Raw genomic sequence first — 119,670 nt, 5'->3', positions numbered from 1 at the left:
GAGCAAACGCTGTTTAACGAGGCAAGTTTCAGACAACACAAGATATCTCATTACCAGTGAATTAAACCTTAACAGAAGAACAAAAACCACGCATTACAGCACGTTAAATATATAAACTATAAAGTAAAAACAAAACAATAAAAATATACACTCACACAAACACAGAAACATACACTATTAACAAAAAACAAAACGAGTTCGAACAATACGAGTGTCAGTATATGAGTAAAACCAAAATCGGGCAGCTGCTAGCTGACACCGATGGCCGACAAGTGAGGGCGGTAAGGTAGGGACAGTTTCCAAGCATGGCAGCAAAACATTAATAATAATAATAATAATAATATAATGGATGGCGAATGAAGCGCCGATCGCATGTATAATTTGTAAGTTTTTACATAGTACAGCAAAACAAATACCAGCAAACAAAAACGACGCAAACTTAGAGCTAACTTGTCGTAAAGAAAAGTGCAGCGATGCCTCCTGAGGTGTACTATAAGGAGAGAAAAACTTAGCTGCATAAATTATATAATAAAATTGACTAAAAAAGCATGCCATGCACTGAAAATCATGGGAAAAGTGAAAAAGTGAACAGGAAAACATTCTCTAGTAGGAAACGGCAACATGTCACCTTCGATAAGAGGGCTGTTGATAATTCTAAATGTAAATAGTAAAGATATTTGAAAATTTGAAGATAAAAAAAAACGAAAACCGAAGAGAAAGATTGCATAGTAATGTTCTGTTAACGTTTTCTGTACCCAGAAAAAAATGGCAAGCGTGAGCGTTAGCGAAGCTGCAATATAAGCTACATTAAAAAGAAAAAAGGAAATTCTTAGACACACTTGAGGTTAACGAAGGGAAAAGATGCGGCGCATACGAGCACGCAACGGACAAATACGAGCAAAAACCTTACCAACTACTTACAACACCGCCAAAGACAGTCGCACTTGGAAACGTTAATGACAAACAGAAGAAAAAAAAGAATAAAAAGAAAAACAATATCTAGCCAGTAAGAATAACATTAACTGCTTACACGATTCACAAACTGCACAATTATTTGCAGTCTCGTAGGACGCAGCTGCCAGTATAAGTATAAGTCACACAAATGACAGATAACGTAGCGACACATTGAGGATCAATCCAATCACCCAAGGGTTCCATCTGCAGTCGGGGCAGCAGTTTTTATTGTCATCATAACGAAAAATAAAAACGTATAGTCTCGAATTAAACAAAGAAGCGGGCGGAAGGAAACTAGCGAGCATAAATGGAAAATACATACGGCAGGTGGGAAGACGAAGTAAACGCATATTAAAACGAAATAAGTGCTACGAACACATTCAAATAAACAAAAGAAAAAAAAACAAGAAACGCTAATCAAGAAAACAAAACAAAAGAAAAAAACCACTAAAAAGAAAGTTGGTTGGTGGCAGTTGATAGAGGTGACATAAACAAAAGATAACAAATCCTCAGCATTATTACAGCGTAAGAAATATGATTATCGTCATTATTGAACTGTTCGTAACACCCAAACAAACTCACACACACACACACATACTTAGATTGAATAATTGAGTTAGAATCAGAAAGATGCATTACGATTGCAGTTGGTAAACGCAAAGCACGAAATAAATGAGTCCGGAAAAAGCGTAGAGAAAGCGTTTGCAAGGAACGGAGGCAACTCCTTGCGAAGGCTAGCAAACCGTTAAAAAAAAGATAGTGCTAAAATTGAGAAACTAATTAACGAATCGTAAACAATAGACGGACCTGGGGGATGAGAATGGGATGGGTGGAATGTAAAGTGAAGCCAATTTAACGAAACGGATGCCGAAGTGGTGTGTGTAATCGACATAAATCGTGCTAGATTAGAAAGCGGAAAAAATCGCGGGACGTTGGAGTCAAGGGGCAGCAGCATGTGAGAAAACATTGGGGTTCGGAAACGAGGCGGTATAAATATTTATTACTTAATTTAAAGATTAACAAAACAAAAACAAAACAGAAAAATAAATAAACCAAAGTGGAAGAATTAAATTAACAGTATGCGTTGTTTATCGTCGCTATTAGGAAAGAAAACAGCGACCGTGTAAACGATCCTTCATACTCGGCGAGAGAAGAACGATTAGAGTGAAAGAGTAAGTACGATCACCGCACGTGTAGTGCCATGGCAACAGGAGGACCTGCTGAATTCCTGCTCGCCTAATACTGGCGGGCTGATTTGCAGGTGAAGGCCGGCTCACGTCCGACAACCGTCACGACGCAGTCCGGTGCCGCTATCCGGATCGAGCATGCGCTCCTGTTACTTGCAGCTCCGCCATTCGGGCTACGACGCGTACCGCACACAACAAACGAGACACGCTCGGTACGAGCTGAGTCTACCTTCAGCGCCTCCTGCGCTCCTGTTATCTTTTTGCACTTTGTAGCGCGAGGTTCTGCGCAACCTGTTGGCATTGATTTCCTTTTTTTCCCCCATTGGCTCGAAATGGGATCCACGTTCAAACCAGTTTCAAAATTTAAACAAGTTGCAGTTTGGAGTATTAACAAATGTTATGTATTTATGTATGTTGTCTCAGCATTTGGATTGCTTGGCGATGGGCTTAGTAGTATCATTTTTTTCTTCATTCGATAAAAACATATAAAATGAAATAAACGCACAACTTCCCGCTCATTATTTAATTTCTTTCTTTTTTCAAACACGTGATCAACACTGATTGCATTGTTGTAATATTTCTCTTTACAGTTTATTACACTCTTTCGTCTAACAAAGTTATTTGTTCGTTTGTTTGTTTGTTTGTTTGTTTGTTTGTTTGTTTGTTTGTTTGTTTAGATTTTAGTTTCTTTTCTTTGTTTGTCTTTGTATCGCCTCCAGCACTACTGCATGCGGTGTTAGGGATGTTTTATCTGTTTATAAATTGTCCATGTTTTGAACCATATTTTTGTTCGGTTTCCCAACGTGGCCCCACGGAACATGGTGCCGTATCCAAAGTCCTGTGGCTACACACACACACACACAAACGCTACATTCCATGCTCAGCTATCTCAAAAGTGTTGGTTTTTTGGTTTGGGTTTAATCTTTTGTTTTTACATTCAAAAAATATATATAATATATTCACGCATATATTCTTTATAGTTGCAACTACATTTGTCTGTTATTACACACACACACACGCACACACATTCACTGCATCCTTTTGGGTTTTTTTGTTTATTTGTTTGTTTCTTTGTAAGTTACAGTTTAGTAATAACCACTGTGTTCCATTTATAAGTAGGTTTATGTTGGAAAATCTCCACGTCTCTTGCTTTGCTGACATCTCCTGGCGGGTTCATGTTTCCTCTCCGTGTGTACCTTTATTTAAGTAGCGAAATATTTGTCTTCTAATTAACGTTCTGCCTTAGCTTTCCTCCCTCTTCACACGCACAGATTCACACGGACACACTAATCTAGGCAGGTATTTTCGGTGCTTATCAAAATGTTCCATCTAACTAACATCGTCCAACGAAATCCCTCCTGCTTTGTGTTGGCCACCTCTCAAGACATGTTGTTCGAGTGTCGTTTTCTAGTTTGCATTTTGATTTTACACGAAATGTCAAGTATTACCACCACCACATGATCACAAATTGTTTCCAGAAATACCTTATGTCTACCAAATAACAGCACGAGCCGAGATCGCATCAGAACGGTACAGGAGTAAAGTGTCATTTCGGCCCCGAAGCCATGCTAGGAGTTGTTCCTATTTTTCCAGCCTACTTCAAATCTTTTCTTTGTCCATGAATCATGTTGAACTCAACGTTTGGAAAGATTTCACAAATGGCGCACAAAAATGGAAAGAAAATCGCCTCAAGATTGTTTTGGTAAGTCTCTTAGATAGTCAGTGTCAACATGCAGGAGGATCATGTACATAGATGTATGGTGTATGCTTGTCCGTATGTGCTTGTAGTTTGTGAAATATTCCATGGGATCCAAGCAAGCCAAAAGAATTGTGTTATATGCTTACCGTTTAGCCTTAGCGTACCTCCGACACTTCGAGACGTATAACGTATGGTTTTATATGTTTTTGTGCGATGATTTGTATTTCTACCATTTCTGTTAAAGCCGACCCTAAAACGTTTGCATTTTGCAATTTTACTTTACTGCCTATTTAATTTATCTGGTGCAAAATTGGTATCCCGACGCGGTGCACATAATGGTTTCGAGAGTGTCTGAGCATTTCCAATGCGTAATGCAATCACACTTCCTCCTCGTGCTTGTTGTTTCACTTTTTCGCGTGTCACTATTTATTATTTCGTTTGTTCATTTTAAAATTAATCAGACTTTCCCGTTTTATTTCATTATTCTTAGCTGTGTGTTTGTCGTTTGGTTTTAGTTATGCATTAATGTTTGTTTTTCTGTATCGGTTGACTAAATGTTTGCTCAATGTTTCCCGTATGTGTGTTTGAATATTATATTCCTGTTCCAACTAGCTTTATTATTATTATTAACTATTGAAAGTACTGCTGTTGCTTGATAAAATGTTGCCACTTTCTACCTACGCTATTTGCTTACGCTTTCGTATTTATGAACTTTTCAAAACAAACAGAGCATACACATGCGGTTCATTGTCGTTTGTTAGCAATATGTTTACTCGCGAATTCGGCTGGTTTGATTATTGAACAGTAACTAGCCATACAAAGGGACAACCACGAACGGTACATTATTCGGTTAAACTCAAATCTCTCTACGGTCCCGTAATGTTAGGGTTAGGCTTACATATTTGTATATACCGCTGATCGTTTTTTATTTTCCCCACTCGCTATAAGAAAGTTACATGCGACAACATATGATTGGATTGTTTCTTCACGTTGCTCCGCCACGACGGGGTTTTACCTTTCCGTTCTGACTAATCGATGGGATGAGAGGTGTTCACTGCACGAGTGTGGTTCGAGAGCCGTCCGGAAAACACCGGTTTTCCGGTACCGCTTTTGTTCTGAAAGTCGGATAGCGCTGTGTATATTAGTCGCACGTTGGCAAAGGGGGGCGAATAGTGGTACAAATATTGTTGCCATCTAGTAAAGCTCCACTAAGACAAGGTTGTAAATTGGCCATTTGGGTTATTTACTTATACGGGTCGGTTTGTGCTTTGCCACCGGCGAACTCTACTTAAAATCTGTTGGACCAGGATTTGGGTTTTCCGTAACGACGCCCTCGTCGGTTGAAAGTGGTTGGTATTATAATGCTTTATTATGTTTGCCCTACGATCGATTGCAATTACTCCCGGATGTGTACGGTGCGTGTGTGTATTTTGTAGTGCGCCATTGCCGCCTCCTTACTGAATAAGTATGTGTTACTCTATTACTTCGAACGTGAGGAAGTTTTATTTTGTATAGTTTTGGGGTTTATTTTACTTTATTTTTTCATACTTTTTTGTTTAATACAAACGATTATCTACCATTTTCTCTACCATTTTCTTTGTTATATAAAAGCTTTTGGTTTTGTTGGTTTGTTCTTCTCTGTTATATAAATGGTTTATATGTTATATGTGCCCTTTTCCTGCACGTGCTATTAATTAAGTTTTCGTTCCGTTCTAGACAAAATTCATCCGGCAGCCCGACCACGCAAGGAAGGGGATACAACAGAGGACGCCAAATTCACTCTCTTTCTTTGCGCCTCATCACATTTCCAATAAACATCCGCCAACTAATTTGCCGGTACCGTGGTGACGACGCTGGTCGAAACATGCGGCCTACAACCTCTTACCGCCGACTGTCCGGTGTCTAAATTTATTTGTTAAACATTAAATGTATTCTGTATAGATAATATGTATGTGTGTATATATATATATATACTATATGCAATCTATTTTTAATGTTATTATCACAAATATGTATTTCGGTTTGATGCATTCGTTTTTGTCTTTTCTCATCCTCTCAGATTATTATCTGCCGCTAATTATGTATTGAAAATCAAAGCCCATTTTGAAAAGTCTGTAATATCTATTGCAGTGCCCTACATACCGAGAGGATGTTTTATGATTGTTTGGTTTGTTTCTGTTCTTTTTTTCTTAGCTGAACTCCATCTACTTATCTCAGGTTTTCTGAACATTCTGAAGGAATCTACCTTATTCTCTTGGACAATGGAACGTTGATTGTAAAGTTATGCATGAAGGTTACGAACCAAAATAGAATATGTAGTTGTTTTTGTTTTTCTTATGCATCGTACCCACCCCGCCCATTGCGAGGGGACGCGGAGGGAAAGCCTTTAAACGGTAAATAGACGAGTAGAAAGTACAGATGTAAACATTTCTAAACGGGCATTATTTGGAGTACTACCGCAACACAGCTGGTATGTTTTCGTCATGTTGGTTCTTCACTTTAAACACGATTATCGTAACGAACATGCACGTGCAGGATGATGATAATGATGATAGCGATGATGTTGCAGAATGGAGGGATCCATTGAGGCAAGAAGAAAAGATCGGAACGGTTAAAACTCGCCCAAGTTCCATCGTGTTGCGCCAGCTAGACAACCTTTTTCGCTGCGTTTGCTCAACTCATGTGCGTGATTATTTATTTTGCTATTGTGTGTGTGTCGTTATCATGCCCTCGCGTTTCATAGCTCAATGGTGAGTTGAAAAGTGTTATTACGCTGTTTTACAAAACGTCGACTGGCGACCGGTGAAACATCTAATTGTTGCTACCCCTTCGTGGCACGCCACCCGGTAGTACATCGAGTTTCGAGAGTAATTCAAACGAATGCTGGATGAGATCCAAGGCTAACCCTTGTCGCGTTAGACACCGATTTAGTTTTGCGAAATAATCTTAACCGCTGTTCTACACGACATTCTGTAAGTTATCGCTTAGGCCTGGCTTTATGTGGCGCGAACAACAATGCGAACTTTATGCGGAATTTGTATTACATCATGGTTGGTTCCAACATCAAAGGTGTGTGTTTTGTTTTAAATATATCGTGTTTTTCGTGTGGCTTTTTTTTCGGTCCAAATCCAAACCTGAACATTCCCAATTGAAGTTATGTACATCGAATGAGAAGAACGTGGTTCAATCAATCATTATGACGCTACTGGAACGATGAAAAAAGCGGCCTGATAATTTCACAACGATACAACCAGACCGTTAAACGCAACAACACGTGACAAATCCTTTCGATGCTTTGCTCTACTGGTTCCTTCAGTCTCAAAAAACGGTTCTTACAGTACAAACAAGCCACTATTCTACACTGTAGTTTCGTAGTTCTTTTGAATAAATCGACGATTGTTGTGATGTTTCGTTACCAACGAAAACACTCCGTTCTAATTGCTAAAATTCTATCAACTTGAATTTGTTTCCTTTTTTTTAACGGTTATCTATACAAAAAAAAAACAGTCATCGTTAAGTAGCAACAGCTTTCCCTTTAAGGGTACGATCGATTCTTACTGCTAAGGTTCGTTTGTTTTTCCTACTACAAAGAGATAGAGAGACGAAGATATAAGTGGTGACCATTTTGGCTTAAAAGAAGTTCAAAATTGTTATCCAACTACGAGCCACCTGAAGAACGCGTTGGCTCCGCTAAGATAAAGCTACATAAATCCAGTGTGTGTTTGATGAAAATACCGGCAAATCATAAGGCTGAAAAAAAACAAATAGAATGAAAATTAAAATGATTTCATTTTAACAAGAAATAACAGAATAACGCAGAAGTAACTTCGGATTGATGCATTCAAACTGAAAACTAAAACGAATCAAAATAAAAACAACAAAAATTATAAGAACGGCGCATGAATACATTTAGCAGATAATTTTTCACTTTTTCTGTTGCTTTATTTCACTGTGAAAACAGTGTAGTATTTTCTTATTTTCCGGCTAATACCGTAAATTTTCATATGCATATGTATATTTTATATAAACGTGTAGTGTTATACAATTACCATTATTATATTCTTGTATCATTGTTTTGCTGTTGTTTTTTTTTTTTACTTGTTTGTGTGTTTTTCTTCAAAAACCATGATAGTTTGATCTTTAGTGACGATAGGTGTCTCGATAAGATTACCGACAGTTAGTTAAAATTAAACCTTTCACAACATGCTGTATCCACAGCTCAATATGATGAATATTGATTGGTTAATTTAAAATGAAAGGCACAAAAACTAAGAAAGACAAAACGGATTGCTATCAAATCGTATCGAATAGTTTGGGGCTGTATCATATCAGAACTGCATTAACGCGTTAGTGATAAACCGTAAGAAAACAAACACATAGCAGCAACATATTTCGTAACACAATCCAAACGCTGATCCATACGGCGGGCTCATATAGAGCAGTTTAGTTTTAAAAATAGTGGTACAAAGAGGGGGAACTATACAAAATCATTAGATACTCATCGTCCCACATGCTCGCGGGGGAGCGGGACCAGTGCGAAAGTGGGGCTGGGGCTAACTTTGCGTATAGGTTACGGGTACTATATGATTTTCCACGAGTTATGGCTAATGTGCAATTATTCTTCACCCTTAATTTTTCCTTTTTTAACAAACAATATCATATAATATGATTAGTACTACAGCGTTCTGATTTAGATAGGATGATTAGGAAAAATAAAACATATGAATGCTTAAATTATCCTTCAACTTGTATGTGCAGCACTCCCCCGCCCTCTCCCTATTTTCCTTAAGTTCGAGGACGTCTAGAGCCTTGCTGGTGATGGTTGGTGTTTTGTTCTACAGTGTTCTTTTTCAAGTATTGTTAAATTAGTTACATTTGCTGGATTATCATCTCTTTGTTTCCTTGCTATTTTTTGTGGGACATTATTTTTTTGTAGAAAAAGGGTAAAGCACACCGTAGTAGCTAATATAGGTAGAGTAAAAACACGCTGCTTACGAAATAAAATGAACAATATTTTAGAATAGATACAATATCAAAGTTGTTTGTTTATGTTTTATCCCTCGCCTTGCAACGGTGACCTATCTCGGGGGTAATCTCGTGGATATTATATGGATAAGAATAATAATTACCAATACTGCTAGGTACTTGGACACTAGCTAGGGGGCAAACACATAGGACCTTAGTGAAATAGAGCAAAAGATAAAAACAAAAGGCAACCCAATAACTGTACAGTAACTCACAGAAAAAAAAGAACTCACACAAAGGGGCTGGAATCTGCCAAATTCCCTGATCCACTATATCCATGGGGCTGGAACCAAGTATTTCAAACAAATCCCTACCAACAGGCGAATAATAAGGTTGGAAATTAAAATTAAAAAAAAAAGATTAACCGTAAAAATTTAACATAATAATCTAATGAAATACATATATGAAATAGCCAGTCTCACTATAAATTGATTGATTAGTTTGTTTGTTTGTTGGTGTCTCTTAATCGAATAATAAAAAATAAAAAAAGATGTAAAATCTCTCTGACGACGCCAAACGCCAGCATGTTTCCCGATTGCCCGCCCTACTCCTCGGTGCATTTAGTTGACTTTACAATACAATAGCATTAGACCCACCGTCCCACTTACAATTTAGGAACCGTAAACTACGACAGTCTGACTCTGGGTGATAATAATAGTTTTTTTTTGTTTGTTTGTTTGTATGTTTAATGTTACGGTATATTATTCTATCATCCATGTACTCCACTACCGAGTGCGAGCAGCCTTTCCCTGCTGGTCAAGTAAATAAGAGTGAGTTGACAATGCAAGAAACTGAAGCGATGAACAAAATCTATACCAAGCCACAAGATGTCAGGCCATAAACAGCATACCACAAAAAAAAAACTTATCAACGCATAGATAACTTTCGGGCGAATAGTAGAGGCCCCCAATATATAGCGTATATGAATTCCTTTGTCAGTACAACATAAGGAAAAGTAGACATCTTTAAACAAACGATAATGTTCCAGTGCATCGAACGTTACTATTATCATATCTTATGTGAGTGAGTGAGTGAGTGAGAGTGTGTTTAGTTTTGCTACATTCAGTACAGTTTACAACAGATTATGGACGTTTCATAGTGCCTGCTTGTGCTCGCACGCTCCTAAAAATAGCTAAAATGTGTGTTTTGTTTTACTTTTCCAGCCACACCCTACACTCACGCGCACGTATCGCACTATCTGTGGCCTTTTCCTAAGATTAGTGACACTTAATTGTTTGTTTCATACGTAAGGCAATTTTCTGTATTGATTCGTTATCGATTAATCATCTAACGGGTGCGCACATAGACGCACAAGTTGAACTAGAACTGACATTAAATGTATAGTGTATGGGGCATATTATATATCGAAAGGGGCATATGTGTTAGTATGCTTTTTCCCCGCCTTCTTTGCTTTTCTTCAGCATGGACTACTTTAATCTGTGATGCCCTGTTTTTTTCTCGTTGCACTCCAAACATTGTGATTCGAGTCAACTCTAAGCATTTTGTTTTTAGACAGCAGTACTTGGAGTTACGTTTCCTCCGATATAGACGTTCAGTAGTATATTTTAAAGAACGATAGTAGCATGTAGGCTGGTTGGTACAAAAACGAACAATATATCGAATGTGAGTGAGTGTTTCTGCTACACGAGGACAAATATGTAATTTCACGGCAAGCCTAAGACATTATAGGATAAAGCTAATTTCTCACCCGCTCTTAAACTCAGCGCCACAACACATTTTAAACACTAACTTTAACCACACACCGTTTACTCGTTTAATCTATCTTGAACGCTCACACCACTAAATAAAATCATTCTCTTTTGTTCCCGCGCAACCCAATATGCTACACAATAATGGAACACAATGAAAAACCAATTTCCTCCTTAATTCCGTCCACTAATTCGACCCATAAAACAAACACCTAAATGCGTAATGTTTTCGTTATCTGATGGTCTACCGAGTGGGAAATGAGATACTATGCGACTTCTTGCGTCCAAAGTTCGCACACAAACGTTTGACAAATTTCGGCTATACACAGTTTTGTTATTTTTGTTTATCTTGTTTAACTTCGACAGGTACTGATCGGTCATAAAAAGTGCGCCTATACAAAACACAGAAAACCTCTAATGCAAAAAGGGTTTCGCGCAACATTTGACGTGCTCCTGCCATCGTGGGACGAAAACTAAACCAGAAAGCATTACATTAATTACAATCCTATAATTACACACTTGCAGCAGTCTATCTCCGCTCGAAACCAGCGCCAAATCTAGCGATTGAAGAAGAAAAACATATTCTTGTTGTGCGAGACATACTTTTGCTCTATGCCTTTTCTTCCTAGTGCCGCTATGTACACGGGGCTAACCAAATCAAACAGGTTCTCATCATTCAGTCCATTTTGTTCATAACCCAGCAGATGCATTTGATTTGAATTCCCTTTTCAAGCTTGCGATGAAGTTTATTGGTCATCAATTAAAGCATCATGGCAAGGAAAAACGCAATTGTACTTCCTCAAAATTTCATATTTCTATGAGAATGGCGCACTACCGGTTTCAGCTATTCTAGAGAGAGAGAGACGAAAAAAAAATCAAACTATACCATAATAAACAGTGACGTACTCTAGCAATCTACCTCCCCTTCGTGGTTTATTTCATACGCACATCATATTGAATATTGAACATATACTCAACACGCCTCTAAACCTAGCTAAGCAGCTTTCCAATATTCTGGTGCGGCTTTGTTGGGACACAATTTCATTTGATGGAAAACAACACCCACAGCTCACAATACACATACAAAACAGTGCGCTAGGACAGCTTTGCCAAGCGCATGCCTTACAACGGGTACTGTTAGCGTGCTGCTACTGATAGACACAAACATATAGCCATGTTTATGTCACCTTAGTCCTCTGCTTATGGTTGTATGAATGCTAGTAGTAGCATTTAAACGGCAACGAGCAGTGCAGGAGGGTATCCTTTGAAAGGAGATAAAAGCAAACTATCGTAACGTAGGAGAAAATATATAAACAAACCTTAGAAGATGTATCCCATCACTATCATATCCTACAATGACGATGGAGATCATACAAACGCCATATGTTTTTTTACTCACGATAAATTACCAATGTAAAATTTCAAACAAACTCGCGTTTCACCCTAAATTCTTCGTATGTCACCAGTACGAATACCACCACCTGCTTGGTGGCGAATCATAAGCAAACCAAAACAAACACTAGTGAAACGAAAAGCCCTAATCTCTATGATGCCGGATCGCTTCTTCTCGCAAATCGTAGGATAAAAATGAAAGCACCCTCTTTGGGTCCGTTTTGCCGAACCATTTTCTGCGGTGTGTTGCCTAGTGGACACGAGTAGACCGGGCCGGGGGTGAAGAAAATGGTGAACGCTGAAGAAGCAGTGGATGAGCTCAAGCGTAGAGAAGCGCAAGAGAAGAGTGGAGCGGAGAGAGAGGTTGGTTGGATTTGGCGTGATCAATTTACTCGCCGAACCAGGTGTAGTGGTGCTTGTTGGCAATCTGGGCCGGGCTCAGGGGCCCGAACTGGCCGTACTGCGCGGTCGGGAATTGGATGTGAGCCGGCAGCGGTTGCGTGGGCAAAACCTGCAACGGGAAAGACGGGAATCGCTCAGTGCTGGTCGTGTCGTGCTTGATAGTGGCGTACGGCGAGCTAGTGCTAAGCGGCGTCTTCCGCACCTGTCGGCTGGAGGCGTTGTGGGCCGGCGGCGGCACTACCCGGTTGTACGCCGTCTGGTAGGGGGCCGCTTGGGACACGAACACCGCCGACCGGCGGTACATGTCGCCCTGGGCGTAGATGTCCGGCTGGGGTTGCTGCAGGGGCTGCTGCTGGTGCGGATGCTGCTGCAGAATGACGCCGGGCGAGCTTCCGAGTGGCGTGTTCGCGCTTGGCTGATGCTGCCGGTAGACGGCGGCTGCGCTCGGGGTACCCCAAGAGGTCGCACCGGTCGGAGTGCTCTTGGCGTGTGCGTGCGGTGGCGGAACATGGCCAAGGGATCCACCGCCACTGCATCCACCACTGCTACCGGGATGCTGTTGCTGCTGAATGGCTGCTGCGGCTGCTGCAGCCGCTGCTGCCGTTGCGGCCGCCATAGTCGAAGACGAGGACGACGAAGACGCGGATGACGGCATGTACGACGAGGACGACTCGCGCTTATGCCCTCCTCCACCGCCGTAGTGCGAGGACGACGAGCCCATCGTAGGCGGAGCCCAAGACGAGCGCTTGTCCACCTGCTGCTGCGAGGGATACTCGTACGCCACAAATTCACTCGGTTCCTGCTTCGGAATATGCAGTGGTTGTCCACCGCTTCCACCTCCGGACGAGGGCAACAACAAACACTCATTCTGGGCCATTGCTAGCAGACGTTTCTTTTGCGACTGGCCAGCATGCTGTTCGTACTTGATGGCTGCAGAGAAAGAAAGAATATTGGATATTCATTGGACATGACAAAATTAATATTTAAATCTAAAATTACTCGATAACTTTTACACTTTGCCTGTCAATGACCCATACAGAGGGTGACAGGCAATTCAGGTAAATAAAGTAGTAGGCTATATTAGTTGTAGGAAATTATCCTTAAGGAAGTATGATCTATTTCTTATTTGATTAAAAGCAAGGCATCAAATTTTACCAAAAATCGCTTGTCAGGCAAAGTGTTTAACATGGACTCGGATGAAAAGGGAAATAAGTGAAAACTCACGCTGATGCTTCGGACTGCGGCGCTCTCCTTCGCCATCGCTATCACCGACGGTGACGCAAGCCGTCGCCGTTGACGACACATTGGTCGATTTCCGTTGACGACCACTGCCAGAGCTTCCACCGCAGGGTGCACCGTTACTGCCGCTGCCACCACTGATGACGCTCATGTGCTGCTGAGGTTGCGACGGCATGTGATACTGCTGCTGCGGTTGCTGCTGCTGCTGTGATTGATGCCCTCCGCCATTGAGCTGGTTAACCGACGATGAAGACGAGCTGTGGGCAATATTGGACGACGAAGAGGACGTCTTGATGCCACAACCCGAACCATTGCCGCCGCCACCACGGCAAGAGGACGACGATTGGTGTCCTCCACCGTTGCGATTACAAGTCTGCGACGTCGACGACGAGGACGGCTGATGGGAGGACTTCGCGGTGACACTGTGCTTCACTTCCGGTGTTTCGTCCTCACTGTCCGAAATCGTAATGACAGCCGTAGGTGACGGTGTGTCGTGGATCGTGATCGTCTGCTGCTTGCTACCGCCTCCTCCGCTCGCTCCACCGTAGCTGCCGCCATGCCCACCATGATGACCATGGTGGTGTCCGTGACTGTGGCCACCGTGATGGATGTGTCCACTGCTGCCACCAGTACCGTTGTGATGATGATGGCTTCCACCACTTCCACTGTGTTGAATGTTGCCACCCATAACCATCGACGAGCCACTTCCACCGTACGACGACGTGGACGAGGAAGAGTGATGCGTCGGAACATTCCCCGAGCCACTGATCGAACCCGACGAGTCCACCGGTTGATAGTGTTGCTGCTGTTGCTGCTGATGGTGATGGCTGTGGTGACCGCTGCCACTTCCACTCGTCAGTTGCGGTTGCTGCTGGGAGTGGTGATGATGATGGTGATGCTGCGGAACCGGGATCTGCGCCTGCTGAAGCGGTGGAGCTTGCATCTGTTGGCTGCTTCCACTGCCACCGCCACTGTGAGGTTGCGGTACCTGAGACTGCGCCTGTTGCTGCTGTTGCTGCTGCTGATAGAAGGACGACGACGAAGATGATGACGAAGCCACCGCTCCACCGCTTGCGCCGCTGGTGCTAGCCCCATTGTCGTGATACTGCGGGCACATATGACTCCGGTTGTACCGCTGGTGGGGCGGTGTGTTCTCCTTGACTCGCTTTTTAACCGGCGACAATTGGTTGTTCTCCTTCTTGTCGTGCCGGGAAACGCTGGAATATTTGCGAACACTAAACAATATTACAAAACAAGCTCAACAAGCGAAAGAAAAGAAACCCTATCTCCTTGTAATGACGAGAGGACAGGGTGGGAATGGATACTTACACCAGATGATGCACCGGTGATTCCTTCTTCGGCTCGTGATGGCTCGTCTGGATGTTGAGATGCGGGTTCGGGTAGATACCCTCGAGCTTCAGGAAGGGCGCCGAATCGACGATCAGTGAATGGGCCGGACCGGGCTGTTGCGACCACGATGGTACGATCGCCACCTGCCGGCCAGACTGCGGCCAAGCCACGTTGGGCTGCACGGCGTTCGTGAGTAGCATCCGCTGCCCGGAGGAGGGCTCTACCATCGAAACCGGTACGGGTACGTTCACGTACTGCTGCGGGGGGACCTGCAGTGGGGGCTGCATCGACGTGCCACCAACGACCACGTGCTTCGTCGGACTCGGCATCGTCTGATAGCCCGGTGGACACAGGATACTCGACACGAGCTGATGCTGGAAAGCATCCGGACGCGCGTTACTGTACTGTCGGCCCACATTTCGTCCACCGTAGATCTGGTACAGATGGTTGTCGTACGTGGGCGCCCGTTCGCGCACGATCCGCTGCACCTGATTGTTGAACGTGATCGTCATGTTTTCGGTCGTGTTCGGCACAAAGTTTGTTACGAGCGTCGCTGTCGTCGGTTGTACACTCAGGTTGTACCTAAAAATACAAAAACCGTTACCATTTCCGCTTCTACGTGAGATAACTTCGACCAAGCTTTCTTACGTATGAATCATCGAATCCGTACGACGACAAACTTCCATCATCTGCACCGACGCCTTCACGTTGTTGCAATGCGCATAGTCCACCAGGTGGGCCAACGTCGCGAACGAATGGTTCAGCGCTTCGCCCGGCGTTATGCGGCGCTCCTGGTCGATCGTCAGCATGCGCTTCAGCAGATCGATAAACTCCCGGCGGTCCGTCTTCTCCGCCAGCAGCTGACCGCCCTCGATGTCGGTCGGTACGTTCACCTGCCCGATGTCGTCCAAACAGTTGAAGATGTACTTGCGCGCCTCCTTGCTCTTGTTGTTCGTTTCCGCCTCGTGCTCTTCCGGTGTCTTCAGCCGCCAGAACGGGTACGTCGAGTCATTGTCCCGGTAGAAGAACTTGGCCGTCTTGCTGGCGTTGTTCAGCATGTGCTCGGTCGGTAGACCCTGTGTCTGCGATATGTACCTACGGAGCGGAATGAAAAAAAAACGGACACTTAGAAACCAGAGTTCGCTGCCTCTTCGACAATTCGCTTTAATCTTACCTGATTTGATCGTACTCAGAAGACCCGGGATACAAGGGCCAACCCAGGAACAGTTCCGCCACCACACAGCCGAGCGACCACATGTCGATCGCCTCGCAGAACGGCAGGCCGAGGATGATTTCCGGGGCGCGATAGTAGCGCGACTGCAGGTACGTATTGCACACCGTCTTGCTGACGTGCGATGCCGAGCCGAAATCGATTACCTTCACGCTACATTTTTCGGGCGTGACCAGCGTCACAAGAAAAAAGGAAATAATCATAAATTAGCATCGATTTTAGAGGCTCCGAGAGATTTTTCCCATCACTTACCGATACGGTTGTCGGTTGGGATCAACCAGCATGATGTTTTCCGGCTTCAGATCGGCATGTATCAGCCCCAGCTGCTTCAGCTTCAACAATGCAGTCAAAACCTAGTGTGGACACGATGGGAAGAGAACAAAAAGGCAACATTTAAACACTGTTATTCCTGGGAGAATTATGTAATATTTCATATTCGAGACGGTTATGAAAACTGGGTCATTAAATTTTAAAACCATCCTTCTACTGGACATGAATCCACGTCGTTAAACTTAACTGGAGTGTGTTCTTCCGTTTCATAAAGTTGGTTTCAGTTTATCAGGCAATCAGTTTAAAAAAATGATGAAAATGTCCTAAAGTCAACATCGCAAACGAACCCGCGCGTGCCAAATGATGACCCCGAGAGATGTTTCATTGGGTCGCCGCACTGACGCCGCACGGTCTACGGATGGTATAACGCGGCTATATGGTGCTCTCTCCCCATCAACCACTATCGACGAACGGACGGACGCGCGCGTTCAGCCAGCTGGAGCCATCATGCCGGTTTCCATCTCTTTATAGATTCTAATCCCCCGGACATCGCCGTCACATCCGCTCGCTCACATACTTTTACTGAGCGCGGCCGGCGAGTGGACTTGATTTGAAAAGTTTTTCGTCAACGCTGCTGACGCCATTAGGCAGCCGTCCACCATCAGAGCCGCCGTGCACCACAACAACACGCTAAGTGCATATTACACTGCCTGCTGGTGGAAGTCGACGGCGTGAGGAAGACGGCCGGGAGTCGCGTCCAAAAGCTCCCAAATTAAGCATTTTATAACCATGCCAACCGGGAACGGGAAACGGGACCAGTAATGTTGGGAAAACGTCCGCGCTCCGTTCGCATGGTGAACTCCCGGCCCGTTTGTTCTTCCGTGCAGCGTCGTCTAGCGTCATGCCACACAGCATATCATCCGTTGAAAGCATTGTTGGCACACTATCAGCGCTTTGGGGAGAGCGTTGGAAAAGTTTCATTCTTTACCGGCTGCACTTTGGCTACAAAACTATGCAATGGATTAGACTAGGTAGACAGGGCTCCCTTCTCCCAAACGAAGGGCCAGTGACTATGTCTCTATCTTCCAATCAACCTTTATCTCTCCCTCCCTCTCTATCTCGCTATCAGTTTAATTTCCATTGCGCAATTGTACTTGAGAAGAATCGACAGCCCTTCTTCTCCCACGTCCGAGAGGCAGCTTCCTCCCCTCGCCGATACGCATCGATGTTCCCCCATCGGAATGGAGGCGAATAGAACTGGCAACATCAACCGACGCCATTCACCGGGCGTAATGAGAGCGCGGTGTGCAGAAAACAAAAGTTCCGTCGACTAATTTATGCAATTTACGGTATTCAAATGATGTACCCGCCTAGCCTAGTCCAAGCCCATTGCTGGCGGCGCGCACTGACCCTCTTTTCGTTTCCTTAGTTTCCTATTTTTATTCTCCCTTCCCCCCCCCCCACTGGGATCGATTAGCAGCCACCCAAGCCAGCGGGTGTTGTGTTTGTTGGCCTAAACCCATCGCCATCGTCAGCATCAGCATCATCATCATCATCATCATCATCATCATCTTCTGCAGAATGGTTCGCTTTATGACGATTAATGCCGAGCTGGTGGGCTTTCTAAGATGACGTTGATTGTTTATTGAGCATCATAGGGGTTGCTTAATGACTGAAGTCTAGCTTCGATTGATGTTGGTGTGGTCTAGATTTTTGAAGAAAGAATCAAAATTTTACCACGATGCTGATTGCGTTTATTACATTGCGGTCAAAGTACGTGCTACCGAATAATACATAGTTCGTAGTTGATGTACAAAACCGTAACGGAAGTAATAAAAACAAATTTAGTTTTAAAACTATGACGATTTAATCTTATGGCCAAAAACTTCAAGTGAAGTTTTTTGCAGCGAGTTGATTGTTTAGTTTACATTGATTGAAGAGTTGAAAATCATTGATTTGCAAAATTATTAGCGGGGTTTTATGCAAAAAAAACAACAAATCAATGTAGTACTACGTTGTAAGTTTCAACCAAAATTGTTCTAGGTTTCCGTTAAATGAACACAACGCCGTTAGTTATATACATGAATCTAGTGAAAGGGCTACAATGTAAAGTTTAATGTTAATTTCTATTACTAGATTGTTATGTACCAATAAAACATGCAGAACAAAGTCAAAATGTAATCACGGGCCCGAGGTATATCCAATTGCTGCTTTAACACAATAACCCCGAGTAGTCGTGTCTAACAGCAAACGCTTTTTACGTCGCTTTTCCAAACACACAATTGGACCGTAAATTCAATTAATCGTATGCAGTCGGAAGCTATGATTTGAATAAAAATAAAACGAACACAGTTGTCTGAAGGCGAGTAAAACACACTGCTCGTACAGAGAAAAAAAAATCACAATCAAACCGCAGCGAACCACAACCAGATATCGTAACATTCATACCACCCCCAGTGATAGAGCGGGACGGGAAGAGAAAGCATAAAATATGCACTCGCAATCAGTGGAGCTTAGTGTAGCATTTTATTGTAATCCAACACGGTGCGCAACAGCAATGTGCTACTTTCTACTGAAAGTATTCATTAAAAGGTAACATAGATGTAAAAACCCAGCCCTTCAGCTGCAGGATGATGTCGGTCAGGTGATGCGAAAACCTAGGATCAAAGTGCAACATACATTCCACGTGCTTTTTTTTTTAAATGATTGCCCGAACACAAAGCATATCACCCACTATCGATGGGATGTGGTGTGATGTTTGCGGCTGCAATCCAATAATATATTCCCGAACTGGCGCATTGCCTTTCGGAGCAAAATGAGGTGGCACAAAGTATCGGCGTGAAATTATGTCATAACAGAGAGGCACGTATGCCCTCAAGCCTTCGCAACGCCTTCGTCACGGCGACCTCGTCCGCTGGTAGTGGTACACCGATAATACTCAACTGACTAGGCCCAAAAATAGTAGCAGCCCGCCGCCATCAGCGGCCGCGAGTTCGCTTTGGTGTAGCACGCCATTTTTGTGACATGATGATAGATCGACCAGCGGAGCAACTTGTTCCACCATTTAGGGACGTATCGGTCCGCTTAACGATGACACAACGCACAATGGCACCGGCAGGGTTTGTATGAGTGTGAGGTGAAGTAGAGTCCAGTGGTAAAATGTCCTACATGTCTCATGGTGGAAGTGAGCACCATGTTTTGACGATCGCCAAATCAACCCCTCAGACAAAACCCTGACAAACGCCGAAAGTTTGAGCCCGATGAGAGCGATAGTATAAAGAAAAATATACATGCATTTATTCTGGTTTAATGTTAACCTTATCCGAACTCTTCGACGAAGACGATGCGTGAAGGTAGAATGTAATAATAATTGCATTTATCATGCATGCTCTGCATCTTTTGTTAGCATCTTCCAGAAAATGATAGTACGAAGTAAATGATGGTCGGAAAGGTAGGACGTAAATTGATGATGATTGCACATATCACTCGAGCGAACGATTAATCAGCATCTTTTCCAGTTTACCAACACCACATTGGATCCGAAACAGGGACTAACTTTTTTCAGATGAAACTAGGGAAATATTTTCTTCAAATAAGATTTGTTCAAGCCACTTGTTTTGAAAGATAAAGCCGAGTGTAGTGCCAGGTTTCATTGGAAAACTTTTACATATTTTGACTACAATGAACCTTTAGCTTTTCCAAACTAAGGATGGCTTTGCTCAACATCAATATCGAATTAAGATAAAACATTCTCAATCAACAAAACAAAATGAAGCAGAAACACTAAAATTATTGCTCTCCATTTAATTTGGATGTCACTTGTTATTTACTACCTTGCTAATTTATGAAGCTAAATTAACTTTAACTAAAGAAAACAAAACTGTTAATCAAGAACTATTGCTTGGTGAAGGCACTCTTATAAGGACGAAAAATGAAACCTGTTGAGATCGATTGATTTGTATCATTCAACCAGGCCCCCCCGAGGGACGACGACGCCGATCCGATTTCAGCATAAAGATATACCTAGTACCGCTCCTACTCTTCCTCCTACCGTGCCTCTCTCTCTTTCTAAAACGTGCCTCCAAAACTACCGTTAGCCCGCGCCGACGGAAACGACTACACGGCATGGCCGGGGTGTTACCATCAGAGCTCACGCCGGTCTGGTCTGGAGGCTGGGCACGGGTTTTTCTTTTTCACTACCTTTATTGGGTCAGGCCTACGCTCCGGGCGCACCACCGCTGGCAGCATCAAAATGAAAGCTGAAACATAACCTTCTTCCACGGGCGCACTATCGAAACCCTTGCTGCTTTCCCGACGGATCGGGAGACGGGATGTGAAATATCTGGGCGATCGCACGGTTCGCAGTGCTGGCGGAGTTCGTCGTGACCGACTGGCGGGCGCACCCGGGAGAGCGAAAAGATATATCCACAGTCAAAAATGGACGAAAATAAAAACGAAAACGAACTGGTGCTGGGCTCACGTCGTCCGCACACCAAGGTGCCGACGAGGAGCAGCAGGCAAGATTATTCCGTGCACAAAATCATATGCAAATTTCACTCCATTGAGTCCAGGGGGGGAAAAAAGTACACCGAGCTACGGTTTCTACAGTAGAATTCGCAACCATAAGAAGCAACAACGCCAAAGTAGAAGAGATCAAATTGAAGAAGGTTGAATGGAGATTGGGTGGCAAAAAATAACACAGACATGTCCTACATCCTACATGGTGTGCCCAAGGAACGAATACGATGATGATGACGACGATGACGATGAAACCGATTGACCAATGAACCGAATCGTGGGTACAACGACGATCGCTTGTGTTCTGCACCGAGAAGACCGATCGGTCCGGCTTCTTGAAGACAGCAGCCGGGTTGCGAAGAAGGCCAACAAAACCAGCAGTGAACGGATAAATGAACACCGATCGACTGACTGATCAACAACAAACGATGACTTTCATTCGCTCGAGACGAGCGGAGCGAACGTGCACACAAAGATCAACCCATGGAACGCGGCGGTGTATCGTTGCTTCAGCGTTGTATTAATTACTAAATGTGAAACACACGAGGAGAGATAACTCCACTCCACAGGGATGGTACCTTTTTGCACCACCCGAAAAAGTCATTGTCCGGTGCGCGTCGATTGCTGCTTGCCATGCTCCAAACGTCCGCAGCAGCATGCGTTTGGTGCATATTAACATGCGGGTCAATGATGTTAAGCTGAAGTAAAAAAAAAAACATCGTCAAAAACAACATCGCTACCCAGGAGAAAGGGCCGGCATTCACAGGCCTTTCGTTTCGTTCGTTTACGGGGCTCCCGAATAAATCGCTGATTGTAATCGCGCAGAATATTCGGGCGCAAGCAGGACGCGACGAACGAGACCTAAGCGAACCATCCGGGATGTGACCAAGAAATTAATGTGCATCCCAGCCTCGGCGAAACAGGTTTCGAACATGCTCACACACGCACACACAATAGGCCAATTGATTTTCGGCCCCGGAGGGTTCGTTTTCGAACGGAAGGAAGAACGAAATAAACCAAAAATATATATGATAGCGTCTTCTTGAGTCCGATGAACAACGGTAGCAGTTCACGAGTCATCCGAAAATACACGCATCTGCAGGCGAGAGCTGGTGACCATCAAACACGCATGACCCGGTTAATGATGGGTTGCCACTTTAACGCAACGCTATGGCTTGATTGGTGAAACGGGTTTTATAATATGCAGGCACTAAAAATAGAAGCATAAAATCTCATTATTATCGTTGTGACAGTCTTATCAACAAACAAAAAGTCATACAAACAACTCCAGCATAAGATACTTTGCGTAGACCACCACAATCTTTAGCGATAGTTCAAAGGTTTGATAAGCAACTTCAACCACCTTATTGTGGTTGTAACAGCAAAACCCACAAAAACCACGATAGCACAACGTCGGGGGCAGTAACCCGGGGGAAGCTCCCAAGAAGAACAAAGGTTTCTCTGGCCAGGGTAGACAAAGCGATCTCTTCCCACGACGACTTGAGATGGTGGCTAGGAACCAGCACTGTCATATGCTTAACGCCGCTCACTAATAACAGGCAACATTATGTTGTACCGACTGATGACCGACCGATGTCACCGCTTAAATGTTCCCTCGCTATTTCCAAGATGGAGCTGCTCACCTGCTGCAGGATCGGCCGGATATACTTCAGCGGCAGCGGCGAGAATTTGTTCTGCTTCAGGAAGTCGTACAGGTTCTGCTCGAGCATCTCGAACACCAGGCAGGTGTGGTTCTTGTGCTGGAAGCACTCGAACGCCCGCACGAAGTTGAACTCGTCCGCATTCTCCTGGCTGAGCCGGCTGAGGATCGACACCTCGATCTGGCCCTGGCGTGCGTAGGACGGGTGGTTCTTCAGGATTTTGATGGCGACGATGTCGCTCGTGCCCTTCTTCCAGCATTTCACCACCTGCCCGAACGTGCCACGGCCGAGAAATTCTAGGACCTGCGGAGGAGAAATATGAGAAGAAAAAACGTGATGAGTTATTGTGATTTCAGAAATCTGAAAGTTGGTTACGGCGAACCAATGCATCTAAGCCTAGTCTAAAATAAAAGCTTTTGGTTTATACTTCATACGTTCACCTGTTGTTCTACAGGTTGATATGGAGTTCACATTCACAAGCTGAGGTAACATAACAACTTTAAAGTACTCAAAGAAAATGATAGTATCCCTGGCAGTGGAACATAACCATAAACGGTGCCATATGTACAAGCGGTCCGGTTCTGTTTCGAACCTTCAGATGCAAGGCTTTTTTTTCAGAGCCCGCCCTACCGATCGCTGGCACTGCTTTTCTTTCCTCCCCTAAAACCGTTCCCCCCCACCATTAATGTGCTTCCGTCATCATGACCCAAAAGCTAACGGAATCGCATCGCATTCTGGGCCCGTTTGTTGGGCCCGAGCACCGAAACCGGAGGAAACGGATGGGATGAATTACCCAAAAAGCCACTCGGCGGCAGAGAAAAAAAACAGCAACTGATGAAATTGTGAAAGTAGGCAAAAATCGAAACAAGTCGCCCGGCGGAAAGGCACACACTTGCACACATCCCGAACACGTAAAACATGTTTTAAACGAGCCGGTCACGAATAAAGGTAAATGTTCTTGTTTGGCAAAATACTCTCGACCGAAAACTACAGCCCAAAAAACAAACAAACAGGTAAACCAAAAACACCGGACGGCGGCGGATCTGGCAAGCGAAAGGGCAGGCCAGCAGTGTTTTTGAGGTCGCGCTTAACGACCGGGGTGCGATTGTTGTTTTTATTTTAATACTTTTTTTTTTGTTTCGTTCAGCGATTCCTTAATTTTACTGACAGCTTTCAAAAAGGAAACAAGAACAATTTATACCACTCTGCGGGCGGAGCAGCAGCAGAACGGGTTCCAGGTTCCAGCTCCCAGCGGTTTCCCAGTGATGTTTTATTTCCCCTTGGATCAAAACAAAAACCAGTTCACCAAGTCGTCGGCGGCGGCGGCGGCGACTACTCCACCTTCGCCAGGCTGATAAATAGAGTTAAGAACACAACTGGTTCGGTCGGTTGATTAATTTATTTCATTCTATTTGTTTTTAAATTTCGAACCCACCACCAGCGAGACCTCTAATGATGCAAATCGCGGTGAAGGCGCCTTCGGCGATACTTCTCCTTGGTTTTCGAACGTGCATAACAAAGTAGGACTCTGCTATCAGGGAAGGTTGGACTTGCACAGTGTAATAGTACGCCGTCCTAAAGTACCTTTGGAGGATCGATGTTTAACAAAACAGTGTCATATGAAAGCATTTATTATTCACCGGCATATGTTCCGAAAAATATTTACCAAGCTCACAAAGTCAAATTGATGGTGTATCGTCACTTTTGAGGGCAACTGTAGGATGATACAATTGTTCGAAGAGAACTAACACGATCCTACAAACCTTGGGCATCTTCGCAATTTTCAGCTAAAAATCAATGTCTCAAGAGTTCATGCGTTGTGATCCGTTCAAGCGAAAACATTTCAAAGTGTCTTTGAAAAAATCGTCAGTGGCCCCACCACCCCTAGCAGCACCCCTTCCCCCCCCAGGTTTTCCTTTTCAAGATTTTCGAAACATCGAAACCTCAAGCTCAAGCTTGAGAGGTAGATTTGATATCCGCACGGATAGTCAGGCCCGAAACGGCCGTTTCCAGATGGCCTTTTTCCTCTCCGGGCCATTGCAAACCACAAATCAGATAAGGCCGTACACCCAGCACCACCACCCCACGCCCCCCGTCCCACTTTCCGTGTACATTGTTGTGTTGCTAGAGTAAGTGAGTGAGGTTCTTTGCGAAACCTTCGACCAACACAAAACGCTACTCTCTCTCTCTGTCTCTCTCGTTGTGACCGAATGGTGTTGTGGCCACACACCATCCCATCTTGCGCGGGTTCAGAAAGTTTTTATCTTCTTTTTTTTTACGGGGGGCAACAAACAACTTGCGCCACCCAAACAGAGCAAGTCGCGCCAGCAGACATGAAGAAAACGGTGCGAAATCATTTGCACCCAATTGTCCCATAACTCATCAACACCACCCCTCGGACTCGGGGAGGGCTAGAGAGCGTTGTGGGAGGGGGTGGTTGAAGTGGTTGTTTCTTGTTCAAAAAGCACAACCAAATTGAGCAGCCATGGCCGCTAGGCGAAGGAGTTGAGGTTGCATTGCATACAATGGCATTTCGGATGGTGGCGGAGGAGTTTGCTACCGACTCTGCACACGGCAAGGAACAGGCTGGCTGTGCTTGTTGATCGCGATTTGCGAACGGCCGCTACCGGCGAACCGTATTCTTCTGATGTTAATGTGCCCGGGAGACAACCGTTTCCCAGTGCGGCCAGCGCAATCTCCGCTCGTTTCGTTGTACAATTATCTGATGCAGATCCGGGCGGAATCTACCGGGCACGCTATCGGTGCTGCGCAATCGAATGCTGATTTTAGCATATTTGTTTCTAAAGAATGGTTTGTGCGCAACAATGTCGTGGCGTAAAACGGTTGCTTGGTGAGCACACACTTTCAACAATGTCATCCACCATCGAGCACAATACAACTGTCGGCCGGTAGGAGCAAACGTCGATGGCGACTATTTCCTTAAGGTCGAGAAGAAGAGAATGGACCATCTATCCAACCACGGCACAAAACTGTATCGAACCGTCGTCAGCGAAATTTACCTTTTTCTGGTCATTTTTCTTTCAACCCCCAAACAGTCAAAAACGCACCGCCCGCGCAAAATTATACTCGAAAAAGGCATCTCGCAACCGTTTCACAACCACGCACTGGCGTGTTTCCCAATTTTGGCTTGCCCATTCCGAACCAGATTGGGCCGAAAAAAATAAAACCGGACTCGGAGTAGCAAATTATCCGGTGCGTGGCATTTCTGGTCCAGAAGGGGGGCAAATCTGTCGGAGATTTTGATTGGTAACAGAAGCAGCTCTTCGAACAAAGCTCTTCATCTGCTACTCATGGACTAGAAGCCAGTGGTTCTCAATGATTTTCCGAATTTGCGAAGGAAAGCTATTTGCTGTGATATGTATCTGTGATACATATCAATTCTGTGATATGTAAAAATACCAGATTGTGGATGATCTGCAGGCAAATCATTGAAAGAGTTACTTTTTAACTTTTTTAATTAAATTTAATTATTTTAATTTTTTAAATTTTTTAATATTAACAATTTGACGTCCGCAAAATTCATGGTGTCACAACGCTTTACGACCGGTGCGTTTGCACCAGTTTCTTTCAATCTGGCCGCCATGTTTATGCACTTTCTTTTTTTCTATATCAAAATGCTCTGCGAATTTTATTACATTCCATTGAATGTTTATTTACATCCAGTATGTGGCGGGTGTCATTTGACAGCGTTGACAGCACACCAAAATGATGTGATCGAATGAAAACAATGTATGGGGTCTGCGGACCGCAAAGTGTTAAGTATTCGCTTTCTTTACGTAAAAACTTGTGGTGATGATCAAAACATAAAACATTCAAAAACAATAAAACGAGTAAGAACCACTGCCCCAAGGGTTGGCAGCATACAGACTCTAGAGTAAAGGGTTGCGAAATAAACGCGTGGTGTCAGTTGATAGGTTTGGAAATGCCCTCACACAATACACTTTATGAACTACTGTACGAATGTTGACGCAACCACCGCTAAACCCGAAGAATGTCGGGGTTTTATGAGGCTTTTGAACCTTTCCACCACACACAATATTAAAAAGCCGGTTGATTCCAATCACATCAGTATATCGACCTTGTATGAGATACGAGTAAAAACTCTAGTGAAATGTATCAAACTGACGAACGATGGCAGCTCTTTCCAGAACAGCCAGTTAAGTGTTGCATATGACATGATCAACTACTTCGAGGGTTGAGATTTTGGCTTTCTTTCACGCTTCACAGCCAGCTCCAAAAAGACGAAATACTTTGATCACGAACCAACAACGAGGGCAGAGTTGCTAAAAAAAAGGGCAAGCTTCCACCATTCATCAGTGCTACACAACAATGGGAAAACGTTCAGCTGAAGTAGATTGGCCGTTGGGTGGGTGGGTGTTTAACCGACCCAAACGGCGATAAGATAGCGCCGCATGGTTTCGGCCCTTTCGGCCATTGTTATAGCCTGTCGGAGTAAACGTACGTCATAAGCGGACTAGTGACCCCGTACGTGAACTTACCCACCACCATACTCTTGGTCCACCAGTGTTGAGGGGTTACTGCTAGCTGCCGTACGTTCGCTAGGTGCTCCCTTGCTTAGGTGAACTCCGGACTTTCGGCAAAACTCCACCGAGATCCCACCGCCATCACATTCATTGTGTGCGGGTGTCAATACGTCAAACGGAGCCGTCAAAAGTTGAGCTAGCTGTCCGCCGGCTCGGAGGGGAACCCGGAGGTTGGTTTGCGGGTGAAGTTGAGCTTACGTATAGATTATAGGAGAAAGTTTGCCAGTTGGCAAAGAGCGAGCATACAACACTCGCCTGTTACCGAGGTCGTGCCGAGTGAGTCCGCGGTGGAGATAATGACCGCCAGAGTTGTTGTTGTTGTTGTTGCTGATGGTGGTAGAAATTATTCGCGGCACATCATCCACCCATCCATCCATCCATCGATCCATCGCCTGGCCAGCTGGCAGATGGAAGGGAATGTGTGTGTGTGTGTGAGTAACTATTTATTTACGTTTCCATACCCCGCCGTTGGGCCTACGATTTTTCCAACAGCGAGCAACAGAAGGCGAAAACACATTACAGCTTGGCGCAGAAAGTGAGGGGGTGCGCGGGTTGGGCACGTCAACGAAAAAAAAAAAACCGCAACAGATGCCCGCATAAGACCCCTCCTCTTCCTCCTTCAATGAGCGCCACCGCGGTGAGAAAGCCGGATAAGTATCATGTGAGGCTGTTTCGCTGTTTCTTTTTTTGTCCAAAACAAAAACAATAAAAAGCAAACCAATTCATTCGAATTGTAAAATGTGTGAGCATCACAGTTTTTGGCCTTAACCGTACAACCAACATGTCACACACACACACACGGCTCACACAAACGCACGCGTCCTTTTAGCTTTCCGAGCGATACACGATCGAAGGTCCACGACATCTGCATTATGTATGCGACACCATTGCTCCCGCTCTGTATTTTTATTTCGAGTGTGTGTGTATGTGCACTGCAGTGAACAAATAGGTAAATTATTATGCCACCGAACAGTGTTTTATGTAAAAAAAAAAGTTAAAGCACGTGGTTGGCAAGTACGTCCATTGATTAACTTTTGTAAATCAATATACGTGCAATGTTATTGCAAACCTTTCAATGGTAAAGTAATGTACCTGGCCACTAATGGATCTCCTTTTTTTATGAACCCTTTTTCATTTGTTACTGATGAATTAGTATCATGGTTTAGAAATCGAGCAGTTTCGAACTTGTATGGTTTTCACCAATTCTCAGTTCGAAACCGGAGGCTATTTGTTCAAGTCAGTTCTTATAGGGTGAACCGGTGTTTAATTTAATGCGGTGACATTATTACCTTTTGAAAAGTTAAAGGAATCAGTCCAGGTATTGGTTTGCAATTCAACCAATCGGCAAATAGACCCAATGGAATATTGGACAACGCTAGTACCATAATACTTATCACGGAAGTCGGAAAGAAAATGAACAGAAAGTAAGGAATTGAATTTGTAAATAAGAGTTGAAACTCTTGCAAGAGTTAGGATCTGTACAGCATTAAATCTCTGCTTCTATTGCACGTAACTCTTGGTTCACGGTGATTTTCATGGATCCGTGCCCCATTACATCTGATGGATCGAGATTAGGCACCGTCGTGTTCTATCAATTCCGTGCGATCGACCGCGTGCTATGCAGAAGTGGTTTGATGGGAATCGCATCGGACGGATATGGCACAGACGGTCGGGGGAGGATCGGGTAGCTACGAACCGCAAGTATACAAGGCCTACGCGGTGAGGTTGTGATACCAAGCTGCAATGAAACCGACACCGAAGCTCACCGGGACGAGAGTTAATGTGTCCTGGCATGCAGTTAATATCGCCCCCACTCAGTTCGTCAGTCTTATCGAGGTCAGCGTAAGAATTGACATTCCCGCGCTGCGCTATCGCCGGTAGCATATCTTAAGACTCTCCTGACATCGACCGCCAAGCACATCACGTTCGATAAAGCCACGAGGAGCCTCTGACTTCTAAGCCTCGCGCCGCTGTGCGGAAAGGTTGACTAGACGCTGAAGCAGGAGGCAGGAAACCTGAGTGCAATGGTGCTGCCAAGACCGGCTAAACGTCAGACCGGTCTGGTGAATATAAACTACATCGACGAGCCAGCATCGACTGATAGACAAACGGTGACGGGGACGACGATCCACGACGTCTTTGGTGGGTTTGTTTTTTTTTCTGTCTGAAGGGAAAAGGTACCACACACCGGTTTCTTATTTTTAAGTCCACCCCAGACGGCCAGTAGTGTGTGTTGTCTCCGCAGTGCGTTGATTCCTATTATGCCGACAAAATGGAAATAAACGCCCGAGAACCCGCCACCGCCACATTGGCCTCGATCCGGACCAGAGCCTGCCCCGGCGGTTGTCGTCCCATGATGGGCAGGAAGAAAAAAGGATCCAGTTTCCAGCCGGGACGCACAACCGTTAGCGTCGGATGGCTTTGAAACAAACAGATTATGCGGACCCAAATGTCTGGCACTCGCCGTGGTGCTGACGCTGTTCGCTGAACTTGGATATACTTTGGAGAGTCCGAGACTCCCGGGACCGATTGGTTGGTTGGTTGGCCACCCTCTTAAATGCAAAAACTACCCCCGAACACTGATGGCACTGCGACAAATCATATTCTTAACGCAGACGACCGTTGCCCCTAATCGTAAAAGTGTTATCGTAAAATTACAGATTTCTTGCCCAACGAACCAAGTGGCTCTGATTAAATAAACTTTCCAAAAGGGTTTTTGTTGTTTGTCTGGGGAGGAAACACGCAACTGAATCTATTCTTTACACTACAACGGTGGTGGTTTTCAGTTTGTTTTACTTGATTTTTCAAATTTCTTAAAACTCCAGAAGCTTGAAAGCGTTAGTAATATATTTTTTAACAACACAATATATGTTCCTCAAATAAAAATTTAATTTTCCATACATAGTTCGAGCTGTTTCACTCGGATATTAGCCTCTACATATACTAAAAATGCTTGCTCAAACCGATGGGACGCCCGGGAGCAGACACCAACAAACACAAACCCTCAAATCGCGCGATCGGCAACATAAAAGAAACCCGGGTGACATAAAATGGAGGCGCCGCTAGGGAACCCCCGGCAAAAATTCATGCTGCTGCTGCAAAGGAAATCCATGGTGCGTCTTGCAAGAAAGCGGATACACACAAGTGCAAACAACAACGCCGCCACCGTCGTCCGGGTGGTGCACAAAGGGGCAACGAACGCCAGCAATTTGCGTCAGCCAGCGGTTTTTATTATGTTTGTTTGTTTCTTGCTATTGATATTGCAGATTTCTTTTCCTTTTTTTCCCCCCCTGCCCTCTATGCTGTACCAAGCGGCTGTACTGTACTGTTTTCTTCTTTATTTGCCCTACACTTCACACACTCCAGAGGTTCCCGTATGCATTTACCGTATATGCCTAGTGTTGTGTCAAGTAGCTCTTTTCATTGAGCAGAGCAGAGCCTGCTCGCTCAATTAGATGAGCAGAGCGAGCCACCTAGCTCAGCTGCTCAGCTTGCTACTGAGCTGAGCTGTTGTTACTGAGGTGGCTCACCAACTGAGGTGGCTCACCTATTGAGGTGGCTCACCTACTGAGGTGGCTCACCTACTGAGGTGGCTCACCTACTGAGGTGGCTCACCTACTGGTGGCTCATCAAACTCAGTTGTGCGGTGGCTCAGTAAACTCAGTTGTGCTGGTGGCTCAGCAAACTCAATTGTGCGGTGGCTCATCAAACTCAATTGTACTGGTGGCTCTTCAAACTCATTTGTACCGGTGGCTCAGTAAACACAGTATGTTTTATGTCCATGAACCGACAATTGAGTAACATTGTAAAACTGATAAGTTAGATGGTCAAACATGTTCGTTTAATGCGGTTGGTAACACGTTAACCGCCATGTCAGTCCCTGGGTACTGACCGTTTCCGTTGGGTGAACTTTTCGTTCACGCCACGTAGGTTCCTTGGGACTGACAAATCTATGAGTCGTGGCGGTCGATTAGTGTCGGCCCGCCAGTGTCGGTCCGCCAGTGTCGGTCCACCAGTGTCGGTCCGCCAGTGTCGGTCCGCCAGTGTCTGTCCGCCAGTGTCGGTCCGCCAGTGTCGGTCCGCCAGTGTCGGTCCGCCAGTGTCGGTCCGCCAGTGTCGGTCCGCCAGTGTCGGTCCGCCAGTGTCGGTCCGCCAGTGTCGGTCCGCCAGTGTCGGTCCGCCAGTGTCGGTCCGCCATTGTCGGTCCGCCAGTGTCGGTCTTAGGCAAAGTTGAAGGGTAAGACTTTCCCCTTCGTGTCCTCCTTCTTGTCTCTCCTTAGTTTTTGCAGGCCGTTTGCTCTGAGCGAGGCGCGGATATCACGGCGCGTTTGGGTTATGTTTCTTTTATTTTTATTCTCTTTGTCGCACTTGTACGGATTGCATGCGCGTATGTGTGATTGTGCATGGGTCTATTGGACCCGTTAGTTTTTTTGGGTTATGTTTTTTTTTGTTTTTATTCTCTTCTTCGCACTGGTACGCATTGCGTGAGCGTATGTGTGATTGTTTACGGGTTTATTGGAACGTTTGTACCAGCTTTGTTTCTATAAACTGCGGTTACTTTTTCGTCTCGTTTGCGTTTGAAGCTTATTCGTGTTATTGCTATTTTTTAATATATTTGTGCAGCAGAAGCATGTAGCGGAAAGCATGACAGTAAAAATAAGGATGTTTTATATTAATGATTTGGCTCTAATTAACGTCGCTACACATCTGTACGGATTTTTACGAAAAATAATCAATAAGGTCCGAGGCATGTAAAATTACACTGGGCCCAAAGTTAATCCGGACGCTCAAAAATGAACATCCGTCCGATTTCGTTTCCGTTTGTAGGTGTTGGGAAATTCTTTACTTAATCGAATTTCAATTCGTCAGGAAAAACACCTTTATCTGTTATCTTATGCCCTAAATTAGTTACGACTGATTTGAAAAATTTACATTTACTGGGGTTAAGTTTAAGATTATATTTTCTTAATCTACAAAATACTAGGCTACTGAAATGATGCTGTGCACTGCATCCAATAACAATTATATCGTCTATATATACAAATACGAGTTCAGGTGTCAACCCGGCCATGGGTATTGCCATCATTCTTTGGAAGCTGTTGGGGCTAATGTTTCGTCCAAATGGCATTCTTGTGAATTGGTAATAGCCTGAAGGAGTTGAGAACGCTGTATATCTTCGCGAGTCTTTGTCGAGAGAGATCTGATGGAAGCCTGACATAAAGTCTAAAATACTGAAGTACTTGGCTCTTCCTAATTGATCTAAAATTCTGTTAAGCCTTCATAATGGAAATTTGTCAGTCACGATTTTCTTGTTTAACTGTCGAAAATCTACAACTTATTTCAATTTTTTGTTTCCTTCATCTGATTTCTTCGGTACCTTAAGAATTGGTGAGTTGTATACTGAGACAGAATGTTCTACAATGTTGTCTTTCAGCATTTTGTCGACTTGCTTGTCGATTTGATCTGCTTGTGAATGGAATTGTTTGTAATTCGGAATGTAGGTTTTTTCTCCTTCAATTGAATTTGTTGTGTAAAAGTTGTTGTTTTTGATTGGATCAGATTAGCAGCACAAAAAAAGAGCAGTTCTTCGGAGATTTTGCGATACTTTTTGAAGTTTTATACTATTTAATGATGTCTAAAACTGATAGTTTGCTAATGTAAGGCTAATTCCATATGTTTGAAAACTTTTTCCATGATAGTTATGATAGATTCGTTATGATAGATAAATGATGATTTTTCGTTCCAGCAAAGTTGTGTGACGCATATTTCAACGAAAACTTCAATAATCGAAATCGAATCATCCGGAAGCTTCTAACGATGCGCAAGAGTTGTCTGAATCGATGATAACAAATATCATGAATCGAACCTTACTTACATACCACTTTAGCTAACAAAAATACGATGAAATCAAACTATCCGACTTTACGTTTGGCCGTCAACATTCTGACCTTTTCCACTCTATTGTTTATAGTGCCGCTTTTGGAGGATTTTTTAAACCTTTTTTTGCACGTACTTCGTAGCAAGGTGCACCAAGAAGATGCAATGAACAAACATCATTATTATCAGTTCTAAGTACTCTAAAATCGAGCACAAAGTCGGACGCATGCTCATTTTTGAGCGTCCGGATTAACTTTGGGCCCAGTGTAATTTTACATGCCTCGGACCTTATTGATTATTTTTCGTAAAAATCCGTACAGATGTGTAGCGACGTTAATTAGAGCCAAATCATTAATATAAAACATCCTTATTTTTACTTTCATGCTTTCCGCTACATGCTTCTGCTGCACAAATATATTAAAAAAAAGCAATAACACGAATAAGCTTCAAACGCAAACGAGACGAAAAAGTAACCGCAGTTTATAGAAACAAAGCTGGTACAAACGTTCCAATAAACCCGTAAACAATCACACATACGCGCACGCAATGCGTACCAGTGCGACGAAGAGAATAAAAACAAAAAAAAAACATAACCCAAAAAAACTAACTGGTCCAATAGACCCATGCACAATCACACATACGCGCATGCAATCCGTACAAGTGCGACAAAGAGAATAAAAATAAAAGAAACATAACCCAAACGCGCCGCGATATCCGCGCCTCGCTCAGAGCAAACGGCCTGCAAAAACTAAGGAGAGACAAGAAGGAGGACACGAAGGGGAAAGTCTTACCCTTCAACTTTGCCTAAGACTGGCGGACCGACACTGGCGGACCGACACTGACGGACCGACACTGATCGACCGCCACGACTTATAGATTTGTCAGTCCCAAGGGACTTACGTGGCGTGAACGAAAACTTCACCCAACGGAAACGGTCAGTCCCCAGGGACTGACATGGCGGTTAACGTGTTACCAACCGCATTAAACGAACATGTTTGACCATCTAACTTATCAGTTTTACAATGTTACTCAATTGTCGGTTCATTGACATAAAACATACTGTGTTTACTGAGCCACCGGTACAAATGAGTTTAAAGAGCCACCAGTACAATTGAGTTTGATGAGCCACCGCACAATTGAGTTTGCTGAGCCACCAGCACAACTGAGTTTACTGAGCCACCGCACAACTGAGTTTGATGAGCCACCAGTAGGTGAGCCACCTCAGTAGGTGAGCCACCTCAGTAGGTGAGCCACCTCAGTAGGTGAGCCACCTCAGTAGGTGAGCCACCTCAGTAGGTGAGCCACCTCAGTAGGTGAGCCACCTCAGTTGGTGAGCAAGCTCAGTTGGTGAGCCACCTCAGTTTTTGTTTCAGAGAGGTAGCTCTCTGCTCAGTGAGGTGAGCAGAGCGGCTCAGGTAGCTCATCTGCTCACTACACAACACTATATATGCCCCCGGTAGTCCGGCGAAGACAGTTATTATATATGCTCGTGGTTGATGTGTGGAGCGGTTTTTTTTTCCTTCTCATGTGTGTTCGTGAATGCTGCTGCTGGGCTGCTCAATGTTCTTAATTGCAATCATCTTTTCCGTTATCTCAGTGGCCGCCAGCAGATACGCCACTCCCCGAAGGCAGAGCGGCGCGATTCAGCCGTCATTCAGCTCTGACTTTGCCTGCGAGAATTGGCAGACAATTAAGGGAAGGAAAAACTAGAACCGCAAAAACAAGCGATTCCCCTAACCCGTGAGGCGGTATTCACAATCGCAAGCTATCATAAACCTTCTCCTGGCCGTTTCGCCGTCTGGCAAAAGGTTGATATTGGACGTGGAAAAATAAATCTTCGGGAAAAATTCATTAACCTGACACTCGATCGTAGGGAGAGAACCATCGATTTTCGGCGAATGCCAGGATGTATATGCCCCGTGTGACAAATCGCCCCAAAGAGACACTGGCGCAACGAGTGTCTAATTTTAGAAATCCGTCAAAAGACCACAACATGCCGGCGATGAGCTGGTAGATAGAACCACACGCCACATGTCTACACGGACCGGTTGTTATAAACGAAGAAATGGATGTGTGCCTTCTTCTTCTACGCAGAGAGAAAGTCTGAGTGGTAATGGTTTTGAGGGGCCAAATCCAAACAGAAACCCTTTCTACACCTGAGCGGCAAGCAAGCAAAAGCAAACGTCGTCCTCTGAAGGCGTTGTGGTGCTGAAGGTTAGGAAGGCGTGCCCCGGTCCAAGAAGTGCCGACAATTAAAGCACAAAACCTTCCACACAACGATGGTCTCGCACTCTCGTGGCAAGCCGCGATTATGTGTGTGTGTTTATCGCAAGGTCTGACCAAACAGTCGGACAAGGCGGCACTTTACGCCGACGACGTAGCACAACAACGAAAAGGGCTTCCATAAACGTCGCACTCTGCGCGCGTCCTCCAGACGACCCGCATGCGTTTGTGTGTCTGTATGTTTGCTACCACAAGGGGACATTCTCATCTGGGTGGCGAGGAACCAACACGATTTTGGCGCACCCTCCCCTCCCCCCCCTCGCCAGATTTCGATCCGCCCCGGGGACAGGGCGTAGCGTAAAGCGAAACATTTTATGGCTGGCTTTCGTGCCGCACTGATTTACGACTCTCGCCGGGAGACATACGCCGGTCGGTAGCTGGGTAGCTTGCGAAAACAATTATCCCAGCCCCGAAAAACAACAAGGTACGTCGAGGTTCGCGAATGACAGTTGAACACACACAGAGCCCCGCAGGCCGATCGGCGGATGGGTTGTAACCGGCAAACATTTAGGCGATAAACTGTTAGGAAACAGCACAAAACTAGAGCTATCCGATCAATCGTAACACTTTTTGGGCAATTCTAGAACCACACAAAACTACTGTTGTTCTTTCTGATCAGGATTCTGCACCATCCACATACATAAGACTAAATCAAAGAAGACACAAAACGTGTGGAAATAGATTTCGTCAGATCACTTTCCATCCATCAACAATTGTTAAGGCAAGATCCTCAGAACAAATTCTTGGCAATGAAAACTTCAGAATTATGTCTAAGTCTTAGGTATGACTGCCATTACAGAATTTTTGAGACAACGTGCATCTGATCGATTAAAAAGATATGATGTTGCGGAAATAAGTGTAAGAAACGTGGAGAAATGAAAAGAACCAAAGGATTGTCAAACAACCGGAGTAAAATCTATGGTGACAAACAAACTATTGGCAAACCTTTACAGATATTAGAATTTCGCGTGTAGGCGATGACTACTAACGACCACACTTACCTCATACTGGGCGGACAGGGAGTACAGCACCTCGTGCTGGACCAGATGGTAGTCGCCATCGGCACCGCTGCTCGAGCGCTTGCTGGAGGTCTGCGTGTTGGCATGACCTCCTCCGGTTGCAACCTTAGAATGTGCCGTCTTGGAGCCGTTGGACGGGGCCCCCATAGCCCCGGAAGTAGCAACCGTGCCGCTGCCTCCACCACCGCCACCGCCGCCGCCGCCTCCGCCGCCACCTCCTCCTCCGCCACCGCCACCGCTCGGTCCCACACCGCCGCTGGTTGCACACTCACCGCAACCACAAACGCCCTCTGCTGTAAAGAAACGGGAATTACATCATGTCATTAGAATTCGAACTTAACACACGGCACACGATCGAGATCGCCAGTATAAACAGGTCTCCTTAACCCTGGCGGTAACGTCAACTATCATTCAGTTCACCTGGCGCATCTTTGGATAAGAAAGAGTCAGTCTCTGCAGTTTGATGTCTGTAATACCTGACCTAATAATATATTATTTTGGGGAATTCTACAGCGTCCTTTTACGCATGAACCAAAGGTTATAAAGTTTGTTGTTGTCAAGTTTGTGAACTGACAAAGGTGTGAGAGCTATGCGTGACACATAGTTTACCATCTACTAAACTAATTCATATCCATATCTGCCCTAGGTAGGATGAGTCCTAGTAGCAACCCCTACTGGATGTTGACCTAACTTGACAACTCCTACATGTTGAGGTTAAAGGACTTTCGGTTGTGGTTTCGTGACGAGCCTCAATTCTTCTTTTCCACCACAACCCACTCCCTCTTGGATCACCGACTTCCCACCCACCTTAGTCCCTCCATTTCTACCGAAACGTTAGGCACCTGATGGGACGCACATAAATAAATTTCGTTTGGAAAATATATCGTCCGCCTTCTTTCCTTCCGCCAACTTGGCGGTAAGTTCGCAGTGACGATTGATTTCCATCCCCTTCCACCCAAACGTACACACACATCGATGAACACAGCCAGAAAGCAGGTCTAACCATCCATTCGATTCGAGGTTTCCCGATTGAAAAGGTGGTATAAAAATGGAAATCTACGAAATTTTTCCCCCGTTGCAACACAAACCATCACCGCGCGCATCTCGTCAGCACACGCGCCGAAATGACACGCATAGCGTGCGTTCCCCCTCCCGCTCCCGTTGTCTACCCTCTTTCCTTTCTGACGTCCCCAAAATGGGATGGATTTCGACGACACGGTATGACCCCGGAAAATCCTCGCCCGGACGACCCAAAGCAAGAGCCAAGAAATGGAACAAACTTTGGAGGAAAAATGTGTTTTATTTATAAAACGCCTCGCTAGCGCGCTCGTGACGCAAATCGGTAGCTAGATGTGCGGGGGTGGGGGACAGAGTGGAAGAAAAAAAATCGTGACACCAACACACGAGCCATAACGCCGTGGAACAAGGTTGTGCTGGATGATGTTTGTCTAGTAATGTCACCGAATGCGACATCATGGCTGGATTCGTATAGTTCTAATCGTTTTGGGGAAGTTGGAAGATGGAAAAAATCATTCAGGGTCAAACCGATTTGGTGATAACGAAAGTCGAAAAAACTCGTAGTAGAGCCATTAGAACAATTATTACACAATTAAATTATTAAATGACTAGAGACAAATGTAGTGAGAAGGTAATGTTCTCAACTACAATAATGTACATCAAGAAACAACTAACAAAAGTTGCACTATAAGACTTGATAATTAACGCAATGCGGATCAGTATGATCTAAAGTTTGCCTGATTGCATATTCTTTTAATTTACGAAACATTACGAATGAAATGTAATTGTATTTCTCTGATATAAAAAACATTCCAATATATAAAAACGAACCGTTTATAGAAAAATCGAATGCAAAGTTGAACATTTTTACACGTAGCAAAGTCGATAACAAACGTGGTCCAATATGATCAATGTTGTACGGTGAGAAAGCTATCGATTATCGTGTTGTGCGATGTGCGGAATGCGGTAACAAATTGTGTATCTATCGCTTTGCACATCTACGACTCTTAAAACTTGAGCCAACATTTTTCCCCACCCGGTGGCGCTAAAATAAAACCCGCAAGACCTCTCTGTGCGCGCTGGTGCGCCGGTTTCGAGGGGAAAAAGAAAACATAATGCCATCAAAGCTGACCACTTGCCTTCGCAGCATAATAACAGTCACATCTTGGCCAGGGCCGGCGGGCTGTCAATCAATCTTCCGGCTGCGGCCGATACATTGCCTTTTAGGGCACAGGGCGCAAATGTATGACGCCGCGACAAGAGTGTTGAAGAAATCATTTCATACGGTAGATTTAAAAAAAACCATGAAGAAACAATGAGACAGAAAAAAAACAAACCACGCACACACACACATACATATTTTTAATTTGCTTCAGAAAAGCGTCACCGGCGAGCGGACAAACAAAAAAAAACCCCGCGCCATCCGGTTCCTGGCGATTCCGGCGAAGATGCTGGGAGAAAGCACGGTAATTAAAAGGAAATTTCAATGATCGTACGTGCGGCGGATGGGAGAAGCGGCATTTTTTTCCTGGTTCCCTTTTTTTTTGCAATCTCTTTTCACATCCAAACCGACAAATCCTCGCGGTATAACACCTCCATTTTGCACGCCATGTTCGCGTCGAAAGAAATACAAAATAAAAACGCCAGCGAACCCGACGACAACCGGAAAATGAACCGGTTTTCTTTCCTGGCCGAACGAGAGGGGCAGAGCGGGAGGGGGGACGAAAACCTTTATCCTGATTTTTTCGTTTAAACCAACACGTAGCCAACCAAGATGGCGTGTTCCAATTGGCCGACCTTTCTCCGGGTTCTGGGTACGATTTTTGCAAGATTTCGGCCGAAAACAGATCGATTTACGACCGAGAAGGAAGGGAAAAGTAGGCTAACGCCGTGGTGTAAAAGCGAATGGGAAAAAAAATCATCCCCAGAAACTAAAAACTAAACCAAATGAGTTCTCTCATGATTAAAATGGACACTGAACGATCAGGCTAAGGCACTACGGGGACTAAACCAACGGATGTGAAGAAATTTGACATTTTCCGAAAAAATGTCATTTGATAATAAAACCCTCATTCTTTTCACAAATTTTCCGTAAAAAACTAACACCACACCCACCGTTGGCGGTACGAACAAACAGCGTGGATCGAACCACCATCGGCTGCGTCGTGTCGGCCATCATTTGGGAACGCGTCAGTTCATTTGGTTATGAGCGAGCAGAAATGTATCTTATCACCGGTTTTTTTTTTGGTCCGCGAAGCCGCCGCTTGTCAAATAACAGTAAGCCGCGGCAATATGGCGGCCCACACGAATTCGAACGATCACGGCCGGGTCTTCTTCATCCGCCTTTCCCCCATGGCATGCATGCAGCAGGGGGTAGGTAAACCCCATTGCCTCCCTAATGACCTCTGGCAATTGCGGCGCAATTTCGACGCTCGACGAAGCGCGCAAACTATATCGTGTCGCATCATAAAACCCACAAGCCCCCGGGGCCCCACCGGCATTACCACCGGCGGATATTTGTCGTGCCGCCAACCGGGGTGGATACAAAATAAAGTAACACGATTGTACTTAAACGCCATCTTGCGTACGCAGGAACCCTCGGGGCGAGCGGGGTGCATGCATGGCCTACAGACAGCGCGCGAAAAGCGAGGCAACAACGGCACAATCTCTGCTCTGCTTTCTTCTTCTGCCCGCTGGGCGCAAACCGAAAAAGCAAATAATCAGAACCGTTTGGGGAAAAAAAAACCAGAGTGAACCAAAAGTGTGATAATAAATCGAATCACAACAGACGGAGAGTTTACGGTGGTGAATGTGTAAACATTCCGCACATCAGAACGAAGTAAAATGTCGTTCGGTGGCGAATATATGTGGTGGGAGAACGAATGTGAACGAGACCGTAAATTGTTTTCAAAAATAACGATTACTTACTCCTATGATTTAGCAAAAGAAATTTGTTAGTTAACATTCAAGGAAGCATTGATACAATTTGATAAACATTAACACGTTGACTGCCAAGCGTTTTTAGTAGAGTTGTGTAAATCTGATTCAGATTCATGAATCTGAATGAATCTCTGCCTTATAAGGGATTCCTGAATCTTTCGTCGAGAGATTCATGAATCCTAAAGACACACCAACTGATGAAAAGTCACTAGCCAAAAATGGGTCGAGGGACAACTTTTTTTATTTTTTGGCCGCATTGTCCACGCCTATGAAAGAATCGGAGAGATTCGTGACAGATCCATGAAAGATTCATGAAAATTCATTATGGTTTCGAAAGATTCATTAAGCGTTGAAGATTCGAATCCGCAAAGATTCATGAATCTCGCCACAACTAAATAGATAAACATTAAAGAGATTTTTAAACAGGTTTATTAGAGGGCATCGGGCGTCAGCACTAGAAAAAATATTACCAAACTCTAGCCTTTTGAGGTTCTTTGCATCCTATTTTTACACGCTTTATTACTATACAACGGAAAAACGGCAGATTCCCGTATAAGCTGTTCCGATGAAGTGCAAAATAAAGGAGACCGGTTTTCCTGAAATACAAAAAAAAACCCACCGATTTCCTAACCTTCCAAACCTATCCTTACAACTCCAGCGCTTTTCCCCTTGAGCTGCAAACAATGCCTGGGACGAAAATAGCATATTGTTATGGGAAAAAATATCGACGATCTCCGCCCGAGCGAAAGCAGTTTCGCTATCGGTTATAGAAATATTGATAAACGATAAGTAAGCGTTGTTCTTCGGGAAGCGCCTCCCTTTTCTCAGGGAACGTCCTACACAAGCGACGCTTTTCCTACGGGGTCCACGGTAGCGTTTCCGGCCACCTGAAACACGCGCACCCACACACACACATCGCCGACCTAAACGTCCATCAGTTCGCTCGAAGGTCAAAGCTAACGAAACCTCCCCCGGGCGGATTGGCGGTAATTCAATGTGTTTTCCTTTGCGCATCATCCACCGGCATGGCGTTTTCCCATTGCTCGTGCTTTTGTTTGCATTAAGACCTCCGCCGACAAACCGAACGTCAAGTCAATGCTTCGGGAGACGAACGCGCCCGGGAATGACATCGCATCCGGGGCGGGGCGGGACAAAGATGATTAAGATTTGACACAAGAAACAAGGCCCGCGGTTGTTCCGCCAGCCAATCCATACCATCATCGGAGAAGTTTGGCAGAACCTGAAGACATGCGACCCCAGGGCGGCCTCGTGGATCATCATTATTTGATTAAGGCAAAATTGATGGAGCACCCGGGGAACCTTCGGAACGGAACGGTCTAGCACAAATTGCGAATGTCTTTAAGCGCACAGACTCGCAGAGACTTTAATGAATCAAAGCTAAAGCTCCTAGAAGTCAGATGGAATGGGAACAAGATGAGGGACGAGCGAGAGCTGTGCCAAAAACACATGGAGTTGTCTCCCAACCTATGGGAATGGAAGAGAATCCTTATTTCACCCATGATAGACAATCTAGTGGAAACAAAAGTAATAAAAAAAGGTATGCCAATTAGGAGCGGTGTACGAGACGTAACCATTCTTAACCAAACACCCAACGGGAAAGGAGTGTGTGCGCACACCACCTTCTCGATGTCAACGCAGCCGAATTCTCCCAGAAGCCAAGCAACCCTCCATCCAGCATGGAATCATTGGACCAGACGTCTACACACCACTGGTTTTTGGTGTTGCCGCTTCGTGACTCGACCTCTTCAAAATGTGTCGGATGAAAATGGACAAATAATAACCACTTCACCGTAACATAATATGCGCTGCTCGTCGTCGTCAACAATAACATCCGACCTGAACGAGGGTGCTCGAGAAACATTATGCATGGTAGGATCTTACGCGTCCCAGAACGGACTGCTTTGCAAAAAAGATGAGAACCCTAGTTGAAGATTTGTTTTTGTTAAGAAAAGCCATTTTTTCTCGCGTCCGGGAACATATAACCACGCATGGGAAAATGTAAAATTGTTTGACACTACGACAAACAATTGCAACATCACAATCGAAACGAGGTAATAAAAGAAATAAACGAGGAAAATAAAATGTTTACAATATTTCTATAAAATAAATAAATAAAATATCAAATTGGAAATTACTTCAAACGTAAGATAACATAAAAAATCTTTCTCCTTTTCTCCCTCGTTATACACCAGCGCAAACCTGCTTGGTTTAAAATGAAATAATAAAAAAAGGCACTTTACCACTCCTGCAGACCTTTGGTGGCGCGTATTCCACCACCGAATGGCAGCGACATTTGGACCTGTTGTTTACTGCACAGTTTATCGATAATTAATCCGCGTGACCCTATCTCCAGTCCCACCTCCTCCTGCTCCTCCTCCAAGATTGCAGCCCACAGGGAGCCACCCATTGGGGCACGAGGCGGCGCGGGGTTGATGTAGGGGTAGTACTTGTTTTCCTTCGCAACGAATCTCTCGTTGAACACCCGACACCAATCAGGCCCGATACGGTCGACGAAGGTGAGACGACCAAGAAGGGGGCAGCAACGAGCGCAGAAGTAGCGCAGTTTATGACGGTGTGAACGTGTGCTGGCACCTCCTTCCCTTCCTCCCGCCCTCCACACGAGGTGGGCAAAGTGCTGACAGCACACGAGGGGCGCTCAAGGGACGGCGCCACGATTGCTACAGTGACATTTGTCCACACTATCTGGCAATTCATTCTCACGGCGATGCCTAATGGCAGATAGTGCTCGTTATTGAGACGATGGTAAAATAAAACTTTTCATCATCATTTATTGAATGTAAATAAATAAATAAAGTGCTCAGTCGAATATTAAGCACTCTCAGTTCAGGGAAATTGAAATACCAAATCGTCTATCAACCAAATAGCAGGCGAAAGAACTTCCCAACCTACCAAATCATTTGCAAAACATTCCAAGAATGTTATCAAATCGAAATTTGCGTAGAATAATCATTTATCGTGAAAGTTTTAAAATAATACAATTTGAGCGTTGATTGCATTATGAAGGAATTCAAATGAAATTTCACAGAATTTCCCATGTACATGGTTGGTTGGCTAAGCGAATCTAAAGCGCCGCCTGTGGTCTGAAATTTGATAAATCTTCACCATGTACCCACACTCCTGTCCATGTTTTTCAATCGTTTCCCGTAAGCTGGCCTTCCAAAAGCCTCCCCCCGAGACGCTGACGACGACGTTGACGGCTACGAGTTTAATGCTTCACAGTTCAAACGACTACCGCGAGCGAAGCCGGCGCCGCGCGCAACCAACCAGAAAGGCTGCGGAGTAAAATGGGAAATTAAATAATTACCAATGCATGGTACATTTATTAACACCAACACCCGCGAACTTAAACTCCCAAACGCAAACGAACACCGGATGGATGGTGGTTGATGTTAAACAACGCCCGAGTCCGCTAGAAAACAATTCCAGTAGGCTAGAAACCCAATTCCCAGCTGCGTCCATATCGAACGGCTGTAATGAGTGGCGGTGATGGTAGAGGAATCCTCAGCTGCTGGTGCGCTAATTTCGCTTCCAAATGGGAACCGAAATGGAAGCTTCGTGCAGCTTCAAAGGTAGCGCAATCATAAGTAACACGTAAGAATATGTTTGGACATGGAAAGCAAGATGAAAGAAATCAATATCATAGATCGCGATCGGTGCTCAGTGTGGATTAAAATATAATGTATCTCAATATGCATCCATCGTCCAGTGATGCGAAAGAAAATAACCCATAAACCAACACGTAGCTGGAGAAGAGAAAGTAGAGTTTTAGCAAACATAAAACTGTAATATGATCTTCTCAACCACGAGAACAATTTTCAAAGGCGAACAGTACAAGCTCACGACACAATAAGATAGTATACCAGTCGCGGATCCACAAGAATCCGCTACTCCAATACCAGTGGGACGAGTCTAACCAGGTCTAACAAGCATGAGACCCTCTAGGAATTGTCTAGAAACCCCGCGCTACAAGACACGGGGATTTTAGACATCATGCTCGCTCTCCTTTCTTCGGTCGCATAAGTGACACAATTATCTACACCCCGCTAGAGCGATGGACCGTGTCTGGGCGAGCCAATCGGTGAGTTCCTCCTCCTATCTCCGGCAATGGATTGTGGGGTTCTTCCTGCTTTCCCTCAGCCTCAATCGCATGCTATCAATTTCTTGCGCGGGAATATTCCACAACGGCTCGTTGGAAAGTACCCGGGAGAAATCTTCCGCCACAAACAACGACACACTCTACAATCCCCACCCCGACATTGCTTAGACGCAGAAATTAGAAGATTAGCCTAACCGTAACTGGTTCCGCAAATACAGAAACTGTCGGGGCACACAACAGCTTTGGCTTAGGAGACATATTGGTTAGCTGGTTGTTGAATTCTACACCAAGGGTTTTTTGTCGAATCCAACTCACTAATCTTGGGCTTTAGCTTGTAAGTTGCCATGACTTAGTTGTGCCTATTAAAAGAGCCCAAAGCTCCAAAAGCCTGTTTTCCGATCCACGACTCGAGAAACAGAAATAAATAAAAACTACTTGACCTTCTGCGTTGATTACGCTCCTATGCATGTGCGGTCGGAGCCACCGAGTGACTTCCACACGGCCGAACACAGCTGAATGAGGATGAAAAAATAAAATCCATCTCGACTAGAGGGAGACCCTGGCAAGGGTTCGTCGAATCTAAGGGTTGTAGTTAGTCCCTTGCAGTAGTGTCTGTACTGTCAATCGTGACAAATTAGCTATCACCGACGTGTATTCAATGCAATCTAATTGAACCTGAATCGGCTGGTCATGATAATTTTGTTCAACCCAGCGAACACAGCGCAACCACCATTAAAAACCACCTGGTGCCGGTTGCGATTGCAAAATGGAGTAAATATTGAACAGACCAGTGGTGATCGAAGATTCATAAATGAAGCTCATCAACAGCTAAGCAACAGCGGCGGATGGCGGACACGGATAGATGGCCGGGTTGCAGCGACCAGAGGTAGGTAGACATACAAAAACATGCGTAGGCAAACCTGATGTGCGGTTGTTTGATGGGCAAGAAAAAACCAACAAAGCGACAACTAGCTGGTAGCAACCGACCAAAGCTTACCACCAAGGCTACAACATCAGCGACCTCAGATACAGGTGTGCGCCACGGTAACAGAAACTTGTTCCAATCGTTTTGAGGCTGCACACACACGAGGCATCCACAACATTGACCAGTCCATCGGTGTATGGAGATCCTGGGATGAAGTTATGGTAGGTATCAAACATTCTTAAGGCTTGCTGATGAAAAGACGTTCAACAATATTTACATACCAGGTATGTCTATCTCTCCGGATGTCCGAAATTAATGTAATTTATTTAACTATTCTCAAGAAAACATTTCTTGTAGGAGTTTATTGCTTCATAGAAGCTAGCTATTATTTTCAAAGGAAAGACCTTCAGCTTACACCGATTCGACGCAGAGCATTTAAAGCTTTAAAGTAAGTGCCGCAAAGTGACTCGCAACCGTAGCAAAGTCTACATTCCGTGCCTTCCGGACATCATATGGCAGCTCAAAAAGATAGCTACACAAAAACCGCGATCATCGAGCCGCCATAATATCCATGAGCTCAGCGGAATACCTCCACGTTGAAGGCATGTTCCATCCCGAAACCGCGTGACAGTGACAAATGAGTCCATTCGAACGTGATCCCCCGCAATGAGTCATCCAAAGCCTCATCATGCGACAGCGAATGGGTGGCACGGAACGGAATGATGCTCCTGCATCACTGACACTGGTGACCATCAGTGTCAGTGTAGGGGGTCTGTCTCTCGTTGCGATTTGGGGAATGGCGGTAAAGGCACACCAACCCAGCCTGGCCTTCGCGAATGCAGGGAGTTTTTTTTCGTCGTTGTTGTTTCTTCTACACACATATGTTTGGGCCGAATCGCCTTGGGCTTCGGCCCCAGGCAGGAGAGTTCATGGGAAGCCACATATCTGCGTGTCTAGAAGCATGGTGTGCTCACAAAAACAACACTGACACGCTCACTTAAGTTGCACCAAACGTGACAAACTAAATCAGGCCGTATTTTCATTCGCAAAACCATAACCTCGTATCTTATCTGTATCGGATGCGCGCTGAAGCCCAGTGATAGTTGCTGTCAAAATGTAAAAACGGCCATCATCACACCTTACCTGGGGAATGGAGAGGAGAAGAGGAGAGAAAAGCGTATTAATTACTTATGCGATGAAGCAGGTGTCGTGACGGGAGAAAATAAAGTTGAAAATAAAAAACACAGGGGAGGCACTTTACTTGAGAAAATAAGAAGTGGAAATCAGGTAGAAAACGCTTCGACACTCAAAGGGAAAATAGATATCGCATCAACGGAAAGAAAACAAGACGCATAACACCGGCCCAACAGACGGTTCCCTCGGTGTGGACGATAGATAGACAGATTCATTAAATTATAAATAGGAAATAGGTATGCTCCGAGTTCCGAGTATTTTGTTTCCTTTAAAGCTATATAGTTAACCTCATATATGCATACAACCATCTTTCTACAGCGCTCGAGTCCTTCTCAGGAGAGGTTTCGATTAGGTTAAGATTCAAAAATAGATTGTTTCTTCGGGCAAATTACATTTATGACACCTCCGCCGCGCTGTGCTTCCAAGAACTCCTTGCTTACGTCAGGAAGTTCCACCAACCGATTCTCGAACCGATCGAAGCTAAAGGCCACAGCCAGGAAGTTAGCGATGGTTGTCTTCTCGCTCGTGCAACGCCAGGCCAGGCTGAGTAATGCCAGGCAGCGAACTCTAATTTCCTGTCACTTCCTGCCGAGCTGGAACTTCCTGTCTCGATTGCCCCTCTTTCCCTCTGCTTCATCGCCGTTTTGTGACCCAGGGAAACCTTCACACACCGGCATCCACAGTTCACATTGCGCAACAAGTGCACGCAACCTTGCACCTTTACCTTTTCACAGGAACGTCACAGCGGTTGGGACGGCCTTCGAAAGGCCTGAACCCCTACACTGCTCTTGTGTATGCCCTCCCGCTATATCCTTGGAGACTAATGGACAGGACACTGTAACAGGTACCACCGCCAATCAAAGTTCCATCAAGCACCAGCCCATGTCCTCCATAGGAAACCATCGTTACACAATCAATTCTGTTTGACATCCTCCATTTTCTGCGCCACACACCGCCACTGTGTCCGGTGGCTCTTCTGCTCAAAGAGACCGGGTTTTGATTACATCAGGAGAGCCATATAACGTGTAGTGCTTCAGCTTTCAGATTCAGATGCACTGAGCCTGAAGGACAACGAAGTAAACAACCTACTCGGTAGCTCGGAAGATGGCACAAACTCTAGGGAAGTTACCGTATTCCCAGCAACTTTGACAGATTATGATTCCGGGAAATAGTTCCGATCAAGTTATCTTGTGTCCGCTATTTTCTAGATACTATCTGCCGATAACGTTTTCGTTTCGGTTATGTAAGGACCAACGAAGTAGCCGAGCTCTCGCCAACGAATCCCACAAAGTATAAAGTAATTCTGAATCACCAGACATATCTTATTTGTTCGGGTTTTTTTGTCCACTACACCAATCAAGCCCTACAAAAAGTCATGATATACATGGTTGGGAAAACATTCCACTGTTTGTGCATATTCCTGGCAACTCCGGTTCGGTTGTGAACTTGATCAAAACACCCGCGGTCCTCCATTTGGCCGGTCAATAAATCCATCCATCCTTTCCTTTTCCGATGGCTGACGTCAATGAGAGAAGACGTGGTACAATATTGCGTTTCCGAGCGGTGCGAACGAGAGACGTTTGTCGAAAACACCTCCTTCACTTCGACCAAGGGTCCCCGTGAACGTCGTCGTGAGTTCTGTCGACATCGCCGTCCTCAATGCCGGTCGGAAAAGCGGGGATATCGCACCAACTAAAGCGTCCATAAATCTATCGACATATTCGTTGCCCTTCACGAAAAGGGAAAGCGTTGCCACCAGTTCTTTTCATCCCCAGGCCAGAGGCGGCGATGGCGGGGGGTTCGGGGAAGGGTGGATCGTAACGGATAACGAGTGCCAACAGCGTTTTCTTGCGCGTCAAACCCATGAACTGTGATTTATGCCGCTGCGTTGGAAATGAACCCTTTTTCCACAACGAGTCCGATGATAAATTCATTCTAATCATTCTAGATCGCATTACGACCGAACGAGCTCGGTCCGCCCGGCCAGCTTCCACATCCTCTTTTGAGCCGTTGTCCCACACACCTCCTCCATAGCAAACCCTTTCTTCTCCAAAGCACTTGCTTTTGCCGGGACCCTTAAAAGTATCCTTAGATGAAGGAAATAGATTTGTTTCGCTGAGCTTTACGATCTAAGAGGAGCATCATAAAAAGAAATCCGAAAATTTAAACAACCATCGGCACCCTTTTCCGGGTGAATGATGATGGGGAGAACACGTCGGTAATCATTATCGTTTTCCCGTGAGGAAAGGCTGTAATTACGAATCACACGAAGGACGATCTAAAGGATTCAACGCTCTTGCGGACGTAAAGGATTGATTTGCGTCACATTCCACAATCGGACCATCAAACGCTAATCATTTACGGGTAACCGACTTTGTTGTTCGTTAAAATAAATGTTGTTTAACGAATCAGTCGGATAACGTTCCTTTTTACTTTATTTAAATAATTTTAACAACCCTCAAATATTATCAACTCCCAACATTTTGCAAACAAAACACTTATCCGGTTTGTTTGATAATCAATTGATGTTGATATCGCACCAAGTTTAGTAAGCACTTTCGCAAAGAAAACATTTTTTTTTTTCGACCAACGACACACTAACGATAAAGTGTGTGTTGTAGATGCCTCAAAGAGAAACATTTCGTTCGCTTTTATTATCGGCTTTACGCTTTCCTCCTTTGATATCTATATCGTTATCTCTCGTTCACTTCGTCCGCTTGTAGGTGGTGATTTATTTTCCGACGATGAATATTTTGCTACAGTTTTTCATCATTTTCCCGCGCGTTCTTTCGCCGCTACCACTCGGATCGTTTCATTTATTTATTTATGCGTGTAACAGCGCAGCAGTGGCGTTGGCTTGGCGATGGTACCCACCAATCGTAAATCATACACTCATCTCAACCGCGCAACATCAATACTGACATGGGCTTGGGGAGGTGCTGGGCCCGTGCCCTCTCCTCCTCATCATGCCCGAGAGCCAACAGCACCACCGGGGTATGTCGATGATGCATATGTTGTTATTTTTATAGGAGCCAGCAGTTTGGAATGCGTGCAGAGGTGTTTCTGCTCCTCTATCGGCCATTACTTTCTTTGCAGTAACGATGGGCATGGCCGCTGTTGGCATCGCAATAACCATCCCCTGGTTTGTCTGTTTGCTTCTGTTTGACTTCTCCTCCACCATCAATCTCAATCGATGGGTGCGAGCACATTTTCAAACCTGCTTAAAATCACAAACGAATACAAATCAGCTGGTGTGCGAGCTCAATTCGACCGATAATGAAAGTAATGGTAATGAATAGCATGAATAATGAAATGTAAAACTGAGACAGTATTTATATAAATTGAATCAGTTCACAAGCAAGATGAAAAAAAGGTGCTATGAAGTATGAATACACAAAATAAATAAAACTTAACGATTAGATTAGACTATGACACCGTACCATAATTTTTGTTCTACTCGAAACGTTCGTGTAAATTTAGCATACAACCATTGTTGGTTGTCGATACATTATGTGGTGTGGTTTATGCATACATTGTATGTCGCCAACGTATGCACTTTTATTTGTCTGAGCACACATATAAATAGACGGGGGTGCACCAAAATGAAGCATCGCTTGACATGCTACCCCACACTAATACTGGGCCCCCTTTCTCTGGTACCTAATAGGGGTTCCGCCCAAAGAGAGTTAGTCGGCTTCTTGCAAACCCGTTCCGCGGTAGAAGGTGTGTCTGGGAATCGCGACCAAATCGTTCGATGCAGATAACCAAATTGCGCATCGATCGTTGCACAAACAGGGGGTAAAGGAACAGGTGAGCCTAAATAAACCCAAAAGATTACAATGTGTCTAACTGATAAAACCAAACCTAGAGAAGATCAGTAAAAATACTAAAAAACGAATATTACTCAAATCTAAAAAAAAAAGGAATGCATTGTACTTCATCCAAAGCGGAGTGTCACGGGCGTATAATTGAATTAAAAAGCATTCACACAACGTTATGTCCGAGGGAATGCAAAATCACTTCATGCTCAATGTACCGATTGGATTCGGCTAGTTTACATAGGCACAACTATGATGGCATGGCGGGAGCGTCTAATTTCGCCTCAATTTATTCGCTTTCAATCTTCCAAAAAACCCAAAATCTCTGACCATTTGGACACATCCATACACCCGACATAGGGACAAAAAGTGTAGCAAACAAAAATCGACCATTGCAAAGCGGACACCCGAAGTGGATTTCGTACAAATCCGATCAGACAAATTGGATTTGCCAAATGATATTACTCTGCCCCTGTACCCGGGGGTTGATGGTTGTCACTACAAGGCAAAACATTGGCCGTACACAGTCGTTGCACAGTCCGGTCACCTCCCCCGACCCCTCCCTCATTGACACTGTGAATGAAAAACCCGTGCTCCACCACGAACCAGTGCAACAACCAACACAACCAAAGCCCACCAATTCACGGGTGGAAAAATCATTTTCGCACAAAACAAAACTACAATGTTAACCCAGAGTGTGTAGCAAAACAGTGGCACAGTTTCGACACGTTGGCAAAAACGCGGGTTGACGTTTCGCGACGTCACTGTGGAACGGAAAACACGAAACATCCAGCGGGGCGAAAGGCTCGGAAGAGCGGAATGTCGAAGGCGGGAGTGGAAAACGCATGTCAATCATGCGTGAAGTAAAATTATTCTGTTCTGCACAATTATTTGCAGCGCGACGGGACGCGACTGCGGAAATCGGTGGAAAACCCCCAGTAGAACATGTACCACACGTGAAACAACCGAACCGACAACATTGTGTGTAGTAAGTTGGCTGAGAAAAGAAAACGAAGACTGATACATGACGTTCGTTATTGGCAGCCATCAAACACCATCAGTCGGCATAAGTAATTTGATCGTAATGACAAAAGTTGCGAGCGCGCTAAAAACGCAATAGAAATATCGATTCAACCTCGTGATGTTGCGGTTATAAGGAGGGCACACATTTCCACCGTATGCATGTATGTATGCTTTATGTTTCTGCAAAGTATTTCATCTTGAACGTATTGATTGATGAACCACAAACTCATGTAGGCATGTACTCAATCCCGGAGGGTACCGGAAAGTATTTTCTTTAGGTTGATAAGGTTATTTTTTTTGTGATGTTTTCATTTACACTTGCTTTTAAAATATATACTCATTTATTCATTTTCAGTTAATTGTCTGACGCCTTACTGTCCATTGGGACATTAATTGAATAAAAAGTCATGCCTATGATTTCTTTTTCAGATGAAAGGCCAAATAGTATTATTTGTTTATTGTTTAGATCTGTTAAATAACTCTAGTAACTGTGCTAAAAAATAATTAGGCTAGTAAAAACTTGCAAATGCCGCCAAATATAAATCATTCTTCTAATCAGTGCCATTTATTAACCAACACTACTCGATAATATCGTTTGCCAAAAACCCCCTACGTACACTGGAACAATTTAGCTTTTCGTTTGCTAGGACGCCCACGACTAGGAAATCCTGAAAACTACCTCACTTTACACTGATTTAAACATAATAGCATCAAGATTAGATGGCTACTGCTGCCTTGTCAACTGCACCCGAGAGTCCCGAAGTGGAAATTCCCTTTGTTTTCGTTTCGAACAAGTTCGCTCCTCTTTTTCTGCTCATCGGGAAAACCCTCCTTCCGGAAGGGAATAACAAAGAAACAGTTTTCCTTGACCAGTTTCACTGATCCCTTCCTCTTGATCCACCACCCAGCTTGCCAACTGTTTTTCTCTAGTGATTATCATTGTTAGAACGCTAGACGAAGCGCCTCTGCTTGGTGCGGCTTGGCTGCTACACGTAGCCTCCGTTTAATAATTTCTCTGTTTGACGTCATTCGACAGCCGGAAAATTCCCATTGTCTCTCGCTTTGGCCAACGTGCACCGTGTCGTGGTGTATGCCGTTGCGCACTCGCACACACTTGCAGAAGGCACAAAGACACCGAGAGTGTGGTAGGAGCTGAAACTGGAACGGGTGAGGGGTGAGGCTTTCCCAAAGCCTCGCGCGTTGTGGCGTGTGACTCAGCGGAAAGTCACTGAAAGCGTCCAATGAATGCGGGAAAATCGAACGCCCAGAGGCAGAGCGGCGTTGCCTTCGTTGGTCGGGTTTTCCCACACACACACACAGTGCGATTTAGCAAATGTGTTTGGCACACAAGGAGCCAGTGAAAAAAAAACAACAAAACTGCTTCACAGCACGTCCTGCCAAATTTCGTCCAGAAACGAAGCTCGTGAACAAACCGAATCCCTTACACACAAAGGAAAAATTAAATTCAAACCCCAACGGTTCACGGATAAGTTATTCCCAATTCGTATACAATTATGTTTTCCCAGGAAAGCGTGTTGTGATTCTCTCACGCACATTTATAAATGTTGCACCAAAACCGAGAGGATAAAGGAAGGAAAGCCCTTATGAGTAACGCTACTGGAAACATTATTTATCCTTTTACAACTCAACAAAGGATTACGTGCAAAGGATTCTATTTTTGTAGAGGGTCTTTGCAAAAAGTCCGACAAGATTTTCCCATGCATAAATGGATTGCTCTACAATTATACCTTATTGCAACACAATTCCTCTTTGTGCCAATCGAACAGCGACAATTAGGGGTTCAAGCGAAGAGTTTTGTTCATGTAGGCATTTTTTAAGTCAAATTTTTCTTAATTATACATTCGATGTAACTAACAAATTGTCGAACCAACTCCAAGTCCAAGTTCTTAAGGCAGCAGGCCGAAATTGAAATTAAATATTCCATTAGAACTGACCCCGCAAACGTTCGCATGAGAGAATACTATTACTTTTGATTGAATTATTGCCTAAACCGACACCATCTGTGTCATTTAATGCTTTTGCTCTTCAGCTGCCCTTGGAAACATTTCATTGTATTTTTCGTACACGGCGCACGGCGGTAGAATTCGCCGGCGAATAATCCCTCCCGTCTACGCCGAAACTGTGTATAGTAATTTGACCCATCCAGCGATGGCGGAACAAGTAGCCGAGAGAGAGAGAGAGAGAGAGAGAGAGAGAGAGAGGGAAGAAAAAACCCTACCCGGAAAGACTAATTCTGCACGCATAGCTGCTTTTGGCCCCGGTGTGTATACACGCCCTTCTTTTAGTCGGCCCGAGAGGAGGGCGAGTCCTCCGGCCATCCATCTTGCGACCTGAACGCCAAAAAACTAGAACTAACACAGCCGGCTCAGGCTAATTGATCTCGACTAATCCACACCCGCCGCAAGGCCACCCATTCTTTGCACGGCCATTGCTTAAGACCTTGTCAGTCAACTCCGGAATCCATGAGCGTTACGTTACGCAAACAAATGGATTAACGCAAAATGATGGGCAAACTTCTTAAACGCGGTGGAGGGCAGCACACTTTCCGGAATTGAGAAAACACTTTGTCGTGCAAAAATATGCAAGAAACAGTTTTACATTTTAAAGGCAGCCATTGGAAAATAATTAGTGAAGCATTTTAGGACGTAGTTGTAGATTTCTTGCTTTCAAAACTTTTATGCAAGCATGAAGGAGTTAGTGATGTGTGAAATGAATAAGAATGAATGATTGAGTTGAGTCTCACTAATGAATGATTGATTTAAATCCTATCGGATAGTTTTTGTTACACCTTTTTGATTTGGATCCTTAACTGGGATTCGAATCCCAAAAGAGTGAACGAGTGGCTAAAAAGGTTTCGATTCGTCATAGAGATTCGAATCCGAAGTAGTGATTCGAATCCCAAGAATAAAAGAGTTGCTAGTCACCCAAGAGTTGCGAGTCGCCAAACTGGGATTCGAATCCCAAACTGGGACTTAATATACGAACTATATATGAATACACATACATACAATATGGGATTCAAATCCCTGTTTGAGATTCGAATCCCAAATTGCGATTCGACTCTCTATGGCGACTAGCAACTCTTTTAATCATTCTTGGGATTCGAATTCTTTTTTGGGATTCGAATCTCTACTTGGAATTCGAATCTCTATGGCGACTAGCAAATCTTTTACTCACTCATTCAGCCTTTTGGGATTCGAATTCCCGTTACGTATTCAAACCGAATCCTCGAAGATTAATAAATCATTTTACACGTTTTAAATCACAAAAGAGTGACTTACAGATTCGAATCATCGTGATGATTGTTCACTCTGATTCAAATCTTTAAAAAGAGTGGTTAATCTCATCACTAGAAGGAGTACAAATAATACTATACTAAAACGAAATACCATTTACTTTCGACAGCTTTTATGTCCCCTTTTATCTGATTCAAAAATCGTGTCCTTCGAGCGTTACGCTATGGATTGCCCTCCATTGAAAGGCATTGATAACATGACGCTACTTTCCACACGACTAAATTGCGGACAAGGTTGGTTCGAACATGGTTGTGTTGTCATCAGCGCACATCACGTAGAAACGAGTGCATTAACAAACAACTCCGTAGGCTGGGGCATGCATTAAAACCAACCGCGATTGTCAACAGATACTGTTGGTTGTAAGTTTTCCTTTACTGCCGCGCTTATTGTCGCTGCCCTGTTTTTTTGCCCATCGACCTTGATGTGTTCTAATCATTGATTTGTAGGTAAACCGCCGAAAACAACCAACTAACAACTCACGTCCCGTTGGGCAAGTCTTTTTTTTCGATTTCATATTATTTTAACCTCCCCGATTTTCGGTTTAGTCGGCCGAAGCGACACGCGAAGTCGAACAAACACGCGCAGCACAAAGTCTGAGGCGTTCGTGGGTAGTTTTTGAAACCCCAATCTCGATCGTAAGAAAAGTGTGTGTGTGCGAGTGTAGTGGTGTACGAACCGTTTTTTGAGAAGGTAAACAAGTAAATAAAAAACCCTAGGAAAACCGACAAAGCAGCAAACATCAACCGTCAGCCATCGCTGGGGGCATCATCAACCTCTTTCGATTTGGACGTTATATTGACACGCATACACGGTTGCGCATGGTAATGGTGGACGGTCCCAGAGAGCACTCGTCTACGTCGTCGGTCGGTATATGAAGTGAAAATTTAAACGCATCGGAAAAAGAACGGTTTCGTACCCAAAACCGAGCCGCGGAACCACGGTTTGTTGAAGAGAGCGACATTTCAAGGTGAAATGCTGCTCGTTGTCATCGAAGTTTTGAGACGTTCCCACTCTGGCTGCGGTCTCGAGTCGAGACTAACCAGTCTAGGGAGAAACTATCGACAAAGGTCTCCGATGATAGATGACCGTGCGCCAACCAAGAGCCATCAAAAGTTTTTCGAAAACAAAAACAAACTCGTCGCGATTTATGCACTTTTCCTCTGGCTTTCCTCAGAAGCGGTACCGTGGAAGAAAACCACATGATAGGAAGAGTTTTCCTATTAGTTGTTGTTGTGTAGAGGTGTGTAAGAGACACGGTGTAACCAACAACCAACTGCCTTCCTGACAACAAACTACCAACGGTTCAAAAGGATGCTGAGTAAACAACTTAAAATTTGTTGACAGAGCAAAGGTAAATAATAATGATAACATGGCAAAAACCACACAAAACAACATTAATTCGTTTAAACAAATAAATCATCATAAAGAACGAAGAATCAAACATTAACAGTGCCCAAAGAGAAGTTCTAATGACTTTAAATGACATCAGGATTGGGGAAGGTTCGTGGGATGAAAATGAGGTTTGCTTTTTCTTTCGCTTACCTGACAATACCTCCAAAATTGTGGCGGTTTTGTTGGTTACAAGCAGTACTAAAGATATAAATGTATCTCTTCCTTGTCCGCTACTGGACCATCAATGCTTACCTGAAATAGAGAATGTAAGAATTAGTAACAAGGTTGACGTAGAAGAATTAAGTAAAAAGGGCGATAAGTTAGGCCAAATAAGTTCGAGAATAATCTCAAACCGATGTCTCGAGTATACGGTAAATATCTTCTTTGTAGCATACTTTACCACAAATAACACGAAACGGAAAAACATCACCTAAACCCATAGGCATTATCTCACCAGGGTGCGAGAAAGTGCGTGGCTGTATTGCCTCCCAACAAAGGCTGACGACGGTGGTGATGATTGATAGGTTATTTACGACGACGACATACATCTCACGCCTCGTAGGTGGCAGTCGAGAACTTCCACCCGCTGGCTGGCGGTAGGGATTTCGACTAACCACCAGTCCAAACCAATCCAGGGCAACGGGGAAAACCTCGTCGGACTCGCAAACAACACACCAATTTCCTCGAAAAACTCCCCACCAAACCGAGGGGGGCGGCGAGGTTTAATTTATTTTTCTAATGATAAACGAAACAAGACGATGAGGCGAAGAAAGGCCGATGGCAGCAATCTTTCTGTCACACTGACAGGAACCTCAGGGGGAGGAACAACAACATCCAAACGACACCAGGATGAGCTAAAAGGGGCCGATGTGGCTAGAGAGGATGAGAAAATAACCTCCCAACTAACCGAGTAACGGTGTGAGATATACCTTCGACCTGTTCGCATCTTATATTTGCAACACCTGTCTAAGCTTGATTACTTTTAAAACTACAATTCCCTTAATCATATGTCAACGTAATTGCCTTGTTGACGGAGGAATAACAAGGAACGCACTGGTATACTGCCTGCTTTTGCCCCAGCAGAGTGTAACTGTTCCGGTACGTTTCGCCATATTGCATGTTCGCATTTTGCTAATTGCTCGATATTTCCACGAATTCCACCCGACGCAAGTCCCTTTATGGATAGCAACAGGAAGCTGATAATGATGATGGCACCGTCGGGCGTACGTACGTAGCTTGTCGCATCTTCGCATTCGGTTCGCCTCAGCAGTTGCTGAGTAATTTGGTCCAATAGGCTCCGCTCTCTGCCCCCCATTTCCTCCGCACCCCGTAGCCAAACCAGACGATAATGGAGTGCCACTAATGTCTGCGCGCACATCATGTGTGTTCTTCCATCGACCCACAACCCGTTTTGCACCATATGCCTCTGCAAAACAACAGTGCTCTCCCAGGCCTCTCTTAGCCGTCCTATTTGACGAGGCCGTGTGACCTTTAACCGCTAAGAGTATATGAGGGAGCGCTGGGTAGGGTGGGAAGAGGCGGGATGCTGCGGCCGACGAAAAAAACAAAATCGAGGCCAAACTGTAGGCGGGCGAATCTCGCACGGCTCACGATAATCCATCAGGCCCGAGAGTCTCTCCTCCCCGACACAACACCCCCCCGAGGGTCGCTCAAGCGCGCGTGACTCAGCGTGGGCCACGTTGGAAGGGATGGAAATGGAACATGGGCTGCCTTTCGAAGCGACTCCTCCATCTGACACGACCGATCGCAGGCGAAATTATTCACCGATCTTCGACGCCGTTGGTGTTCACAAGTGAAACAACGAACTACCCTTCTCTCCGTTGCGTTTGGTAGACTCGTTTTCCATACATCTTATCTTATCCACCCCCGACGGCCAAGGGCACTTTGCGTCTTTACTTAGACTTTCACTTGGTCGAAGTGTAGTCACTACTAAGTGTTCGCTCGTCCCTTTTTCTGGGAATCCCCACTGGCTTTTGACTCCGTTTTTCTACAAGACGACGGGAAGCGCCATTTTTGGTTAACCGATTTACGCATCCAAGGCTACAAAACAAAATACACATCGACATTGATAACCTACTTTCATCGATATACATTAACTCATGAGCGTTTTACAAGTGCGAAATATGCTAATCAATGGAAAGGATACAGGAACGGGGGACATACAGGGGTTTTCAGATGATATCATAACAGTAGCAGTATTTATTCTAACAGCAGCACATGGTATTCCAACAGTACCAGTTGATTTTATAACGCAATCATGTTTATTATAACTCTGTCAGATGAAATCAGAATCGTAGCAGTTGATAATATAAAGTTGGTACGGCAGGTAGAGCGATGTACGTAACTAGCAAGTATAAACGTATATCTCACGAATAAGATTCCAAGGTAGTTCAACAGATCAGGTGGGTTCATCTCGTATGAATCGCTTTTGGTTTCATTAGAAAACGGAATGAATGTTGTTTAATTCTCATGCTAACTGCATGTCATTCTGTACCCTTTTTTTGTGAGCAGTTTCGTTCCAATGAAAGCAAAGAGCTTCATTCGATATGAACCCACCTGCTTTGTAGATCAATCTGGGGCTGTCTTTCGTGCGATATACGTTTAAACTCGCCGGTTGCGTACTTCGCTCAAGCTGCTGTACCAGGAGAATTATAATATCAACTGCTACGATTCTGATTTCAACTGACAAAGTTATAATGAACATGATCGCTTTATAAAATCAACTGACGCTATTGGAGTATCATGTCCTGCAGTTCGAATAAATACTGCTACTGTTATCCCGGTATTTTCACGAATCGAAGGCAAGAAAAGGAAACATATTTTGCAATTCATCCAAGATATATTTCGCATAAATCAATAAGAGAACCGACATCAAATGCATAGATTCCCTTTTTTCTTTGTAGAATTAGAAAGACGATATCGAACAGATCAAATTTTCCTGAGTATCCCTGAAGGCAAGGAAGGTCAGAAAAATTAACAACATCAATTGCATTTTTTTACTTATGGATCACATTTCAACCATTGCCAGAAGCGAATAATGCTAGAATTGACAAAAAGTTTGAATTCATCTTCGTTTGTTTGGAACTTTCAATACCACTCACAGCTTCATCATGGAAAATTCTACCAAATGTGTCAGATGAATGTTAGAATAAAGAGAACTTGTAGGAAATTTGGAAGCAATTGGGGCATGCTTTCTTCAAAAGAATACATAAATAAAGACTTTGTCCAATTACTCTAATCACTTCCCGCAACCCACACTCCCGGGGTAAAGGATGTCTAATTTGACAAACTCACCATAGCGTCTTTGATGGAGCAAAGTTTTCCGCGGCGCAAAACTTCATTGAGCAATTTAAAAGCATTCCTTCTCCTCCTGCGGGAAGTTGATGGGAAACTCTTCTTTTACAAACTTACTGACGATATCCTCCTTAGCAGAACCTGAACCGCACGTCGATTCATATGCTAAACCTTGGTTACATCACGAAAACAAACAGCGATGAATTTGCCGAAGCTTTTCGGTCGGAAGTGGGAGACGGAAGGGCCACCGGTCGGGAGTGCTGCTGACGGCAGCAAACAAACGGCGAAGTTGTACTTTGGAAACATTATCCGCTGGAAAACCGTACAACCCAAATCGGTCGCGCATCTGACCTGATGAATTATTCAAAGGCGGAGAGAATTCGACGGGTCGAAAGAATGCAGAAAACTGTAACAAACATCTATTCACCGTATGCTGATTATTAATTTGCATACTTCGTGTGTAAGTTGGCACACAGTCAGTTTAGTCAAAAATTGTCTCCCAGTGAGCGGTTACTGACCAGGTTGTCAAGAAAAAAAAGCATTTGAAATGAAAGTAAGTACGCCAATTGCTTTATGCTGCAGAGATATTTCAGTTTCGAAGTAAAACAGGACTCCAATAACATCTGGAGTGTGTAGTAAATTATAAAACATGTAAAACATTGTAATATTACTTGAAATTAAACATGCTGGAATTTAATCATATAAAAATGTGTGAAAAATGAACATGAAGAGATGAAGAATAGTAACCTACAACGTTTCCCAACTAGAAATATTATCCGAATCTGCTGACATCTACCCAACCGGATGATTAATGAAAATATTATTTTTAGGAGTAAAAACGAACAGTTTACCCTTCTCACATGCACATCAACGTGTTGCACACTGTCGCCCTCTACAACATCATGCCGGCATCGTTCCCAACATGATGATGTGTGGCTGTGTGTATGCAAACAGTAGTAAACCATTCGCTTCCATATGCATGCCGTCCCCCAGGCCGGGTCCGGAACCGGTCGGAGAAGAGGAAGCCTTTCAGCAACCTTCATCAACACCGCCTTCTCATTCCACAAAAGGTTTAAATGAAAACTTCTGATGCCTACAAATATTTTATTTATTTCTCCCCCTCCTCTTCGGCTGAAAGCAACCATCGTCTGCCCCTGGAGCTGCAACTCCTCTAATGTTATGCTGATGACATGGGGAGGAAAGCCAACCAAGGGTGGATCAGTCAGGGAACTCTAGTTCCGGACTTTTGGAGGCAGATGCAGTGTGTGTGTGTAGAGTAATGTTTCCGAAATTTTTTACACATTAATTGTACAAGCGGTCTCTTCCAGTCTTGAGGGAACCGTTTTCTGAGTTGTCAGTGGAGCTGAGAAATGCATAAGACATGGGCAGGGCCCACGTTGACAACGTTCATTCGTGTATGTTTACCTTCCGGGTAGTTGCCGGTCCACGTGAGAGCTTCCCTTCAATAATTGCTACCAGCTCGAAGGTAGGAGCAGCCGAGAGTGCGTCATGCGGCGCAAATTGATGGCGAGTCAGAAGCGAACAAGTAAGTAAAATTAGACGCCACCAAACAAGGTGGGAGTTTACATCGCTCCAGTGGTAGGAGCTCGCTTGCATAGCATTTGCACTGCATCACGTGTACGTCCACTGCACTCTGCCTAGAGTGGCCACCGTGCGGAACCAACACAACAAACAGTGAGCCGGTATGGCGGAGTGACGACTGAATTCGGTCATGCGTTGAATCACGTTGCCAGGACGATCGTTCCCCGTCCGACAGCTTAACCGAGGTGCTTTGAACTATTTTTAGTCCCACTACTTCTCGATAATCTATAATGCAGCAGCATCTCTTTATATTACCTCGCATAACCCGAGCAAGAGGGAATATCGTCGACGTTGATGATGGCCGTAAACCCAGCTCCGAAAGAAAATCACATCAATACCGGGCAAAACAACGTTAAAACACAATCAACATGGCAACCCTTTTAACCCTCGACGCTTTAGCTTTAGGTCCACCCGGCCGGATGTATGTCTGGCGAGGAAATTGGAACCCTCGGTGAACCGGAATCCGCTTTTTCTTTCACCCCACTCGGGCATACCGGAGCAGAACCGATGCGAAATGAATGCATGTAATGGTGTGTGCACGACGGGCGCCATCGATTCAATGTCGCCCCACCCGTTGCCAGATCCACCAATCCAGACGAACGAAACGACCAAAACCATACCACCCCGATGACGCCCACTGTGGCCCGGCAAAGCGGGATGCAATCTGCGAAACCTACCCTCTTCTCCTGCCACACACTGCACTCCTTCGGGCAAGTGAGTTTCGTTGTGCAGCGTCCCGAAAACAACCGGCAACATACATCGCAACGTTTCTCTCAACGTTGGGAACATTAACTTCCCCGCAATCAGCAGGAATAAAGTGGTGTGTTGGTTCGTTCCCGGGCGGCAGCATCGAAACACGACTTGGGAAGCGAAATGTAGGCAAAGTTCAAGGCTAGTTTCGTCTTGGTTTTGTGTAGTGTGCCAGCATCCCAGCGAACGGGAAGACGCGCCAGTCTAATGATAAGTAAACAGTTTCCGTACTTTTTACCCTTCCAACTTCCAACTTAGTTCAAGCATCAATTCGAAACAAAAAGAAAATTGGTCCTAAGTATATGGAGGATGAAAGAAAAAGATACAAATAAAGTGTAGAAAGATACAAGTGTAGTGAAAGGGAACGTCTTTTTGTGCATTATTGATGCATTATAATGTTTTTCCTAATAGTCAGCAAAACCAAAACTTAACTCCGAATCACAAACGCTAACCATATTGGCTTTGTATTCTAATTTTTTTACACGAATCAAAAGGGTTATACTCGCTGAATTAATTTTCTAGCTAACTTTAGACATTGTGTTCACTTTTTACTTATCGTTTTTTTTACTTATTTACATTTACAATACAAAATTTAATACTAGCTTGAAGAAGGTTTTATTTAAGCTTTGTTATATATTGTGTTTATTCTTTTATAGTTTAAGCTTGAGGCGTGACATCAGATTTTTCAAGCCTCAAAACTAACTTTGCTAGCCTTTGAATGAAAGCATACCGGTATAGACCTCGTATGTAGTGTAGGAAAGAACCTGGTTCAACACGCTAACAGAACATTATAGAAACTCCTTTTATTGTACAATATTCTTTCACTCTTCGTTTATCGAAAAAAAAAGTACTTGCCTTTCATGAAGAATAACTTGGCATACAAGAAACTTGTATCGCACCACCAGATGAAAAAACCAATGAACCATCACACTCCACACCACGCCAGGGAAAAGAAGGTGAACCCATTCAAACCGTTCGGTAGTCGGGGTAAAAACAAAAGGAAAAAAGAAACAATATACAGGTCATAAAAGAAGGCGCCACGATTATTTCCAATTCCGGCCCCGCGGCAGGAAAGACCTAGCGCCCGCTTTTCCTTCGCACTGTTCCCGACTGTGGACTAATTTTCATATCACCACCACAAACGAAGCTCGCACCAGCGGCTGCGTGAAACTAAAGAAAACAATCGCGAGCACTCACCCCTCGCCATCCCGTGTAACTGGCGTGACCTGGCTATTATCACCACATACCGGCCGAGAATGGGCTTAAGCATTTGAAACATCTTCTCGGTTGTGCAGGTTGTGGCCCCCAACTCCCTCCCTTCATCCAGCATACATGAACCGGGAGGAGGGGGGTTTGACACGACCTCAAAGATGCTCAAAAACAAAGGCAAAACAAACATGGAGAAAACTAGCACACAATGGCACTGGGTGGTGGCGATAATAGGGCCACCACCTTCACCGGATGTGACTATTTATGGCATCGAGAGGAGCAGGATGAACACACACAAAAAAATAACCCCTCGGAAAGCAGGTCTCGGTTTTGGGGCCCGTATCTCCAAAGATTTCTTCCCTGCGTCTCATATCTGGAACGACCACAGTACGCCACTTTCTGTACCAAGCGTCTACTCTTCCGGTTTGCAAAACATTCCACCAGGGAAGTGTTTCATACCGACGGAACCATGATTAGTAAAACGTTCACGAGATTGATAACCTGCCGGCGAAAACGGAATGCACGAAAAAGTGAAGCCATTAAAATTCTCTCAAAGTATGGTATATGCCGGAGGTTACGAACACAACGCAGCAACAACCAGAATACGGAAAACTTGGTGCGCCATCAGAAGTTCGTTACGCCGCTTCGAGCAGAAGTTCCGAAAAACAACCTTGCGGAGCCCATTTTTCGATTATGGCATCGCTATAGCTTCTTCCTCGGGCTTGCACACCTTATCCTCTGATTTTCCAAACACCCCGAGTACCTTTACTTTATAGCTTTACAAGAAGAAACCCACACACCCACACGTACAACGTGAATGGACTATAAAGCCTGGATTAGCCAAGACTACGAATATTGACTTCACCTTTCTGGCCAAGCGGGCGTGGAGTGTCTGAGTAAGTTTGCACAACTCTCAACCGGAGTCATCGATATTTCTACTCGCTATAAAGTTACACTCCAGCGGCAGCGAGGTTGAACGGAAGTTCAAAATTATCTGCTGCACCCAGTTGTATTTCTTTGCAATTGCTCGATGAAGAAGAGCCCCGCTATTTGCTTTTTGAGTGGGTTCGGCAGCAGCTGGCGGTATGGGCTCGTCTCAACTCTCCACCCCTCTTACTGCCAATATATTATTCTCAGCAAATTTTCTTACAGAAGCCGGCTTCGGAAGAACTCTAGCAGCAATCTCAAGCGCCAAGTTCAACGTACGCCCTGGAAATTCGCCGCATAGCAGATTGATCAAACTGGAAGCCTGTTCTGCTTATTAAATTTTCGGCCGTTTCGGAAGAAAGAAACACCGGATGGAAAGTTAGAATGCATATTTCAAAAGCAGCACATCGTAACTTTCCGAAAGCGCTCGAAAACGAGTAAACCAGCTTCCAATAAACCATCTAAAAACAGCTTCAGCTGCTGGCAAGTCTAGAACGTTATAAAACTAATATAGACTTCAACGAACCTTTGGGAAAAATGAAATGTTCGAGTATGTTCTTTCTCATACCGTACGTCGGACATTCTTCAGTCATCTTTTATTGAACTATAATTTACCTGAACTATCTCTTCCAACTCGTACGAACCAAAGATATTGGCCGAATTTACAGTCCCACTCGCGAAGAAATCTCACAATCGCCAGACGTGCGAAAAAGCAATCAACTGCTCGGGCTACAAAGTGCGTTCAATCACGAATAACTTGTTTTGAAAAGGCCAGCATCGCAATCGGAACATAAAATCGGGGTGCGGAACGGGTTTGTCCGATCGATTGCAATAATCTATTTTTGTAAGCTTTTACGATTGCGGCTCTTCATTAAGCGCATATTTTAATAATATTCACCTTTTGATGCGAGAAGTTTGCCAGTCGTTTAAGAGGAAATCTGGCATTCATAAACTTAATATAACATTCAGACATTATACGACCATACTACCTTGGGCCAGATTTTATTTCCTACCTCATTGCGGATCGGCCCTGAAGTAAAACAATTTTGTTGAATGAAAAAGGTTGTAAAAATTAAAGAATTTTCCCACCACCTAACAACTAACTCGCCCTTCGTTCTACCCACAAAAGTCAGTTCATCTTTCGACAGAAACATTACTAGCAGAACCATTCCGTGGCCATGACAGAACGAGCCGGGACCACTTACGTGTTGTTTTCGTGAACCACGACCGAAACAGTCCGAGAGCCTGGTATGCGGCGGCGGCGTCCGTCCAACCGAGACGATCCGAGCTATTTTCGTCGGTTTTACTTTTGGCCAACGTCAGGAACGGACAAACAAACCGGTTGTAAAAAGAAAATGGTACACTGTTGGATGGGGTTTACAGAGGTGAAGCCAGTCTGACGCATTGACGCGAGGGATAGCATCATCTGTAGGTTAAATTAAAATTTTAAACGCACAGTGAATGACTCGATGCGTTCGATAGAATGTGAGGAGCTTGTGGGTCTCTGAATTCAGAAGGAAGAAGGAAAATTTCTGTTCGCCAACACGTCACCGGAAAACCCGCTTGAACTCACACAAACGCACCGGAAAAGCCGGCACCACAAAGGACCAATGGGAGGACGGGTGTGTGTGTGTGTGTGTGTGTGTGTGTGTGTGTGTGTGTGTGTGTGTGTGGGTGTTGGGATCAAACATTTCCTAGCAGTGGACGAAGAAGAGCAAAATTCATTGAAAAACCAGCACCGAGAGTGAAAAGGGAAAAGCGCTACGGACGAGCGTGAACGTGGCCATTGTACCAACACATCGACACTCGTCGAACGCCCACACAGCGTGTTTCTCCCGGTGTTCGCCGGAGCGGGCCCGTAGTTGGGCTGAGAAAATCCAAAACATTCTTTACCCTCCCCCCCTCCGTCCAACAGTAAGCTCGGAAAAGCCCAAGCTAGCGAAACTCAAACGAACACACACACAAAGCCATGAGTCTACGGATGTGTGTGCGTGTACGTTCGTCCTGCTAGGACGAAAGGAAAATCGCACCAAAGGTCAACAGCATTTTCCCAGCCGCCACACTACACAAGGAAGGGAAAGAACTCTCTCTCTCTCTCTCTGGCCGCGGAAAAGAATACTCTTTCTCTCACCCCTCGCAAAGACTTCCCGCGAGGTCCCGGCAAGGACGAAAGCGTTCAATCGAAAGCGAGAGGAATCGCTGGAGAACTTCTCGTCCTGCAGCCAAAGGTAAAGAAAAAACAAACCCTTGAACCAACCAATCAATTCAACACCAATACCAGCCCGTCGGCCACAGCTCAGTACGGTGAGATTAATGGCAGGAGGGAAAAGGACATCATCGGACCAGAACATCACAATGAAGGACACCTTGTGCTCCATTCATTGCTAGGCGATGCTCGCGAGAGAAGTATGTGAAAGAAATCGCAACCCCGGGGCGAGCAGTGTGTGGAACGGGTAAGGAAGGGTGCAACAAAATGATTACAAGTATGCTCGACTCACCACTCAGCATCAAATACATGAATGAACCCACCCAGCAGAGACTGAAGAAAGTTCTTGATAAGCGAAGCGGTTGCATTCAACGCCTGTCGTTGGCGGTACTGTTCACAATGAACAGATCCGGGAAAACCAATCTTAAATAGAAAACGGAGCAAACACGATTTGCGTGCCATATGGAATATGGATATGGGAGTCGTAGTGGAACAAGGGTTAAAAGCTACTTCCCCCTTCTGATGGTACACTTCTCTGTTTTGTTTCATTTTCTGAAAAACCGTTTGAGATGTTATTCTCTAGAACCAACGGATATTAAAAGATTTTTCCTTAGTTGCGTAGATAAATAAACAGACCCTATGGTACAGAGTTCTAAACCGCCCGTACACGCTCCTAATAAAATAATGCTAACATTAACGATCGACATTTAAAAACATTCTCAAATGTTTCTTCTACAAAGAACGAATTTAGAATTTGACCGAGAAGCGTATGAAATCGTTACTTTATGCCAAGGAAGGTGCATAGCATACTATGCTGCTTTGAGCACGGGCGAAAGATGAAGAAACACTCAAAAACCCCGGCCCGTACTGCGGCGCAGCAATTTGTGATATTTTTGCTATTTCTGACCACTCGATGTAGGAGTAGGAGGAGGAGATTGTAATGTAATTTGGGTGGTCGGTGCGAGGAAGGCGAGCCGGCGCCGCAGGAGGAGATAATGAAACTATCCATCCACACCGCCGTATTTCGCTGCTTCTTGTTGCGTTCGAATCCGAACGAATCTCTTCGGCTTCGGCGATAAAGTGTGCTGGTTGGCGTGTAAGGAGCAGCGCAAGAGGCAACCCAGAGACGCGGGCACGCATCAACGCAAGTGAATGTTCCCTTCATCACTGGCCCGCCGTTCGCTTCCCCGCTTCCCTACCCAGATGATACGTCAACGCACACCAGCATCGCTCTACCACCGCGTGGAAAGGGGCAATATGTGCGTGTGTTATTGTTGTGCTGCTGCTGCTGCGTTTGCCACCATTTTGATCCGCTTCACAATGTACGAGGAGGGCTGGTTCGAAAGCCTCGCCACGACCACGATGGAAAAGTGGCCTACGTGCGTTGGCTTCACAACAGCGTGGCTGCGTCAGCAGCAGAAAACAATCGCACATACGCATACAACAAGCGCCGACTGCGATCGACGGGTTGAACATTTATTTTACTACCCACTTGAAACCCTTGTTTGTGAAACACATTTGGCCGTTTCTCAATGCAAATGCTTTGAATGCGGACGTATCAATTTTTTAATGTGATTGTGTTTAAAATGCATACAATGTTGTAAAAATTTACCCTTTTATGTGTTGTTTGTAAGTCCGTTTGAGGAGTCACAATGCGTAAGAAAAATTGATTTGCCAAAGAAAACGGAAAACAAATATAATATTAACCCATTTAGAGTATGAAAGTTTATCCTTCAACGACCTTCAAAAAGATACATAAAAACATGCGTTCTGTTAATTGTTGATACCTAATGCCGACAACGTACAAGAAAACTTACAAATCGCTTGAATAATAATTTTTACATCGTTATGATAACAACTTTCAATACTTTCTATCTAAAGTAGGCTGTGGAATGTGTGGAAATTTTCATTTCCAATCTATTCTAATGGGAAGTGAGTTTTAAAATAGTATTTAAATGAAACTTACTCGTTCTCTTTCGTGACGCCGCGTGTGTTTTTAAACAAACGCAGACTTTTAGCTCAGATTGGCTTCCAAAACGGAGGATTTTTCTTTGACTTGTGGCCAGTGTTTCGTTTCGCTCGTTGAACGGGGGAAGAAAACTGCCCCGCGTCCAAAGGGTAGAACGCGAAATGTGTGTATGTGTATGTGTGTATACGCCTAGTGGCTCCCACAACCGCGGGGTGCACACGGAGCAATTTGTTATGTTTGATAGGTTGAAATTTGTGGAAACTAGTGGGGGAAAAACAGCCTTTTGCACACAATCTCCCACTGCACGGAACAATTTTATCTTTCTTCACGTGAACCGCGGGGAAAAAAACAGACAGCCCGTCGACACAATACAGGTGTGCTCACAAAACACTACACACAACAAACGCACAAACACACGCGCGGGCTCGCGAATCAAGTGGCAATGAATAATTTTCTCTTTTCTTCGTTATTTTTGCTAACGCAGCAGCAGCTCTGCTGTCTGCCGGGAGAAAGCTGGGCGACAACGGCATGCGCAACGTACCAAACACACTCCGCTGTAGATCGGATGGAGACCACCTCGGTGCAAGAATTTCTACCGGAAAGATGCGAAAAACAGTTCACGAGAAAGGAAGAAAGATGAACTACGATTTAAGTAGCCATTGCTAAGCGATTTGACTGAATTTGCCCGGACTACTTTTCCTCCGTTGATTTCAACTTTTCCGAAGTGATGGCAGAGGTACAAAACTACGAGGAGGTAAATTAGAAAGAACTGCGTAAATTCCGTTTCTTCAGCAAGATTGGCCTCGAGCGGGTACCGACGGATCGGTATTAGAACTTGGAAGAAGAAAAAACCCAAAATGAGCGTTAACTCCCGGTTCAGTCACGCACATTGGCTTTTCTTGCAGTTGTTTGCCCGACGATCGCAACTCGCATACGCTTCGATTCTAATGCTCCTTGCTTCTCCTGCTACGACTAGTCTCGATGGATGAAGTCGAGCTGCTTGTTTCCGTTCTCCTGCTGCTGGTCAGGTGCTTTACAGCACAGGGCGATCGATGGTGGAACGATCGCGCCCGGTACAATCCTTGCCATACTGTTTTCCAACACACGGGGGATACTAGGGGGCTTTTTCTCTGTTACTCACACCCGCGTGACCGCTCGGCTCGTAGCAGAAAATAAATGCAGCTCAACTAAAATAGCCGAAAAGGAGTGTGAGCTACGGTAAGCCCGTAGCATCCGAAATCCTGGTGACTCTCGTGGTGCATTCGCTGCGATATTCGCCTGCCCCCGGTATGCAAAGGATGACTATTACAGTGGCTGCCTTGTTCGTCGCTTCAATCCGACATCCTGATCCTTCCGGTATTCCGGAACAAGAATGTTAATGGCAAGAAGAGGTGGATTAAAAGAAGAATCCGTCGTAGGATGACGAAAAACGAAAACACACGCTGCCGCACGCACGCATACCCACTCCCGATGCACAAAGGTGCCACTGCCGCACTACCACAAACACTCTAGCACTGCTCTGTCCCGATGGGAACCATTTTCTTCTGGATTGTACAGATAGATTCGATATTTATGGCCACGGCGGAACGATGATTATGCCAAACGACGGAGCCACCTTGGCGGGTCTTAAAATAATACGCAGCGACTCTGCTGCTACTTCGCCGTGTTTTCTTACATCATCCTCTTCGCACTGCTTTACGCCACTACGCAGCACACCTGCATGATGGCCGCCGATGTGCTACCGGATGGATGGACTGCACGCTTCTTTTCACTTGTTCACGCGGACGATTTTCACTGCACTCGGAAGTATTCTGTTTTCCCCGATAGGAAATGGAAATCCGATCGTCACTATCGTCCCTCTGTGGTCACGCTTTTCTTTTCTTCACTTCGCACTCGCGCAAGCGAACGGCGTCGCCGTGTGTGCTGGTACGTGTGTGTTCGGTGGAAGTCGTTTGCGAACTGATGACATTAGTGTTGGCAGAATCGGGATTTGGAAGACTTGAAGATTCGATCCCTAGACGGATTCCAATGATTCGAATCCCATCTGACGAATTCTAAAGATTTGATTCCATTGGAATTCACATCAGATTTGATTTGTTTGGCATTCGAAACAGATTTTATTTGTTTGGGACTCGATTTGATTCGTTTCTGAGATGATCCTAATCTATTTGAACCGACTTCCAGACAGGCATTGATTGCCCGGTTGACGACAAATGTCAGTTCACCCTGATTTTGGGTCCCCGCATCCAAAAATCTGTACTTCTCCCCCCCTTAACTCTATGATTAGAAATGAGAATGTGTGCGTTGGTCGTTTTCTTAGGGAGAGAAAAGGTGCGAATGCGTCCTATGTATATTCTATCCTTTGCAACCATGCAACACCAAACTATCGCCAAATGCTTACTGTGTCGTTATACGCGTATAGGCACGTACTTACGTACGAATAGTATTTGAGATATGTGAGTGTGTTTCTTGTTGGAGCAACCACAGCATCATGTATTTGCGCATTCTGGTCATAGCAATCACAGAGTGCAGGCGCAAGTGCATTGAGCATCAAGTGTTATGATCGTGCCATTAATACTGCTGAGGTAAGAACAAACTAATAAACGTATGAAAATGATATAAATCTAGGTACTTTAAATCAGTAACATTCTAACTTTTTTTTACTTTTAGGAATGAAAACCAAAGCTAAAGAATGCGTCGAATGGTGCATGAGCTGGATCGCATATGCAGTTAAGAATTGGATTTTTCTGGGACGGCAAGTCCACTGCAGTGGCTGGAACTCTACACTGGTAAGTCAGAAAACAGTGTGATCGCAAATATCCGAATAATAAACATCCGATGACTTAATTCTCAAAAAACAAATGTTTTGATTTCACCGCAGCATTCTGCGGGTAGAAGAAAATATCACATTCGTAGAATATACCATACACACACACACCTACACGCGAGCTAGTCTCACCCACACCACCAAGCAAACCAATGCAAATGTGTGCGGCAATACATGGGCGATCCGTCAAATTTTGACTTGCTGGGAGGTTGCTGGGACTCTTGCTGGAAGTACATGACAGCAGCAGAAAATTTGAATTTCTGTCAACCGGGTGGTTTACATCGTCCCGCGACTCTTTCATGGATTGGGATTCGGATTTGGGGGTTCGATATACCCACCACTAGAACTGATGACATGATTGAAAATCCCACCACACCAAGGTTACGAGAAAGTCCAAGGTAACTTTGACAAAGCTTATCGCTTGAATTAAGCTTTGGTAGAAAAACCTGGTAAGAACATGAAATACCAAAACCTGGTATGAAAATGAAAATGCAACCTTCATTCCATCGGAAGAACGCCAGTCAAAAGCAGGCAGAGAAAGGGATATACAGCCTCAGCACCGACTCTCATCGATTGAGTCCGATCGAATTGAACTGCCAATTTTCATGCATATCACACGATTACTGTATCAACAGTTCTATTTGATTGCAATTTTAAGGACTATTCCTATCTGTATATCTACATAAACAGGTGATTTTAATCTCTAACTTGGTTATCTTTTGGATTCAGTACCATCCAACCTGTAGAAACAAGTACTGCTTCGTTCCAGCAACCGTGGCTATGTTTGAAAATTCAACACTCTATTCGGCCGAGTTAATTCGATCAAAGTCCGTGCCAAGGCCGCTTTTTTGATCACAGATGAACCAAAAATCCAAATCTATTGTCATTAAATTCAGAGAATTTTTTATTCTCAAATTAAACCAAAACTTAACACCCAAAACCACCGATTTCCGAACAATCAGCTTTGTTTACATTCATTGCGATAACCATTACAGAAACGAATCTTGGCTTTTAAACATTCAGGGAATGTTTGTATTCGGTCTGATTGTCAACTTTTTTAACCAAATAAAAATGGCAGCCGCATCAGATCGATCGTGTTATTTTGTGCATTAAAATCATAGAAATCTGCGTTTAGTCGGTAAATCCACGATATAAACTATGACTCGTTGAATATATTCCCTTGTGTGATGTGAAGTGTACTGAATTATTCCGTTTTTATCACATCGAACCACGATCTCTCAGTGTGCACTATGTGCTAGCTTTGAAAAGTAAAAACTGAACCTCTCCCGTGTTTTGAGCTAAGAACCAGCTTGTGGCCATTTAAACACTACGAAAAACATAAAATCTTCAAAATGTCGCAGAGCGCACCGAGACGGCATCCACCTAGTGGCGGTAATCCAGAAGTGAACAACATGTCGGCCAAATTTGTTGACACTGAGTGGGAGGCGCGGGAGGTGAGTGTCATCAGAGGAAATAAAACAAAATAAACCTGTACCACCCAGAAAAACTTACCACTTTCGGACGGCTGGTTGCTCGCGGGAAATCGAACGTCCTGACTCAAGTCGTCTACCGAGGACGCTACTGATGATGAATTATCTGCCACCGACGCACATCGTAATAAGAGAATTTCCATTAACCGGCCCAACATTCACTACCCGTATACCCTGCACACTTCACAACTGACTACAGCATCTGCTAGCTTGCCGACAAATGGCAACAAATATCCTATCTTCGGAGGCATTTCTTTCAATGAAAAAAAAAATCCGCATGACTGTCCGTCAACTCTGTACGATGTTATTGTTGGCGGGGGGGCATCGGTTTCGGAATCACACGCAAAACACATTTCGTCATCTTCGTATACTATGTATATTTTTGAAAGATGTACGTGGGGTATTCTATGGCCTTCTAAAGGCCGATAGAGGCCCCGCACCTAGAAGCACTCGCTAGTACTGGGCAATTTCTTGCCATTGCAGTTGTTCTTCCAACCGTACCAGGCATTAAAGCCGTGTCGTTTGTGTACCAGCTTCGCGCACTTGATGTCGTCAGTAATATCGTCGTTCAATAAACCTGTAGCAATGAACGAGATGAAGGAGATGAAACGAACATTATTGACGAATTATTGTCCCGGTGGATGAAGAACTTACTGCTGCACGCAATTTTGCAGTCATTTGTGCCATAACTCGAATCGCACCAATATTTATTGTTGATCTGAAACAGTCCGTAGTCGGTGGATCCGTTTTTATTCTTGTTAGTCGCCGAGGTGCTGAACGCACTTTCGTGTTGAACCAGACATACCCCTAGAAATCGGAAGAAAAGTGTTGCCTTTACACAACAGTTTTAACAACTGTTATAAAAACTTACAGTCCGGAAGGGCTGCTTTCGCAATTCCATTGGCTGATAACACTTTGGCTAGCTCACACTTGGTGAACGTCTTTCCGTCGACAACGACGCAACCAACAGCAATGGCAAGCACGGTGGCAAACAGGAACCTCATGGTGAAGCTGTGCACAACTTATCGGTATTAACTCGGAGCTGAAACTGAAAATGAGATGGACAGCAAACTTGCGCCCGCGTTTTATACCCATCTTCGCTGGACTCCTTACAGCACTATGAGCTATGAGTTGTTTAAGTGGTCAATAACCGTAACATTTGTGTGGCAAATAAGAACAGTAAAACATCGATTTGTTCTACCTTCACCAACGTTGTTATCTTCATTGCGTTACAACTGCGCTAAACACGTCCGTTATCTCCACAGAGTTATCAGGACCAAGTTTTTGTAAGCTACAAAGAATATGAACCGCAATCGCACGTTGGCCTATCGCTAAGAATATTTTCTGTCCAACGTCGATGGCTCTCCGTTCCATTGTGTGACGAAGAAAAGTAGGACCAGGAATCACCCGCAAGACCTTGGCGATGCCTGTTGTCGGGGATTTTGTTTGCAATTCCAACGGGGATTCACAGGAGCTCAATTCTTTTTGTCGCACGTAGCTTGATTTTTGCGACAATGGCAGTCTGGGCCAATTTTCTAACCGTTCAGCTGTCGCAGACTGCCATTTTATAAGAGATGTATATGTTTTTGAGTGATATATAAGAACGAAAATATGTATTTATATCGAGTATGCTTCTGTCTCATTTATTTCCATTGCATTTTTGAATGTATCAATCATCCACTAAAGCATTCGGCAATACTGGGTAGAGGCTTTCCTTTGCACTTATTGACCCATGCAACCCAGGCACTGAATCCATGACGATTGTAGATAATTTTAACGCATTTTAAATCATCCGTGATGTTTTCGTCCACAAGAGCTGTGCAATGAGTATAATATTTAATTAGATGAGATGGTTCGAGATGTATATAGCGAGAAGAAACAGTAGCACGACTCTTACCCGCACAGGTCATTTTACAATCCTTGCCAGGAACTGAGGATGACGAACACCAGTATCTATTGTTGATTTGAAACATTCCATAATCCATTGAACCGTCTGGGTTTCTGGCGTTGATAGCTCCAGTATTAAAGCCGCTCTCATTCTGCGCAATACAAACCACTGTCCAATGTAAAAATGCAAGTTATTAATAATAAGTTAATCTCAAATGTCTACTGAGAAATATGAAAAATAACTGCATATTTCCTACTTATGGTCGGGAATTTGCGACCTTGAAAATCCGAAGTTAAACAGCATTCGTGCGAGTTCACATTTCGGAATAATTTTACTATAAGCAGTGCTTAAGAACGCGAGAATGATTGCGACTACGTACAGCTTCATCGTTGTCAATCCGTAAGCGGCTACAATATGGCAAACGCTAAAAATCCGTACCGTGGTAGTACCCCATTTTATACGCTAAATTTTGTTTGCGTACTTCAGCAGGCCACGTACTATCGAGATATCTTGGGCAAGTATTTTTCACCTTTGAAACTCTAGCCCATGGTTTATGTTGTCGTATGGTTTATGTTTCTAGAAGCTTCCTTTAAGTCTATTTATTTAGTTGTTTCAGAAGGTGTGCGTTGGGAAACCCGTTTGAAATCCCGAAACAACAGGTAGAAAGCAAAAATGTTAGTTGCTTATCAAGCCTTCTACAGTACGGTCCTATTGCTCTACTTACAGGTGGAAACTTTTACTTTAGCAAATCTTTTGGTGAATCTCGTGTGAATTTTACCATATGCTGTGCTTAAGAAAAGATGAGCGATGGTCAATTTAATGCTATAAAAAATAACCTAAAGGCTAAATGTTTAATAGTTTAAAATAGAAGCTGCTTTACTAATTTTCAAACATCATGTTAAAAACTAAATTATTCACTGAATCAATCGGAAATACAAGGTAGATATTTTCCTTTACATTAGTTGACCCCTTGTGAGCCTGGAACTTTGAATCATCCATTATGTTTTCGTTTAAAATAGCTGTACGGAGTACAACAATTAGTCAGAGGAAGTTAAGAAGTTTGTATCAGGAATGTAAGTGAAAGTAGAATGGATCTTCCACAAGTTATTTTGCAACCTTTTCCGCAGCTGCTTTCAGCTTATCACATAAGATTTAATTTGTCTACAAAATCAGGTTTGGTGTTTCGGGCATCGGAGTAAGTTATCGCCATCGTTCACATGGCGATATAACTCTGCCGTAAGCAGTGCTTAGAAAGGCAAGAATGGTTGCGTTAACGTACATAGATTTATAGTTTTCAATCCGTGATCGTTCCATGGTTTTCAATTTTATATGTCAAATATTGTTTGTTTAGCTGCGAACGATACATGTAAAACAAATATGTTTCTCCTTGAAAATAGCTTCGACAATGTTGTGCTATCGTTTACTTCATGTATCTTCCTTTTAGTTAGAATCTTCCTCTTAGTCCATTTAGTGGCTGTGTAAGTTGTTGAGCGTTGAAGCACATGGAAATGATTACAGTTTTCGAATCGATGATATGAAGATTTCTCGCGAAGGGTTTATAGGGAAGAAGACTGTTTTATTGATTTTCAAAAACCATTTTGTCAAAATCGATCATCGCATAATACATGTGGAAATACAGGATAAATTTTACATTCGCACTTATTGATTTATGTGAACCTGGAACTAAATCCATGGCATCGGTAGATAATTCGAACGTTGTTTAATTCATCCGCAATGGTTAGGTCCGCAAGAGCTGTAATGAATTAATTCATCAGAAAGTAACGTGCTAAGGCTGCTTATTTGATCACAGATGAACCAAAAATCCAAATCTATTGACATTAAATTCAGAGAATTTGTTATTCTACAAATTAAACCAAAACTTAACACCCAAAACCAACATCGGAAACTACCGATTTCCGAACAATCATCAATCAATCAACAACATTCATTGCGATAACTTCTTTCTTCTTTCTTTCGCTATGCGAGTCGGGGTATATCCTCCTACGCTAAGTCGAACGTTTGTTCCCTTACTCGTAATCAGAGGCGTACCGACTCTGTCCGAACTCCTATGAAGGGGCTCGTCCTTTAGGACCGGCTATAAAAGCCATATGTCCACCCGCCGTCCACGGGAGGGATAATTCCTTCCGTTGTCAGGACACAAGAACTCGTGGTCCGCTTGATTGACTCAAACAGCACGAGATGTGCGGCAGCTAGGATTTGTCTGACCTGAGCTCCAGCTCGGCGTGACCACGCGGTCGTGCCGTAACCTTACTTTTCCGCTAACCCTTTCAGGAAACTTGTGCACTGCTAACCTCCGCTCTGATTCACTACCGAACTGGAACTGATTGCGATAACCATTACAGAAACGAATCTCGGCATCTAAACATTCAGGGAATGTTTGCATTCGGTCTGATTGTCATCTTTTTTATCCAAATAAAAATGGCAGCCGCATCAGATCGATCGTGTTATTTTGTGCTTTAAAATAATAGAAAACTGCGTTTAGTCGGTAAATCCACGACATAAACTATGACTCGTTGAATATATTCCCTTGTGTGATGTGAAGTGTACTGAATTATTCCGTTTTTATCACATCGAATCACGATCTCTCAGTGTGCACTATGTGCTAGCTTTGAAAAGTAAAAACTGAACCTCTCCCGTGTTTTGAGCTAAGAACCAGCCGGTTTCGGAATCACACGCAAAACACATTTCGTCATCTTCGTATACTATGTATATTTTTGAAAGACGTACGTGGGGTATTCTATGACCTTATTCTAAAGGCCGACAGATGCCCCGCACCTAGAAGCAACCGCTAGTACTGGGCAATTTCTTGCCTTTGCAGTGGTTCTTCCAACCGTACCAGGCATTAAAGCCGTGTCGTTTGTGTATCAGCTTCGCGCACTTGATGTCGTCAGTAATATCGTTGTTCAATAATTCTGTAGCAATAAACGAGATGAAGAGAATGAAACCAACATTATTGACGAATTATTGTCCCGGAGGACGAAGAACTTACTGCTGCACGCAATTTTGCAGTCATTTGAGCCATAACTCGAATCGCACCAATATTTATTGTTGATCTGAAACAGTCCGTAGTCTTTGGATCCGTTGTTATTCTTGTTAGTCGCCGAGGTGCTAAACGCACTTTCGTGTTGAACCAGACATACCCCTAGAAATCGGAAGAAAAGTGTTGCCTTTACACAACAGTTTTAACAACTGTTATAAAAACTTACAGTTCGGAAGGGCGGATTTCGCAATTCCATTGGCTGATAACACTTTGGCTAGCTCACACTTGGTGAACTTCTTTCCGTCGACAACGGCACAACCAACAGCAATGGCAAGCACGGTGGCAAACAGGAACCTCATGTTGATGCTGTGCACAACTTATCAGTATTAACACGGAACTGAAACTGAAAATGAGATGGACAGCAAACTTGCGCCCGCGTTTTATACCCATCTTCGCTAGACTCCTTACAGCACTATGAGCTATGAATTGTTTAAGTGGTCAATAACCGTAAAATTTGTCTGGCAAATAAGGACAGTAAAACATCGATTTGTGCTACCTTCACCAACGTTGTTATCTTCATTGCGTTACAACTGCGCTAAACACGTCCGTTATCTCCACCGAGTTATCAGGACCAAGTTTTTGTGAGCAACAAAGAATATTGTAGCATACGCTATGCACAATCTTAACCAGACACACTTTTATTGATCGATGCCAATCTATTCATACTTGATTCAACCGAAATTATAAAGATGCAGCATAAGCAAATTCCGATCAACGCATCGAAACAGCGCAACTCATAAACAAGTTGCGACTCGATTGTGCGCGAGCATTGCACCCTAGTAATATGACCCATGGCAAGCCGGCGTCAGGGCATTCGACCCAAGTAAGCATGACCCACAGCGGGCCGGATGTTATGAAACAGACAGGGAACGATGCGCGCTAAAACCTTTGCGCGATCGAAGTCAACAACCTAACTATTCTTGAAAAACATCAATATATCCAATCAGCATTTATAGAACCGATAAACAACTTTTGTAAAGTAGGTCAGCCTCATTACCAACACTTATTCAACGACCTGTAAACTAACCCTAAGAAACCGTTTAAATAAATCGATACCGAATAGACCACAGAACTATTCGGTGGACACTGATCGGACGTGGTCGTAACGCCCGTCGCGCATCCAGTAAATTAAAAACTTCTGAGTTTTCATCTAAGTCCAAGTTGTACACGATGGCACACCCTTCGCTTCGATAAGTCCGCGACCGCGAGTGGTTTCACGCAGTATTCGTAGATACATGGTGACCACGAACTATGGATAACGGAATATCCACCACAATATGAACCGCAATCGCACGTTGGCCTATCTTCTTCTTCTTCTTCACTTCGTCGAGGATTTACTCCAGTACGGCTATTGAATCCAGCTTCCTGGGCCTTCGCAAGCTAACCTGGAGACATAGACCTCTATTGGTTAAGGACTGGCAACTAAAGGCCATATGTCCTGGTTTCCTGTGGTTTTCGATTTTCTGTAGGCGTCGCCTTTTGACTGCCACCATGCGGCCAGGAGCACTGCTAGCCAACCACGCTAGTGCGCAGTCAAAATGCGGCTGTTCACCCGCCGTAACGAAAGGAATATTTCCTTCCGTTTGTCAGATCGCACGAAACTCGTGATCCGCTTGATTACTCAAACAGCACGAGATGTGCGTCGGCTAGGATTTCTCTGACTTGAGCTCCAGCTCGGCTTCCATTGTGTGACGGAGAAAAGTAGGACCAGGAATCACCCGCAAGACCTTGGCGATGCCTGTTGTCGGGGATTTTGTTTGCAATTCCAACGGGGATTCACAGGAGCTCAATTCTTTTTGTCGCACGTAGGCCGTACGCCGGTAAGCTGTCGCAGACTGCCATTTTATAAGAGATGTATGTCAATGTTTTTGAGTGATAAATAAGAACGAAAATATTTATTTATATCGAGTATGCTTCTGTCTTATTTATTTCAATTGCATTTTTGAATGTATCGATCATCCACTAAAGCATTCGGCAATACTGGGTAGACGGCAATACTTTCCGTTGCACTTATTGACCCATGCAACCCAGGCACTGAATCCATGACGATTGTAGATAATTTTAACGCATTTTAAATCATCCGTGATGTTTTCGTCCACAAGAGCTGTGCAATGAGTATAATATTTAATTAGATGAGATGGTTCGAGATGTATATAGCGAGAAGAAACAGTAGCACGACTCTTAACTGCTGTTTAAACATGCCTGGAATTCCCGGTGGCGGGAACGGGAAAAAGTAGCCCGGTTTCGACAAAATATCCAGCGGGAACGGCTTATTCGTCCGATCTGTCAAAGTGAAGCTTTGTTTACGTTTTAGTTTGTTTACGTGATCTAAATTGGCGGCAGGTAAAAGTGGAATTGTGAATCATTATCAAATTTAAAGTTTATGAATGGTGTTGTTGAGTTCCTCCTCCAAAATTTTGCGTAGAAGACTACTCGCATTTTGGTTTCTCAACAACAACATCGGCCGCATCCATATACGTTGCCCATACCGACGTTGTTGTAGCAAGCGAATGAAACTTTTCATGAAACGTTTCAATTAAGCAAATGCGTCCGTTCCCGCCAGGTCGTAGTTTCGCGTTTTTTAAACATAGCGGGAACGAAATCCGTTTTTTTCATATGGAGTTTCCCGTCATCCAGCGGGATTCCCGCTGGACGGCGGGAATATCCGTTCGATTACCGCTGTGTCTAGCCGTCGCTTTACCCGCACAGGTCATTTTACTGTTCATCTCCACATAGCGAACTCTCCTCCGTCGAACTGTCGAACTCAGTTCCCGCAACAGCTGGGAAACTCGTAGGAAACTGGTATGAAACTCTTGACAGCACTAGCAAAGCCCCTCGTTCTGACGATTAATAACTGACGGATTAAGAAGAAGCGAAGAAGACCGAAACAAATGCGTGTCCACTTAGCGAACTCGGGAAACTCGAAACTCCATACAAGTTTGACAGGAGTTTCACCAGAGTTTCCTATGAGTTCGCTATGTGGAGATGAACAGTTACAATCCTTGCCAGGAACTGAGGATGACGAACACCAGTATCTATTGTTGATTTGAAACATTCCATAATCCATTGAACCGTCTGGGTTTCTGGCGTTGATAGCTCCAGTATTGAAGCCGCTCTCATTCTGCGCGATACAAACCACTGTATAACGTAAAAATTCCAATTGTTAATAATAAGTTAATCTCAAATGTCTACTGAGAAATATGAAAAATAACTGCATATTTCCTACTTATGGTCGGGAATTTGCGACATTGGAAATCCGAAGTTAAACAGCATTCGTGCGAGATCACATTTCGGAATAATTTTACTATAAGCAGTGCTTAAGGACGCGAGAATGATTGCGACTACGTACAGCTTCATCGTTTTCAATCCGTAACCGGCTACAGTATGGCAAACGCTCATTCGTACCGTGGTAGTACCCCATTTTATACGCTAAATTTTGTTTGCGTACTTCAGCAGGCCACGTACTATCGAGATATCTTGGGCAAGTATTTTTCACCTTTGAAACTGTAGCGAAGTGCTTATGTTGTCGTATGGTTTATGTTTCTAGAAGCTTCCTTTAAGTCTATTTACTTAGTTGTTTCAGAAGGTGTGCGTTGGGAAACCCGTTTGAAATCCCGAAACAACAGGTAGAAAGCAAAAATGTTAGTTGCTTATCAAGCCTTCTACATTACTGTCCTATTGCTCTACTTATAGGTGGAAACTTTTACTTTAGCAAATCTTTTGGTGAATCTCGTGTGAATTTTACCATATGCTGTGCTTAAGGAAAGATGAGCGATGGTCAATTTAATGCTATAAAAAATAACCTAAATGCTAAATGTTTAATAGTTTAAAATGGAAGCTGCTTTATTAATTTTCAAACATCATGAAAAACATAAATTATTCACTGAATCAATCGGAAATATAAGGTAGATATTTTCCTTTGCATTAATTGACCCCTGTGACCCTGGAACTTTGAATCATTCATTATGTTTTCGTTTACAATAGCTGTACGGAGTACACCAATTAGTCAGAGGAAGTTAAGAAGCTTGTATCAGGAATGTAAGTGAAAGTAGAATGGATCTTCCACAAGTTATTTTGCAATCCTTTCCGCAGCTGCTTTCAGCTTACCACATAAGAGTTAATTTGCCTACAAAAATCAGGTTTGGTGTCTGGGGCATCGGAGTAAGTTATCGTCATCGTTAAAAGTTCACATAGCGATATAACTCTGCCGTAAGCAGTGCTTAGAAAGGCAAGAATGGTTGCGTTAACGTACATAGCTTTTTAGTTTTCAATCCGTGATCAATTACAGTATGGGAAGTGTTCATAATCCGTTCCATGGTTTTCAATTTTATATGTCAAATATTGTTTGTTTAGTTGCGAACGATACATGTAAAACAAATATGTTTCTCCTTGAAAATAGCTTCGACAATGTTGTGCTATCGTTTACTTCGTGTATCTTCCTTTTAGTTAGAATCTTCCTCTTAGTCCATTTACTTGGCTGTGTAAGTTGTTGAGCGTTGAAGCACATGGAAATGATTACAGTTTTCGAATCGATGATATGAAGACTTCTTGCGAAGGTTTTATAGGGAATAATTAGGCCCGCAAGAGCTGTAATAAATTAATTCATCAGATAGTAACGTGATATGCGGAGAGGTAATTGTACCACGTCTCTTACCCGTACAGCAGGTTGACGCACACCTGTGGCAATCATCAACAATCCGCTGCCCAGCAAATAAAAAGTAATTATGTCGCAGATTTCGATAAAGAATATTTTCCTACTTACGTTTCGGAAGAAGGATTGCCGGAATTCCCCAGCTTAGTAGCTCCTTCACGACTGTACATTGCGTAACTTTACCGTAAGCGACACTTAAGAAAGCGAGAAAGATCAAGACAACGTACAACTTCATCCTGTGGAATGTTTGGCCAAGTAAGGGAGAATCAATGATGCAGATCTGTTTTATACAGCACGTCGATCGTACGATCAAAGACATTCATTTACTTCTCGAAGATAGTGACAACATAGCGATTGTAGATGTTTCAAAAAATTTGTACCAACTTCATCCTGGTTAGAAAAATATATTTATTCAGCTGCTTATGGAGACGGGGATGGGTGGCATTTTCGTTTACGAGACGAGACAGGGGATTTTTTAAACTCCACAATAATTTCGCGTCTCCGTGCAAAAGCGTGTTTTGTTTTTTACAAAAAAAATTAACTGTGGTGTATTTCGTAGAGAAAAGTGAATAACAGTGAATAAATTCTTCAAAGGTAAATGAAAACGTTGTTATTTTCATATTATTTTTAAAAGCCACTTTTCCATCAAAATCAAAAACACATCTTTTTTGGTCATACGATACATATTTCACCACCTTCTTGCGTGATGTGCTCTAGAAACATGGTAAAACTTGAAAAAAGATCTCGTTTAGATTCAAATTGAAATCGAAGCTGTTTTTTAATGTAATCATTAATCATGAAACCCCATTTTTAACGTATGAATTATCCACTGAAACATTCGGAAACACTGGGAAGTGTTTTTCCCTTGCACTTATTGACCCATGCAACCCAGGCATTGAATCCATGACGGTTGTAGATCAATCTCATGCATCGCAAGTCATCCAAAATAAAGTCGTTCAAGAGATCTGTACAGAAAAAAAAATTAATAAGCCAGTGTTTCCACGTGAAGCTAGATAATGCCAATGCACATAAAGTGCAAACTTTTTTCTCCTTTCATACGGTCACGACGTAGCGATATCATTGTGTGGGTCTGTATCCCTAGTAGATTTTTAGAGGAATTTGTCCCAAATTCTTCCCGATTTGAAGGTGTTTGCCTAGCTGGTTCAGGTGACGGCGACGTTTGAGATTTTTTGAGTCTCCGGTCCTCCAGAGAACCGTGTTGTTTTTCAGAAAGATGCCATACTCTGGAGTAAGGAGTAAACATCCTGATAAACAATGGAGTAATGTAGGTTGGACTGAAATGTGTTTTCAGTTTGTGATTTTCGCGACGAAAGGAAAAATTGTTTCCGCTTGCTGCACAATGCTTGCGTAAAAATAATTAAACGCTGTAAGAACATGTCGTGGGTTCGAATTCCAACCGAGACCGGACCTTCCCCTGTACGAGAGGACTGACTATCCACGTCCAACAGGAAACAATTCTCGTAAGCCCTTAACGGGCAGGCATGACCAACAAGGTCGTTACGCCAAGAAGAAAAAGAAGAATAACATATTGTGACTGAAAGTTTCAGCATAATCAATCATCAATTTGCTATAGATTTGAATTTCTCTTATACTTTTACCATGGAAGACTAACGCCTTGTCCTTGCCTTCTTGCAGTCCCAGCGACAGTGCGAGCTAGATCAAAAACACATCTTTTCTGGCCAGAGAATCCATATTTCACCACCTCACGGTGGTGATGTGCTCTAGAAAAGTGGTAAAACATAGAAAAGGTCTCGTTTAGATTCAAATTGAAATCGAAGCTGTTTATTAATTTCATTATTGATCATTAAACCCCATTTTTAACGTATGGATTATCCACTGAAACATTCGGAAACACTGGGAAGTGTTTGTCCCTTGCACTTATTGACCCAAGCAACCCAGGCACTGAATCCATGGCGTGCGTAGATAGTTCTCACGCATTGCAAGTCATCCACAATATTGTCGTTCAAGAGAGCTGTACAGAAAAAATAAATAATAATAAGTGGGTTTTTTCTCATACAGCTAAATAATGCCAGAAAAGCACTAGAAATGATGTAGCTCTTACTTGCACAGGTAATGTTACAATCTTTTCCGGGTGTTGAGGTGGGTGAGCACCAATATTTATCGTTGATTTGGAACATGCCATAATCTCTGGAACCATTCGTATTCTTGGTGTTGAGCGCCGCAGTATTGAATCCGCTCTCGTTCTGAGCTATGCAAATGACTGGTCGAAAACAAAGAAATATATTATAGTTAGTCATGAAACCTACTAAATTACGGTCTTTTTTGCACTTGCTACTTACAATCTGGAATTAGTGCATCAGGGAATCCTGCATTTTTCAGGATTTTTGCGAGTTCACATTTCGAGTAGACTTTGCCGTAAGCCGTGCTGAACAGGGCAAGAACGATTGTGGCAACGAACAGCTTCATCGTGTTGAATTTGCGATCAAGTATAGGGCTTAGTAAATGATGTAAATCTGTTTCCAGGTACCTTCTTTTATACAGTCTCTCGGTCGTACGATCGAGACATCATGTGCAAATATTTTTCTCCTTTGAAACACAGACAACGTAGCGATATCATTGTGTGGGTCGGTATCCCTAGTAGATTTTTCTAGAAATTTGTTCCAAATTCTGCCTAATTTGAAGAAGGTGTTTACTTAGTTGGTTCAGGTGAACGCGATGATTGGGATTTTTTAAGTTCTTCGGTCCTCGGGAGAATCGTTTGGTTTTTCAAAAAGATGCCTTACTCTGACTCGTATGGTAGAATAAACATCCTAATAAACAATGGAGTAATGTAGATGAAACTGAATTGTGTTTTCAGTTTGTGATTTTCGCGACAAAATGAAAAATTGTTTCCGCTTGTATAATACTTCCGTAAAAATAATTAAACGCTATAAGAACATATTACGAGCTGTTTTTTTAATCATTAAAACCCATTTTTGACATATTGATTATCCACTGAAACATTCGGAAACACTGGGAAGTGGTTTTCCGTTGCACTTATTGACCCATGCAACCCAGGCACTGTATCCATGGCGTGCGTAGATAATTTTCACGCATTGCAAGTCATCCATAATATAGTCGTTTAAGAGATCTGTACAGAAAAAATAAATAATAAGCCAGTGTTTCCTCGTGAAGCTAGATAATGCAAATAAAGCACAAGAAATAATGAAGATCTTACTTGCACAGGTAATGTTACAATCTTTTCCGTTAATTGAGGTGGGTGAGCACCAATATTTATCGTTGATTTGGAACATGCCATAATCTTTAGATCCATTCGCATTCTTGGTGTTGAGCGCCGAAGTATTAAATCCGCTCTCGTTCTGAGCTATGCAAATGACTGGTCGACAACAGTAAAATATATTATAGTTAGTCATGAAACCTACGACATTACGGTTTCTTTTTGCACTCGCTACTTACGATCTGGAAGTTGTAACATATGGAACAATCCTGAATTGTACAGGGTTCTTGCGAGTTCACATTTCGTGAAGATTTTGCCGTAAGTGGTGCTGAACAGGGCAAGAACGATGGTGGCAACGAACAGCTTCATCGTGTCGAATTTGCGATCAAGTATAGGGCTTAGTAAATGATGTAAATCTGTTTCTAGGTACGTTCTTTTATACAGTCTCTCGATCGTACGATCGAGACATCATGTGCAAATATTTTTCTCCTTTGAAACACAGACAACGTAGCGATATCATTGTGTGGGTCGGTATCCCTAGTAGATTTTTCTAGAAATTTGTTCCAAATTCTGCCTAATTTGAAGAAGGTGTTTACTTAGTTGGTTCAGGTGAACGCGATGATTGGGATTTTTTAAGTTCTTCGGTCCTCAGGAGACTCGTCTGGTTTCTCAAAAAGATGCCTTACTCTGACTCATATGGTAGAATAAACATCCTACTAAACAATGGAGTAATGTAGATGAAACTGAATTGTGTTTTCAGTTTATGATTTTCGCGACGAAATGAAAAATTGTTTCCGCTTGCTGTATAATACTTCCGTCAAAATTATTTAACGTTATAAGAACATATTATGACTGAAAGTTCCAGCATCGTCAATCATCAATAGTTTATAAATTTGAATTTCTCTTATACTTTTACTCTTATAGAAGACTAACACGCCTTATCCTTGCCTTCTTGCAGTCCCAGCGACAGCGCGCGCTAGATCAAAAACACATATTTTCTGGCCATAGGATACATATTTAACCACCTTCTAGCGTGATTTGCTCTAGAAATATGGTAAAACATGAAAAAAGATCTCATTTAGATTCAAATTGAAACCGATGCTGTTTTATTTATCATTAAAACCCCATTTTTAACGTATGGATTATCCACTGAAACATTCGGAAACACTGGGAAGTGTTTTTCCCTTGCACTTATTGACCCATGCAACCCAGGCACTGAATCCATGGCGTGCGTAGATAATTTTCACGCATTGCAAGTCATCCAAAATATTGTCGTTCAAGAGATCTGTACAGAAAAAAAATTAATAAGCCAGTGTTTCCACGTGAGGCTTGATAATGCCAATGCAGCACAAGAAATAATGTAGCTCTTACTTGCACAGGTAATTTTACAATCTTTTCCGGGCGTTGAGGTAGATGAGCACCAATATTTATCGTTGATTTGGAACATGCCATAATCTTTAGATCCATTCGCATTCTTGGTATTGAGCGCCGAAGTATTGAATCCGCTCTCGTTCTGAGCTATGCAAATAACTAGTAGATAACAAAAAAATATATTATAGTCACTTATGAAACCTTCGCCATAAAGGTCTGTTTTGCATTCGCTACTTACGATCTGGAATTTGTGACATAGGGAATCCTGCATTTTTCAGGATGTTTGCGAGTTCACATTTCGTGTAGATTTTTCCGTAGGCCGTGCTGAACAGGGCAAGAACGATGGTGGCAACGAGCAGCTTCATCGTGTCGAATTTGCGATCAAGTATAGACTTCAGTTAATGATGCAAATCTGTTTCCTGGTGCCTTGTTTTATATAGTCCCTCGATCGTACGATCGAGACATCAAGTGCAAATATTTTTCTTCTTTGATACAGTCACGACATAGCGATATCATTGTGTGGGTCTGTATCCCTAGTAGATTTTTCGAGAAATTCGTCCCAAATTCTTCCTGATATGAAAAGGGTGTTTGCCTAGCTGGTTCAGGTGACGGCGACGTTTGAGATTTTTTAGTCTCCGGTCGTCCAGAGAACATTGTTGTTTTACAGAAAGATGTCTTACTCTGGCTTTGGAGTAAACATCCTGATAAACAATGGAGTCTATAGAAATGTGTTTTCAGTTTGTGATTTTCGCGACGAAATGAAAAATTGTTTCCGCTTCCGTAAAAATAATTAAACACTGTAATAACATATTGTGACTCAAAGTTCCAGCATAGTCAATCATCAATTTGCTATAGATTTGAATTTTTCTTATACTTTTACCATAGAAGACTAACGCCTTATCCTTGCCTTCTTTCAGTCCCAGCGACAGCGCGAGCTAGAGGAAGCCCGGGCACGTGCCGCGCAGATGGAGAAAACTATGAAATGGTGGTCCGACTGTACGGCAAACTGGCGCGAAAAATGGAGTAAGGTAGGTGTACATTAACCTGTCGGGAAACAAACTTTGCGACCATTAGCATTCCCATATAGAACGCTTAAGGTTTGTGGGGGAATTTATTTGCGACAGCATAAAATTCTCCTAGTGACGTATTTCTATAAGACAGCTAGACCGGGAGGCTCGTGTGGAAGTTAGGGCTAGCAAAACGGGGCACCTTTATTGAATGAACATATTAAATCAATATTCTAACCCTGAACTATGCGACGCTATCGTGCCGGGAGGGTTATTTTTCCACTACCCACACCATCTTTTTCCATGTTTTGCTCGTTGAATACAATCATCGGTAGTTCACAAAAAGAGACCTCCAACGAAAGTCAACTGTTTCCACCTGAACAAACAAACAGTTCCTTCAACAGCAGCGTGTCGCTGGTTTGAGTTGTTGTGCCACGCATCAAGTGTTCTGTTGACGTAGGTTTTATTCCGGAAGCGCAACAAAACGTTTGAAAAATGCGTACATGTTTCGTGGAAATGCTCGAAGAGCTCGATAAAGACAGTGCTCGTGTGCTGTCTGCAATTGAGGTGAAGCATCCATCCATTGTGATCCTCTAAAGTTAAACAGTAAAGCATGTTTCACATTGTATTTACTTATTATCATTCCATATTGCAGGTGAGAACGGAGCGCAACAAAGCTCGCGATGAGGCGAAACAACTTCGCAGCAACTTGGAGGCCGCCATCAAGGAATCGAACTCGTACAAGCGCGAAAAGTGCGAACTGGAGATGCAAATAACGCAACTCAAAAAAGAGATGGAAAAGGTGCACACGCTCATGATGAAGCACGCCGGTCGCTTCAACAAGGCTAGTCTGGACGCGGCGGACGAACCGGACCGGGACGGACGGGGCGACAACAATTGTTCGCCAGACATTTCCTCCGACGGGCTGAAGAACGTCAACAGTGAGGACGGTTTGGTGACCAAACTACCGAATCTGCCGGACGACGGGAGTAGCGCGATGGCAAGCCTACCGCCGGCCACCGGGGTGAGCGCCGATCTCGACATCGAGGAGTACATCCTGCAAGGTGGTGCAATGCCGAAACATTCCGTAGAGTTTAAGGACAAGAGCGAGCAGATGGCGGAAGAGCGTCGGCTGATTCAGCAGCTATCGAAGGACGACTACGACGAGGACTATCTGCTGCAAAAGATCTCGATGCTTCAGCACCGGCTGGACGATGCGCAGAAAACGATCCAGCTGGAGCGGGAGGAAAAGAATGCGGTCCATCGGAATCTCGAGAAGACGCGCCAGGATATGCAGGAACTGCGCGACAAGTGCGAGGAGCTACGGTCAGCCAAGCAGGATGCCGTGCGGGAACTGCTGACACTGCAGGAGCAGCATCGGGTGGAGATGCGCATTACGCACAACTCACTGCAGGAGGAAATTGCCGCACGCGAAACGCTCGAGCGACGTCTGTGCGAGCTGCGCACGGAGTTGGAGCGACTGCAGGCGGAAAATGCCGCCGAATGGGGCAAACGGGAGCGGCTGGAAACGGAAAAGCTCAATATGGAGCGTGAAAATAAGAAACTGCGCGCCGAGTGTCAAGATTTGCAGGAAAGGCTGGAACGGAAAGGCCGCCCGCTCGTCAACAGTGACGTCGAGCTGCGGTCGCTGCAGCAAGAACTGATGGATAGGAATAAGGTAATCTAATTGGAGACTACGAAGTGTTTTCTTTTATTTTTATTTCATTTTATTATTCTACCCTATAGGAATTAAGCGACATTCGCCATTCGCATAGTAAAATGAAAAAAATGCTCTCTGAAGCCAACACTGAGTTGGGCCACGCGGTACGACGGGCAGAACAGTACGAAACGGAGGTGAAACGGTTGCGTTCCCGTGTTGAAGAACTCAAGCACGAGTTGGCCGGTGCTGAGGATGAACTGGATGCCGCCTGTAATCATGTGCGACGGTTGCAGCGCACGAACGAAGAGCTAAGCGGTCAAACCGAGGGTTTACAGGTTCAAATTCATCATCTACAAACGAGGTAAGAAAGGATGGTTTGGTTTCGGTTTAGCGATTGGATTCATTCATTAGCCATTATGCACCGCGCTTAGTGCACTGAACACTTAACCTTCTAAACACGATTTGTTTTTTTTATCATTGTGGTGCTTTGGAATTGGGTATACATTCGTCTGAGTGCTTGAGTGACCCTATCATCCTGAATAATATTTCGCTAGATCACATCCACTTCGGACATAGCTTCCTACACCTTTTTGTTAACCGGGTTTTTCTTTTGTTTCACATAAAATGTTCCAATGTGCCGGTGTTGACCGAAACGGGGTTATCAACAATTATCTCACAACCCCAACGTGCCTCGAAATAATCCTATAACTTTGGTTGGTGGCTAACTAATTGTACGGAAAACTAACCTCTCCTGCACGTGCTACTAACATCACAACCGGAAATTGGCTTCGCTTGACTTAGCAATAGCAGCAGTCCCAAGCAGCAGGGACACGAGCTGGGTAACTACAAGGCAACGAACCGCTCGAACTACACTGCCAACGTTGGGTACAAACCGAACATCAACGATCTCAAGCAACTATTCGACAACTCCTCATCGCGTCACTTTTCCGAACGAGGAGGTGGTGGTGTTGGTGGTGCAATTGGTGCTACTGGTGGACCAAAATCTACTGCTCCGCAGACACGTGACCATCCATCATCATCGTCCGGGTCCACTCAGCCCCCGTCCTACATTCCTCTCTCATCCGGTTCTTATTACGATGCCAAACCGAGCTACATTGAGCACGATGTGGCGTCGCCTCCTTCGCTGAACAACAATAAGTACGAGTTTGAACGGGCCAAGCAAAAGTTCGACAACATTACACGGGCTGCGGCGGCCAGTGCAAGCGGAGCGACGAGTGGTGGTGGAGGTGGCGGTCACAGCAAGGTTCGATCGTCGGGTGGAGGAAGCGGAGCACCTGGAAAGCAACACAATTCTTCAGGTGGTAGTTCCGGGATACCCAAGCGAAACACATCCAGCGGTCCGATGTTCTATGAGCAAAACGTTTTCCCTGGCAATGGAGGTAACGCTGGCGGTGGCGCAGAGATGCGTAACATTCGTGGCGGAGGGGATGATATGCCGCCGACCAAGAACCAGGGAGGACAGCATTGCAACGAAACGGTGCACCAGTTGTTCGATGCAAGTCCGGGAGCATACGATCAGTCACCGGTTTCCATCGGGGCCGGTTTACCCCCGCGTGGTCCGGCAGCACACAAGCCGATCAACATCGGCAAGATGAATGATGTCAATCTGGATGGGTTGAAGGTATCGGAGGATGATGAAGTGAGTACTTTCGCGTGAAGGCGGTCAGCTTACCTGATTAACTGTTGTGGCGAGCGGTTGTGAAGTTGCATATTAATTTTGTAGATTCAATAATGCTCCACTTGGTAGTTCGTAGCTTTAGGCTAGCCTTTGTGTGGTTGTGTGTTTAATTTAGTTCTAATGCATGATAGAAATGATTTTATTTAAATCGTTTTCTTGTGACCAACGTTTCAAATATATGTCCGTACTGAATGGGGTTTTCTTTCGTTATTTTCCATCTCAACAGACTCCGTAGCTATGGATCCACAAATCTCCTATCGGCCAATGATGATAATAGCGATAATGAATGACACACCGATAAAGAATACTACTCTCACACTCAACGAAGAGCAATAGACGTGCAGCAAAGGACACCGATGTTTAACATACTCTTCCTGGTCCAATTATTAGCAGACACTCAACTCCAGTGCTGCCATTAAAGCTCTCTAACCATTTTCTCGGTCGAAAATGTCGATGCTGCTAAAGCATTAGATATCATTGTTAGGTCTTATCGTACGCACCCAATATTTATGATGAAGATATTCAAAATCACGTGTTTTCCACTTGATCCAAGCGGAAAACTTCCCATTACAATGGACGAGGTACTTACGTTCTGGCACGTAGCTCAGTAATAAGCACCAGGGTAGCTATGGAGGAGGCATAGTTTGAGCAGCTCCAATTTCGATTCCCCAGAGTTTATAATCGAACAGCTAATTTCGGTTCTCTTACGCCAATATTGTGTAGTTTTCCGATATCCTAGGTCAGCTTGTATTGGCCAGCACTAGTACAACAGAATGTAACTTCATTCCTGATACAGGTTGAACAGGTTCAACTAGCCGTAGAGTATACTGAAACGTAAAAGTATTTCTTACATACAATAAATTTCAACACAAGTATTGTAGTGGAAGATAAAGTTTACAAACTATCCGTGTGTACTGGTAAAGGTTGTTCGATGTTCGGTTTGATTTTAGATTCGTGTATTCCAGGAATAGAGGAAAAGGAAGGAAAAAACTAAAAGTACCATCAAATGTGAACAATGTTGCATTGTGTTTTTACAATCGCTTCCGTTGCAACCACTTTGACGATATTTTAGCAGATACCATACGAATGCAATAAAATAAAAGCCAGATAAACACACATAAAACCAACATAAAAACGATTCCAACGATTTTTATAATTTTAACTCATTTTATTTGTTCTATATTGTAATGGCTCAGGGTATGCTCTTCTGAACCCTGTTCATGCTCTTCTAGTTTCGCCAAAAAATTAAAATTAAATAGTGCAAGAAAAAATGTTCCCTAACACATCACCGAAAGGAGGTTCCGCGTTATAATGGCAGTGTCAAGGAGCTATCGCTAGTATAATTCATTATTCTTACTTCCTACGAAACTGGAAACTATTGCAACTGGGTCACCCTTTCTCTCTAGCACTTTCCCTTCGCCGGGGGCTTCGGACGGCAGATTTTACTTCGTCCATTTTCCCCATACACGATGTTACACGAGAAGGTAAAGTATCCGCAGGTGGACGATTTGGTGTAGTACGTCGACTCGTAGTTCTTCCCGGGGATGGCCGGAACGTTGCTCTTTTCGTCAACGCCGGTCACCTGCTTCGTCACCGAGATGTAGCTATCGGGCTGGCCGGACCGGAGGGTGCCCGGAAGGGTATCACCGCCCGGTGGCCCCTCTTCAACGTCATCCGTCGGGGTGTTCTTCTTCGTCGAAAGGAGCCGTGTCGCGTAACGGGGCGTCGTGTTGGGAGTTTGCGATGGTTCCGTCGTTACGGCGTAAACCGTCGATCGGCCGTTCGATGTCTGAACCAGCCGGAAATTATCGCCATGCGGTACGATAGCCTTCTGCGTCTGCGTTGGGGTGTTCTGCGTGAACACATGGTAGCGGGTACCGTTGGTTGTCACGGTCTCGGTAGATGGTCCTGTAGCCACCTGCGCTAGCGGTGTGCTCTTAGTGGTGGTTTTGAGTGTAGCCGTCGTTTGCAGATTACGCACCGATGTGACAGCATCGTACTCCTCATCGTATTCGTCATCATCGCCATCATCATACTCCTCTTCATCGACTATGGTTGTTGGTGTTGTGTTGATAGGAAAACTCACTTGAAAATAAAATAGGTTACTTTGTTTATTATTGGCCTAGGTAGAGTTAAAAAAAAGTGAACTACCTGAACTAGTCTCCGAAGTACGTTTCCGCATCCCGTCATTATCTACCGATGAACGATGAACCGTTGGACTACTAATGAAGGACAAAATTAGCCAGAAGTATGGAGGAGAATATTTAGTCAATTTTAATTTTCCATCCAATTCGAATTTTCTTTCAAGCAATTAGAATTTTCTTTCAATTCGAATTACACTACTTCTGAGCTTGTTAATGCACATGCGATAAACCAGTTTTAAATAAATAACATTTAAGACTTCAGTTAAAAGACATGCAATCAGTAACTGTTACAAAGCAAGGGACACTTGTAATGTGTCATAGGTTTACATTAGTGTGTATCCTACCCGTTTGATCCTGAAAACAATTCAATCCGACGGAACAGATTTTTGCTTTTCTCCCGGTAGGTGTTAACCTGTTCCTTTGTACCGGACGCGGATTGGGCAGCACCATGGTATGCAATGCCGAACCTAAGAGCGTATACAGACGAGAGTGCGTTACAACGTGTTAAATTATTCTCGATCGCACTTAGCTGAAGACTTACTTGAAATTGCCACTTATTTGCGATTGACTCTGACCAGAGTGTGCTCCCGACTGCGCCGATGCTTGTCCTCCTCCGTTGAAGATGTTTTGTTGGTCAAGCACCCCTTCACCTTGCGGTCGGAAGCCAATCTGTGCTTGAGAGGACGTTTGTCCCGGTCCGCTTGATTGAGCATCGGCCAAACCACCCTTTTCATTGGCTACAACCTGCGATTGGATAGTGTAAAATTGTTAATTGGCTTTCTTATTTCTCCATTACCATGTTACAGCTTGACACATACCTCCGACTGGCTTTCATGGCCTAGGCCGCCGCTTTGCGATGTTGCCGAGGTACCACCGGTCTTCGAGTCTACCTGCACAAGTGACTGTGATTTGCCAATACCACCCGTACCTTGTGCAGAACTCATAGCGCCTTCCTTTCCACCGGATACCTGTGCCTGTGCGGCCCTATCCTTGTCGCTCGTTTGGGCACTCGCACTAAATGATCCCGTTCCGTTGTAGGTACCGGAGACCTGTGTCTGCGCCGTACCTCCATTCTTACGACCCTGAGCGCTGGCTATCACGGCTCCGTTTTTCACCGACGATTCAGCCTGTGAGAATGCATCGTCCTCTTCTTCTGGCAGTTGAATTGGTTGCGGAGCTAGGTTTCCTCCTCCTTGAGTGATAGTGCTAGGATACTGGTCAATGGAAGACCCGGTTCCAGTTCCACCGCTAGTACCTCCTGGATACTGTCCAGCTCCAGTGCCTGTACCACCTGGATATTGGCCACCGCCTACACCTGTTCCTCCCGAAGGATGTTGACCAACTCCCGCTCCAGTTCCAGCTCCAGGGTATTGTCCTACTCCGCCACCCGAGCTGCCCGGATATTGCCCGGTACCGGACGGGTATTGCCCTGCGCCTCCTGGGTACTGTCCACCACTACCTGGGTACTGCCCACCTCCAACACCAGCACCACCTCCCGGATATTGCCCAGTACCAACACCCGTTCCTGTTCCTGCTCCCGGGTACTGTCCTACTCCACTTCCACTACCTCCAGGGTATTGTACTCCTCCGGATCCTGGATATTGCCCACCGCCTACACCTGTTCCTCCCGAAGGGTATTGACCCACTCCTCCCCCAGTTCCAGCTCCTGGTAACTGTCCTGCTCCGCCACCGGAGCTTCCAGGATATTGACCTGCTCCGGACGGGTATTGCCCTACGCCTACTCCGCCACCTCCTGGATACTGTCCACCTCCCACACCTGTGCTTCCTCCTGGATATTGACCAGTACCAACACCCGTTCCTGTTCCTGCTCCAGGGTACTGGCCTACTCCACTTCCAGTACCTCCAGGGTATTGTCCTCCACCTACTGGGTACTGTCCGGTTCCGAATCCTGCACCTCCTGGATATTGGCTACCACCGACACCAGCTCCTCCAGCAGGATATTGGCCTGTTCCAGTTCCTGAACCCGAACCTGTTCCAGGATACTGTCCAAATCCACCAACCGAACCTCCGGGATATTGTCCACCTCCTGATGGGTACTGTCCTGTACTTCCAGGATACTGGCCACTTCCAACACCTGTTCCTCCTGCTGGGTATTGTCCAGCTCCCGTTCCTGGACCACTGCCCGTTCCAGGGTATTGACCCGTTCCAGCTCCTGAACTTCCTGGATAATGTCCTGGTCCTGAAGGATACTGTCCTGTGCCTGTACCACCTGGATACTGAGTGCCTGCTCCACCCGTTCCTCCCGAAGGATACTGGCCAAATCCTGGACCACCACCGACACCTCCTGATGGATACTGACCTGTGCCGATCCCTGCTCCACCTGGATACTGTCCGCCTCCAACACCTGTTGCACCAGAAGGAAACTGTCCTACTCCAACTCCGGGACTTCCACCAACACCAGCTCCTGATCCACCACCGGGATACTGCCCTGTGCCACTACCAGAACCACCTGGATATTGTCCTATCCCCGACGGATACTGGCCAGTTCCGACACCGCCAGCACCTGGATGATGACCGCCTCCGACACCGGGGCCCCCTGAAGGATACTGTCCTGTGGTTCCAGGGCCACCTACGGCTCCTGATCCTCCTGGATGTTGACCACCACCAGGTGCTCCTCCAGGGTATTGTCCAGTATGCCCTGTTCCAGGTACTCCTCCTGATGGCCCAACTCCTCCTGGATACTGTCCAGTATGCCCTGCTCCAGGTACTCCTCCTGATGGCCCAACTCCTCCTGGATACTGTCCAGTATGCCCTGCTCCAGGTGCTCCTCCTGATGGCCCAACTCCTCCTGGATACTGTCCAGTATGTCCTGCTCCAGGTACTCCTCCTGATGGCCCAACTCCTCCTGGATACTGTCCAGTATGTCCCACTCCAGGTGCACCTCCTGAAGGTCCAACTCCTCCTGGATGCTGCCCAATATGTCCTGCTCCTGATTGTCCAATTCCTCCTGGGTATTGTCCAGTATGTCCCGTTCCAGGATACTGTCCATGACCGCCACCTGTGCCGGGATGGACAACCGTCTGTGGACCAACACCTGGATAACTTGAATGATATACGGTCTGCTGCGCCCCGCCCGTTCCCACAAGCACCGTCGTTCCGCTTGGATGTACATAGGCCGTTTGTCGCGGGGGTCCGTGACTACCAGGTGGGCCAGGAATTATTTTTACTGGACCGTATCCATCTAGTCTACTATCGGAACCAATTACTGTTTGTTTAGAGTCTCCCGTACCCACTAACACCGTAAGTCCACCAGTTGGGTTGACCACGGTGTGATCTTGACCGGGTAGAGTCACGGAATGTGGAGCACCAATCAAATGAGGATGAGGACCGGTTCCCGTAATAGGTCTGCCACTTGCATCCAACCCAGTACCTGGGACTCCGATCGGACGTCCTTGAGCGTCATATCCTGGACCAGTACCTACCAATGGTCTTCCGTGAGCATCAACACCTGGTCCTCCTCCAACGCCATGTCCTCCAATAGGTCTTCCATAAGCGTCTAAAAGTTGTCCACCTGTTCCTGGTCCACCAATTGGCCTGCCGTATGCATCAACACCAGGTGTTCCCGGTCCACCAATAGGACGCCCGTGTGCATCGACTTGTGGACCTGCTGTTCCTGGCCCCCCTCCAGTTCCTGGCCCCCCACCAGTTCCTGGGCCAACTCCAGTTCCTGGGCCTCCTCCAGTTCCTGGGCCTCCAATTGGCCTACCATGTGCATCAACGCCTGGAGTTCCAGGTCCGCCTATGGGTCTACCATGCGCATCGACTTGCTGGCCTACTGTACCTGGTCCTCCTGTTCCTGGTCCACCCGAGGGCCTTCCATGTCCATCACCTCCTGGGCCTCCAGGGCCTCCAATAGGCCTTCCATGACCATCTACTCCGCCGACACCGCTTCCACCAATTGGTCGACCTTGAGAGTCTATTCCAGTACCTGTTCCACTTGCTCCTGGTGTTCCGATTGGTCGCCCATGGCTATCAACTCCTTGTCCGCTTGCACCAGGACCACCAACAGGTCTGCCATGAGCATCAACACCAGCTACGCCACTTCCAGGACCTCCAACCGGTCTACCATGTGCGTCAACTCCTGGTCCTCCAGTCCCTGGCCCGCCAATTGGACGCCCGTGTGCATCAACTCCTGATCCAGTAACTCCGACAGGTCTGCCATATGCGTCTACACCTGTTCCATCAGTTCCTGGACCCTGAGTGGGCCTTCCGTAAGCGTCGACCCCCGAACCCACACTACCGGGTCCCCCAATGGGTCTGCCCTGAGCATCCAGTCCCTGCTGTCCTGGAACCGTGCCTCCTCCAATGGGTCTACCGTGTGCATCAAAACCAGGTCGGCCTTGGCCATCAACACCTGAACCGATGGGCCTACCATAGGCATCTAAGCCCTGTCCACCAGCGCCGGGCCCTCCAATTGGTCTGCCATAACTGTCAAATCCAGGTCCACCAGCTCCTTGTCCACCAATTGGTCGCCCATATTGGTCCACGCCTGATCCTCCCGTTCCCGGCCCGCCGATAGGTCTGCCTTGCGAATCAAATCCTTGTCCAGGTCCACCCGGTCCAAAACCACCGATAGGTCTGCCCTGCATGTCGTACCCTGGTCTTGCTACTCCTGTTCCTCCGCCAGCTCCATCCGTGCCCGGTCTTCCGATTGGCCTTCCATACGCATCAACTCCGGATCCCTCACTCCCTGGTCCGCCTAACGATCTGCCTTGACCATCGAGACCAGATCCACCAGGTCGTCCATAACCGTCCACTCCTCCAGGCCTACCAGTATGCCCGTTCGTCCCGGGTTCGAAAGCTTCCGGAAGACGCAACCTATCGACAGGTCGTTGTCCATCGGGCGCTTTCAAAGGATCAGGTCTACTCTCTAGAAATACAAATGTATATCAAAAACTAATTGTTGTAGAGCTGCTTCGTCGTGAAGTAGTCAAAGTACCATAAACGTAGCTGCCACCTCCGTCAACCGCACCGTAGCAGGAGGTACAATCGCCCCCCAAGGACTGACTCTGGGCTTGACCCATGCCGTTGGAACCAACTGGAATGTGTGAGGGAAACCAAACGAGATTGAAGATCTAGCTTTCTGCTAATCTAACCAACTCACAAGGCTTACCGACAACCGCTCTGGAACTGTGCTGCGTTGCTTCGGCTTCCGCCTTGCCATCCTGACTGTTTCCGAAATGAAGGTACTGTGACTGTGTTTGCCCTCTGAAACTGTACGGACGAGTTTTTAAAAAAGATTTTTATCCACAAACAATTTGGACAACGAGCCAAATAGTGATACATACTTTCCACGGATGTTTGCCCCATTTCGTTTCACCCGGGACAGTGGGCTTTCGTCTATCGCGATGGTGTTTTCATGTTCCGGCTTCTAAAGGAAGAATCGACACGTGTTGTTCTCATTTTAGCATAATTTACTTGCATAAACTTGTTCAAGCGAGATCAATTTAATATAAAGCCAATCCTATCAACTTTGTTGATTGGAGTATTTTTTAATGGAAATTGGTTCCTCATTCAAATGCCTTCACTCGGATATGTATTTCCTTAATTCTATTCTCTTATGAAATTGTTAAAGACAAAGCAATCTTGATTAAACCCGACTTATCGTCACGAAAGACAACACTGATTGTGAGAATTATTTTGATATACAAACTTGGAGTGCAATAAAGTTTGGCAGAACAACTGATCGTAAATATTATAGTGATACGGTTTATTGGAATCATAAAATATTCTCATTATCGTTAGCTTATAATCTCTGTACAAACACGGTCTTCAAAGGAAAAACTAATGGTCGTTCGTAAGTTGATGAGTTCACATTTACTACATTGCATTCTAACTGCTACGATCAAAAGGATCACAGCATTAAAAAACACTTAAAATAGGTTCAGAGATCAGCAGTTTGAACAATAAATTTCGTTTCATATAGCAATTGTAAAGAAAATAATTTCATAGAGCAACTCAACAGAGGTTTACTACAGGTTATTTGAAAAAACATCGCCTATCGTTAAAATTGTGTAATTTGACTTTCCCACACATAGATTAGTAATGTAGAGCACAGCATTATCTATCACATGATGGGTGATGATGCTTCTAATATGATTCCTGCTTCTTCATTATTTTGCTAGCATCGGAAATAGCGTGCTATCATCAGAAACCTAACAAACGAGTGAATAGGGTGAGCGCAAACTGAAGAATTCAGTAATAAAATGCTAATCAGTGCTCAGACCGGGCGAGATGATGATCACGTCATATCAACCATCTAAAATTAGGACATTGGTTAGTTGATACTTCTCCTTGAACTGCACAAGTAACTGGTGACAAAAATACTTTTGAAAAAAAAAAACAAAAAACTTTTCTCTGTTTCCGCCCGGGATCGAACCGGGGGCCTTCCGCGTGTTAGGCGGATGTGATAACCACTACACCACGGAAACAGTCGTGGCTAATGAGCGTTCAGAATAGTATATAAAGTTAAACATATAACATAGATTTTTAAATCATTTAAAAAATGTAAAATACCACATACAGCGTTAAGAACTGCCGTTTGTATCGCTGAAGCGAATAACGCAAGCAATAATAGCGCCCAATGCATGGGACACCCCATCTGGATTGCTTGTTTATCCCTTTATATCCAACTAAAGTATTTTTCCTCGTTTGGCAGAAGGTGTTGCACTATTTCCACTTTCACTGTAAATCCAACAATTCAAATCAACATCGCAGTCGCACATACGGACTACCGCATCCGGTAACGGTATTGCATGACACACCAACACTTAGCCTGGAAACAGACAACTTCATTCATTCATAATTTGCACACATGCTAGCACACTGTTTAATCTTAGCCCGGGGAAAATGGCATGCAGGAAAAATGCTTCTTCGCCACGGTTCACTAAGCGTACTTTGCACTCAATTCGACGGATTGGTTCGTGGCGTCTTTGATCTCGGAATGTCGGTTCACTTTACACTCCAACACTTTCAGCACTACAGCACTCTAGTGCTCGGGCGACCCCGTGGTTTGGGAATTTTCACTTTTCCCGCCGAAGCACTGACACCAAGAACTTGCCGCTTTGGTCAAAGTGAGGAAGGAAAGGTTCCATGCACGAGAAACATGATACGGATCTACACGTTGATCACACTCTCGCGCAACGCTTCGCAGACAGTTCCTGTCCGTCCGGAAATGTAAGCCCTTCTTCACCAGATCAAAAGCTGATAGATTCCATCCGTTGTGTGGCGTGTGGGGAAAGACCTGGCACCAGGAAAACCGACGACCAAACCCAAGAACCGACTGTCCCGGCGAACAGCCCAACGGCAAGTGACTCGCGCACTCGATGCTTCCGACTCCGGAGGCTGCTCTCCAAGCTGGACCGAGATTCTGCAGACCTCCACACTCATCCCGCAACCCAGAACATGACACAAGAACGCACATATGTACTCCAGCAGCATAAGAAGCCGCTCTCATCCACTCTTATCGCGAGGCAACGCGCGAGAGACTCACATCTGATCTTCCGCACGATGGTAGTTGTGGCCAATGTACGTGCCCTTCCCCCCCTTCCCACCCAATCGAGAATTGGAGTAGAAGTTTGAAATCGAAAGTGATCGTTACTTTTGCGTCAGCGTCGTGTTCTAATCATTTTCAAATGAAAATCAATAAAGCCAATAAGCCTGATGGGCATGCCTGGACGCGTTCCCATACCGAATCCGTTGCGCGGCAATTGCACGCGAGACGCCCGAACGGAGACGGAAAATTGAATAAATTTTTGAATTGCCAGACGCCAGAAGAACAGACGTTCCCCGTCGGAGATGTTTTCTTTTCGTTTTTTTTTTCCTGAAGGCGAACCGAACGTTCGAACCGACATTCAATCCGTTGCGAAACCATGGCCCTTTGAAGGCTCGCGAAACATGCTACACATGGGACAAGTTTTCACCTTTTCTCTTCATTGATTCGTTGCAAAAGATAAAAGGAACCGAAACACATATGGAAACCAACTGCAACGGCCGTTTTATTTATTTATTTCTTTTACTTTCTGTTTCCGGAAATAATGCAAGCACCTGCAATATGCTGCAATTTATCTATTCCTATATGTAGGAATATATTCCTCCGTTATGTTATGTTTTCAATTTTTTGAGGCAAGAAAACTAGAACAAGAACTCCGAGGGATACGTTTGGATTTTCCACAAAATAACTTGATGAATGAAGCTCCTAACTTTGGCTCGGGAGCAACAATCGCAAGCCTTTCCGCTCCTGCGTACACACTCGGTCCGTGATTAACATTAACCCGCTGGTCTAAATACATGCCGCGGTGCTGATAACGAGAAGTGAGCCAACGCAGATGCCTTCGATCTATCGGTTTACCGAGGCGGCTAGAGCCAAGCAAGAACCATATATGCGTTATCATTTCGCGTGTTTTATTAGCTCATCATCCGGGCCGCAAGACAGAGGACAAAAACGAAGCCAATCACCCGATGGAACAAACACATTCTGCGGTGGGGTGGATGGTGGTAGGAAGCGAAGGAGCTGGACCGTGGAGGAGCTGGTTGAACATATCGCGACGACACATCACACATCACTCTTCACTCCGATTTTGGGAGCCATGTGCCGAATCGGACCCCATCCCAGGCGCATCGGTATGACATTGACCTCTCTCCGATTCCGAAACTGATTCCATTTTGGCCGTCATGTCGGAGTCGAAGTCCTTCCTTCATCCGTTGGTCCTTGTGAATATGGAACGGATTGATAAGATAATGCTGTGCTGTTAATTTATTGGTGCAAAAGAACCCTCACGCCGCATCGGTTCCATAGTGTAGCGGTTATCACGTCTGCTTTACACGCAGAAGGTCTCCAGTTCGATCCTGGATGGAACCAAAGCCACTTTTTTACTACAGATTGATGCTCGCATTGTAGTTTCTGATCTGCTTCCAACATATTATTTTTCCTTTTTTTTTAATTAACGGTCTGCAAACTTTTAAACGATAAATTGATAGGAAGCAACATACGTGACATGGAGGGGAAAACCCAGTGAAGTATGGGGCGATATTGAATCTAGCAATTAGTGTCAAATTTTGAAACTGTCCATACCATTCTAGACGCTTGCGGAAGCATGTGGTGTTCAAATAGGGCACCAAACTAAGCTGCATCTGTTCCGCGCGATGTAAAACGCCACAATTGATTAAAAATAATTAAAAACCATACGTTCCTGCAATCAATCCCGGCCGGAAAATCGACTCCGAAGAGCTATGTTCCTCTCGCGTCGCACAGCATAGAAAATGTGTCGGTGCCGCAGTATGATCTTTTCCATGCCCACCCACTTGACCCTTGCCCTCCCTTCCCTCTGCCAACACCCTCAGGAATCGGGTGCTGGGCTGCTGACGGCTGAGGTTCTAACTCGATTGAATGGATCATTTTTCATCACCATATTTAGAGCGGTAGCGTTTTTCACGCAGCCTGTTCCGATCTCGACGCGATCGAATTGCGCGCGGGTGTTGAAATGAAGATACGATCAAATTAATCGGGTACCATGCAGTGGCTCCATGGGTTTAGGGCGCTGGGCCGGGAAAAAAGAAATGGGCCTCTGGTACGCGAGATGGAAGGATTAATTGAATTAAGGGCGAATGGCGTGAGTAAGGGGGGTACGCCTGGCCGCGATTATGATGCGATTAATCGCGCGCGATATTAAGTGGCAGAATGTGCTCGAAAAGGGTCTGCTTTCAGAGCGTTCCGTTTATGTACGCTTTTTATTATGTTTATCATCGATGTCACAAGCCTAGACCACTTATGACAACTTTGGACCAACATTGACGCGCACTAGAATTTGTGTTTTTTTTTCTTATTCTTTCAATTAAAATTCTAACCCAGCCAACCGTCTTAATGCAACCCTACACACAAGAAACCGAACATCTTAATCGGTAAAGGGCTAAAAGACTTTCGTCATGCTGTTTGCAATGAATTGCCTTATTGAATCTTTCACTCAATGGAATGATTAAATGGAACGAATGGAATTAGATTAACTGGCAGGGCTATTAGTGCAAGTGCTTCCTTCTCATTCCAGAAGTAGACAACCAGTTGGAAAAAGATTATTAGAAGGTTGAACTACTGTAAGACTGGTTAAAGTATTTCCCAGGTCGTACAAATACATGTGATATTTATTTTTTTAAAGATTTTTTAAGCTGTATTGTTAAGTAAGTTCAAATGTGATGCTGCTCACATTTACTTTGAAATTTTGCTTACTTATGCTAAACGTTGGCACACATTAAAAATAAAGACAAAACAATCTACCTTCGATGCTATCTGACAAATGGCATAACAACAAGGCAACATAACGATGGTAAGCGAGCGACAACAATTAGTAGACAAACGATACGTAAACCATCAATCAAAACCGTCATCCGCCCGAAGGGCTGACAGCCCACTAACATGCTAGGTTGATCTGATACAACACACACTTTTCCGTGCTTTTCGTTGCGTTTTCCCAAAAAAAAAAAAAGTAGCAAGTGGTGGCGGATTTCATCAATACGACATTGTGACATTGGGAAAATGCAGCCCCATTTATCCCACCAGCCAGCGTCGCCTTCTATTACAACATTATCGGTTACATTTCGATGTGACTATAAGGCGTCGCCGCTACTGCCTGATTAGCATAGAATTGTTTGTGATGCGACCTAGGTGAAGAATAATGCTTCATCAGATCGCAAGCAAAAATTCAACGACTAAAGTAAACGTCGTCGACACAAAGGATAGTCTCTGATCGCTTCAAATGAATGGTACGTTTCACATTACCTGATTTTGTACACGCTCCCTAATAAAAACTAAAAAAGAATCAAAACAGAAATTTATCAGACACCCTTTGCAGCATAACAAAAATCTGAGCTAAAAAAAAGTTTCTTTGGTTCCATCCAGGATCGAACTGGAGACCTTCTGCGTGTAAAGCAGACGTGATAACCGCTACACTATGGAACCGCTGTGCGAGAGGGGTGCAGAATACCGTATGTAAGCACAGTAGCGCTACGGTGTACAACTGTCAATAATGACGTCACAGTTTAAGCGTTTTTTCAAGCGTTTCTTTTCAACACCGGAATGTTTGCACACAGCAATAATATAAATTTCAAAAGTGGTTCAAAAAATGTCATGTCGTAAACAAGCTACTGAAATTCCGAATACGTTCAAGTATCGAATACGTATACACGAAAGAGTGAAATTATCATTATATAACAACTTTCCGATGAACGCTACTTTAAAAATCATTTTTGTAAACACACAACTAATCGAACATATTTAAAAAAAAAACAAACAAACAAACAAGGTAGCGAGAGATGGATTAATTTTTAAATGCTGTTACCCCAACACGTTGGGCAAGCTCTAGCGGCCATGGTTTTGGTAATCCTGCCCCTCAATCTATCTCCGGATTGGAAAAATGCATCCGCTTGTTTTGGCTAACCTTCCAACATATCAGCAATCTTCGCCCAGATGCAATCACCTAAAGGGCCCTAGGCATCAACACCACACTGGCTTTCCATGCCGGTCAACCAGCTCGCTAGACGAAAGTTTCTCGTCAATCATGTGAAGCGTGTTTGGTTAAGCGATTTCTTAGCTTTTTCTCTCCGCCAGGAAAATGACGTTTTTTTGCCAGCTTATAAATTAGTGATGAATACGAAACGACCACCATTCAAGCGCGCATGGCTGAGGTAAACCTCGGTCGACGACGAAAGCAACGGTGGAATAGACGAGCGGACTCCCTGCGCCTAAACGCAACCGACGTGGACGCATTTACAAACAACACCGTAAGCATATGATTGATACCCGAGCGGATGATACCCGACGAAATGTCTAGTCTAAGAGGTGGAGGTGCCCGGTTTGGTAGGGTTGGCTCCAAATTTCAAGGTCCTCCAAAATCGAGAGATTGCGGAATGGTCCACGCGGTGCTACGATGCGTTAAAACGTCAGCTAAGATAGCAACCACGCTTGGCACACATTTTCCGCAAGGTTGCAATGCGGCTGGATGCACGTTACCTTGATACCATACACACAATGCTAAACCACTGTTGAAAACTCTCATACACGTGTTTCCCGTTGATGTTTCCTATGCTTTGCAAGAAATTAAGCCTAGTCTCTTCGTTAAATTTTTGAAAAACATCATCATAATTTTTATAAAAACACGCAGGTATGAATATGTTTTGTAAAAAGCGCTATAAACGAAGTTTTCCGGTACAAGCTTTCCAAATTAATATAGAAATACAAATTATTACAATGAGCACGCTTTAGACAACTGACCAGCTAATACATAACATATGTTTTTAACAAACATGATAAAAGAAGAGACAATCAATAAGTGGTTTATGCAATAGATCTTATTTTAAAGTGCATGATATAAAAAGGTACATTAGGACTAAAATTCAAGAAATTAAACGTAGAACTTGAAACTTGAAGTTTTTAATTTTATTTCAAAACACGAACGAAATTAAAAATGTTATCCCTTACTTTCTACCGATAATAGTCGAAACAGAGAATGGTAATTTTCCTTAATTAGTTTTCCCTTCTCTAACAACATGTCTGGGAACTTATACTCCAGTGCACCGCTAACCGCGTGATATCTAAACAATAGTAGCTCAATAGCGATCTACATTTCCGTGAGTAAACAAAGACCTTGAAAATTGACGTGTCTCCAGTGAATCGAAACGCAACGCGTCGAAAGGGACAGTGAAAGCTTCCGTTTGCCCTGTGAAGCAGTTATACACAGTTGCCTAACATAGCCCAGTGCCCATTGTCGTAACGAACACGTGCTCAGCGGTTGTGTGCTAATAGGTTCACTCTTTGGCATTTGGCAGAATACAGCTCGCACGTTCTAAGGAATGCCGTACAACCGGATATTTCGGGTACTCGTCGGTGTAGTCAGTCCACCGTCAGTTTTCGAAAACTACCGACCATCGATTCCTCGTCCCGAAAGTCGTTCCGGCGGGCGGTCGCTGTGCCGCTGCTGCCGGGAGCTGGTATCGTGAGGTCCATGAAGAAATGTTCCTCCAACATGAACCACTTTCTTTGTTCATCGAACATGGCACGAAAATCGTCGTTAGCTTTCTCCAAAGGACGTTCGCCACCGTACTCGGAGGGTAGAATCGATGGATCTACGGCGCTGCAAAGATCGCCGAGCGTCCGGTGGAACTGGAATGTTAGGAAATGAGGACCCTGTGCCCATAGAAGTGTCTACAGTTGAGACTCACCTTAAACCGATTCCGTATTTTAGGACTGAGTAGCGGGAGTACCATGTCGATCAGCATCCAGGTCATCTTCGGTACCAGCACCATGTGAATTTCTTTTACCATCAGCGTCACGATGTCGTTCACCGAGTCGGCCAGCATCTTCAGCTCAGTGAGACCCCACATTGCCACGTGGCTCATGGTCATGCCGGAGAAGTCCATGATCCAAACGCTGCCGTACACCTGCGTCTGCTCGTACTCCAGGCAGGTGCTAATCACCAACGCACCCAGCCTCATCTGCATCAGCGCACTGGTCGTTTTCGGATACGCACCGACCCGGTTCAGGATCACCATGCGCTTGTTACGGTCGTATCCCAGCGGCACCATGACACCCAGATCCACCATGCCCTGCACGTTCGGGTGGAAGCTGTCAATTTCTTCGCCGTACAGTGCGCGCATGCGCATGAAGAAGACCAGCGTACTGTCGAGCATTGCGCAAGCTTCGGTGACATTGAACTTTTTGTAGCGCAGAAAACGCAGTAGATAAACCGGATCGGTGCGACATCGGACGATCTGCGGGTGTTTGGCGATAAATTCGCGAATCTGCGCTATCGATGGCTCGCGCGTGTCGTCTGTCTCGTGCAGCTCCCGCTTGGCCACCTTTAGATCGTCGTCATCCAGCGTCGACTGGTACGGAGCGTACACTGGTGGACGTTTGTTGGTCGCCTCCTGGTACGCCATGGTAAACAGTTAGTTTCTACTTCAAACCCAATTCTACCGTGATACTCCTTCGGTTCCTGCCAGTCCCACTGCCAGGTTCAAACTGTCTCATCGCATTTGATCACCCTCCCGAGCTACGGTACTACTCCCAGGTATATCCATCAATATTCGCTAATTGGCTATCGTTTGTGTTTTTTTCACACGGTAATTTACAATTACATGCTAACCATCTCGGCCACTTCCAACGCTGGTGAGGCTGCTGGCATTAACAGGCACGAGGGCATGGTTCAGAACTCAGTCAGTGTTCCCCAGTCGACGCTAGCTGTTATCTGAGCGATAGGAACAAGTTTTTACTACCCTCCGGTGATTGCCCGACGAGAAGCATCCTTCTAACACCGGAGTTACGTGACACGCAATAGTCAATACCTAGAGTGAACCGATAGAAAGGAGATGCCACCACTTTCGAAAGCGATAAAGCCATCCAAGAGGCTAATTATTCCGTCTAGACGTCTCGGAACAGGGCCCACGAAAAACGCTTCATACGAGGTGAACGCATGGTATCGGTTTGTTAAACGTGATCCGCACACCCTGTGATCTCTTTCGATCTCTCCTCGGTAGGATGAAAGCGAAATTAACCGAAAACAAAAACCCAACAGCCGATAGAAAAAGACCCTGCCACAGGATGGGAGGACTGTGTAACATTGCAAAAGTTTGTCGTTTGAAAAAGAAAAGAAAATGTAATTAATCCCAGTAGTATGTTACGTTACGGCGGCGGTGAGTTAATCCAGACAACGCACGGTGGAGTTGTTGAGTTTCCCCGTGAACGCACAACACGTATCACAACAAGCTTCCGATTCGATCGATTCGCATAGTCATGAAACTGGGCTTATATAACCGGCAACGTTGCACGCTCGATGTTGTTTAGGGACCAACCCTACGGTGACCTTTCGACCTGCGATCGGTATCCAGAAACGCGGGATGTAAGAAGGGTGCAGTTAGCCAAGACCTCGTTATCTGTGCCCAGCTTCGCTCCTTGGGAGACCTGTTCAACCATGACCTATTCTGGATACAGTGCGTCGCCAATGTGGACGCTGCAGGGTTTGTCCTTAACACACTTATCTTCTTGTCTGGTTTGGCAACATCATGCACACCGTTATCGCGCCAGCTGCGTCATCTCACACGTCCTCTACCGGATGGGACAACAGGCTCATTTGTTTGCCAACATTCAGCTCCATTAACCGAAATAGATGGACCGGGTAAACACACCAAACCTTTGGTATGTACCAACAACACACCGATTGTCAAAATGCAAACGACGTCTGAGGTCGTTCCCATCCGATCTCAGTGACCACACACCCAGCTTGACATTGGAAAACGGTCCCGGAATGCTGAAGCACCACCCGGGCACCTTCCTGTAGACCTTGTTTTCAGGACCATTTGAACTCCGGCAAGTGAAACTTGTTCGAAAAATGAATGTCAATCGTTGAGGGCAAAGAAAATAACGAGTAAGAGTTTCCCTCTGTAAGACTCTGTGAAGAAGAAATGCATCTTACTGGTTTTGCGTCTCCCGCTTCGACAGGGTTTGGATGTAAACTTGAACCGAAACAGGTTTACCGTTTTGCATTGCATTTCGGTACAAGGTCAAAACGCAGGATTTGGTTGAAGGAGCCAAATTTCTTTCAACAGATTGCCTAACCTCAGCTCGATGCCGGGGGTGTCTGACTAATAGGGATTTTGAACGATTTTTTGTCTACACCTTTTGATGTGCAGATGTTTGTTACAAAGTCCGGCTTGGCCGATTCTCGAACTGACCAAATGGTGAACCGATCGGTTGTTGTTTGTTGTGGCAGCTCTGATCCAGCTGCGGGTGTGTCGGCGACAGGGATAGATTGGCTTTGCCGCGGCACCACCGTGGGAGAACCAGTTGACCCCACGTGGTTCGTCGCGAAATAGCCTGCGAAGAAGGAAAGAGAGTAATGGTAACCGAGACCCAACGCTCGCCGGGAGATACCTGCCCAATTTCACGAACGACCCCCTCGGAACCTCCGTTGCGGTAAGATTTACGGGTGGAAAGGGAAAGCCTGCTCGCGCGGAGTGACGGTGAATTCGGCGACTACGAGCTTTCGCACCGGAGCCACACACCAACCGTGATTCAGTTGATGTTTGGTGGTGATCGCGGCACGACAGAAGACAGAAAACATGACGGTTACGTTCAGTGTCGAAAAGTGTCCGGACAAGTTCGACGAGTACCGGTGCACGCTGCCGGAGCACTACCGGAAGCTGGCGGCCGAGCAGCTCCGCGAGGATGATCTGATCCGGAAGCAGGCACTAGACCAGATGCGCCAGTGGATCGCGAAGCACCCGTACATCCGCCGGTGCCGCACGGACTCCGTGTTTCTGCTGCGATTTTTGCGCCAGCGCAAGTTCTCCATCCCGAAGGCGTGCGAAATGCTCGAGCGGTACCTGGCCCTTCGGCAGTCCTTCCCACATTGGTTCCAGGGACTCGACCCGTACGATAAGACCATGGTGGCGCTGGGGGAGGAGGAGGTGTTCCACGTGCTCGGGTTCGACGCCAAGGGCCAGATCGTCATCCTGATCAAGTCGCGTAACTTCCGCGTGGACAAGTACGATCTGGTCGACCTGATCCGGTACCTGCACATGAACATGGAGATCCTGTCCAACGACGAGCAGGTGCAGGTCGCCGGTGTCGTGCTGGTGGTCGACTGCTTCGAAGCCACCATGGCCCACTTCACGCTGTTCCGGTTGAGCGAGATGCGCAACATTGGGCCGTACATCAACCACCTGCTGCCGATTCGGTGCCGCGAGATTCACGTCATCCGGCTGCCGAAGGTGGCCGCCTCGATCGTCGATCTGCTGTTTGCCTACGTCAGCCCCAAGCTGAAGCATCGGTTCTTTGTGAGTAAACCCTAGCGACCGGATGGTGAACCATTTCCATTCGCCGCTCACAAAATGTCATAATCTCCTCAAACCCTGACGCCTCAAGTGAAGTGTGAACGAGCCCCCCGTTGCACGATTATGTGAAAAGCGATGTGAACCGCAGTGTTGTAAACATCTCACCCACCGTTAAGGGACGTTGACGCCGAAGACCAAGACGCACCGCGACGTGTGACCTTAATAATTGAATCATTCGCTTGAATTGTAAATTCGCACCTTGAAACTAGGTCGTAGCCAAAGGTTGCAGAAGGTTTTAGCCAGTGTTCACCAATGATACTTATCCTATCGCTGGCGAATACAGTTCTAGTGACTCCTGGTTCCCGGTGGCATCAGTATTATAAGCTCCTCGAAACGCATCTAATGCTCGAGGAATTAGATTTCAAGTGGAATCGCTCCAGAAATAAGATTTCGAATGGAATCAGATGTTCCATTATCGATTAATTTACAAGCTTATACCCAACGGATACGGTGGATGATACACTCAAACGAAAGTTTAGCCTATTGGCCAAGGCCAGCGTTTTGCATTTTGTGAAATTCTTCCAATTTTAGAGGCTGGGGGAGGGAGGGAAAAACGGTATCTCCCGATACGGATGTGTGCCGCAAGCAGAGACGGATCGAGAGAAACCTTTTGCAAATCAACACACCGTCGAAAACGATGCGCCGTAGCCTAGTAAACTCTCACAATGGACATAATATATTCGGCGAGTTTCAAAACTTACATTTTTATCTCGAGCGGTCGCGAAAACCTCATGATGTCGCAAACATACCAAACCCCCCAGAGGGTGGTCATTGGATGGATGGATTTTGTGTTGTATGCGCGATTGTTTACTACCAAGCTTTATGTTTGTGACTAAAAGGCAATTTCTACTCAACGTAAATGCGATGGGTAGAGTCGATAAATATTTACAATCGTTTAATAAGAGTTGTAGGACAAATTATATTTATCGAAGCATAGTTCTCTTTGAAAATTTTTGTTAGTTTTTGGTAACAAACATTCTTACTACTAATATGAGAAAAAAATTTGGATGAAATCATATGTTTTAAGTTATTTCATTCGTTTAAATATTCCAGGTGGAAACTCCCCCTTTCAAATTATTTCAAAATATTTTCTCGATGATTCCCAAGCCCATCTGCGCTGCCACATAAATTTGAATAAATTCACGGTTTATTCCATGCCATGCAAAATATTTTGCAATTGAAATTGCCGATAAGATTTACCGTAGGCTGAGTTAGTTTACATCTATTCCGTAGCAGGTTTTTTTGGATATAAAACATTTTTTATCTCACAAAACACGTTGCAACATGAACAAAACCTGCTGTGGTTTAGGGGAAATTAACGCTTTCTTGCTAAGAGATGTAGAAACCTCCAATAAACAAACAAAAATCCACCAGGCTCAAGTCACTGACTATGATCGACGGATTTCGTTCGCCAAAGATGAGCGCAGCGAAAGGTGCTTCTGCTCGTCCAGACCAGACGCTCTTCAGAATGGAGATGACTGTAAAACCAGTTTATTCGCATGCTCCATGACGAAGGCAAACGAAAGCTTGGTTTATGGTGAGGAGCAAAACTATCGACCTTTGTATGACGTGATCGTACGACTATGGGTATATCCCTAACTATGGAAAGTTTTAGACATCTCCCTTTCCGACAGAGACTTTCGAAAAGGGTGGTGTACCATTTTTGAATTTTCAGGCAAACTAGCTTTGTCTTAGTTTCCACAACAAGCTCCTACGTAAGCTACAGTCGGGTCTAATGTCTAAATTATTTCGTTCTCTTTCCTTTTTTTTAAATAGTTCCACAAAACGCTCAACGAAGCAGTCAACCACCTCGGCAAAACGCTGCTACCCACCGAATACACCAACGAGGATGTCGAGCCGAAAGCCCTGACACCCGTTTACGGCAAGCGCATCCTCGAGAGTCGCGAGGAGCTGAAGATGCTGGACGAGATGGAAATCGATGTGGCAAAGTTTTCGTCCGTCTGGAGCAAGACAGGATGCGCACCGGGGGGCATCGATGCCGGTATGGTGGGCAGTTTCCGCAAGCTGGACATCGATTGAATGCCGGATTCAACCAACCGGACGGTGCTGGAGACCTACATCTAGCTGATATCTACTGTGTTAATTATGTTAGAGACTAGCTTCCAATGCTGAAGCATTGGTAATAGGATACCCTCTTCTGCCTCTTATATTGCTTCATCGTGTTAATAGGATGTTTTGTTTTTCATCAAAACTGTACCGAAGATTAAAAAAAAACCCCTCTTCAAACCTATTTATTTAAAACATGTTTTCAAAAGTACACTAATTCTATCATGTTTACAACATTACCAAATAACAAACCTGTTTCACTTGGCTTCTATTTGCATTGAAGGTCTTACGGGGTAGAATTAGGGGTCTGAAGGGTCAAACATAGCCTTTTTATAGATTTAAATATTCATAGTTCTTTCTTCACCATTTCTTCACGAGCGTTTGTTAACGTTGTACTATTTTAGTAACGCAGTTAAGCACACAAACAAGGCTTTTTTACCCTCCTCATAGCGTTTAGTAGGTTAGGTATAGTTAGGAAAGCGAATTTCAAAACAAACAACACTATACCCAAAAGCGTTCATAATAAATCAAGCATGATTAAATGCATCTGCATTGTTGACTTCTTCTATGCTTCGGTTCGTTCGTGTTTTTTTTCTTCAATTTACTCCAATCAATCATTTTCTACGGTACGACATCAAGCGCTATGTTTAAATTTTGGAGGTGTTTTCTTTGTGACACTTCTTACGTTACTGCCCGAAAAACGCCCGCAGAAGTTTCGAATACAATGTTGACTTCGTCTGTTTCCCTGCCTAAGTGGCGTTGTGTTGAGTTCAAAAGAAAAGCCAAAGGCCCTCCAAATATTACAACGGTCTCTGTATCCCGAGGCAGATACTAAAATCCGTTTCAGACATCAACAGATTTCGAGCTGAACGGTTGTTGTAACGTACATACGGTGTGTTCGAGCGGCTCTTTCATGATGAATGGAAAAAGTTATAGCTTTCGGGTATGGGTGTGTATTTTTCTTTTTCAGTTTGGCACACGCAACCGCTTGTTTTAAATGTTCCGCGTGATTGCGTGATTCGTTCGATGACAAAGAAAACTCCTAAACAACGCATGTGCAACCCTCTCAAATCGGCGTGATTCAGAAGAAAATCTACGTTATACGATCGGCTGGAAAAAAGGTTAAATTCGTCAGCTTTGCGCTATTGTTTTGCACACATCGGAGGGTATTTTTTGTGTTTCCAATTTAACTGATACTTTACGGATGTTTGGAGCCGTTAGCTGCGACGACTGTAATCTTAATGTTTATTTTATCAACCAGGTGATTTTAGTCTCAAGAGCTGAGTGTCCAAAGTGAAAGTTTATTATGGATTTGTTTTTCTTTTAACGCTAGGAAGTGAGCCAATTTACGGTCCAAAAGAGTTTAATTTCTATTTTTGCGCCAGTTTGCCGTAGTCCATACAATCATACACAATTTGCCTACATTTAGGCGTCTACCAACTGACGAATCATTGTTGAAATCAGAACAAATATTTTAGATGCAGTGACGCAGAAAAACAATTGACTTACACAGCGAAAACGTTAACTTAGAATTACAAATTAGATTGAACAACATAATGTCTGCGAATCCCCCATCACCTTTTACATTCAATTAATTTGCCCTTCAACACGCAGCATAGTTCAGATTCCGCTACACAAAGCTAGACGGTCCAGAGGAAGTCCCTCGTGTGTGATTGTGCGTCGCAACACTGGAGCGAATAGAATGACTTCACGAGATACTATCATTCCCAATGTTCGTCATCATTATCGTCATCAGTCAGCGAACTTCATTTATCTCCCCCCCCGGAGGCGGGCAAGGGAGGTCTAGTACCGGCCGAATACTACTCCGAGTAAACAAATAAACCATCCAGCATCAGCAGCCGGCAGCGTTTCGCGGTCGAAACAAAATAACATACAGCCGTAGCTCATCACTGACAGTCAGTACTGGGTATCTGATTATTTGTTGTTGATTCTATGCGCTGGTGTGTGTTGTGTGTAAGTGATGTAGGCTGTCAATTAAAAGTATCTCCAGACCGTTGAGTTCGGTTCCAGCGGTGGAACGAAAAAACTCTAAAAAAGTATTAAACACACCACAAAAAAGATCTATTCCCCGGTAACAACCGTTTACAAAAAGTTGCCCAATAATCGACCGCGAACGACGTTTTGGATGAGGATGAGTGGGGGAGTTGCAGGTCGTCTTTAACACTAACGGTTCCAGCCGAGCACTAATGCTAGAATAGAGGGTAATTTGGACTTCGTTTTTTCAATAAAAAAAAAATACTTTGCTGATCGTCGGATTTTAAGTAATTGTTGAGGATTGATGAAGATTGCGAAACTTTAAGCTTCGTAGATATGTGATATGAAAATAATAACTAGGGTAACTGTACCAATAGTGGTGCACTTAGTAATCTAAATACCAATTAGGTGTAATTTATGAGTGTTAAGAACACAATATTCTACATGTTTGAATCAATTATGATTGAAACATGACTTTTCTTCTGAAAAACATCTATTTTTGCCGTAAACCATTAAAAATACACGGAAAAAGCGTATTTTTCTGCCTAGTCGGTTGCTCCTATTATGGTGGTATGGTTCTTATAGTTGTGGTATCGTGTTCCTATAGTGGTGGTAGTACGAAAAACTTGAATATATTTTGACTATTACTTAGTTTTGAAGCATATTTCAAACAGAACGGTAAAATACTCCTTGGCCAATGCGTTGTCATTGAAAAGACTTTGTTGTTTTACCGAAATATGTCCAATTTTAATTCATAAAAAATGCTCTGAATATTACAGCTAAAACTATAGTATATGCTTTATAGCGTATCCTTCACTCGCTTTCTTTTTTCTTTCTTCTGCTTCTTCTGCTGAGCCTTCTCTCCAGTTCCGCTTTGTTTATTTTGTAGAAACAGAATAAAATCTCTAAATTTACCTGATCATATTGGCCAAAACCGGAATAAAACTAAAATATACTTGTGAAAAAATCTATGGCTACTATAGGAACAACTTGGGTTTTTGTGCCTATAGTGGCACTATAGTAAAAACTATAAAAATATAATAAAATTATGCTAAAATGCACTAAGTTCGTATAAATCAATAATATTGGAGTATGTAAGTAGCGAAATCATATGGTTTTAATGATTTTGTAGTGATTTATAGCCTTAAGCAAATCATGATATTCGTTATAGATTCTTAGGGAATGCAGTATGTTGGGACAACCTGTTTGGAAAATATAAATTTTGGAGTTTCTATATTACGGAATGAGATGGTTCATCTTTTTAACACTTCGCAGAAGATCAAAGAACATTTCATAGAAGAACAAATAACTCCATTGTATATATAAAAGCGTAGAGCGAGGATTTTATTCCACTACAACCACTATTGGTACTAGCTCCACTATGGGTGCACTTACCCTAAACCGATGTTTTCATAAATAAAATGGGTACTTTAGTTTATTCCACGTAAAGGAAGCTTGTTGCACGAATTTAAAAAATCCCACAGCATATACAGACGTTGCCTGACGGTGCGGTTAGTGTAAAATATATGCCGGTAATGGTATACACAACCAGCGGATCAGTCTGTGGTGCTGATTGTGGCAGTCACACGGTACGATGGCGCGCGAGCAGACGTTCTTTCCGAGTGTAGGTACTTTCGGAGATGATGTAGCTGACGCGATGGCCACCCTGCTTGAGGAAATAGGCCGTACGGAGCTGCGTGAGGACGATCGTGTGCGGGAACAATCGTTGGCCGGAATGCGTGAGTGGATTCGTCAGAACGGACGAATCCGTCGGTGTCGCACGGACGACCGATTTCTGTTGCGATTTTTGCGCGTGAAAAAGTTCTCCGTACCGCGTGCGTGCGAAATGCTGGAAAAGTACCTAACGGTACGTCAAACGCATCCCCGATGGTTCACCCGGCTCGATCCGGATGCGCCCGAGCTGGCCGACGTCCTGGATGCCTGCTGTTTGCTGCCGATCGGCCGCGATCCTACTACTGGGCGAATCGTGATCCTTGGCGTTGTGAGAAACTTTGATGCCCAGCGGTACAACTCCGACATGATGATACGGTTGAACATGCTCGTCGCCGAAGCGCTGCTCGACGAGGAACCGAACCAGATCGCCGGCTTCACGCACATCTTCGACAACGGAAGCATGACAATGGCACACGTCACCTGCTGGACGCTGGACAATCTCGCCGGCTACCTGCGCAGCGTGATTAACTGTGTGCCGGTGCGCCTCAAGGAGAACCGTTTCGTCAGCGTGCCCACGTTCGCCGCCCAGATCAGCAAATACTGCTTGTCGTTCGCCAGCGACAAGCTACGCTCCCGCATACACGTAATGTCCGATTAGTATCATCATTTCGGATGACATTTCAAACCGAAACCGTTTATCCCTCACCCTCGGTTTTTAGTGCCACAGCACGATGGAGGAACTCCGCGCCGCCGTTCATCCAGAGCTACTCCCGCAGGAATATGGAGGCAAAGGTCCGACACTGAAGGTACTTAATGCACGCTTCCGGGAGTTTCTCGCCTCGAAGCGGAAGATGCTGCTCGAGCTGGACTCAGAGCTGGAGATCGACACGAAGGATCCACGGGAGTCGGCCACGCACGACGATGGACACGGCGGAGATGTTGTGGCCGACGGTGCTGTGGGAAGCTTCCGTCAGCTGTCCATCGATTGATTGGTTGGAACTTTGTGTGATGTTTTCGGTTCGCTTGATTGTGTATTTGTGGCTCAATCTGTGGTGTTGATGTGATAAATTGGCAGTAGTTTCTTTTTTGCACAAGCCCTTGAAATCTTATCTTAGCAAACGGTGTGGTCTTTCCTACGCGTATCATCGAGTGCACGTTTAACCTTCACACAGAAACAAAAACACCGTTCTTCGGCGAGAAGCTGCACTACGTGTTTCACCTTCCTCCATTTGCCAAACGGTGCCAACTAGTTTCTAAGCCAGGTTGACTTTTGGTGGTGATTTCGGAAATCTGTTTAGTCATTCAGCTGCGATTTCATTAAATCCGATTGACGTATCACTGCTCCGTGGCGCAAAACGATGAATGACAGAAGGAACGAAACGATTGTATGATCAAAACAGAAAGAGTAGATGATCAAAGAAAAAATAATCCTAGTTTGCCAAAAACAACGTTACCCCACAGTGTGGAACAAACTTGTTTTCTGGCTTTTAATACGAGTTTTGCCAGTGTATTAGAATGGCGCACGTGCCCAGTTTAGGTTCTCACCGGAGTGGAAGAAAAGATCAAACCATTGGCGATTGTGAGTTAGATCCATTCTATTCTTCTAACTGTGACGCAAATGGTACTGCGAAGTTACAACTTACACACCTTTTAACTATCTTATTGTGCTTACTGCTGAATATTTCTATATTGTTGAGCTAATCTTTTGTGGACAGCACACCCATAAACATTTAAATTATGATGGCAATAAATGATGATGGTGACAATAGAATAGTTTCACGTGTTTCCCAATAAATGCTTCCGAAAAATGATCGTTGGGTCATTTGGTTGCAACTACAACAAAAACTTATGAGCTTCTAACCACCAAGGGGGTGTGTGATATGGCGAAAGAAACCCCTTGGGGGGTTGAAATCATAGGAAAGCTTCATGTATATGCTTTCATCAATGGAAGCTTCAAGTAAAGTTTCATCCCTTTCACACTCAAGCTTTTTAAAGCTTCTCGCCGACTCAAATCAAAGGGTGCACGGATGGTAGTACAGTGTTTTACGTGTTGTTGAATAAAATAGGATACTACCAGAGTACCTAACGTGTTTGCTAGAGGCTAAGGCTACAATAGTTTGAATAAAATAGTGAACACTAAAATTGGCGACACAAATAAATAAATTTACATGACATTGAGAACCGTGGTTTAGATTATTGTAAGCTGCAGATGGAAAATATTTTTAACTTTCTCAACAGAAACTAACACGTTTAAAACATCAAATAAATAAAACTGATGAAACAAATATTGTGCAAGCACTCATCGAGTAAGTGTAGAAAATCATAGTTTCAACCTAAAAATAATACACCATTATTTTATGGTGTTCATGGTGACGATTACTTTCATCTGAGTAAAGGTACTAAACCCCTCGAAATAATGTATTTACATTTATAAAATTTAAAATGTTTTTAAGATAATACGCACTAAACACTTTTAAGTACGACTAAAAAAAATATAAATAAAAACGGGATGGATATTCAAGATATAATTATGAGCATGTTTCCTTATTAACGAATAGCATAGATAATATTAGCTTTACTTTTTTAGCATAGGCATTTGCTGAAGATGCAGTTCATGAAAATCTAGCTTTAGCTAAAATGCTACTGTCGCGCTAAGATAACAGTGTTGAAAGATGCGGTCGGTTATCTAAGGTTAAGGTCGCGCAGATTTGCAATGCACCGACGTTGCCATCAACCCCGCCTAGTGCATCTCACGTGTAGTGGTAATGAACGGCCACTTCAGCATCTCTTGCAGTCTCACGGTTGTGGCGCGCAAAAATACGAAAACTTCCAATATTGACTCACTTCATCAGGCATGCGTTCCATCCTGAAAATACCCTCACACCCTCCGGCTAGGCTCGGCCAGTCGGTCCACTTGCGCGCGCGCCCGATCGCATCTGCCTCCCCTCCGGCACGTGTGCCAACTCTAGTGTTCGCGCGGTAATGGAGGTTCAATTGCCGGTTGGGCAAGTATGTGGCCCAAAAGTGAATAAAGAAAAAAAAGCTCACACACATCACACCGGAGAACGGTTACGACACACGAACCTACAGCCCCACGTTCGGGAGGGATTGGAAGATTGTCTGGCTGTGCCAAGACGCCAGGACGTGAACTCTTTCGGGCACTCGTGAGCTGCAATGGCGCAGCAGTGAAAGTGCCCCGGTACTGCCCGCCAAAAATGTTGTTTCACTCCAAGATGAATGTGGAGGAAAACCGTCCGCAATTGAATAATTGAGCCCCGGCCGTACGCAGATGATCATGGGGACGAGGAGTTTTTTGGGTGGGATGTGGCGGCGGTTTCTTCGGATTCGTATTTCGTTTTGTTGTTTTCCATTCCAGCGTCTGCTATTTTGCTTCATCTGACGCGCACGCCGATGAGATTGCCGCGCGATCATGATCACAGAGGGTCCGGCCATACTGTACTAATATATGAAGAGCTTGCACTTTGCGGTTACTCAATTTTTGGGGTATGACAGCCGGTGGGTCTTTTGTCGTGGCAATGCAGGCAGGGGAAGGGTATGAGGACCCAAGGAAGTGGATTACGTAAAGAGGATAAAAATCACGTTTTAATAATGTAGGGAGCAATGAAATTTTGGCATGGCGTCCAATGGGATCAGCTGCAATATGGCGTTAGAGTATAGGTTTGAGATGTAAAAAATTTGTCCATTTATCTTTTACATCATAAGCCACGGTTAACGGTTGGAAATTCAGTTTTCAGCCCGTTTCAAAGTAGGAAAAATCATTTATTTGTCATATTTTAGGACCAAAAACAAATTTGGGTTGTGAAGAACAAACTTCATAGGAAACTCTTGATTTTATCTCCAATTAAAAGATTAATTGCAACAACAGTTCTGGGAGGAAAATCCCGCCAGATAAAC

At 44.5% G+C, this 119,670-nt stretch overlaps 8 protein-coding genes, 1 long non-coding RNA gene and 3 other non-coding genes across 12 annotated transcripts; 4 read left to right on the top strand and 8 right to left on the bottom strand.

Annotated features, from left to right (window-relative positions):
- Positions 1–12,262: 12,262 nt before the first annotated feature.
- Positions 12,263–36,528, bottom strand: LOC131281736 (uncharacterized). Its single transcript, XM_058311083.1, has 8 exons — positions 36,364–36,528; positions 22,620–22,940; positions 16,441–16,541; positions 16,132–16,341; positions 15,606–16,052; positions 14,937–15,539; positions 13,593–14,842; positions 12,263–13,298 (listed from the first exon to the last, which is right to left on the bottom strand). The coding sequence occupies exons 1-8, from the start codon at positions 36,526–36,528 to the stop codon at positions 12,355–12,357; spliced, it is 4,041 nt and encodes a 1,346-aa protein (XP_058167066.1). The 3' UTR covers positions 12,263–12,354.
- An 84-nt stretch (positions 36,529–36,612) lies between these two features.
- LOC131281037 (uncharacterized) lies at positions 36,613–68,463 on the bottom strand. Its single transcript, XR_009188651.1, has 3 exons — positions 68,121–68,463; positions 56,296–56,397; positions 36,613–36,674 (listed from the first exon to the last, which is right to left on the bottom strand). It is a non-coding gene; the product is annotated as an uncharacterized LOC131281037 (long non-coding RNA).
- A 3,797-nt stretch (positions 68,464–72,260) lies between these two features.
- Positions 72,261–92,097, top strand: LOC131290943 (coiled-coil domain-containing protein 102A). Its single transcript, XM_058320137.1, has 6 exons — positions 72,261–72,404; positions 87,528–87,638; positions 88,273–88,592; positions 88,647–89,295; positions 89,364–89,638; positions 91,203–92,097. Exons 1-6 carry the CDS (start codon positions 72,303–72,305, stop codon positions 91,264–91,266), a joined length of 1,521 nt encoding a protein of 506 aa, XP_058176120.1. The 5' UTR covers positions 72,261–72,302; the 3' UTR covers positions 91,267–92,097.
- LOC131290965 (lysozyme c-1-like) lies at positions 72,881–73,444 on the bottom strand. The gene is made up of 3 exons (XM_058320160.1): positions 73,312–73,444; positions 73,095–73,247; positions 72,881–73,017 (listed from the first exon to the last, which is right to left on the bottom strand). The coding sequence occupies exons 1-3, from the start codon at positions 73,442–73,444 to the stop codon at positions 72,881–72,883; spliced, it is 423 nt and encodes a 140-aa protein (XP_058176143.1).
- Positions 77,125–77,688, bottom strand: LOC131290954 (lysozyme c-1-like). Its single transcript, XM_058320149.1, has 3 exons — positions 77,556–77,688; positions 77,339–77,491; positions 77,125–77,261 (listed from the first exon to the last, which is right to left on the bottom strand). Exons 1-3 carry the CDS (start codon positions 77,686–77,688, stop codon positions 77,125–77,127), a joined length of 423 nt encoding a protein of 140 aa, XP_058176132.1.
- A 281-nt stretch (positions 92,098–92,378) lies between the features above and the next one.
- LOC131294693 (uncharacterized PE-PGRS family protein PE_PGRS54-like) lies at positions 92,379–99,742 on the bottom strand. The gene is made up of 10 exons (XM_058322738.1): positions 99,665–99,742; positions 98,430–98,512; positions 98,255–98,355; positions 98,081–98,179; positions 94,508–98,011; positions 93,939–94,441; positions 93,662–93,864; positions 93,465–93,587; positions 93,128–93,195; positions 92,379–93,061 (listed from the first exon to the last, which is right to left on the bottom strand). The coding sequence occupies exons 1-10, from the start codon at positions 99,740–99,742 to the stop codon at positions 92,379–92,381; spliced, it is 5,445 nt and encodes a 1,814-aa protein (XP_058178721.1).
- On the bottom strand, positions 99,500–99,572 carry Trnav-aac (transfer RNA valine (anticodon AAC)). The gene has a single exon. It is a non-coding gene; the product is annotated as a tRNA-Val (tRNA).
- A 2,186-nt stretch (positions 99,743–101,928) lies between the features above and the next one.
- Positions 101,929–102,001, top strand: Trnav-uac (transfer RNA valine (anticodon UAC)). Its single transcript has one exon. It is a non-coding gene; the product is annotated as a tRNA-Val (tRNA).
- Positions 102,002–104,019: 2,018 nt separating this feature from the next.
- Positions 104,020–104,092, bottom strand: Trnav-uac (transfer RNA valine (anticodon UAC)). The gene has a single exon. It is a non-coding gene; the product is annotated as a tRNA-Val (tRNA).
- Positions 104,093–106,021: 1,929 nt separating this feature from the next.
- On the bottom strand, positions 106,022–107,067 carry LOC131282175 (retinaldehyde-binding protein 1-like). The gene is made up of 2 exons (XM_058311579.1): positions 106,351–107,067; positions 106,022–106,291 (listed from the first exon to the last, which is right to left on the bottom strand). The coding sequence occupies exons 1-2, from the start codon at positions 107,065–107,067 to the stop codon at positions 106,022–106,024; spliced, it is 987 nt and encodes a 328-aa protein (XP_058167562.1).
- A 2,178-nt stretch (positions 107,068–109,245) lies between these two features.
- LOC131281762 (alpha-tocopherol transfer protein-like) lies at positions 109,246–112,059 on the top strand. The gene is made up of 2 exons (XM_058311111.1): positions 109,246–109,962; positions 111,796–112,059. The coding sequence occupies exons 1-2, from the start codon at positions 109,246–109,248 to the stop codon at positions 112,057–112,059; spliced, it is 981 nt and encodes a 326-aa protein (XP_058167094.1).
- Positions 112,060–115,675: 3,616 nt separating this feature from the next.
- Positions 115,676–116,744, top strand: LOC131281867 (clavesin-1-like). Its single transcript, XM_058311223.1, has 2 exons — positions 115,676–116,398; positions 116,475–116,744. Exons 1-2 carry the CDS (start codon positions 115,676–115,678, stop codon positions 116,742–116,744), a joined length of 993 nt encoding a protein of 330 aa, XP_058167206.1.
- Positions 116,745–119,670: the final 2,926 nt, after the last annotated feature.

The sequence above is a fragment of the Anopheles ziemanni genome, chromosome 2, assembly GCF_943734765.1.
Source record: "Anopheles ziemanni chromosome 2, idAnoZiCoDA_A2_x.2, whole genome shotgun sequence".
NCBI classification, from domain to species: Eukaryota; Metazoa; Arthropoda; class Insecta; order Diptera; family Culicidae; genus Anopheles; species Anopheles ziemanni.
This window is presented reverse-complemented; position numbering and strand designations above follow the sequence as displayed.

What these genes read in the sequence shown, in the direction of transcription:
- LOC131281736 (XM_058311083.1), bottom strand. Translation starts at nt 36,528, where the DNA reads ATGGGGGCCCCGTCCAACGGCTCCAAGACGGCACATTCTAAGGTTGCA. An exon ending in CCCTGTCCGCCCAGTATGAG is followed by an intron (nt 22,941 to 36,363) that starts GTAAGTGTGGTC and finishes TCTCCTCCGCAG; the next exon opens with GTCCTAGAATTTCTCGGCCG. An exon ending in TCCGGCCGATCCTGCAGCAG is followed by an intron (nt 16,542 to 22,619) that starts GTGAGCAGCTCC and finishes TGTCCACACTAG; the next exon opens with GTTTTGACTGCATTGTTGAA.
- LOC131290943 (XM_058320137.1), top strand. Translation starts at nt 72,303, where the DNA reads ATGTCGCAGAGCGCACCGAGACGGCATCCACCTAGTGGCGGTAATCCA. An exon ending in CTGAGTGGGAGGCGCGGGAG is followed by an intron (nt 72,405 to 87,527) that starts GTGAGTGTCATC and finishes GCCTTCTTTCAG; the next exon opens with TCCCAGCGACAGCGCGAGCT. An exon ending in GTGACCAAACTACCGAATCT is followed by an intron (nt 88,593 to 88,646) that starts GCCGGACGACGG and finishes CACCGGGGTGAG; the next exon opens with CGCCGATCTCGACATCGAGG.
- LOC131290965 (XM_058320160.1), bottom strand. Translation starts at nt 73,444, where the DNA reads ATGAGGTTCCTGTTTGCCACCGTGCTTGCCATTGCTGTTGGTTGCGTC. An exon ending in GAAAGCAGCCCTTCCGGACT is followed by an intron (nt 73,248 to 73,311) that starts GTAAGTTTTTAT and finishes TCCGATTTCTAG; the next exon opens with GGGTATGTCTGGTTCAACAC. An exon ending in CTGCAAAATTGCGTGCAGCA is followed by an intron (nt 73,018 to 73,094) that starts GTAAGTTCTTCA and finishes TCATTGCTACAG; the next exon opens with GTTTATTGAACGACGATATT.
- LOC131290954 (XM_058320149.1), bottom strand. Translation starts at nt 77,688, where the DNA reads ATGAGGTTCCTGTTTGCCACCGTGCTTGCCATTGCTGTTGGTTGTGCC. An exon ending in GAAATCCGCCCTTCCGAACT is followed by an intron (nt 77,492 to 77,555) that starts GTAAGTTTTTAT and finishes TCCGATTTCTAG; the next exon opens with GGGTATGTCTGGTTCAACAC. An exon ending in CTGCAAAATTGCGTGCAGCA is followed by an intron (nt 77,262 to 77,338) that starts GTAAGTTCTTCG and finishes TTATTGCTACAG; the next exon opens with AATTATTGAACAACGATATT.
- LOC131294693 (XM_058322738.1), bottom strand. Translation starts at nt 99,742, where the DNA reads ATGGGGTGTCCCATGCATTGGGCGCTATTATTGCTTGCGTTATTCGCT. An exon ending in AAACGGCAGTTCTTAACGCT is followed by an intron (nt 98,513 to 99,664) that starts GTATGTGGTATT and finishes TTCTTCCTTTAG; the next exon opens with AAGCCGGAACATGAAAACAC. An exon ending in AGGTGGCAGCTACGTTTATG is followed by an intron (nt 98,012 to 98,080) that starts GTACTTTGACTA and finishes TTGTATTTCTAG; the next exon opens with AGAGTAGACCTGATCCTTTG.
- LOC131282175 (XM_058311579.1), bottom strand. Translation starts at nt 107,067, where the DNA reads ATGGCGTACCAGGAGGCGACCAACAAACGTCCACCAGTGTACGCTCCG. An exon ending in AAATACGGAATCGGTTTAAG is followed by an intron (nt 106,292 to 106,350) that starts GTGAGTCTCAAC and finishes CTAACATTCCAG; the next exon opens with TTCCACCGGACGCTCGGCGA.
- LOC131281762 (XM_058311111.1), top strand. Translation starts at nt 109,246, where the DNA reads ATGACGGTTACGTTCAGTGTCGAAAAGTGTCCGGACAAGTTCGACGAG. An exon ending in AGCTGAAGCATCGGTTCTTT is followed by an intron (nt 109,963 to 111,795) that starts GTGAGTAAACCC and finishes TTTTTTAAATAG; the next exon opens with TTCCACAAAACGCTCAACGA.
- LOC131281867 (XM_058311223.1), top strand. Translation starts at nt 115,676, where the DNA reads ATGGCGCGCGAGCAGACGTTCTTTCCGAGTGTAGGTACTTTCGGAGAT. An exon ending in AGCTACGCTCCCGCATACAC is followed by an intron (nt 116,399 to 116,474) that starts GTAATGTCCGAT and finishes CTCGGTTTTTAG; the next exon opens with TGCCACAGCACGATGGAGGA.